The following is a 131,453-nucleotide window of genomic DNA, read 5'->3' on the forward strand; positions in this document are numbered from 1 at the left end:
TCGTATCTGCTGGGGTGCCAGAATTCATCCTATTTTCCTGCCTCAGGGATTCCATTATGTGTATTTCTCGTAAACTCAAGCCTGGCGTGCCCCATGCTGCAGGCCTGGCATTAGCCTTCTCCTGGTCACTCTGTCTCTGGGCGCATGGTTGACTGTTCCGGAACAGTCGGATAGAACTTTTGCGTGGCTTATGGCTGAAAGCAGCATTCTTGTCCTTTTCTGGGAACTGGGATCTCGGCTCCGATATTAAGCTGGTCTGAGTGAATCTCAGAGACTCACAGTAACCTCTTCTTGAATCCGGAGGCAATTTTTCTTTCCTTAGAGATGACGGCAGACTATGTGTAAAGAACAAACTTTTCTAATAGTTGATATAATCCAAATGTTTGTTTTGGTTCACACAGTGAGTTCTCTAGCATTTAATAACATATATTCCTGCAGTCAGTTTCACTTCCAACTGCTGCTGACATCAGCATGTGTGCCGTGCAGCTGAGGACGACGACAAGAGGTAACAGATTACATTAAGATTAGGAATGTGAGTGTGATGGAGTTCTCATTACTTTAAATTTCTGTTGTTCTTAGTTCTCTTTACCTCCAACTGGTCACATTCCAAATAGCGTCACTGTACTATCTGGTTAGTTTTTGTTTTGTGAAAGATTTAAGAGAGCTAGATAGAAAGGGAGGGAAGGGAAAAGAGATTTCTATCTGCTGGCTCATTTCCCAGATGGTTGTAATGGCCAGGGCTCAGTCAAAGCCAGGAGCTTCATCTGGGTCCCTCTGTGTGAGCACAGAGGCCCAACCACATGGCCCATCTTCTACTTTGCCTGTGCTCATCAGCAGGGAACTGGATCAGAAATGGAGCACCTGGGCTTAAGCCTGTGCCCATAGGAGATGCTGCCTCACAGGCAGTGTCTTTACCCACTAAGTCGCCAGTTCAGTTCTGTAAGCTGATACAGACCAACCAAAAGGAATACAGCTATACCAGCTGTTAGTCCCAAGGTCAGTAACATCCACTTCTAGCATCATTACAAGCTCTTGTTGGAAAACATTTTTTGAGGAATGTTTGTAGAATAAATAATTTATAGTATGAAATAAAAATTATACCCAGAACCCCAGAAAATTATTTCTGTACAAGAACACTACTTTTAAGACTGGTAATCTCTGAACTTGCAACTATTTGTTTCAAAATTTTTACAGTAAAAATAGTAACATTCTATCACACTTGCTTTCTTTCCCATAGCCCACATTAAAAAACATAACTGTCCATGACATGAACAGTCCTGCAGTTCAATTTTTCTAGTATCTACATTAAAGATACACTACTGTTACTGGGACAACTGAATGAAGGAATGCTTTTTATTTTTTAGAATGTTTTTGGGCACTCACAGGTAACTAGTACAATAATTTTATCTTCTAGAAATATTGTACTGACATTCAGACTAAATGTTTTTCAAATTTAACTGCTTAAATGTCCAACTTTAGTTCTTCACAACTGTTCAAATTAGGGGAATGGACTATTCTGTAGTGTGAATTTATTTGCTTCTTCCTATCTCTAACAATTTATTGCTTCCCTCATAGTCCCAGAAAGCATCACCTAACTCAAGTATGCTGGGAGTATGCTACAAGAAGTCACGAGTTTCCTTTGGGTCTTCTACGATTTGGACAAAAGTCAAAGAATGAAGAAAGTGTTCACCTGCTCTAAGGCCTGTATATGGCAACAAAATTATTTTTATCTCTTGTTTCAGTTCTAATATTCACTTCTTACAAATAACACACAGTCGCATGTATTTTATAGTTTCAGTCTTATTTATTTTCTTGTGGAATGCTAGGTTTAATGTTACAGTATGGTTGTCAAAGCTACTGAAATGTGACAAGTGTAGGTATGTCTAAGTGCTGCAGAATGGTATAACTAATGATTTAGAACAAAACACCTATATTGTACAGCTGAGGTCTGATGGTTTTAAACCAAAGCCTTTGTGTATGGCCAGCCACAAACTTTAGGTATGTTTATTACCTGTACATTTATATACAAATATATCCCATACATTATGTATGCACACAGGCATGTATTAATTTATGTGAAATTTAGAAAATTATATATACATGTACATACCTGCATACCTATATACATGCACCAGCCCTCATCACTGAAATCACTTCCATGTCCAATTATTGCTGCCCAGTGTAACTACATGATTTTAGTTCCAATACTGGGTATCTTTTTGGGTGCAGGTAGGGTAGGTTTGTGTATATGGATATATTCACGTATGTTTGTGTGTAAAGGAATTCTCCCTTTTATGCTCCAGTCATGCGTTACTACAATAAACAGTCTTCACCATAGGTTTTGGAATTCTAAACAGTGTAAAATCTACTCTGGAAAACTGTATATATTCATAGTTACAAAATATATATATTATATATATATATGATTGAAACCTATTGAGTACTTAAGTTCTTTGAATCTGGCTAAATCCTAGCCATTATATAAATTTAAAAAGAAAAACACCCCCTTAATAGGATGTTATGGCAGCCTTAAATATACCAGTACCAGTATTTAGAATAGTTATTATATTTTAAAAGTTGACAAAATGATGTTAAAGTTTCAAAAACACTATGCATTTGCATTAAATATATAAAGATTTTCACCAAAGGCCTGGTTCAACTCATTGCCTAAGATTGACCAATATTTTAATCATTATTCTTGTATTTTTAAAAGTATGGCTCATTAAGGCTTTTATACAAAAAAAGCCCTGATTTTAATCAATTATAAAAACAAGTTCTATTTTTAAAAAAATGTACATGAACACTAAAGTACTCATGGAGATCCTATTGTACAAAGTGACTGTCAGGGGAGGCCTGTTCCTGGTGGGACACCTCCTGGTAGCCCTGGGAGCATGGCGGAATCTCACTTGGTTCCTCTGCTCTGCAGCTATTCAGCATGTAAAATTCAATCACTTCACATTAACATTTAAATTTAATACAGTGCAAATATTTGAGACTGACTTGTTCCCACCAGTGAAACCAGAGCCAGCGGTATGCTGAATATTCAGGTCTATGTACACATTGAGCTAAAAGTTCACCATAAACTTAAAAATTGCTGAATATCAGCAGAAATATAACTGAACTAGCAGCAATTACATTTACAGTATTTGATAGTTATTTGAGAGAATGCATGAAATTTTCCAGGCTGTACTCTGAATCATACTGCTCTTGATCCCAGAGATCACTCAGGTTTTCAAGAATTGATTTCATACTTGCTCTTCCAGAGGTTGAGGTGTCAGCTTTTTCTGTTTTGCCATCCTTGAAGAAAGATTGAAAATTATTAACTTCAGACATTGTTTCTTTAAAATACATCAATACATGTACATTTAAGACAGACTGCCCAAACACTGGTTGGTTCACTTCTCCAGTGCCCAGCTAGGGGAGGGCCAATCCGAAATCAGGAACTCGGAGTGTCTCCTGTGGGTGGCAAGGACCCACCTAGCTGCCGTCCTCAGTGTGTGTGAGCAGAAAGCTGTGATGCAGCTCAGGGCACAGGACTCCAACAGGGCAGCTAACTGCTGCACGAAAGGCCTACCACGACACTTAAGATTTAACTCCATTTTTCATTACCATTTCGAAATATGCTTATTTATGTGTGTGTGTGGTGTAGTGTGTGTATACAGTTAAATATCAGCCCTTTCTTTTAGAAACATGAAGAGTGACAAACATTATGTCCCTTCTCTATAGACAGCAATCAGCAAATATCCCTAAGTCAAGGACACGCTCCAACCAAAGATCAAAATAAGTTTTAACAGTGCTATATTAACATATTCTAACACACACTCCATTAATGCTATTGAATTATCCCAATAATGGTCTTTCTGGCAGTAACTTTTATTTTCTTTGGAACTTTCCTTGAGTCCACTGCTTGCTGAAAGCCACTCTATTAGAAAGAACCTTCTTATGCACAGCTGTCTTCAGATAGCTACCGTGTTTCTCTGAACCACCTTTTTTCTAATTTAAATATTCCCCATTGTTTTGACCTGACTTCATGATACGATTGAAGAACCTTTCTGGCCATTAGGGACTTAAAATTTAACACTAAAAACTGCATGTAATACTGTAAACATGCTTTCATTCACTCACACACACTACAGAATTACTTCCTCTAAGAAGTAGGTTGGATGCTGTAATTTTGTTACTATTAGCTAGTTTAACTTCATTATAAGGCCATGTCTCATTAATACTTAACCTTTCCAGAGCCTTAATTAAACCCAACTCCATAGTTTGTTAGATTAATATTTCCAGCTCACATATCCTTTTGAATATTATCTGATGCATTAATTCCAATCACCCACAATAACAAAGGCTCCAGTTATTAGAATGTATACTATGTGCCCTTCCCAAGTGCATATACAGTGATTTCAGTTTATTCTCACAACCCTTGAGGAAAGCAGACCCAGAGGCTCTTGGGGAGTGGCCTGCCTGACAGCCAGTTCCTGGGCAGGATCAGAAAGGCCCCACCTGCTTGCAGCAGGAAAAGAACAGCAGCCTTGAGGAAAGAGTCATGCTGGCGCAGCTCCTGGTATGTTGACAATTTCTATCTGAGCACAAAAATTTCCTGTAAATGGTTATCTAATGGATAATAAGATGAATGCTGTTTGCTCCTTCCTTTAATATTCTCACAAACTGTTAAATTCTTTACCTTATCAAGAGTAAACAAATCCAGAAGTTGATCAGTCCCCATACTCTGCAAACTGGCATTCTCTTGACTAATAACAGTATTTGCTATGTTCATCTTGAATTTCTGTAAACCCATTATCTTCTCTTCCAGTGTTCCTCTGGTTATCAGTCGATACACATTAACCACACGTTTCTGAATGAGAAACAGACAAGCAACTGTAGTTTAAAGTGATAAGCTTTGAGATTTGCCAAGACTGTATTACCTAATCAAGATTATTTTTATTTTGTCTGGTTCCAGGAGCTCCAAACATTTGCCGAAGCCACAAATTACGGACAGTGATCCAAGGTTTCTTACTCTAGGTACCTCAGAAGTAATTGATTGACTTGTCCAAGGTCACAGCCCTTGTTAAGGTCAGGGAAAGAACCAAGGCTTCCTTTGAGGAGCAGTGTTTTCCTAACACCTGAAAACAGGTGGCACTTACCTGCCCAATGCGATGTGCCCGGTCCATGGCTTGGAGATCTCGCATCGGGTTCCAGTCATGCTCCACAAACACTACCGTGTCGGCGCCAGTCAAGTTAAGCCCCAGGCCACCAACGTGAGTTGTAAGTAACAGAACATCTATAGATGGATCATTGTTGAACCTAAACATTTAGACAGAAATGTTTTTTTTTTGGTAAGACTCATATAAAATAAGCTGTTTAACAAAACAAGAGGACAAAGGAAAACACTGCTTTAAAAAATCCTTGTCACATTTGTATGACCTCATGATTGAAAGCATCCTATCTAAATAGTAGGACTATTGCCTTCTAAAGCTAGTCAGAAACTTCATAAATAAGACCAGGAGAGTTGTGTTTGATAATATCACATAAATACTAAGTTGCAAAATATAATTAAATACTAATTATAACTAAGATAAAACTCTTTAAGTGTGAAAGCATGAGTGGGGAACAGGTTAGATCTTACAGGGCAGGTAGGATGAAGAGTGGTTAAGCTGACTAGTGCCAGCCCTGGGGAGGTACAGACAAAGGCCATTTAGGAGCTTCTGGGGAAAAAAATTGCAACCACCAAGCTACCGTTATATTTCTGTGAAGCAAGCCAATTAGCTTTGGATTTTATATGCATTATGCTGTTTATCTCAACAGCCCTATAATCATACGCGAGACCTTATTTCAGACACACGGAGAACACTGCTTGCTCAGGAAGCAAACATGGATCTGTCTCCAACTGAACAATTTCTTAGGGATGCCGATGAAAAGTACTCCATATCTGGAAGTAAGTAGGTTTGAAACAGAATGCGGAAATCTGCATTTTTGCAAAGCAACCTCAAAGGCCTTTCAAACAGAAGCTGCAGCCATCCTCTGCCTCCAGTGTTGTCAGCAGAGAAGCAGCTGTTAGTTAAGCCCTTTGTTTCCTTCTAACCCTTCCCCACAACGAATCTGAGTGCTTTCCTAATATAGTCATTGTTTCCCTTTAACTTATTTGCACAGTATTCAATTGGATTTCTGCATTTCCATATTTAAAAGAGAATTTATCTGGGTTGAGCTGCATAACAAAAAACACATTTATGGAGTTAGCCAATGAGAAGAAGTCAGGAGGCAAGCTCCCATGGAAGCAATGATGTATTTACTACAGACTGATTTACAGTAACAGTTTTAGAAGTCACTTACCTGGAAACAATGGAATGCCTCTGCCCAGGAGGTATGCTGCCATCTAATCTCAAGTAAGTGACAGAAGGCAAGTGTGGCTTGAGAAGATCATGTTCCACAATGTCGAGCATGCTTTTAAGCTGACAGAAGATCAGTATCCTGTGCTGGGCCACAACAGATTCCGTGCCACTCTCTGAAGTGCCACCATTTCCCAAACCACAGTCCAACAGCAACTTGAGAGGAAACAAAAAACCATTACATAGATGTTTAGCATAAAGTAGATAACCAATTTTACTGCTGACAAGTACTGCTTTCTGTGGAAAGAAATGGTTATGTCTGAAACCTGGAGAACACATCAGCATCCGGACCTAGCTCTCCTGCAGGCACTCCACTGTTTACCACTTCAGGACGTTATCTGGCATTTGAAACTTAAATATAACTAGTCATAAGAATATTGGTGCCCAGCGAAGCAGCCTAGTGGTTACATCTTCCCTTGCACGTGCCAGGATTCCTTTCTAGACAATAATTTATCTTGACCTAATTTCAGCAGTAGCTAAATTCTGCCCAATTTTTCTCAAGGATTCCTCATACGAAATGGTTTCTAAAGCCTTTTTCCTTCCTTGTTTATTTTAAAGGTTGGGAGATAGACAACAGCAACAGAGACATCCATTCACTGGTCCACTCCCAGACGCTGAGAGCAGTAAGTACGGCTTCCTGCTACCTCCGTGTGAGGTCCAGACTGAGTTCTGGACTGCTGGCTTTGGCCGAGCTCAGCCCAGGATGCTGCACGCATTCATGAAGATCTATCTCTTTTTGCCTTGAAATGACAGAGAAGTTTTTAGTAAAACTGCAGAAAGAAGAAAAGGTCAATCACTACTCAAATGTAAAAAAAAAATGCATTTTTATTTGAAAATAGCTCTAACTGGCTAATTCCTTGAGTATGTGTTTGTGTGTAATATACCAACTTTGAAAAATAATTGAACATTGTATAGACAAAGTATGGTGAATCAAAATGTTTGTGAAAAATGCATATTATAAAACTATGGATTTCAAACTTTATGTGAAGGTAAGATCTGTATTTACTTACAAGCGCGTGAGTGTGCTCCTATTTGCTTGTTCAACCATCAGATGCCCGCAACTGCTCCAGCTTGCGACCAAAGCCGAGAGCTACAGACCCAGTCCAACTCCTGCATGTACGTGGTAGGTGCCGAATGACTCGGGGTCTGTAGCAGCACATGGCTGGAACAGGGAGCCAGAGGCAGGCACTGCAGCAGGCACTCTGAGATGCTGCGTCCTAGCTGGGGGAGCTGCCCACCTCTACATTTCTCCACCTTCCCACAAACTCCTGGAAGCACCTACACAGAATTCAATCTAAATGCAACGGTGGGGTAGACACTTGGCTTGCCAGTTAAGTATCAATATTCTGTATCAGAGTGCCTGGATTTGCATCCCGGCTCTGCCCTCGTGGGGACTGATGGTTCAAATAGTTGGGTTCTTGTTGACCCAACTGGAGAGACCTGGCTGCAATTTCCAGGCTCCCTGCTCAGCCTCGGCTGGGTGGAGGCAGAGGCAGGCAAGACAATGTTCGCAGAGAGCGACAGTTCATCACTTTAGCTTTTAGGATTCCAGTCCACTACTTTAGTGACAGAAGGACGCGCAAGTACAACTGATACTCTTCAAACTTCATATAAGTTAGTCCAGAAGATGTCATTTCAAAATCTGTATTAATTAGTTGTACTCAATGAAATTTATACCAGAGTAACTATTATAACCTGAAATATTCACTAAAGTCTCTAAATTTTATGGTATGATATTATTAACACAAGTCAGAATTAACTGATACTAATGTTAACACTTTGGGGCTCAAAATTCATTATTTTCACTTAGCTTTTTGAAGTCATTTTTTTAAAATTCTATTGAAAACCATCACCAAAAGATTGACACTCCGCAGAAAAACCAAATTTAATTAAATAATCAGAGATACACAGACACACTGTAATCAGAGTATTCAAAGTGCTGAAAGCAAGTGTGACAACTGGTCCCCTAAAAGGTATCCTCAATAAGACTAACTCCTGGGCCCGGCATGGTGGCCTAGCAGCTAAAGTCCTCACCTTGAAAGCCCCGGGATCCCATATGGGCACCGGTTCTAATCCCGGCAGCTCCACTTCCCACCCAGCTCCCTGCTTGTGGCCTGGGAAAGCAGTCGAGGACGGCCCAATGCATTGGGACCCTGCACCCGCGTGGGAGTCCCGGAAGAGGTTCCTGGTTCCCGGCACTGGATCGGCGCGCACCGACCCGTTGTGGCTCACTTGGGGAGTGAAACATTGGACGGAAGATCTTCCTCTCTGTCTCTCCTCCTCTGTGTATATCTGGCTGTAATAAAATGAATAAATCTTAAAAAAAAAAAAATAAGACTAACTCCTGACGTCAATTTAAAACCATGGAGTACATTACCAAGAAAGTGAACAGCTGCACACAGATTTGAATATTTAATAATCATATAAGGGACCTTTAAAGAAGTTTGCAGAAAAATGGAATTACTATGGCATAAAAATTTCGAAATCTATGCATATGAGGGGATTTGAAAAATTTTATGGAAAAGGCTATGCATGGATTTAAAAACCTTTATCTAAAGGACCAGTGTTGCTGTACAGTGAGCTAAGTTGCCACCTGAGATTCTGGCATCCTGTGAGTGTCAGAGTCCCTGTTGCTTCAGTTCTGATCAGGCCTCTGCCAACATGCTTAGGATGGCAGAGAAAGATGGCCCAAGTACTTTGACCTGTGGTGCCCATGTGGCCAAGTTCCAGGCTCCTAGCTGTGCCCTGGCCGAGCCCTGGTCATTGCACCTGTTTCAAAAGTGACCCAGTGGATGGAAGACTTCCCCCTTCCTGTCTCTCCCTCTCTCTGTAACACTGCCTTTTAAAAAATATGGAATTAAGAGAAGCTTTAGCAATGTTTTCATGAACTTGTATAAAGTATTCTCGTAAGTTTGACAAGGTTAAACATAAAACATAAAGAACTCTTCAAACCCAACAACAAAAGTGCACCAATATTCCAATCAAAACACCATCAAAAGATTTGAGCAAGCATTTTCTCAAAGATTAATGCCCAACAAGCTGAAGAGATGCTAAGCTCATTAGTCAGAGAACAGCAAATTAAATCTGTAAGGAGATTATTACTTCAGAACCACCAGGGTGTCTATAACTTCCTTTCAAATTAAATAGTTAATTTTTTTTAAACCAAAACAAAACATAATACACGTATTGGCTTCTAGGGATACACCGATTTACCTCATCTTACACACGAGGCCCAAGCACTTCACACAAGACATACGTACTTGTTTCAAAGCTGAGAGTTTAGGTGCATGTTGAATATCATGAAGAGAAGAATTCTGAGCTGCCAGCTTTTCAGCAGTGCTCTTGAACTCTGGATGTTGAGATGTTAAGACTAATGCTGGATGGTTACACAGTTTACGTAAGTACTGTAAAGCCTTTGAAAGGAAAAAGTACAAGTCCATTTTACATACTACACATATTTTTATTTTTCCTTAACTCTTACGCATATCTCGTATGCCTTTCTCCTTTACCAAACTCCTAATTATTCTTCAAAAACCAGTTTAAATGTCCCGATACTTATATAATTTATATATGAATATACCTCAAAAAATTCATGAAAAATGGAACTAGATATTTATACAGTTTTATTAATCTAGCTACTTGAAAGGGAAAATTGGGGCCACAGTCTGTGACATGAACATCCCATAAGGGCACCACTTCTCGTCCTGGCTGCTCCATTTCCAATCTAGCTTCCTGCTAATGTGCCTTGGAGGGCAGCATATTGCCCAGCCCTGGCTGGTGTGGCCACTAGGCAAGTGAAGTAAAAAATGAAATTTTTCTGTCTCCCACCCCCCCATCTTTAAAATAAATAGATTTCTAAAAAATAAGCATACTAAAGTAGAGTGAGACAGAGAGGTCTCCCATCTACTGATTCACTCCCCACACGGCTACAACTTCTAGCATTCGAACAGCACTCTGATGTAGGTCACGGGCATCCCAAGATAAGCTTATTTATTTTTTTAAAGATTTACTGACTTTATTAGAAAGGCAGATGTACAGAGAGCAAGAGAGAGAGAGGAAGATCTTCTGTCCAATGATTAACTCCCCAAGTGAGCACAACGGCCAGTGCTGTGCCATCCGAAGCCGGGAACCAGGAACCTCTTCCGGGTCTCCCACGCGGGTACAGGGTCCCAAGGCTTTGGGGCGTCCTCGACTAATTTCCCAGGCCACAAGCAGGGAGCTGGGTGGGAAGTGGAGCTGCTGGGATTAGAACCGGCGCCTATATGGGATCCCGGCCCATTCAAGGCGAGGACCTTAACCATTACGCTATTTCGCTGGGCCCCCAAGATAAGTTTAAACCACTGCACAGCAATGCTCTGCCCAAAGACAGTTTATTTCGCAATGAAGAAAAACAAAACCAACTGAAATCCTTTAAGACTGCGTGCATTGGGCCCGGCAGCGTGGCCTAGCGGCTAAAGTCCTCACCTTGAAAGCCCCCAGATCCCATATGGGCGCCGGTTCTAATCCCGGCAGCTCCACTTCCCATCCAGCTCCCTGCTTGTGGCCTGGGAAAGCAGTCGAGGACGGCCCAATGCATTGGGACACTGCACCCGCGTGGGAGACCCGGAAGAGGTTCCAGGTTCCCGGCTTCGGATCGGCGCGCACTGGCCCGTTGTGGCTCACTTGGGGAGTGAATCATCGGACGGAAGATCTTCCTCTCTCTCTCTCCTCTGTATATATCTGGCTGTAATAAAATGAATAAATCTTTAAAAAAAAAAAAAAAAAAAGACTGCATGCATTGTGGCACAGAGTGAAGCCACCAGACGCAATGCAGGCACTCCAGTAGAGTGGGAGTCCCATAAGGCTCAAGGCCTGGCTGCTCCACCTCTGATCCAGCTACCCGCCAACGTATCTGGGAGACAGGTTTACTTATTTTTCTCCCAGAAGGGAAGGAGTCTATATCCTGTTCACTGCTTTATTTAATCTTGCAGTTGACACATCACATTTTGTATACTTAAAGAATATTAATTTCTAAAGTACTCTATTTTCATATAGAGACAGTGTTTATTTGATCTTCTATATAAAGAGCCCCACTAAAGAATATTCAGAATTTACTTGACTATTATGATAAAATTATAATCCATACCTGAAAAACATGGCCTGTAGCTTTAAGCTTTGGTTTTTCAGTTTCATCAGAAAGTGTAGCTGAAGAAACTGTTTCATCAACATCACACTTGGCACGAGACTTGGCAAAATCTTCATAGAGCTGAATCTGTAAAACCAGGCGCATAAATACAGTCAGTATACTTATGTCACAAAACAGATCACTAGGAGAGGCCAGCAAGGGCAGCAACTCAAACTCTTCTTATTAATGAAGGAAAAAAAGGATGAACAACTCACTACTAATACTACAGCTTACCCATTCCACTTTGGTAAGCTTCTCTAACATTCCATTTCATTTCATTTAGAAAATAAGCATCACAGGCATCACCTGCTTGTTAACACACTGGTCACACAGCGCCCTCCACCCCACCCTGTTTCATGAAAACGTGTCTTACCAAAAAGGAACCTAAATCCTTTCAGATTTAATGAGAACAATTCTCCTTATTTGGCATGACACACAGTTATACCAACTTAAATATATTCCAAGACATCAAATTTTTGAATACTGTTACTACTACCCTAAAAGTTAGAATTCATCATATTTACTTGAAGTCTGGGTTTCTGCCCTATATGTGCTAAATAATGTAAGTCAGGAGAAAGTAAACAACTAAAGAACAAAACTAGAGAATGAGGGCCTGCGCATGGTAACCACCACCCCTGGAGATCCCTTCCTGCACACTGCTGAACTGTGTTATTCCAGGGTATCAGGGTAGCTGTTTCTTATATGGCATCTTTAAACTATCTACTTAAAATCTCTTTATTACAATCTCCCTTTAGCATGGCTTTCAAGAAATATTAACCTATTCTCACCAAATGAAGTGATAGGGAACCAGAGCACTGAGACGGACATTATAGAAGAATCACAAAGTTCTACGTCTCCAAGCCAGTGTAACAGTCACTAAACCCAAATTGAACTGGAGAGGGGAAAGACAAGTTTCTGGGAATGTCTGTGTATCCCTAGTTCATAGGACTATACATGAAATCAATTCCTAATGTTGAAGCACAGTAATGCACACTAATCTAAAGCACAATCTTTCAGAAAATTCTGACTTAACAGGTCATGTCTTATGTCCTTAAATTGCAAAGAAAAGCTCACAATAAATGCCTTTAATAGCTGTCTCTGTGTACAAAACCAGAACTCTACAGTTGGCAACATTTATTTTGAATGGTTACAGACAATACAATAGTTCAAAAAGGATGAGATCCCACAGAGCATGATTTGAAATTCTACCCTGGGGGCCTGAAGTACCAGCATCCCATACGGGCACCACTTGAAGTCTTGGCTGCTGCAATTCTGATCCAGCTTCCTAATAATGGACTGGGAAAGCAGCAGAGGGTGGCTCAAGACCTTGAGTCCCTGCACCCATGTGGGAGACCTGGAAGAAGCAGATGGCTCCCAGCTTTAAGACTGTCTCACCTCTGCCCATTGCAGCCATTTGAGGAGTGAACCAGTAGATGGAGGATCTTTCTGCCTCTCCCCTTTTCTCTGTAACTCTTTCAAAGTAAATCAAAAAAGAAAAGAAATTCTACCCTGATCTGTTTTAGCTCTATGACTGTGGGCACTATATTGATACTTTCTGAACTCTGCTTTCCTTCTTTGCAAAAGGAAGGGTTAACAGTCTATGAATGCTGTTGTGAGGTCACATTTGCAGGTAGACATTTGGTCTCAATAATCATGGGCTTACACTGGAATCCCCCTCTTATCCTTAGTTTTACTTCCCGTGATTTCAGCTATTCATGATCAAAATAATCTTTAAACATTTCAGAAACAGGCTATGTGTTGAATTTTGAATTGTGCATCACCGCCTGTGATGTGACCCATCCACTGGCCAGCCCATCTGTGCTGTTTAGTCACCTGGCAGCTGTGTTAGTTATCAGACGGGCTGCTCCATCATGATGCTACTGCTCATCTCATTTTATAGTGACTTAAAAACACCAGGGTAGTGATCCTAGCAATTTGGAAACATCAAAAAGAAACTGTGTCATAAGTGCTTCATTTAAGTGAAAAGGAAAAGTTCTCAGAAAGGAAAGGAAAAAAATGTTGAGGTCACAAACATTCATAAATAGCAAAACACAGTATATATAAGAAACTCAGTGCTACCTACAATCTTGGACATCTACAAGGGTCTTGGAAAGTATTCTACATGGGTGAAGAGAGGATATCATATTTCCTCATCAATTTAACCTTGAAACCTTTCAAATTAACTAGACATATAAGAAAGCAATTATAATACTGAATTTTGTAGTAATATCATACTCAAAACATGCATGTAAACTCATTCACATGGCTAAACAAACTGGCCTCCCCTATATCTGTGTGAAACAGAATACTCCATAAAAACTGGGCAAGTATTCCTCTCTGTCTTTCCTCCTCTCTGTATATCTGCCTTTCCAATAAAAATAAGTAAATATTTAAAAATAAAAGGACTGGGAAAGTAGAAGCGAAAAGTTTTAGTGGCTTATATAAAAACACAGTGTCAGTACAGGTACCACAGATAACCACAAACACCAGAATTCTCACCTGGAGAGGACTGAGTGTGCAGTAATAGTCTTGAATAATTTTAGGTGGAAGATCCTGTAAAACGTCTTCTTTCATTCTTCTTAAAAGAAACGGCAGTACTTGGCGGTGCAGAGCATCCATTGCAAGAACACCTGTGTATCAAAGAGTGTTGCTTCAGAAAAGTTAGGAATACATGATACTCAACATGCACAGGCCTCAGAATTAGATCTTTTTCATACCTGCTTCTTGTTCTCGACTGGAGCTTCGAGCATCCCTACTTGCTAATATAGGTTTACCATATCGAGCAGCAAACTGGCGTTCAGTACCCAAAAATCCTGGCATGAGGAAATCAAATAATGACCACAGCTCCAAAACATTGTTCTGAATATAAAAAAGGAACATCAATTATCTTCTTTTGTACTGAAGATTATTTCTTTATACTTAAAAAATGTAAAATTATGAAAAACCATTATGACAGAGATGAAAGATTATCACATTTTCAGGTAAAGGCCATTTAAGTCTCTTAGTTTAATGTGTAAAATTCAGATCAGTATCCTTGAAGAAATCATTATATCCTGTTTGGGGGAAATCCTCTAGTCTCCTCCACCAGAACAGGCCTTGGTCCAAGTGTTTATTTTCTACTGTTGGCATCTATGAAGTAGTGAATAGAAGTGCAGAAAGATGATTAAGTTTCTGAGTCTTTTAATATATCATTGATACTCATTTACAGCAACATTCCAGAAATTTGGCTAGCATTATAATTTCAACAAAGGAAACCTGCAGGACTTTAGTTGTAAGACAGATCCATTTGGCATTTATGGGTCACAAGGAAAAATTGAGTTATTTCCAATTCTGCTGAAGAGTCATGGAGAAAGGAAAAAAAAGAAGTTGAGCATTTTGGATGCCTGTCCAATACATATGGCTCCTCCCTCCTGGAAGCCCCCTCACCCCGTGCAGGCGTCTACTGACCATGACCCCTGCCACATGGACACTCTCCTTGCTGCAGGCCACCACAACTCTGCACTGCAGAAACCCACTTTAAGCTTCAGAGCTAAACTGTTCAGGTGGAAGAGGAGAAAAAGGGGGCCTTTAAACAAACAAAAATCCCCAAACTTTTCTTTCCATTACATACTCTTCTTAAAAAACATTTTCTTTTTAAAAGATAGTTACAGAGAGAAGGAAAGAGAGAGATCCTCCATCCACTGCTCAATCCCCCAGCACGGCTACAGTGGCTGGACGTGAGCCAATCTGAAACCAGGAGTTTTTTCTAGGCCTCCTATGTGGGAGTACAGGGACCCAAGGACTTGAGCTTCTCCAGGACATATGCAGGGAGCTGGGTTGGAAGTAGCACGACGGGACTCGAACCGCCCCCATATGAGATGCTGGTGCTGCAGGTGGAAGCTTAGCTGACTATGCCATTGGACTGGCTCCTAAATACTGTTTTTCAAAGATTTACTTATTTGAAAGGCTGTGCGTGTGGCGGGGAGGGGTAAGTAGAGAGGAACGGGAAGTAAGAGAGAAAAACAGAAAGCGAAACCTGCCGAGATCTGTGTCCCAGGTACACTAGCAGGAGGAGGGTCAGAAACTCGGCCCAGGCACTGCAGTGCAGGCTGCACGCACCCCAATCTGTGCCTTAACCTGCTGTATGCCACGCTGGCTGCACCCCATAAGACTATAAAGCAAGTCTTCGTAATTCAGGCCTAGTCTTTTTTTCCCTCTTTAAATGTACTTTAAAAAACAACTTTAAGCACTAATCCTTAGATTTACAAGATAATACACAAAGAACTAAATACCCCCCATGTTTTTCTGAGCCATGTAATCGCTTTCCTTCAGTTAACTCCTGAGGGTTATGCGTACCACTCCTGCATGCTGACTCACCACTGACCAGTTCCAGCATTTGCATACTGGATCAGACTGTGCACAAGACTACAGACAGACAGGGGAACCGCCAACCGGAGTAGAAGCTTACTTAACATCCTTCAACTTCGGGCACAAGACTTCTATTTATACTGCTACATACCAGAGGAATTATTATAAATGCAATTATTGAAACATTATCCCTAAAAACAAAAACCAAGCCAAACTAATCCCCCCCCCCAAAATACTTCCATTAATTAACTGCCAAATTCCAAGCCTACTTGACAAATGCTTTTGTTAAAAAAAAAAGTAAATAATTACCTGGATTGGTGTTCCAGACAGAATAATCCTGTAATTAGCAGTCAACTGCTTGACTGCTTTTGATAATTTTGTTTTTCCATTTTTGATGACATGGCCTTCATCAAGAATGCAGTAGTTAAATTTAATATTTCTAGGGAAGAATAAAGAAAAAATTTAGCATCTTCACCGTTAGGAACTATGCAAGGAATTTCTGAAACAGGCAGAGTCTTACATTGTGAAACTTAATTTTTCTAAAAGAAAAGCCTTCAGGTCTTACCTAAAGAAGTCTATGTCATTCCTTACAACATCATAGGAAGCCACTATCAGATTGTGCTTTCTCACTTGATGCTGTAACCTTTATTTAAAAAAATAAAGATGAAATTAGGAAAAAGGAGCTCTGCAAAGTTTTTAAGCACAGTTTCAAAGGCAGAAAAGTCAGGTATTTGCACAGTCTCCAGTGACAGAGAACATTTAATCCAGCTTTGGCAGCCACAGTATCTTATGCCCTCGGCAGAGACTCGGGGGTGTGTCCCGAACAAGGTCAGCCAGGTCTGGTACTGATCTATCCACGAAGTGAGAACGCAGGGCTGACTAAGGTCATCGTAGCTCCAAACCTCAGCCTGAGAGCCAGTTGAGACCGATCAGCTGTTATGAGGAAGAGCAAATGGCAGTAACCCAAAAGCAAGAATTCTTCAGATGTGCTGATCAAAATGTCAGCCCTGAAATTCTCAAGTTCGTAAATTTTATATTTGCTTAAGCTACTCAGCTGAATTTCTATCACTTATGAATCAACTCTAACAAAAGAACCCAATAAACTGCTTAAGAATATAACTGTATTATCTGCCTATATTCAGAACTACACCCTGCCTTCTAAGCTAACTGCCTTTGGACTTCAAGCCCCAAGTCTCAAGATTCCGTAACTTCAAATTTAGACAAAGATATACTTCAAAATTTTGACTAGGAGGATCCACAGATTTTCTGACGTTTCTTTCTTTCCTTTTACTTATTTGAAAGCCAGAACAAAAGCCAGCAAGTGAGGGCATGTACACTTCCACCTGCCAGCTCCCTGCCCAAGCATCAACAGGAGCTGGGCTGGGTCAGGTGGAAGTTGGCTTCCCCAGCAGCTGGCAGGAACCCATGGACCTGAGCCATCATCCACCACCTCTCAGAGTCCACATTATTAGGGACCAGAACAGAAACTGAAGCAGGACTCAAATATAGGCACTCTGCACTGTAACACCTACCTCTTAAAATACATAATCATATAAATGTCAAACTGCTTAGTTTTTAGCTAGCAAGTGCTTTAATAATAAAGCTAAAATTTTTAAAACATCATTTGATTCATAGGGGTCAGCATTGTGGCACCACGGGTTAATCCACACAGCCTATAGTACCAGCATCCCACAAGCGAACACCTGGGAAAGCAGCAGAACAAGTCCCTAAGCCTCTGCATCCACGTGGGAGATGCAGAAGATCCTGATTTCGGCCTGGCCTAACTGGCTATGTGGCTTCTGGGGGAAAGAATCAGTGTATGAAAGATGGCTTGGTCTCTCCTCTCACTCTGCCTTTCAGATAAATAAACCTTAAAAAAGAGAGGGGGGCTGACGCAGTAGCCTATTGGTTAAAGTCCTTGCCTTGAACGTGCTGGGATCCCATATGGGCACTGGTTCACATCCCAGCAGTCCAGCTTCCTATCCAGCTCCCTGCTTGTGGCCTTGGAAAGCAGTCAAGGACAGCCCAAAGCCTTGGGACCCTGCACCCACGTGGGAGACCTGGAAGAAGCTCCTGGCTTCGGATCGGCACAGCACCGGCCATTGCGGCCACTTGGGGAGTGAACCATAGGACAAAAGATCTTCCTCTCTGTCTCTCCTCCTCTCTCTATATATCTGACTTTGCAATAAAACAAATCTAGAAACGAAAAAAAAAAAAGGGAAGCAGTAAATGTATGGACTTGTCTGCAACCTGTCACTTTCCAACTTTAAAAAAAAAAAGGGGGGGGGGGCTGGCCAGTGGCATAGTGGGCTAATCCCTCACCTGCATCCTATATGGGTGCTGGTTCATGTCCAATCTGTTCCACTTCCAATTCAGCTCCCTGCTGTGACATGGCAAGACAGTGGAGGATAACCCAAGTCCTTGAGCCCCTGAACCCATGTGGGAGACTGTGCAAAAGCTCCTGGCTCCCAGTTTCAGATAAGTTAAACTCTGGACACTACACTGGACAGTGAACTAGCAAATGGAAGACCTTCCTTTAAGAATCTTATTTCCCTCAACTACCCCTCCAGAGGGGGAAAAAAAAGACCTTAAGTGTGGACCCATGGCTGAGGGTTGAGCAATTCAGACTCCAGTTAAGGTAGATGTTACACCCATGTCAATATGCTGGCTCCCGTCCTGGCCCCCTCCCAATTCTAGCCTTGTGTTCAAGTTCAGCTTCACGTAGCAGTAGCACACGACACCATCCCCTAAGCACTGGATCCCTCCGAGAGCACATGGCGGGTTCACTGACTCCCTGGCCCTGGCCTGGCCCAGCCCCAGCTACTGCAGGCAGTGGGGGAGTGAGCTCTGTCAATGTGAGGTCTCTCTCAAATAAGTAATAAAACAACTTCTTAGAATCCAGATTCTTCTTTAAAACACACACACACACACACACACACACACACACACACACACACACAAAACTAAAATGGGCCTCTATTCTTGCAAACGTAAACAGGAACACAACAAAGAAAAAAGAGCTTTAATACTGCCAGTGTGAACCAAGTCCATCTTGGAGCAGACGAGCGAGGGAGCAAGGCAGAAAGGACACTCAGGGAAGCGGCAGAGAATGAAAACCACAGCATGGTCCCGCAAAAAAGAACATACAGAATGAGCCCAGTCTTGACAGCTTCACACTTCAGTAGTCAAAAAGATCAACTGGATACATCATGGCTTACATACCTGAATTCAATGAGTTTCATTGTGAATGCGTGCTGAATCAATTTTCTATGTCTTATAACCAAAGGAACTGGAAGTACTTAGAAACTAAAACTTTTTTTTTGGGGGGGGCCCAGTGTGGTAGCCTAGCAGCTAAAAATCCTTGCCTTGCAGATGCTGGGATCCCATATGGACACCGGTTCTAATCTCAGAGGCCCCACTTCCCATCCAGCTCCCTGCTTGTGGCCTGAGAAAGCAGTTGAGGATGGCCCAAGGCCTTTGGACCCTGCACCCGTGTGGGAGACCCCAAAGAGGCTCCTGGTTCCTGGCTTCGCATTGGCACAGCACCGGCTGTTGTGGCCACTTGGGGAGTGAATCATCAGACAGATCTTCCTCTCTGTATCTCATGTTTCAATAAAAATAAGCAATAAAATAAAAGTTTTGTTTTGTTTTTTACAGTGCTTACCTTATTCTTTCTGTAGGAGGTCCAGTATAATGCAATGGATTCAAATATTCTCTAGAGCAAAATTTCCCTACTTCATCCACCCAATGACCTGTTAACGTTGGAGGACATACGACCAAGGAAGGAAGTGGCATACATTCTGCCAGTTTTGATCTTGCATATTCCTGGGCTCTGTATAACGGAAAAAACAGTAACCACCATGCTTGCTTTAACAGACTCTGGAAACCTTTTAAAATCACATTTTAAGTTACCTGTGACAGTGATCTCCCGCTAGGATGCAGATGGACTGCAAAGTTTTCCCTAAGCCCATGTCATCACACAGAATTCCATGAAGCTTGTATTTATTCAGAAATGCTAACCAGTTCACACCATCCTAAAGTATAAAAAGAAAAATTGTAAACGTTAGCAGGTCATAGAAATAAAAGAACTATAAAAAGGGTGTTTACACAGAGTCTAGAAGAGAGGCACAAAAGGTTTACAGTGCTGCTTCCCCGCCCCGAGTCCTGGCCACGCCCCTTGTGCTGCGGCTTGCTGCTCAGGTGCCCGGGAAGGCGGAGAAGATGGCACACATACGTGGGTCCCTGCCGCTTTTGTAGGAGACCAGGATGGAGTTCCTGGCTCCCGGTGTTCACCTGCCTAAGATCTGGGCTGTTGGCAGCCATTTATGGAGTAAACAGTGGATGGAAGCTCTCTGTTTAAGTTTGCCTTTCACAAAAATAAATCTTTAAACTTTGTACAGACCAAGAACTTAAAAAAAAAAAAAAACATTTATTCATTCATCTAAAAAGGAAAGAAAAGCGAGATGGCAAGGGGGAAGGAAGGGGAGGGGGACAGACAAGAGGTGTTCTGTTCACGGGTTCTCTCCCCTGCTAGGGACCAGGTTAAAAGCCAGGAGCCAGACATTTCATGATGGGGACCAGGTGTATCATTAGGAAGCTAAACTGTAACGAGCAGCCGGAAATACAATCAGTGTTCTGGCTGCCGATGTTACACATGGAGGCTTAACCTGCTGAGCCACGATGCCAGTCCCCGCAAACCTTTATCCAAGCAAAAGGGAAATGAATGGTCCTGAGATACTAAGCAGAAGATTGTACTAAACCAATTTTTACACCTTTGCCAAGTACATTGGAAAAACAAATCACTATTCATGTTTACAAGATAAATATAAAACTTACCTGCTGATATTTTCTGAGTTCAGCATTGATTGGTACGGGAATTTTATAATTTTCTAACTTTTTCCCATCTAACAATTGCTCCAGAAAGTGTCGCTCTTTGGCTTTCAATTGGATTAACTCTTCGGACATATTTGGAGGGTCTGGAATGCCAGCCTAAAATGATTTTTAAGTGTGCATTAAAGCTACTGATTCAAAATTTGTCATGCTCAGATTTATCAAGTAATTTTAGGTATTATTAATGCAAACACACAGTGACATGTGGTTGAACAGATTATCAAACAGCCACCTGAATACCAAATCTAAAGGAAACCCGAACCGCAGCACCAGCCCAGAAGACCCTGTACGCTCTTCCTAATCATAACCTCCTCTGCTTTCGTCACCATGTATGCACTTTCCTATACCCACTTTCCTATACCTGTTCATGAACTTCAGAAATATGGACTCCTCTGTTACAGATTCACTGATACTGTTTTATATGCTGTCAGCTTGCTTTTGTTCCAAAATAAGACTCCACAATTTAAATATTTGTTTCAAAAAGAGTTGGGAGGAGCCCAATAGACTGTTATAAATAATACTAATATACTCCCAAAACTCTGTGCTGGTACACAGGTTGAATATATTTTATGGGAGATACGTAGAAAGGATTCGGTAGCTCATTTTTGGAATGAGTATCTTCAACTTTATCAGATATTAACCAACTTTTTTTTCTTTAAAGAATCCATCCAGCTTCTAACCATACTTTAATGGTAAGAATATAAAATCTGAAGAACCGTTTGGTAGTTTCTTAAAAAGATAAATATACAACCCAGTAATTTAATACCTTGGTATTCACTAAAAAAAAAAAAAAAAAAAGCATACATCCATACAAAGCCTTTTAGATGTACATACTCAGAACAAGTACTTATAAGCATCGAAAGCCACTAAATAACAGGGTATATTGTTGGTAAATGACAAAACGTTCCATGTTTATACATGACAATGTATGTAAACATATGTAAATAAGCAACACAAGCTGTAGAATGGATGATACGTATAACAATTTCTACAATTACAGAAATCCCATCCAAACACTGTATGGCAGAATGCTCCTGGTTCATCCCTTACTTAGACACCTGTTGCCTGCCCTGGCACACATGGCATTTCTGCCATCGAACATACTTTCAAATGCTCGCATGTTAGCCTTGATGTCTTGCTCCATACTCCCACAGAAACTTCATTTCCTTTTCATAGTTTTAATAACCGTTTTTCAAATTTCCTGTTCATCTCAACTTGAGTCCAGAGAAACAGTTTTACCTCTAGAAAAGTATTTACAAATTATCATTCTTCTAGAAACTAGTATCTGATTCCGTGTTTTGCTTTACGAAAGTATCTATTAAATTATAAGTCTTAATGCTTATAATATTAAGATTTCAAAACAGTTATCTGTTTCTGGTCTGACATGTTTTTAACAGGACTGCAAATATTAAGGCTGCATATAGAAAGCATACACCACAAGCCATGTCTCCCCTTACCTCAAGTGGCATGAGTCTGATCAGCGTTGCGAAGCACTGTGTCGCCATGAATCTCACACTGTCTGTCTGATCACTCATTCTTCCCAAGACGGGCACCACTAAAAGGACGATATAGGGCACAATGCCAACGTCCAGCTGCTCCATTACACCTGAGTGAGTGATGAAGGAGACTTCAAAACCATCTGGAGCTGATATTTTCACAAAAGCATCTACCAACTTGTGAGTTCTCTATCACAAAGGAACACACTGACTGGTAGTCCCTCAAGGCCAATGATACAATTATAATAGCATTTACTTACTGCTGTCTCAGTGAAAACATAACTTTCTCATGATTAAAAACTTTTTAAAAATTGTATTTGTCTGAAGAAGACTGAAGAGAAGCCTTACAAATAAGATTTTAATAAGAATATTTGGACAATTTTCTAGAATTCTAATGTGAAAACCAAGTGAGTTATGTTGAGTAAGGTAACAAAACTATCACACAAAGATTTGTTCCAAATTTGCCACCAGTTTTTTTTTCCTCCCTCTGTTTTTATTTCCCAACAGATTCTTGACAAATACCAACTGGACACAGTGACCCTAATAAAGCACACTGCTCCAGTAATCTTCAGCTTTTTCAATCCGTTTCTACTGCCTTGATCTCCAACCATCTTTCTTGGTCTTTAAACACCTCTCAGATATCTTGAGTTTAAGATTGTTGGCATGACTATACCCTTACAAAAGCACCCTGCCTATGTATTTGTTATCTAGGCATTCTTGGCATTTTACACTTAAGAAAAAAATCAGGGTCCAGCACAACAGCCTTGTGGCTAAAGTTCTCTCCTTGCATATGCTGGGATCCCACATGGGCTCCAGTTCATATCCCAGCTGCTCCACTTCACATCTAACTCCCTGCTTGTGGTCTGGGAAATCAGTCGGGGACAGCCTAAAGCCTTGGGATGCTGCACCCACATGGGAGACCTGGAGGAGTTCTGAGGTTCGGGGCTCCTGGCTTCAGATCAAATCACTCTGGCCATTGTGGCTACCTGGGGAGTGAAACAGTGGATGGAAGGTCTTCCTCTCTGTGTCTCCTTCTCTCTATAAATCTGAATTTCCAATAATAAATAAATAAATAAACCTTAAAGGAGAAAAGTACTTTGAATGTAATGTATAAAATATAGAATATCTAACAGTACTTGATTCATATCAATGAAACAATTACCACAAAAAACAGATCAGTTATTATTAATAAATGACATAAAACTATTTTGTCTATTAAAAAGCTGTCTTGATTGTAGGCATGTGACAAAACAGCTTTTAGGGTACTTGGGTTTGAATACTAGTTCTGCTCCTGGTTTTTGCCTCCTCCTAACGCATACTCTAGAGGGCGGCTTAAGTAGTTGCATTATTGCCACTCATGTGGAAGACGGACTGAATTCCAGGCTCCTGCATTTGGGCAGATCTATCCCTGGTCATTTGTGGATATCTGGATTGTGAACCAGCAGATAGGAGCACTCACTCTGTTCCTGCACATTTCTAACAAAACAAATTTAAAAAATAAAATGTAAAAACATGTCTTGGGACAGCATTTAATTAGTGGTTAAGACTCCAGCAACCCATATTGGAACACTCGGGTTTGACTACCAACACCTGACTCCAGCTTCCTGCTACTGCAGAACTAGGACACAGCAGCAATCACTCAAATAACGGGGTTCCTGCCAACTATATGGGTGTCCTATACGACAGTCAAAGTTCCTAGGTCCAGCCACAAGTCCATGAGGTGCATTTGGTGAGTAGGTCAGAAAACGGGAATTCTATCTGGCTCAAATAAACACATTTTCTAAAAAAGAATTTAAATGTTTTGGGGCTAGCGCTGTCGATGATGGCAAAGGCCAGCTCATGCAAAGCCAACATCCTTTATAGGTTCTGGTTTGGGACTGGCTGCTCTACTTGCAATTCAGCTAATACACCTGGAAAAGCAGCAAAGGATGGACCAGGCACCTGTGCTCCAACACACAAATGGGAGACCGGATGAAGCTGCCGGCTCAGACTGGCCCAGCCTCAGCTAGTGTGGCCATCTGAGGAGTGGGCCAGTGGGTGGAAGATCTGCCTATCTCCCCTTGGCCTGTCCCCATAACTCTGATTTTCAAATAAATATATCAGTTTGCAATGAAATCTAACAATACTTCAAAATAAAATATAATAAGTGGCTTTCTGGGGAGAACAGGCATATTATTTATGTAAATATTTGAATAAATTAATTCTATTTTAACCACCCCAAAGTACAATATCTGCAACTTCTGAACAGTCTGTCCAAATAAAAAGGATACAGGCAAGTGCTTCAATTGCACCCTCTTGTTTGACATTGTCATCAATCGCTCCAAGCCACGGAAGAACCTTCTCCAAAAAAATATTCATTGTTTCCATGGTAGCTATTTTGCTCATAACACCAACACAACGAGCAGCCATGTGCCTCACTGCAGTGCTGGGGTATTGAAGGCACATATAAAGATGAGGCAAATGCTGTACCAACTAAAAAACAAAAGTCACAGGCAATCAGAATACTCTTACTAGACAATCTACTCTTTAAAACATAGTAACAGTCCATATTCTGACAAGTCCTCAATATTCCAAGTGACTCTAAATTCAAAAATGTATTCAAATATCTTAAAATTACCATCAAAACATCCAATGTAGAAAGTCAAATTAGTAGCCAATACTGTGGCCTAGTGAATAAAGCTTCCACCTGTAGCACCGGCATCCCGTGCAACTACCAGTTCAAGTCCCAGCTGCTCCACTTCTGATCCAGCTTCCTACCACTGTGCTAGGAAAGCAGCAAAACATGGTCCAAGTACCCGGGCCTATGCACTGAGTGTGATACCAAGAAAAAGTTCCTGGCTCCTGTCCTCAGACTGGTCTAGTCCTGCCTGTTGCAGCCATTTACGGAGTAAACCAGGAGACAGATCCCTCTGCCTCTCTGGAACTATGCCTTTTCAATAAATAAATCAATCCTTAAAAAATTAATCTAAATTCAAAGTAAGCAATAACTCTTTGAAAAAGAAAGATGCAGAACTTCTTTCTCAAGCATTCTTCTTAAGACATCTGGAACTTCCACCTTTATACTCATGTGGAAACAGGTTTTACTGTGCTCTTTCTTCCTAGAGCTATATTATTAGAAAGATCAGAATGAACAGCTATCCCTATGTATTATCATAGTCCTTTCCCCAATTCTAATTCTTCTCCATACTCTAAGATACCAGCTTGGGTATTCTACCATTCATATACCCAGCTAACAAAGCCCCCAAGAGTTGTCTTGATAGTAAAAGAATACAGTTTTACCATATCAAAGAAAACTGTAATTACTAGAGATAACATCAAAGCTCTAGCTGACCATCTGTTTTACTTGAAGAATTATTACATTTTCATTAGTTAGTTACCAAGGGATGAAGCTCAGAATCCATTGAAGCTGCTGCTATCTCAAAAACCTGCAGAGAATTCACCAGTTCTTGAGCAGGGCCATCTCCCCTCTCCAGAAGGGACTTGCCGTCTGTTAAAACATATTATATCTCAATATCAGCTTAAAACTCCAAATTTAGAGTCCAAAAAACTTTTGCATTTTAACGTTAAAATTAAATGCCATGACCTTAAGAAAAGTACTGGAATACTGCTCTGAATACAGCCGAAGTAGTTTTAAAACTTATCCATTTTGGGCCCAGCAGCATGGCCTAGCAGCTAAAGTCCTCGCCTTGAACACCCCAGGATCCCATACGGGCGCTGGTTCTAATCCCGGCAGCTCCACTTCCCATCCAGCTCCCTGCCTGCGGCCTGGGAAAGCAGTCGAGGATGGCCCAAAGCTTTGGTGGGACCCTGCACCCTTGTGGGAGACCTGGAAGAGGTTCCTGGTTCCCAGCTACGGATCGGCGCAGCACCGGCCGTTGCAGCTCACTTGGGGAGTGAAACATCGGACGGAAGATCTTCCTCTCTGTCTCCCCTCCTCTCTGTATATCTGACTTCGTAACAAAATAAATAAATCTTCAATTAAAGAAAAAACTTATCCATTTCAGGTATCTTTTAAAACATGTATTGGAAAAAAAACAAGAGCAAAATGTACGCAGACTGACATGAAAGTAAATTAAAAATAGAGGAAATGTTTTACCAATCTCTCACTTTAAAACTTACCTGCTGGTTTGGGATAAAAAGGTACAGACATTTTTACTTTAAACTGATACACTCCATTTACTTATCACTTAGATTTATTAAAAGTCAGATTTAGAAAAATACGCACATACCAAAATTATTTATATCAATCATATTCCTCAATGGACCAATCATGGCATCCCAAAGATGTGGCAACTTCTTTGCCATCTCACCACCAAAATGCTTCACAATGGTTGTCAAGGCAAATTCAGCTCCTCTTCGTTGTACTAGGTAAGGCTTCTGTGCCTGAAATTGAATGTTAGTTAAAAATAGCAAACCTCGATTTGCAATGCTGGCATCCCATATCAGATTAACAGTGCAGCGTGGGCCAAGAACTTGGGCCCTGGCATCCCATGTGGAAGACCAGCATGGAATGCTGGCACCTGGTTTCATTCCAGCCCAGACGTGACTGTGGTGGCCATTTGGAAAATGAACCAGTGCCGTTGTCACTCTACCTCCCAATAAATAATCTTTAAAATAAAATTTACTATCAGAATGCAAGTCATCATCTGTCAAACCTAGAGTGTTACCATTAACCAATCAAGAACTCTTAATTAGTCATAATTCAGACAATTAAAAACACCTTCCAAAAATTACATTTACATGATTGTACAATTCCTAAATTTTAATGTTCAAGTTTAAAAACCAGAGAATAACAATACCTACATAAAATCAGTAACTTATTCTGCAATAATTACAATCCAAACTGTTCCTCCATTCCCACCCCAAATACATGAGATACACATATTTTAGGGGCAAGATATATGTTCACTTTTCAAAAACCAAATCTTTTAAAAACCCAAAAAACAAGTTAGAACTTTCATTCTACTGTTACTGATGTGACAATGATCAAACCATCACCCTGCTTTTTATCACTGGTTATTACTTGTCTTTAAAAAGAAGCTTTTACTATAGAATACAGAGGAATGGAATACCCCAAAATTCACTGTTATTTAGTATCTTCTCTGAAGGAAACGACACAGGAGTCAACTGGTTTAGTGAGTAGCTTATGTACCTATCAACAAAGATTTTTCCCTAAAACAGCAAAAGCAGTAAAAATTACAAGAGGCATGAGAAATTTGTAGAAATTTGCTGTCTTCATTATGCTGTTCCAAAAGGGATTTAAAGCTTGTCCCTTCACTTAAAAACTGCAAAGGCAGAGCCCAGCATGGCAGCCTAGTGGCTAAAGTCCTCACTGCGTATGCACCAGGATTCCATATGGGCACCGGGTTCATATTCTGTTTGCTCCACTTCCCATCCAGCTCCCTGCTTGTGGCCTGGGAAAACAGTCAAGGTCGGCCCAAAGCATTGGGACCCTGCACCCATGTGGGAGTCCCGGAAGAACCTCCTGGTTCCTGATCAGCTCGGCTCTGGCTGTTGCAGCCACTTGTGAACTAGATCTTTTTATCTCTTCTTCTCATGTAAACCTGACTTTCCAATAAAAATAAATAAATAATGCAAAAGCAGGGGTCAGCAACTGGCTTTCTAAGTAAAGCCACTGTCTATGGTGCCAGCATCCCATACTGGCTGACACTGGTTCAAGTTTTGGTTGCTCCAATTCGATTCTAGCACCATGCCTAGAAAAGCAAAAGATGGCCCAAATGTTTGGGCCCCTGCACCCATGCGGGAGACAAGAAAAAGCTCCTGGTTTTGGTGGCCCTGGGTCCAGGCCTAGCTGTTGTGGCCACTGCAGGAGTCAAACAACAGATGAAAGACAGCTTTCTCTCTTGGTCTCTCCCTCTGTGTAACCATGCTTTTCAAATGAACAAATCAATCTTTAAAAGAAAATGCAAAAACACAGTTCTGAGAGCTGACATGATAACCCAGTCCTTTTTTTTTTTTCAAAGATTTATTATTTGTATTGGAAAGGCGGATATATATAGAGGAGGAAAGAGAGAGAGGAAGATCTTCCATCCGATGATTCACTCCCCAAGTGAGCTGCAACGGCCGGTGCTGCGCCGATCCGAAGCCAGGAACCAGGAACCTCCTCCAGGTCTCCCACAAGGGTGCAGGAACCCAAGGCTTTGGGGCCATCCTCGACTGCTTTCCCAGGCCACAAGCAGGGAGCTGGATGGGAAGTGGAGCTGCCGGGATTAGAACCGGCGCCCATATGGGATCCCGGTACGTTCAGGGAGAGGACTTAAGCCACTAGGCCACACCGCCAGGCCCAACCCAGTTCTTAATCTATAAGCCGCTTACCTGTTTTAAAAAAATCAAAATATTCACAGAAAACTCCTCACCTCGTCAAGTTCAATGAGGATGTTCCCACCACTCCCAGGAGGAAGGTCTGCTATTTGAGCTTTCACTGCTTTGGGGGTAGGACCTCGTCTACTTGTGATAGCAAAGGCAGCTTTCTGATGCCTGTAGAGTGTAATTATACCCCTGTGCTTTGTGACAGTATGGTGCATTCCATCTTTTTCCGAGTTAGAGCCTAACAAGGAGAAAGAGTTAACGCTTCAATCATATGTAACCAAATGCTTTGCAAAAACACATGAAAACATAAGAAAACTGTCTTTCCAGGCCTTTCTATAAACATTTTCTTCAGACAATGACATGGTAACAAAACATCTTGGATGCACAGCATTTACACCTAACACAATCGATGTTGCAAAATAGGTAAATAAGAATGATTATGCCCTCACTTAAAAATGCATGAAATTTTTTTAAAAAGTATGCTTAGGCCTGATAAGTATTAAAAAAACATTTCAACCAAGTTTTCACTACAATGTCCTCAGCATAATTTCTAAAAAATAATGATTGTTATAAACTACTGCTGCCTCATCCAACAGTAAGGAGAGTGGGAGATGAACTGACGGATTTCAGCCATCATTCTCCAGGCGTCTCGAACAGCTTCCGAGAGTTATGATTTATCAGCAATATATGCTAATTCATGTAACAAGTAATTCTGGTACGACCAAAATAGCTTGCTGAGAATGGGAAAAGGGCAAAAACAACTGGATTAGTGCTTAAATTATATCCGTAAGTAAAGAAAAACAAATATAAAAGTTTAATTCTTTCTTTATCCTGAATAAATCTTGATACAAACCTCTGGAGTTTTCCTGACCACTCTGTGCTGGTACCGGACATGTGACACAAGGAGTTAGATATGGGTCCACACAAAGTGAGCTACAAAGGTTTTTAATGATTTTTGAGTTAGGACAAGGTGTTCTTGCTGTGCACTGCTGAAGCAGTTTGGCTATGCTCTGAGCTGCATAGTTTTGAACTAGCGTATTCTCTTCTTTCTTAATTGTCTCCATTAACGGTTTTATGATAGGATTTAGTTTCTCTGGAAGCTGCTGTAAGCTCACAACCGCACATGCAGCGAAAGTGTGTACTCTCAACTGCAACACCTGCCACTCCTGGTTGGTCTCTGTGACTGCCATGTGGACTTGCTGCCGTTTGCTATCTAACTGCTGTAACACTTGAGGATTCAAACTGAAAGATGACGTGGCTTCATTAAAAACAGTAGTGACCTAGCAGGAAAAAAAGAAATTAAGAATTAATTATATGAATCCCAAAAGACTATCAACTCCTAAAGGGCTAACATAAGCCTTTAGTTTCTAACTTGCACAATACATGGTACTGGTTCAATACTCTATAAATTAAGCATCTAGTATCTCTCAACTAAACTATTTTAATCATCTGATCTAATTTAACATGAGCATTACACTTTTTTTTTTTTTCAAAAAGAAAAATACAGTTTCTGGGAAATAAATAATCCTTTCAATGTGTCCAATTAGCATGAAGGAAAATTACCCTTACACTCTACACAGTATTTGGTGAAATGAAAAATCTATAAGCAAATAGATTCTATTAAGGAATATCAAAATTTACTAAGCTCTTTTTGGGAAAATATTCTTGCCTTCAACAATCTTTAGGATAATCATTTACTGAACGCTGTCAACTGAACTCTTTTTAACTGAGCAGCTTTTAGCTTATTCAGCTTTTTAGTTTATTAGTTACGAACCAAATTTAAAACATTTTCAACACCTTAAAAAGAAAACTCAGGGATGGTATCACTTCTGGTGGGTTGACCAGCTATCTGCCAGCACCAAATACCAGAGTGCTGTTTCCAGTCCCAAGAGCTTCACTCCCTATCCAACTCATGCCTAACACCTAACCCATGTATGTGGGCTACTGCCACTCAGGTAACAGACCGAGAATGCGTTTGGGGTGCTAGGTTTCAGTCTCAGTGGACCTTGAAATGTCGCAGGCATTTGGGGGAGAGTTAACTGTTATGAGAATCAGGACCAGCACCATGGCTCAGCTAACTAATCCTCTGCCTGAAAACGCCAGCATCCCATATGCATGCAGGTTTGTGTCCTGGATGTTCCACTTCCCATCCAGCTCCCTGCTCTATGGTCTGCAAAAACAATGAATGATGGCCAAGTCCTTGGAACCCTAACCTATGTGGGAGACTGGAAAAAGCTCCCGGCTTCTGGCTTCAGATCAGCTCAGCTCCAGCCATTTTGTGGTCATTTAGGGAGTGAACCAGCAGATGGAAGAGCTGTCTTCTCTCTGTAAACCCGCCTTTCCAATAAATGCAAAAAAAAAAGCAAAAAAAAAAAAACAACAAAAAAACCAACTTCAATAGTTCATGTCCCAGGCACTCTGTATCCAACCAGCTTCCAGCCAAAAAGCAGCAGCAGACGACCCAAGTGTTTGGGATACTTCTCTGCCATTTATGTTCATTTTTTAATACCAAGGCCAAACCACTGGACATTATACAAATGCCAAAATGGTAATCTGAGCAAGGAATAAGACGAATGAAATAAGACAGTCTTGAAGAAAGAGATCATATGACAAGCTTTAAAAAAGAAAAACCCCCAGAAGAAGAAAATCTGTAAGAAAAATTGAGATTCGGGCGAGCGGAGGGCTGCGGGAGAGGACGTCTAGCTCGGATCCCGAACCCAGTCCGCCATGTGCCCATGGCTCATGGCGGGCTGGGCCCGGACATGCCTGGGTGCGGCCTGCTTCCTTCTGGGGTGAGTACGCCGAGGGGGGAGGCCTCCGTGACTGGGCATGTCCGGGACCCACCCAACACCCTCATTGGGTGGTGGGTGAACGGGATTGGGGAGGGGCGCAACCTCGGGCCTGCAGGATTTAACCTCCGGCTGCCAGAGGCGAGCCGAGGGCTGCGGGAGAGGACGTCTAGCTCGGATCCCGAACCCAGTCCGCCATGTGCCCATGGCTCATGGCGGGCTGGGCCAGGGCGGCCAATGAGCCATTTGGCGCCAGGCTGTGCCTGCTGGCCTGCTGGCCGGGGAGCTCTGGGGTATTGGACATCTGAATCGCTGCTGAGATAGCTCTAGAGTGACCCCACTGTTTCTGGGATCTGAGTCAATCCTAAAGATTCCCAATGCCAGTAACTCTTCCTTTGAAGAACTTCCAATCCCTTAATAATGCTGAGCTTTGAACACCTATCAAGTAAAAGATAAGCTCCGGCTTGTGTAGCAGGCTGGCACCTAATGGTCCTCGGAGCAACCACGTGCAGGTGCGTGATTTACAGCTAGGAACGGCCCCAATCTGGGATGCCACAGCTGGGATGAGGTTCCCACCAAGGGGTGTATGTGCTGGAATGGGGGCTGCGTTCTATCTAGGAAACAGTTGCAGTCACCCGAGGCACTAGTGTGGGCTGGGATTGGATGCACCAGGCCGGTTCAGATCCCAGCACCATCTGGTGTTATGGAGAAACAGGGTAGATGTGGGACTGACTAGGCTGGGTCTCAATCCCCTTCTGAGCCATGTGTGAGCTGTATGTGGGTATGGACGAGCCATGGCTGGGCTGAAACATCCAACAACAAGAGTCAGAATGGGGTGAAAGCCAGCCAGGAAAAGCCACTGTTCCTGCTAGGACAGGAGGTGAACTGAGTAGGGTTGGCTCAAGAACCCCCTGGCAAGCGCAAAATCTGGCATTGGGAGGGGTTCTGATGGAGGAGCCTGGGCAACTCCTCTGGCAGGACACAGTCCCTGCAGGTAAGCGCGAGAAGCATGATTGGAAACAGCCCAGAATAGGCCATGGAAAGTTTCCCACTGGCATGCATTCGGCATGGGTCAGGAGCAGGCCAGGCTGAATCAGTTTATGTCATCCTCTGGCAAATCCGATCACCAGAACAGAGTGTGGAATGGGCCGGGTTTGGTTGCGACAAAACCAGTACACATTCTGGAACGCCAGGGCGTGGTTGCCTGTACTGGACATGAATGCAGCACCCATCCAGCACACGTGAGATCCAGGAAGGGAGGGGCAGAGCTGGCGGGGGGGGTTAAGGGGCTGGTCCCCTCGCTGGACAACCACTCCCACTGGAGAGTGTTGGCTGGGATAGAGACAGACACGACTAAGCAAGGCTACAACACCTGTGCGCTGCATGTGGACAAGATCAGGGCCACAGCATCAGCTGGCAGAAGCTGGCACTGGGGACTAATTCTGTCGAGTCAAATCACAGGACCACCTAAAGAGTGCATAAACCGGGACAGAGAGACCTGGGAGGGAAAAAGTGGGTTCCCCCTTCTTGGGTCACTATTCCCGTGGGAGGGCATGAAAACTAGGACGGGGGCTGGGATGGCTAGACAGAGGCACTCAACAACATCTGTGAAGGCTGGATGGTTGAGTCGATTAGATAGAACTAAGCTTTAATACCCATTGACAAGTACCAGAGCCAAATGGGATGGGGGACAGACTGGTCTTCTGCTACACAAATTGGCAAACCAGGGTAGGGGGCAGGCTTGGTGGGGGTTATTGTGGGTCGCCCCGACTAGGCTGCAGCTCCCACTGGTTGATGTAAGGGCCGAACCAGACTGGACTGCAACACCCATTGGTTCCAGTGCAACTCGGGACTGAAAACAGAACCAACACAGCAATTGCAACCACCAGCTGATCAGGGTGATGGACTGTGCCGGGCCCTGTGCTTGCTAGAACATACAAGAATCTGGTCTGGGAATACCTCAAAGTATCTTTGGAGATCTCCCCACTTGAACTGCTGGACTCAGAATTCTAACCAAGAAAAGACAGAAGACAGAATAGGACAATCATTCATCTCAGCTACATGTTGGCAGCGAAATATGGGACAAATGGAGACTTCATGATGGACCATATCAATCAGTGGACCACCTCATCGAGCGAAACTGGCAGTGACTCATAACTGGAGAACTATTAACTCCACTTGAGCACATATCTCAGAGCATGCCCCACATATGGGACTTGGGGTGGGCGGGAAACCGGGTGGGGCTTCTCCCTCAATATCCCCTTTTACCTCAGATACATGATGGAAACAATATGGACATAATAGCATTGCCCACCTCCCTATCCCCCTGAACCTTTTTTTTTTTTTTTTTCCTTCTCTTTCTTGATTTTCCTTCAACTATAGTTAACTATGTAAAGATTGTCAACAACAATACAATAAAATGGATTATATAAAAAAAAAAAAAGAAAAGAAAAATTGAGATTCGATTCTAGATGAGCAAAAATAGGGAGGAAGGAGGCAATTAAAAAAAATCTAAATAACAATAATTAGAAAATCAACTTTATAAAAGAACTCATAAAAGTAGCAATTTTAGTTTTCTATCACAGGTGAGAACTTAAAAAAAGCTCACAGAGACCATCACAAAAAAGTCTGTTTGAAAGGCAAAGCTACAGAGGGAAGGGGAGGGAGGAAAAGAGGAGAAAGGGAAAAGGAAAAGGAGAGGGGAGAATCTTCCACTTGTGGCCCCAATACTCAAACGGCTGCCGTCAGGCTGGGGCAAGCTGAACCCAGCAGCCAGGAGCGCACGGACCCCACTGTGGACGCACAGGGGGCCCATCAACAGAGTTACATCAGAAGCAACAGAGCCAAGACTTGAACCAGTGCCCATGTGAGATGCTAAAATTGCAGGCAGCAGCCTCAAATTGGTTCAATTTCTGGTATCAATCCTCAGGAATAACTAACCTCAGCAACTGAGCAAGCCCAAGGCAGTGGTGCCGGTGTAACAGAAGATAAACCAACTGAACACACTAAACCCCAAAACAGACCTAAACTCGTGAGTGTATTTCAGCTGGTTTCTGGCAAAGGTTAAAAAAAAACCCAAATAGCAAAAAAAAGCTAAAGAATGTCTTTTCAAAAACAACAATTTGTTGTTGATGTTGTTGTTGTTATTGTGATCGATGTGGTTGTTATGAAATGATGTCAATCCGAAAAAGAGTAATATTATCTCAACCCCAAACAGCCTGTATCTCATGCAGTAAGATATTGTGAAGTAACCAATGATATGAGGCAGATTGCTTATGATCTACATCAAAGAATTGTAAAACCTAATGTACTTGTAAGACCCCATGATACTTGGAAATGGGGAGGGAGAGCAGAGAAATCTTACATCACCCTAGAAGGTGTGAGGAAGATGGGAAATTTAACCTATCAGGATCATAACTGGTAACTCATAGACAACAGGCTCGAATTAACATTAGACAATAGCAAAACTACAAAGGCAAATAGGGGAATCAGGAGTAATCCTAACAACCTCTTAACAGGAGGTCATGCGCATAGAGCAGAGAGGGATCCCCGGAGTGGAGCAGGCGGATAGGAGGAGGCTTTTATCCCAAACCTGAAGACTCCTAGATCCTCACCAAGGACTATCAGTATGAGCACCGAGGGCTACATCCCTACTGCCAAGGAGACCACGGGGAAATGGAGTGCCTTCGGAGACCAAGAACTCTGAGGTCAACCACCCCCATTTGGATCTACCACATAGGATGGAAGAAGCTCAAGTCCTGCCTTGCAGGATCCAAGGTCATTGGAACAACAACCAGGATCCCTGAGCGGTCCGCAGAAACAGAAGAACAGTAAACTTCCTTCAGGACTAGGGAGAGGAGCTTTCTCTGGTCCTTGCCTGCTTCCAACTTTGGGTCCCCACCCCCTCTCGTAATAACCATCAGGAGCGCTCCAGAAACCCCTCAAAACAAACAAACAAAACTAGAATAGATAGAGAACAAGGAAAGCTTAGAAACAGACAGGAAACGGTCAGCATGGATGCACTTATAACTCACTGGGTAGGACACAAAGATTAGTTACTCATCACTGGGGTATGGAAGATTTCTCTGCACACCCCTCCTAAACATGCTCACCTAAACTGTTGACATATATTCTGTCAGAATTATACAGTTAGACCACCTGAAAAACAGCCAGGTTCAGTGAAAACGTGCTTCAATGCTATAAACTGCTAAATACTAAAATTAAAATAGGCATGAGACAGCTGAATAGCAATCTAAGCCATTTTAAGGTGTATAGAACACGGTTGAATATAAACCGAAATTGAAATGTCTATGAAGAAGTCACAGGTTGTGGTTGAGAACCTGCATTTTCCTATTAACATATTGGTTAATCAATACCATGTCAATTAATACCACAATGTTGTAAATGGTTGGAAATATGTTGGGGCCTTTAATTGATTGGGATGATACTCTGCCGGCTCTGCCTTCAGACCAGAGATGGTCTCACCAAGAAATCACTGAACTTACCAGGACAATAAGATGCTGAACTTTATGCTTGGTAAATACCTCCAATGAAAGAATGTCAACTGAATTTCAACTATGGAAGTGCAACAAGGTGGAGCAATCCGCCGTGGGGGGAGGGTGTGGGGAGGGGCGGGGGGAATCCCAGGGCATAGAAAATGTATCACATAATGCAATGTAATTAATTTTAAAAAAATGAAATGCAATAAAAAAATAAATTAAAAAAAAAAAAGAATGTGGTAGGAATATATTACTGATTAGCAGGTAATTCCATGTGCCTTGGCCGTGGAGTCCTGGCTGTCTCTCCATGGCTACTACTGAAGAATGAATAATGGCTTGCTTTGAAGAATATCAATACAGTATTTTGCAGAATTATCTTTAGGGGCACCTGCTTAGCCCTGAAGTACATACAGAATGACCAAATGTCTGTGCATGCCCCCTTAGTCTTGAAGTAAAAATAGAACAATTATTTGTTTGTGTAGAAGCTTGTGATGTGTCTGAGTAAATAAAAAAGGACAGCTTCTTGAGCTGTTGCGAGACAGCAAAAAAAAAAAAACAAGGCATTTGTACAAAAAACAAGACTTGACTCTCACCTCATATTACATGCAAACATTAGTGTGAATATACACTTAAAACTCAACTACATGACTTTCTAGAAAACGCACCTGGAGATAGGAAAAGATTCCTTAGAAAAGTTACAGAACACAACCATAAAAACAAAAACTCGGGGCCTGGCGTGGTATCCTAGCAGCTGAAGTCCTCGCCTTGAAGGCCAGGATTCCATAGGAGCACCAGCTCATATCCCGGCTGTTACACTTTCCATCCAGCTCTCTGCCTGTGGTCTGGGAAAGCAGTTGAGGACTGCCACAGCCTTGGGACCCTGCACCCATGTGGGAGAACCACATGAAGCTCCTGGCTCCCAGCTTCGGATCGGCTCAGCTCCAGCCGTTGCAGTCACTTGGGGAGTAAATCATTGCACAGAAGATCTTCCTCTCTGTCTCTTCTCCTCTATATATATCTGACTTGGTAATTAAAATAAATCTTTCAAAAAAAAAAGGCTACTAGATACAACAAATCAGTGTATTTTGTGGTTAAACAGTTCATGACAAAATTTCTGATGTTCATTTCACACTCTATCTAAAATTTAAAAATTATTTATTTACTTACCAGGTCATTAGCTTGATCTATTGTTAAAACATTGTTGTTTACTCTATTACCAACTTCGATATGTACATCAGCTAATGAAGATATTAGCTGTTTACATTCATTCTGCATTCGTGTGAATGGAACAGCAATTTCATCGTAATACAAATGTTCTGAAAGGATATCAAGTAAGCGTGGCTGCACAGCTAGGGTAACAGCTTTACATTCCTAAAATATAATAGACAACAATTATTCACGGTAAATATGGAAATACAGTTCTATAGAATTCTTTATTTCTATAGAAATCTGTAATTGTAGATTACTAAATTACAAGTTCCTAATCTGATTTTTGAATCTATGTCCTATTTTATCCTAAAATAGCAATTAGTTGTAGAGAAATGATTCTGACACCCAAGCTACATCTTAATATGACTACAAAACATGCACATAGAACTATTGTAATTCCATTAAATTTTCTACCTAACTGCTCTTAACTTTACTCCAAAGTTACATATAGATATATGCAAATATAGATCTGTAGCACAAACTGTAATGCATGTTACTGTAACATTTAGAGAGCATCTAGCATGCACTAAATAAAAATTATTTATAAATTCATTACTATATTTAACTGTTTAGCCCGCAGTTTCACATGCCATATTGTAGAAATGGATATATAACTTAAAAGCTACTTACCTGCCCCCAAATTTAACTAACCCTTCCCACTCTCTCTGTTGCCTGCCCCAGCCAGAGGGGGAATGGCCTCAGTGGCGAGCCAAGAGAGGTTCTGTGGGGTCTGGCTGATCAGCCTGGGCTTCACAGAGTAAGTCCAGAGAAGCTCTGTGAGGGTCCAGAAACCGAACTGTCAACACTTGCTGCTGAGTCTGAGAGGCACAAAAACACAGCATCACTGCCTCTCCAGCACACACGAGCCCTGCCTAGAACCAGATGAGCCCTGCTTCTCTCCGGGGGCAGAGCAGGGGTCTCAACTGCAACAGAGCGTGGCTCAATTACTTTTACACATACTTTTTGACAAACTGCTAAGAGGCAGTTACAAGCAACTCTCACAGCAAGTGCAGACAGTTAAATTTCTAGAATTCCAGTCAGGAGAATGAACAAGGCCAGCAGGAAGATTTTCTGATGTACAGAAACAATGTACACAACATTCCATTTAAATATGAAAATTGTATTCTTCCTATAACCAAAAATTTATAATCTGCCCTTGCCACTACCTATAAAAACAGATTTCTAAAACTGGAAGCCTTACTGTTTGATGTTTTCAGTGATAAACTGGGAAATTTAGAGAGTGATGAATGACCAAGCGTTTCTGGACTGTTTCAACACACACACACATTTTAACATGGGCATCTCTTAGCAGACTATGATATCAAGAAGAAACACCGAGTATGAAGATTGCTAGTGGTCTCAGGAACAAGGTTGGGAGTTCTAAGGAAAATAATGTTCATTATAGCCTGAAACGCCAGTCTTTAAATATTAGATGCTTACACAAAGAGAAATTCTATTTTTCTGTTGTAAAAAATAATGTAAATACTGCTAACAGCCAATGGAGACTGCTTTCACTCATTTGTAGCAAATATCTTACCTTCTGTAAAGCAGCCCATTCACAGATTACCAAAGCAACACTAATTCTCTGCAGTGCAGATTTGGAATTCAAATGGAAGAGAAGTAATTGGCCAAGAGATTCAGCTGGTTTAATTTCTTGGGATACCATATTTACACCTGGATCACAAATACAGCAACAAAGTGCTCCTAGTAACCTACATCAGAAAAAAAATAATTTACTTTGGAAATTATTTGCAGTAAACTTTCCTCTAGAAGACATAATTTTTCATAAAAAGACCAATGAGAAGAATCTTTTGATTAATGTATGTTTGACACCAGCTGTTGGAAACCACATAAGTTGTCTTGTCCCTAGGCAAGTGTTACTCTCCTGGCAGCAAAGGAGCCAATAGCTGGCAGGCATTCTGGGCCTGATGAGTGACAAATCTGTGTTAACTTTACCAGTGCGCCAGCAAAGTTTCTTATTCTTATTTTCTTTTCTTTTGCTTTAAAGACATGTGGGGAACACCGGGCCAGGACATGCAGGGAGACTGCAGACTGCATGGAAAAGCAGGTATGGGAATATGCTGGAGTGGGAGTGGAGGTGACAGCAAAAGAATGATCTCTGGGGAATTCCATGGACAGGGTCACTGCATTTGCAAGTAGGTAAGGGAGCTGAGACAGTGTGGTTTTAGAGAAGGAAAACTGGAGTGCATGCCTGGGTTGGGCTAAGGCACCCACCCATATAGGAGACCCGGGCTAGACTACATAGCATTACTTTCTACCCTTGGGTCCACACAAAACATGGGCCTTAGTGGTTACACCTGGCTTGGACAGGCTGATATAACTGCCTGCAAGCATCAGAGCAGGGGTGGGCCATGTCAGGATCTCACAAGAACAGAATCAGATCTAGATGGAGATTCTGTAGGGGACTTGTGGGTTAGACTCTGTGGGATAGCAGCACGGGCCAGTTTGCGAGGAGAGCTCATGTAGCGACAGGCTGAGCCAGGCTGGACTGTGGGACTCACCAGACAGTGACGGGAGAACAGGCTGCGAGGGGGCATACCATAATAAGTGGGGCCGTGGGGCCGTGGCACCCAACAGCAAGCATGAGATCTACGGCTGGGAATGGGTTTGGTAGGGAAACTTGAAGAACTCCCTTGTTAAGCTGCACCTTCCACTGAAGAGCACAATAGCTGAGCCTGGACATGGCTGCAGCACCTATCAAAATGTGTGCAAACTAGATTTTGGAGCAAACCAGACTGGGCTAGGATCCAGCATCAGCTGGCGCTCTTGAGAGCAAGAATGGATGTAGAACAGGCTAGGCTAGGCCGTGGCACTCACTGGTTCACATGAGAGCTAGGTCTGGGGGCAGGCCAGGCTGGACTAGGCTGCTGTACCCACTGCTGAGAACTGGAACTAGAGGTGGGTAGAACTGAACCAGGATGCAACACCTGCTGGTAAATACCTATCAGAGGATGGAAAGCAGAACAGGTTGGACCACTCTCCTAGCCAAGCTTTGTAACACGTTCCTGGGTCTGGGGATGCACTAAGGTGGACCTGGTCAGCCAACAGAAGGGTTGGAAGGGTTTTCTTAACCCTGGTGCAATGAGGCTGACAATGTCTCAGAACTATCAAAACTACTCAAACACCACCTTTGGAACAATCTTCCCTACACTGAGGTCTCAATGACCATCGCCCAAATCTTGAGCTGATTTAATTTGACAGGAAGGAGTGGCTCACTTCCTCGCCTCCCCGTGGACACAGGGAAAAAAAAAAATCTAAAGTAACTGTTCCACCTGCCTTACCTTCTTCCACACCTAGACCCTCCTTATTCCACACCTAGACACTCCTTATTCCACACCTAGACCCTCCTTATTCCACACCTAGGCCCTCCTTATTCCACACCTAGACCCTCCTTATCCTCACTGGAGACCCACATGGGCATGCAGACCTCTCAATTATGTAAACAATTAAAAACAAAACAAAACAAAGTACCTTTGAAGTATAAATATATGACCTTAAAAGAGTGGCTCTGTGGATTCTTGGGGTATACTCACTTGGCTGCCATCATTCTGGCCCGCATGACCACAAAATCTCTGGTGGCTGGGTCTTCCATGATGGTGTCTGCACCTGCAATATACTCCTGAAGTACTTCTTTACTTTGGCTTTGGCCTTGGCGCACCTTACCACCTGTTTTTTCCTAGAATGAAGAGGAAAAAAACAGTAACTATGAATCAATAAAATGCAATGGACAATAACCAACATATTCTTACAGTTCAAATACACCATTCTTTCCACTTTCCACAAGACTTAAGTGGATAAAAATTATCACTCATTTGCTAGGGACCTAATAATTTCTCTTCACTTATGAATCATATTTATAATCAAACAGTACTAATTTTTTTATGTAGTTAATACATTAATAACTACTAGGTGAACACAGAAATGGATCATGTAGCTACACATACCTTGGCTCTGGCTTTTACTTCTAGTAACATGTTTAAATCAATTGGTAAATGAGAAGGCTGCATCATTAAGCAAAGCCAAGCACCCATCCACGGACAAGCAGCTGCTACCAAATACTGCACCGATGCCTTGCTTAGCAGTTCCATCCAAACCTAGTGAAACAGGGATAAAATCTCAATCACTGTCACAAAATCCAATATGGTGTTTTTCACTTTGTTTTGTATTAGGGGGCAGGAGAGGGATAAGTTTGCAGATTAAAAAGTGTTAACACAGTTATTTTTAAACAATGTAAGGCTCAGTGCTGTGGTACAGTGCATGAAGCTCATGCCAACACCACCAGCATCCCACGTGAGTGCTGGTTTGAGTCCCAGCTCAATGCCTGGAAAAGCAGCAGCAGAACCAATGCCTGGGCCTCTGCAACATGTGGGGGACACAGAGCAAGCTCCGGGAGTATAGCTTCAGCTCGGCCGAGCAGTGCTTTTTTGGCTATTTGTGGAGTGAACTGACAAATAGAAAATCTTTCTGCTTTCCTGTAACTCTTTTAAATAAATGAATCTTTCTTTAAAGGAATATATAAGGATTCTTGTCCAACTTTAAGGTAGTTTTAAAGTAAAAATATGCTCATAAAAATACCAGTTGTCAAAAGTCTCTGAAATCCTTTGTGAGTATCACAAGCCCTGACAACATTCATACAGCCCTACAATGGAATACGTAAGGTCTGAACTAGAGCTCCTAAGGGATGGCAGCACTGCAGGTAGTGCCTTAAGCAGTTCCAACACACTGCTGGACTCACAGTGCACACTCTAAGACACAATAATGGTAAGTACTCTGCTAAATTTAGAGGTGGTGACATCCTAGTATAAATCACAGTGTAAATCTTAAATCATGATCTTACACATCAAGCTATCTTTCTTGATGCCTAACATTTCACAGGCTAAGATCAACTTATCACAGGTTAGGACCAATATACAGGTATAACATCACTGTTAATCCAAAGCTGTTGATACGAGTCATCTTGAATCAAAAACTCAAGTCCGGGGCCGGCATTGTGGTATAGCTGCTAAAGACGCCACCTGCAATGGTGGCATCCCATATGGGTGCTGACTTGGGTCCTGGCTGCTTCACTTCTGATCCAGTTCCCTGACAGTGTGCCTGGGAAATCAACAGAAGATGGCATAGGGCCAATGTCACACACTTGGCATAGCCCTTGCTTGTGGCCTGGGAGACCAGTGGACGATGAGCCCAGGTCTTGGGATCCTACATTCACACAGGAGACTTGGAGGAGACACCTGGCTCCAGATTAGCTCAGCTCCAGCTTTTTCTCTCCTTTCCCAACAAAATAAATAAATCTTTTTTTTTTCGATCTTAGGAGGTTTATTCCAGCAGGGCAGGAACGGGGTGGAGGTGGAGAGAAAAGGGCGGAAAGGGAGAGGGGGAAGCAGGTAGAAGGAGAAGAACAAAATAAATAAATCTTAAAGTAATACAGAAAGAAGGAAAGACAGAAAAACCTAGTTTCCTATGTTATCTTGCAAATTAGGATGCCAGTTTTTTCAAACCTCTAATTTCTAAAATCCCGATCAAACAGAGCAGCAATCATAAAAATTATTTTTTAGTTTACCGAGTTACTAAAACAAGAAGAGAATTATTCACTGTGTACCTTGTGAATAAGGTCCAGAATTTCTTGACTGCTTTCTAAAACACAAAATTGGAAAATGTGCCGAAGCATATCAGGCAGAATAGGTATAAGCCAAGACGATGAGTTCTGAAAACAAAAACAGGATTAAAGTTTATAGCACTGAATTTGTGGATGTCAGCTTAGTTGAAGTATACATCAAACAAAAGAAGTATTGCCATGAAAGACTGCATGGTTTTATCAAAGAAGTTCAACTGGTGACAAATTTTCATGAGAATCTAAGACAACAAATGCTGTGTTTATATTTTCAATAGCTTGGAGAGATTACAAAAGCTTGCCCAAACCAAGCAACTAAATAATTCTTATCAAATACTCAAATATTCTGTGTACAGAATAAGAAACCCGATAATGCTATCTATTGCTTTTCAAATAAATACAAGCTAAGACCAACTATAAGAAAAACTAGTTAACAGTACCTATCACTCATACCTCATCATAACTTTTTTAAAACAAAAAATAAAATGTCTGGAATAGACTGAAGAGAAACTTGGAAATTTTGACAGAAACTTAAGAAGCACTATCACCAACACAGGATTCTTTGTCAGAAGGTAGAGTCAACCTCTTTCCCACCAGCATATGAAATATTCTTGGAAACTACAGGGAAGATCAGCACAGAAGTTACATCTCCAGGATGAATCACACCAAAATTCTTACTCTAAACTACTCTGAAAATCTGTTTGGATTCACTGTCCAAGCAAACTCACCATATTTGGACAATCTGTAATAGCTTATGTTACTCATTTTTCTAGCTTCAATTTACTGAAAGTCAGCTAAATACTCCACTTTTGTTCTCTTATTACCACTTTTAAAAGTCCAGTCTAGGGCCTATCATGGTAGCCTAGTGCTACCTTGCATGTGCCGGGATCCTATACAGGCACTGGTTTGTATCCCAGCTGTGCCACTTCCCTCCCATCTGGCTCCCTGGTTGTGGCCTGAATAAGCAGTCAAGGATGGCCCAAGGCCTTGCACTCATGTAGGAGACCCAGAAGAAGCTCCTGACTCCAGATCAGCTCAGCTCCGGCTGTTGCAGCCACTTGGGGACTGAACCATCAGATGGAAGACATCTGTTTGTCTATCTCTGCTTACAACTCGCCTTTCAAATAGATAAATCTTTAAAAATACTGACTAGTATATTCACATTGTAGAAGTTCAAAGTGTAGGTCAATTCTATTCCTTGGGTCTTTGTTCCCTTTTCTACACACATGCTGATCTTTCCAGCATTCTATAGGAAATCACAAATTGCAGGGACCTGGCACTGAGGTGTAACACTGCCCTACATCAATATGGTTGACATGGAGGAAGCTCCTAGCTCTGGCTTGGCCCAGCTCCTGCCACAGTAGCCATCTATAAAGGGAACAACTATAAGATCTCCCTCTCTCTCCCTCTCTGTAATTCTGTCTTCAAAATAAATGAAAAAAGCCTTTTCCAGCCAATCTTAGCTACTCCACATTTTGTTCCCCTTAGTCTTCCTCTCCTATTTTACGCTGATCACATTGCTTTGTAATTACTTTCACTACCAATAGGTAAATTCCATATTTTAAAAATTTACACTTATACACAATGTTTAATATACAATGGGCACTTAGTTGTGTGTGTGTGTTGTAATTAATGAAGAATGATTTTAAAGTGCCAGACTGCACGAAAAGGTTGCTGCTTTCTGATTCCAAACTGCCATGCCTGACAAGGCAACCACAGATCTGTAAAGCCATCAGTGCCTGACAGCACAAATGCAGTTAAATACAGCCCTCAGCAGAGTCCTGGGTTACTTACATTATTCCAACTCTGAAAAAATGAGAACTACTTTTCAGAATCAGAAAACTTAGATTTTTGCCTTCATGATCCTTTTGGACCGCTTGGGTTTCAGTAACAGTTGGCTGGTACACTGAGTTGGTAGTTTTGAGGGTTTTATTGGGTGCTTTTCCTACAACTTTCCAAGCCAGGAAGAATTGGGCAACATTCATAGACCCCAATAGTTAGTAATATTTGTTTCTTCTTTATTCTGGTGCATGGTAAGGCAAAGAACACCACATTTTTCGTAAGAGATAAAGGCCACTAAGTAAACTGTTTGACTTAGTCCGAGTAACCTCAAGATACTCACTGCTCAAACTGAAGAGAGTACCACAGTTCTTCAACAGTTGTGCGTCTACATGTGCCACTCTGTGTCCTAGACAGTGAGGCTATGCTTGTAGCATTGTGAAACACAGTACTCTTTCAGAGCTTGTATTTCAGTGGAGGAAATTCAAACATTTTAACAATCGTATGACACGGCCGAGTGATGAGTACCACGAGGAAGAATAAAGCAAGCTAAGGGGAAGCATGGCATTGAGCGGGTGTTTTATATAGGGAGGTTGGGAAGGCACTAAGAAGCACCTCTGCTGCTTTGGCATTTGGTATCTTTGAATTCCACCCCTGGGTTAATGCCTTGTATTTTCACTGCATCTGTAGTTTTTCCTATGGAAGTTCTAATAGTGGATTAAGGAATTCTGTCCAGTGTGTGCTTTACTGAGTATCTGATAACCTGAGGCCTTGCTGTGCTCTCACACTTGGGCTTTCTCTTGGGTTTGAACTCTGGTGGTTACCAAACTCTTGTTAAAGGATCCTTCCATTTGTATTGTTCTTTTCCAAAAAGGGTTTTCTGATGTTAACTGGGCTTTCAGACAGTTACACTGCACCTGCTCTGTTGCCCTGATAGGGAATCCCAACTGCCACTTGATTCCACTTAAGATGAAAGTCATGATTGAAGACTTTTCCTTATCCTTTTGAGCATAATACAGTGAGGTGAAAATCACAGAGAACATCGCACAATAAAAAATTATATCCCTGGCTTCCCAGTCTCATTGTGAATTTTCCTGTTCGTTCACTAAAGTCAGACACCGTGAGCTGTGTCTAACTGCAGGCTTTTCCAGATTTCATTTGTAATGGCAATTTAAAAACCCTACAGCTAAGTTACATGCTAGAGTTAGATTGTCTTTTTCTCTCCACCTTTTGGGTCTCCTTTTCTGGCTCCCATAAGGGTGCCCCTTCTGCCACGGAAGGAAGGATTCTACAGTTTTCTCTCAGTACCTTTCCTGTGTATCCATTAGAACACAATAGGAGATGAGGCCATGTTATCGAAGTATTATATTAATATACATTTAATATAGTCATAAGTGCAGAATGGAATTTGCATTCATGCTGGTGTTCTTTACTGTTTTGTTAGAAATTTCCACAAGTAGGAAAAACAAAGTACAGTGTTTTGGAACCTATACATTAAAAAATAATAAAAACCATATTCCTCTGTTAAATAAACAAATAAATAAAAGACACAAAGGAAGCCTCAGATTCCAAATCAGACTCAGGTATAGCTTCAAGCATTGACTAAGCTTGCCCCTCCAACAAAAGCTAATATAGAAGAAATTGAAATTCTGGATTGATTCACAATCATGACACAAATGGCTTGGAAATGTTCAGTCTCAAGAATATGCAAAACAGGAAGTAAACTGCTGAAAGTTTATCTTTTTAGACTGTAAGGTCAAATTTTGGCTCTAATGATCAATGATCATAAACACTAATTAATTTAGCTATCCCCAGTAGTTCACAGATACATAAACATTCATGAATATAGTTTTGCATATACAGTATCTGGCTAAAAAGCATTGGAATTAAACAATGTTTTTATAGATGCTATAATATGCCATAGGGAAAAATGAAAATCAAATTTATAAATATATATAAGAGTATTAATTGTTTTATTTAAGGACATATTAGAGATGTGCAATACAGTATACATAAATTTCAAAAATAAGTAAAAAAGTATTCAGATTTCAAAAAGCAAAACAAAAAAAAAATTATTAACAATAACCAAAATAAGTTCAGGGTAACAGAAATAACTTGCATTTTGAGAAGCATAGGCTGGCACGTTAGAAAATGAAGCCAAAGTTTACCAATAATTTACCAAGAACTTGCCAATAATTTAAAGATGAGGTACAGTTGGTCTCTTTGTATTTAAGCTGACTCCATATTCAGAAGATAGAAGACATTTCAAGGGAAAGTTCACGTTATTCACATGGGAAAATTTAGATAAAACAAGGTCACCCAGATTTGGATTTGTATCTGGCCTGAGCTGCTTAATGTGAGGCATCTAAGTTTATACGAACTTTCTCATCTGCAAAACAGGAACAGCAGTAGCTGCCGATGAAGGGGTGAGCACAGGGCCAGCTTGGGCCGTCACTTGGGATGCCCACAGTCCCTACGTGAGTCCTGGCTGCTCTGCTTTTGATCCAGCTTCCTGCTGATGCATCCTGGGGGGCAAAGATGGTGGCTCAAGCATGTGGGTCCCTATTCCCTACCTGGGAGATCCAAAGCAAACTTCAACCCCAGCTTTGGCCTGGCCAGCGCTGGCCAACGTGGGCTTTTGGGAAGTGAACCAGAAGATGGAGAATTTCTCTCCCACTCGTGCTCTACCTCTGCCCCTCTCCACCCCCCACACTGCGCTGCTCAAGTAGATCAAAAAAATAAATGCACGTGAAAGTGCTTAGTCCACTTCCTATGATAAGACAGGCCTTTATTGTCCATATTTAGTAAGATGAGCCCAAAAAAACCAAATTCTCTTCAGATAGTTTTTTTCCCCCTCCCTCAAAGAGCAGTTTTAAAGACTGACTCCACTCACAAAAAACCTCTGAATTTCAAAACTGCAGGTCAGGGATCATGGAATTGCTTTACAGCAGAATTCCAGTTCAATAAAAAAGCTATCAGGTAATTGTGGAGAACACAATAAAAGAAAAAAACCATCAGAGACAGTTGTCTAACAGTTGCTTAAAAAGCAAATAGTAGGGGCCCGGCGCAATAACCTAGTGGCTCAAGTCCTCGTCTTGAACGCACAAGGATACCATATGGGCGCCAGTTCGTATCCCAACAGTCCTGCTTCTCATCCAGCTCCCTGCTTGTGGCCTGGGAAACCAGTCGAGGACGACCCAAAGCTTTGGGACCCTAGAGCTGTGTGGGAGACCCAGAAGAGCTCCTGGCTCCTGGCTTTTGATTGGCTCAGCTCTGGCCATTGCGGCTGCTTGGGGAGTGAATCATCGGACGGATCTTCTGCTGTCTCTCCTCCTCTCTGTATATATGATATTGCAATAAAAATAAATAAATCTTAAAAAGACAAATAGTGTTGTTGGAATCACACATTTAAACAACGAAAGTCAAATACAATTAAGTAAATAATGGCTTTATGATAATAATTTAGACAAATCAGAAAATTATAAAAGCTAGAAGAGCTCAGTAGTTATTAAGCTACTCAGGGGAGGGCGAGTATGGGGGAGTGGGAACAAGATACATAAAGCAAGGGAACATTTAGGGAGGCATGGGATTAGCAGGGGCAAGGGACAGTGACAGGCTATGTACCAAGACACTTTGATCAAATGGATATAGTTACAGTCGGTATACAGGTATAGACTTGGGGAAATTTCTTCACTCCAGGGCATACAAAATAAAGTAGTAGGTGAAAAGGTGATAACAGCCAGACATTTGAAGACAGGAAATTGGGCTGCCTTTGTGAAGCCACTCCACATACTTTGCAAGGATGGCACTTGTACTTAGGCCCTGGACCAATGTAGAAACTCAGATGAAGTTTCTAGCATCAGCCTGGGCCAGACGTGGCTATTGTAGCCACTTGAGGGGTCAACCAGCAGATGCAAAACTCTCTCTCTCTAACCTCCACCTCTTCTCTGTGTACTGTGCTTTCCAAGTAAAAATAAGCAAACAAAAAAAGTGAGGTTAGTGCTGTAATACAGTAGGCTAAGTCTCCAAGCTGCCCACATCCTATATGAACCTGTGACCTGGCTGTTCCACTGCTAATCCAGCTCTTATCGATTGCGAAAGCAGGGGAAGATGGCTCAAGTCCTAGAGCCCCGGCAACCATATGAGAGACCCAGAAGAGGTTCCTGCACCTTGGCTTCACATTAGCTTGACTTCAGCCATTGCAACCATTTGAGGAATGAATCAGCAGATGGAAGATCTCTGTTTCCCCTCTCTGTAAAATCTGCCTTTCCAATAAAATCTTTTTAAAAAACAAACAACAAAAAAAAAAATCACAGGCATTTCAAACTTTAAGGAGCAAACTACTGGAGAAAAAGTTTTCAAACAAACTTACAGAAGAAATGTGGATTAGAACATAGGTTTATTTTTTTTTTTTAAGATTTTAGTTATTTTTATTGAAAAGTCACGTCATATTTATGGAGAGAAATAAAGATCTGCCACCCGCTGCTTCACTCCCCAAATGGCCACAGAAGTAGCCAATGTCAAGGCAAGAACTTCCTCCAGGTCTCCCACATAAGTGCAGGGTCCCAGGGCTTTGGGCGGTCCTCCTCTGCTTTCCCAGGCCACAAGCACGGAGCTGGATGGAAAGTGGAGAAGCCAGAACATGAAGTGGAGCCCACATGGGATGCTAGCACCCATGTGGGCTCCAGGCGCTTGCAAGGTAAGGATTTAGCTATTGAGCCATCATGCCAAGCCTGAACACAGGTGATTCTCTAACAAGATTACAATGTTTTAGTGTTAATTAAAATAACTTAAAAGATATTTTTAAAGTAACTTAAAAATAAATAAGACAAAATTATTTTTAAAAATGGCAATTTACAAATGGTAGAAACAAATATTTTTGTATTTCCTGCTCTTTTCTTTTAAAAATTTCTCAGAATTAAAGAATACAGGTAGTAGTAGTAAGAAAAACTCCCTAAAAAGGTTGGCTTTGCATTATTATTTAGGGAAGACAAAACGAAACAAGAAAAACAGTAAAGGATCTATTGAAGGCCAAATACAATGCACTGGGAGGGTATCAACGCCACAGCCACCACTGTTGGTGCCAAGAATGCTGACAACGAGGCTCTGGATAATGGAAGGCCATCAGGGTAACACCCAACATCCATATTGTTTTAATGATGGCATTATTTTCACTAAAGAAATACTATGAATATATGCCACATACAAACAATGAGAAATTCCTTTAATGGTGCCAGCCATGGGTAAGTTTTCTTTTTTTTCTTCTTTTTTTTTAAGGCAAAGGACTTAGAACCACAGACAACAAAAACAAAGGGATATAGGAAGCAGAATAAAAAATAAAGGATCATGTAATCATGTACATATCAGAATAACTTCAAATATGGAAGTAAGATGTATTTAAAGTATAAAGGGGGGTAGAAAAAAGCGGGGCAGTTCCACAGCCTAGGGCTAAAGTCCTCGCCTTGCATGCAGTGGGATCCCATGTGGGCGCCAGTTCTAATCCCGGCAGCTCTACTTCCCATCCAGCTCCCTGCTTGCGGCCTGGGAAATCAGCAGAAGATATTCCAAAGCCTTGGGACCCTGCACCCGTGGGGGAGACCTGCAAGAGGCTCCTGGCACCTGGCTTCAGGTCGGCTCAGCTCTGGCTATTGCGGCCACTTGGGGAGTGAACCATCAGACAGAAGATCTGTTTCTTCTTCTCGTTGTATGTTTGACATTCCAATAAAAATAAATAAAATCGTAAAGAAAAAAAGTATAAAGGGGGTGGGTATTTGGCCTGGAATCAGTGTCACACATTAGACTGCCTGCATACAAAAGCCTGGCTGAGTTTCCTCCTAACGTAGATCCTGAAAGGGCAGCAGTGATGGCTCAAGCCACTGGATCCCTGCCACCTACAGCGAGAAGCCTGGACTGAACTGCTAACTCTCAGCTGGAAACCAGCCCAGGCTAGCCACTGCAGACACCTGAGGAGTCACTCCTCTCACCCTCTCTCTTCCATTCAAATAATATAAATAAAATAAAAAATAAAGCATAGAAGAAGTAAACTAGAAAAGACATTTGCTCAAAATATATTCTGTATCATTTAAAACTTGTTATCTCATTAACAAAATGAGAGGTACATCTCAAAGACGCTATATACAAACAAAGGAGAAGTGAGAGAATGACAGCTTTTAAATCATATTACCCTCGGCCTGGCGGCATGGCCTAGCGGCTAAAGTCCTCGCCTTGAAAGCCCCGGGATCCCATATGGGCGCCGGTTCGTATCCCGGCAGCTCCACTTCCCATCCAGCTCCCTGCTTGTGGCCTGGGAAAGCAGTCGAGGATGACCCAATGCACTGCATCCGCTTGGGAGACCCAGAAGAGGTTCCAGGTTCCCGGCATCAGATTGGCGCGCACCGGCCCATTGCGGCTCACTCGGGGAGTGAATCATAAGACGGAAGATCTTCCTCTCTGTCTCTCCTCCTCTCTATATCTGACTTTGTAATAAAAATAAAATCTTTAAAAAAAAAATCGTATTACCCTAATCCTGACTTTTCAACACTTAGACTAGCCACCAGTGTTGCTTCCTGATTCATTTTCTCACCTTCTGTTCATTATTGCAAGGGTTTTTTGAAACATTACATCACTGTCTTACTATAATCACATGATATGCTTTCCTAAGAATCATTTGGATTTATTTTTCATCTCCTAGAATGCTTAGAATTTCACACCAATTTACCTAACAAACACCCTTCGTACAAGTGGTGGCCAACATGGCACAAATGACAAAGACAATCACTGAAGTTATGGCATGAAAAATGAAGTGCTAAAACCTGCATTTGGGAGATAGCAGAGGTAAATTCAAAAGACAGAGAAGTCCCCTCCCCAGACATGACAGTCAACAGCACAGAACACAGAGATATTTTCACAACTACTTTTTAACAGCTAATATCAATATTCACTGTGAGGCTAAAAATACTAGGAGCATTTCCTGGGAGCTCATCTAAAAATTTTAAAACCAGGGAGGGAATACGCCATAAAAAACATGAGTTCATTATTTCAAAAGACACCTATAATCACCAATTCTATAGCAATTTTATAGCAGTACTAATCACAGCAGCCAAAATATGTAATCAATTTTGGAGTCCATCATCATATGAATAGATAAGTACTTACAAAGTTTATCAAAAATGAGACTGCATTTGCAAACAAAATGGTTGGAAATGAAGAACATCATGTTGAGTGAAATAAACTGGACACAAACAAAAACCACATTTCCCTTTAAGTTGGAAATAAAATTTAAAAAAAGAAATGCTTCCTCTGTGTTTTAATTTTATTGGAAATACAATGTTTAGTCAAACTCCCTTTTAAGTTTTTGTCAAATTATTAATTATAAATAAAAATTAAAAAAACAAATTATTATTAAGAATTATAAACAGGTACGGTTTTAACAAGAACGAAGGTGAGAAGCCAAATTTGACAGCAGAAAGGGAGAAAAATGAGGCACATGTAACTGAAAAAGAACAGTGTATTTACTAAGAATAATAACTTACGTGTCTCAGTATACGCAAGTATAAAAATAAATGACCACTAAATAATGCTGATGAGTGACTGGCTAAAACATTTCAACCTGTTAGCCATACGTTAGGAAGATAATCTAGTACATTATTCACCATGATTATTTTTGGAATAAGTATGTTTCAATTATGCAGAAAACTCATTCATACAAGATACTTCCCTTGCAGCCACGTTGAGAGACCCTGCTGAAGCTCATGGTTCCCAGCTTCAGCCTGGTCTAGCCCCAATGCTAGTCATCTGGGGAGTGCACCTGCAGACGGAAGATTCTCTCTCTCTCTGTCCCTTCCTCCCGTCCTCTCTTTCAAATAAATTCTTTTTAAAAAACCTGATATATCTAAGATACACAAGAAACTCTTGATATAGTAAGAAAACAATGAATTTTTTTTTTTTTTACTGTGTATCTATGTGTTTGAAAAGTGTAGAGAAAGACATACACAAGAAGCTGTAATCAGAAGTGGAGCTAGGGCTAAAACTCAGGCAGTCTAACATGAGATGTGGGATTCCAAGAAGCATCTTAATCACTACAGACACCTGCACCAACTCAATTTTAAAATGAGTAAAAAAAGTGCCCTGCACAATGGCTCAGTGGCTAAATCCTTGCCTTGCATGCGGTGGGATCCCATATGGGTGCCTGTTCATGTCCCAGCTGCTCCACTTCCCATCCAGCACCCTGCTTGTGGCCTGGGGTAGCGGGTTAATGGAGGATGGCCCAAAGCCTTGGGACCCTGTACCTGCACGGGATACCCGGAAGAAGCTCCTGGCTCAGCTCTGGCTGTTGCGGCTTCTTGGAGAGTGATACATTGCCTAAATATTATTCTCATGTGGATCTAGTGATACTAACAGTGCCTTTATTGGATGAATAATTTCTAAAAGCACAGTTTTCCTACGATCATTTTCATTCAACATCCTCATTCAAAACTGCTACTATTGCAGCAGATGTGGCAGAAGAAAAGAGGTTGTAAAGAGAAGATCTGCCTCTCCTCTCTGTAAATCTTACTCTTCAATAAAAATAAATCTTTTAAAATGACCAAAAGATCTGATCAGATACAGATGGCAATTAGTCCATGAAAAGGATGATCAACATCATATTTCACTAGGAAACTGTAAATTAAAACAACACTGAAATACTCCTGTGTCCCCATTACATGGCTACAATCCACAACATTGCAGCATGCTGGCTGGAATATGGAGCCATAGAAAGCCCGAATAACTGCTGAAGGAAATTCAAAACGAAACAGCTGGTTAGTTCCTTACAAAATGAAACATTCTCTTATCATATGATCCAACAACCATGCTTTTGGTGCTTACTCAACTGAATCAAATGCTTATGCTCACATGAAAACCTGCACATTGAAGTTCATAGCAACTTTATTATTTGTAATTGTCAAAACCTGGAAGCAACCAATTGATAAATAAGTAACTGAGCTGTGGTATATCCATGATTAAATATTAAATGATAAAGAAAAAAAGAAAAATGAACCTTGAAGTTACAGGTAAACACAGAGACACCTCAACGCAGTGTTGCTAAGTGAAAGAAGCAGGGCTGAAAAGGCTACATACTACATGATTCCAACCTAAGACATTCTAGACTAGGCAAAACTAAGGGGACAGTAAAAAGATCAGTGTTTACACGGACTCAGGAAGCGGAAGGAGAGGCATTAAAAAAAAAAAAAAGTAAAGCCAATGAGGTTTTCAAGGCAGTGAACTACACTGTAAAACTGAACACAATGATTATTACACAGCCATAAAAAACCAGAGGCTACAAACACCACAGTGATGCAGTGCACAGATTTACATTATTGTAATGTTTCTTACCTGGTCCTGTGTTGATAACAATGTAAACAGAGTTTCCAATGCTGCTCTTCGAACAGATGATATGGTATGATGCAAAAAAGGCCAGACACGTGGAACCAAAACTGTGAGTGACTGCTGAATACTGTCAAAAAAGACACAAATTAATCTTACTCTCACTTGAAATTCTATATACATTACCTCAAATTATTTGCATGTGCATCTAGTGATGCTAACAGTGTCCTTTTTCATGAATAATTTAGTTTCTAAAAAACAGTTTTTATATGATCATTTTCACATCCTCATTCAAAACTACTATCGCATCAGATGTGCCTGAATAAAAGCAGCCATAAAGAAAGGCAGAAATACAAACATTAGGTTCTCCACAGCATGAGTTATATGCCAGCTAGTAGCCACAGTCAGGACAGATCATTAACCTTTAGGGCAAACGTCAAGACATGTATGCTCATAAAGCCCAATCCATTTGTGGAGCCAGTTCTGCCACGTACCAAATGAGCAAGGGGTGCCATGGCAGCAGCTTTGAAAATTACCCTGAACATCACTAAGTTAGAAAAAAACGCAGATTTTTTTTTCCTTCTTACAATTTCATTTTAAATAAGGAAGCAATAAATAAGTCAAGACTACAGAATTACTGGCACATTCCCAAGGCACTGTGTCTATCACCTGGAATTGGCTCTGCCACGGCAGCCACTGAAAGGCAGCCTCTACTAGGTGCTGCAGATCTGCCTGGCAGAAGCATCATGCTATGGAGCTGCTTGTGTTCAAGGACAAAGCACTGCTCAACTCATCCAGCGAAGGGTAGGGAGACAGCCACACCAAGAAGCGAAAAAGAGCTAAGTAGTGGCTTGATACGGTGAGCAAAATGTGCTAAGAAGGACTAGGCCTTCCCCCTGTGCATAATAGACCTTTCAAATCCTTCACCAATGGGGAAAAAAAAGGAAACAAAAAAGTGACCAGGAAATAAAGGGACTCAAAATTAGCATTTGAAAATTACCTCTGTAGAAAATGAAATGAACAAAAAATACACAAGCACAATTTATCTACTTCTCCCTATTTTGTGGTTCCTCTGAAGACATCTGCCTAAAAGTACTAGTTCATTGCTTACATTTTGTATGAGCATTACTTCTTATGCATATTTATACACTTAGTAAATACACATATAAAATTCTAATGCAAACACATGCACACAAAGATAAAGAAGCTTCAAAATCTTTTAGAGCATCATTACAGTCTTGTTACTAGTGTAACTAACTATTCATGCTCCAAACGACATGCTGCATTTCTCCTTACATAAGCTAGAAAGCATGCGCCAAGTATGAGAACACAGGAAGCAAGCTTCCTCATCAGGCAATTTCGAAACACACACAGATAGAAAACTGCATTATTTCACACTGAAGCATTCTTACATTTGCTTATATTATCTAGCATTTCTGAGACCACTGACTAAGGCCCACAGGCCAAATCAACGCCACTCACTGTCTAAAATTTTATTGGAATACAGATTCATTTATAGCTTTATGTTATCTATGGCTGTTTTTATGCCAAAATGCAAAAGATCTGTTGCTTTGACCGACTTTCTATGGCTAACAAAAGCAAAAATATTCACTATTTGAACCTTCAAAGAAAAAAATTTACTAACCTTTGGTTCAGAAAATTAGACATCTTTGCATTTCACAGCTTAAGAAAAACATTTAGGCACATTACCTTAATTAATTCTTATAGCTTTTATTAATAATATAAGCTTCTGAAAGTTAGAAAGCACCAGAGATGCATTATTATCTCAAGTTACCTCCATTTTATGGTTATATACGTTGCTATTCCTACTGTGGTCTCTCCTACTACCCCAAATTCAGCACTGAAGTACTAATATGTGAGTGCTTTTTGAAAACATTCCCTACATTTTTTTATACATTTATGATTTTTAACTAAATGACTCCCAGGAACAGAAATCAACAATAATCATTATCAAGGAACTATGGACTGGCCTCACTAGGCAAATAAGCAGAAATTACCTTCCTGTTGTCTTTTTTTAAAGTTACACAATCCCTCTCCCCTTTTTTATGGTAACTCTAGGGATACTACTAATATAAGTAGCAATATCCAAGAGCCAGATGAGTTCAACTTCAAATATCAGGACAGGAAACCAGACATAATTTAAATTTAGTGTAAATTTTTGGCTGCCCTGATCTCTGTCTGGAGTATTGCATTATTATGTTTTCTTTTTCTGACTTATAATTATGACATCAAAAACAAGAATTTAAGAAATGAACATTACAAAGAACAATTTCAGAGAGGCAAAATGATGTCCATTCATAATCCTATTAATTAAAATTTATTCAATAAGGCTAAAATCCAACATTCTGGATTTAGAGTCAGAAGTAATATACAATGATTATATTTCCAAAGTAAACTATTTTAAGACTAACAAAATGATAATTATTTAACCAAATAACTCAAAGGCAAGGAAAATACCCTTTCTAAAATTCCTGCCCTCAATATGCTGATGGTTACAGAATACAGAAGAAAAGACTCCTGAAAACAGTGGTTTTTGGCACACAAACTCACAGAACCAGAATATATTTAGCTTAATTATCTATAAAATATATAAATCTTTCCATTTTATTCTACTAATTAGAAATAATTACCTGCATTGTTGGACCTGTGGATAAGTTAATAAGGATGAAAGAAGAGTCATAATACTATTTGTTGAAGCTGTTAAATCGTCTAATTCCAGAAGAGCATCCCATAATGTATTTATAATGAAGGGCACCTACAAGATCAGTTTTCAAAAAAAAAGAGATGAATTTTACACAAAAATATTCACAAATCCTGCCAGATTGTACCCCAGGAGCATCTAGTGATTTAACAAAATACACAATCCCAGTGACACACATAAGACCAGTTATGGGTGAAATGAAGGAGACATTATTTGCCTTTAGCAATTCTCTATATATCCCTCTTTTTCGTACCAGTCAACTCAGTTTGCACTTTCTACCCTAACTATGATTGTGACAAATGGGAAATTCAGAGAATTAATATTCTATCTTTGTAAAAAGTCGAAGTTTGAAAATACAGCATAAGAACAGACATGCTCTTTATGTAAAGCCATTTTAGTGCACTTAAAAAAACACTAAAGGGGCCCAGCACAATGGCTCAACTAGCTAATACTCTACCCAGCATCCCATATGGCACCAGGATGCCCGGTATGTGTCCCAGCTGCTCCATTCCCTATCCAGCTCCCTGCTTATGACCTTAGAAAGTAGCAGAGGATGGCCCAAAGCCTGGAGATCCCGTACCCACGAGACAACAGAGAATAAACTCCTGCCTTTTGGTTTCAGCTTGGCTCAGCTCCGGTTGTTATGGCCATTTGGGGAGTGAACCAGCAGATGGAAGACCTTTCTATTTTTCCTCTACTATGTAAATCTGTGCTTCCAGTGGGGGGGAAAAAAGGTACTAACTATAATGAAAACATGAATTTAGTTTTTAAGCACTGAAAAAAATGCTTGCTGGATTTCCAGCTTTATGTTGTAATTTTGATAATAACATGAAAAGGGCAGATATTATACTCAAAAAACTGGAACTATTAAAAAAACAAAAGCCAAATGCTAAAATCTAAAGCCACACAGATCTAAAACCCAGCAGTAACAGGAAGACCTGGCAGCATTCATTTCAAGGTAATTCTCTGTATATTACATACACAAAGGGGAAGATTAATAGATTAATTCATTCTTCCTGAAGACAATAGGTAATCCAGATTGCATGCAACACAGGGATGCCTGTCATAAAAAAATTAATAATGGAGAAGAAAAAGTGCTCAATGTTTTTCCTAATATTCCATGTCCCAAATGTAAACATGCTATATTGGAATAAAATATAAAACTAATTTAATTTACCTTTTGAGTCTGAAGATAGACGAGGCTTTCTACAACAGGTACCAACGATGCTGCAGCAACAGCTCTGACATCATCATCGAGGTCCTGCAGTCCTTCAATTATTCTAGTTAAAACTTTAGGCAGTAAAGTATTAATTACATCCTGTAAAACAGTACAGCAAAGTAGGTTAACCTGCTACAATACAATTTATTGTGACTGAGCATTTTTAAATTAAATGTCACAAAGCATACATTCCTATATATTTTAAAAGCATCAATGAAACAAGAAAACTAAATCAATAGAAGTCCATCTAACTAATCCCATTTAAAAAGAAAAAAAAATTCATTTTATTTCTTTATTGGGAAGACATATACAGAGAGAAGGGGGATACAGACAGAAATATTTTCTGTTCACCAGTTCACTCCCCAAGTAGCCGTTAACAGCTGGAACTGAGCCAATCCAAAGCCAAGAGCTCCTTCTAGGTCTCCCACAAGCGGGTGCAGGGTCCCAAGGCTTTCGGTCATCTTTGACTGCTTTCCCAGGTCTCAGGGAGCTGGATAGGAAACGGGGCTGCCAGGATCAGAACTGGCACAGATATGGGATTCTGGCGCGTTCAAGGCTATCACATCAGACCCAACTAATCCATTTTAAAATGACAGAAACAGCATTAAGTATTTATCATGTAATGGAATTTAAAATATCAGGAAAAGGGTAGAGCCATACAAGCCAGCAGTTAAGACAGCCATATCTGAGTTCAATATACCCAGCTCTGGTCCTAACACCACATGGAACACCTCTAGTATATTCTCAGCTTCTAGGGATTCCCCACTCTAACACATGGGAAACCCAGAAGAGGCTCCTGGTTCTTGGCTTCAAGCCTGGCCCAGCTTGAACCTACAACCATCTGGGGAGTGAACCAGCAAATGGAAGATCGCTCTGCCTTTAAAAAAAAAAAAAAAGAAAAAAAAAACCACCCTGTATGCAAATCCCTAAGGTCCTGACACTGATGGCCAGTTCTAGGGAATATTCAGGTAAATTAAGCAAGTTAAAAAAGTTTAGTGCTGGTGTCTCTTTACCTCCACATTTGCAATCTTCCTTTCAGAAAGGTGTTAACACGCTAGTACCCCAAACTGAAGTGTCTGGGTTCAATTCTTGGCTCTTGAAGAATCCAGCTCCCTGCATACAACCTTTCCTCTAACATAGTGTTTAACTAAGGAAACCTAAACCAGGAGAAAAAAAAAAACAACCCTTCCAACACATGCTTCAACAACTGAAGTATTTACCTGACGAACTGCCAATGCGTATTTTATTCCCAGTAGACCACCATGTCTAACTTCCCATTGTTCTTGTGTAAGTAATTTCAGCAGCACATCCACAGTCTTATGAACTCCTGTTTCATTCATATGTTTTAAAACCACACCTAATGTCTGAGCACAGGTTTCACGAACTGGTGCCACCACCTACAATTGAGAAAGGAAATTCCTATTTGCATAAAACGATTTACAGAATTTGAAATATGACTGGACAAAGTCTCAATTCAGTGATACTTACTTCATCAGAAACAAAGTCTCCAAATCTGTCTAATGCAAAAACACATAGGAGTCTAATGACCAAGTCCTCCAGCCACTCCTGGTGCTGCTGAATCATCTGTCAACATACAATCATGCGTAACAACACACAGGGATCACTCTTTGTACCAGAGACTGCAAAGATACCTTAGGTTCAACATAAAAAATACAATACTGGGATAGTTTTAGCTGTAGGAACAACCACCAAAAAGTAGATTAGTCTAAATTATTACCCTTATATTAGTCTTTTCCTGTATTTGATTACTTTGATTCAGAAATACTACAGCCACAATTCATGGAACTCATGGATATTATTATTTTACTCCAAGAGAGAGTAATTATGTAAGTGTGATCTAATAGCAAGTATCACTATCCTATACTGACCTATACTATTATCAGATTTTACAAGCCACATCAAACACGCTACTCACTGACCTCTCCTAGCCTTATTCATCTTACTCTACCATTCAACTCCATTCTGCACAATTCTTGTTAGTTTTTCAACTAAATATGTAAGAACATGTTTTTTCCATGTACTCATTTTCATCTTTGCGTTATCCTTACATTCATTTTTCCATACTTCTTCCTCTTACATACTTCTTGATCCTACTTTATAATCAATACTTTTGCTACTTCCAAATACTGAAAGAAGCAGCCAACTATCAAGACCTGGTGATAACTGTGGCTCTAGTACACTCACCTCTTCCAGAGTGCTGTCTCCCATTTTACCTCCACTTTTCCCATGAGCTTTCAGAATTTCCCTAAGTCCTGTGCCTGCACCATGTCGAACCTAAAAAGAACCAACACACAGCTGCAGTTTAAAGGTTTAAGAGACTCAGTTTAACTTTTCCTCAATATTAAAAAGATATTGAACTTTTCACAAACTAAAATGAACTCAGCAGTGTTTTTAGTTATACATACAAAAATAAGCTCTAAAAGATCCAAAAACTATCAGTGGTAAGTATAAAAAAAGAAAATTAAAGGAAAATGTCTCATGGCTATTGCTTTACTACAGTTCTGGGATAAAATACCTTTCTCAAAGATGAGGATCCTTTCCCCACTGTCATTTGAAAGTAAAGAAAACCATATTGACTCTGCATGTACTTATTTAATACCCCATTTGGGCTAAGACTAAAAGAATTTTTGGAAAAGGGACCAGGACTGACACATTGGCTCCACTGGCTAATCCTCCACCTGCAAGCACCACATCCCATACAGGCACTGATTCATGTCCCATCTAGCTCCCTGCTTGTGGCCTGCAAAAGTAGTAGAGAATTCCCCCAAAGACTTCGGATCCTGCCATGTGGCAGACTCAAATGAGTCTCCTGGCACCTGGCTTCAGATCAGTTTAGCTCTGGCCGTTGCAGCGACTTGGTGAGGATACCAGCAGATCTAAGATCTTTCTGTCTCTCCTCTTAATACATCTGTCTTTTCGATAAAAATAATCTTTTTTTTTTTTTAAATCTCAGAAATAAGTGTAACAGGAACAGAAAGACAGATAAAACACATTTCAAAGCAGTCTTTTCCTAAATTACCCAGGTGCCATTTGGAAGGGGACAGAAAGGACTGAGGCTACCAACTCTCAACGTCAGCCAGAGGAGCTTCACTTTCAACTCTTACGTATAGGGACTGTTCAAAATTGTCTTTGTAGAAATATTCCAAAGGTTAAAAGCTGGTTGGAATGACTGCTCTGGACCAATCAAACTCATGTACTTCCAAAGGGAAGGAAGCAATTTTTACTGCCTGAATGAGACATGCAAGCTGTGGATTACAGATGAAACACTGAGCGGCTGGACTGTGAGCTGGGGCTGTGAGAGTGAGGCTGCGGTCTACGAATGCCAGCACCTATACGATTCAAGCCTGTTCAAGTACTGGCTGTTCTACTTCCAATGCAGCTCCTTGGTAATGGCAAGAAAAAGCATTGGAAGATGGCCAAAGTGCTTGAGACCCTACACCCATACGGAAAATCCAGGAACAGCTCCTTGCTTCACCTGGCCTCAACAGCCATTTGGGGAATAAACTGTCAAACGGAAGATTTTCTCCCTCTCTCTTTACATATTTGCATTCCAAATAAATAAATCTTTTTAAAAACTGAAGAGAAATGAACAATTCACTGTAAAATTAAAAGGACACTGAAGGTGAAAATCAGCCTGTTTGCTATGTTAGATGTGCTGAGTCCTACGAATGCCACAAGTGCACATGGACAGTGTTCTTGACACTATTTCCTTCAGTAGTGCAAAAAATAAGCTTGAGAGAAACTATAATAAAGAAATCTTACCTCCCAGGAAGGATTAAAAAGGTCATTACAGAGTTCTTCACAAAAGCTTTCCAGAGGCCACTCATTTGTCTGAACAAGAAAAACTGAATTACTACTAGTTCAAAAGGTCTACTTAATGCCAACAATTTAAGTAGTTCAATAAAGTATATTCACTTACAGGCTTAATAATAATGACCTGGCTTTAAATTTTTTTTGTTTTTGTTTTGTTTTGTTTTTATTTTCCAAAAAAAAAAAGTACAAGATTTTTACCAAAATCTTTCAACATTAATACTCTGTCATGATCAGCTTGAAAAACATCGAGTACCATTTTAATAGACACTTCAGGATATTTCAACAGTACCTCTTCAATTAAGGATGAACTGTCTGAAACATTATCAATCAAGACTTTGGAATCATTTGCAGACTGATTAATAACAACATTTGCTAGTTTCCGTCTCTTTTCTTCTGGCTCCCCATCAGTGCTGTCATTGCTTAAAAAAAGAAAGTCACCATTTTAAAAAGCAAATCAAGAATAATATGAATCACAATGGTTGCAGGAGACTATCTTCAGAATAAACTATTTACCATTTTCGCTTGCATGGTTTACTTAAAGTCTTACATTATCCAGTAACAACTCTGCTTAATAATTTTTGAGCAAAACATACCCTACCACTAAGTCACTGAATTCCTTTTAAGCTAGACCTATGACTTAAAACATTATTTCTTCTTCCTCTTCACAACTTCCTTTTTAATTTGAAACTACAACCAAAATCTATCACAGAATGACATCAACTTTTTCAAGATTTTAGACCCTGGAGAAAACAAATGTGCTCAACAATGCAATATAATCCTACTACTTCTTGGGAAATACAGAGGTCAGACAAGAAAAAGGGGCACAGAGAAGTTGAGAAAATATCATTAAACAAAAACACCAAACTTAACAATGGAAAGCATAGGTAAAACTACTATTCTCAGTGTTAAAATAAAAGAATCATCAGATTTTAAAGCATACACAGCATTTTTTCTATATTTTCCCTTTCCATCTCAACATATGTGATTTGTCTGGCGATTCACTTTTACGACGTATGGAAAGAAATCCTAGCCCCCTCGTCCCTTATTACATTCTTTCCTTAAGTCTGTCTATCAAGAAGCCACACTGGTCAGCCATCTTCTATCCTCGAATTTGCTGGACATGTTTTCACTTCTAGGCCTATTGCCCCCTCTATTTGGAATGGTCTTTTCCTAGATATTCACACAGTGAGTGCCTTCAAAGCTTCCAGCATTTTCTAAAGTCACCTCTATGAAGCTCTCCCAGACTATCTCACTTAGAATTTCAAGGAAATTCTCAGCATGCTAGAACTCAAAAAAGTTTCAGACTGCAGAGCATCTCGGATTTTGAATTTTCTGAATAAAGAGGCTCATCCTCGATATGAAGGGAAAAAAAAACAGAAACAACTCAGGGGTTGACAAGCTCAATGACTATAAAAATAAGGAACCTGGGAGGCTGGCACAGTGGTGATGGCTCAGCAGGCTAATAACCACCTGCAAGTGCCAGCATCACAAATAGGCACCCGTTCGTGTCCTGGTTGCTCCACTTTCAATCCAGCTTTCCTGCTGGGAGGCAGCAGAGATGGGCTCAAGTCCTTGGGACCCTATACCTTCATGGGAGACCTGGAAGAAGCTCCTGGCTTCAGAACTACTCAGCTCCAGCCACTGTGACCATTTGGGGAGATTTCTGTCTGTAAAATCTGCCTTTCAAATAAAAATAAGTAAATCTAAGAAAAAATTTAAAACAAAAATAAGGAATATGTGCAAATTCTACCAAGTAGATGATTAAAATTTACCACTTTTGTGCCTAGTTTTTGAACAGAGAATATTGTCTAGTATGTGAAAAGAAAAAATTTTTGTCATCTGCAATAAAATTTTATTTTTATAGTTTTTTCAAAGTTTACTAATTCATCATTACATATTTTTCTTAAACAACACTAAAGATTCTAATTTAATAGGCATAAATTGAGCCCAAGAATCTGCATTTAACAAGCCCTTCAAACAGCATGTAAACAGTTTCAAACCATCCTTTCAGAAATGACCAAGTAATATAAAAATTTATTTTATTAATTCATAATGTGATGATATTCACTATACCTAGAGAGCTCTCTTCTATAACAAGATCAAACAAGCAAGCCTGAATTATTAGTCACAGTTTAATATAGCCATCAATCTAGAGATACAATATCATGACAATTTTTACTTTACTAATGTTAATGTTCCCAACTTTTGGAAGAACAGCCAGAAATTGACCAGTGCCTATATGCAAAGCCAGCACTGCAGGAAGAGGATTAGCTGGCCTACACTGGCCCCTTATTTCATTTTCTATTACTCTTCACTGTGTTTACTGATTCCAGTCACAATGCTATTCCGTTTCCTGAATTTTCCATAAGAGATGTATTTACACTTGTTTCCTTAGTATAGAACACCCTCACTCATTTTGACATGATAATTACAGCAGTTAAGATACCACTTGAGACACCTGCATCCCACACTGAAGTGGCTGGGGTTGTGTCCTGGCCCTGCTTCTAATCCTAACATCTGCCTGAGACGGGTTCTGGACAGCTCATGGTTCAAACACTTCACTCCTGACTATGCACTTCAGGGACTCTGAGTTATGTACTCCTGTCTTCAGCCTGGCTCTGCCCTAATTGTGCCAGGCACTTAGGGAATGAATCAGCAGACAGAAGATATTCATTCTCTCTCATTTTCATTCATTTTCTCTCTCATTCAAATACACTGAAAATGAACTGCTTTAAAAATGTAAAAAAGCTTTCAAAAAGGCTCCGCAAGATGACATATCTGGGCAAGTGGTCTCTGTCCCTAACAATACAACCCCTCCAACCTCCACCAACTGAGCAGGACAGTACCAATGGTACTCCCCAGCTACACCAACAACAAAATGTTTCTCCTGTGTTAGCAGAGTCAAGCCACAAAGCAATACTCCTTTTAGGTGAAAAAGCAGAGAAAGATGACTACCTCTTCTCATTCGTTTCCACTGCATCCCTGGATTTCTGTTTCGCAAATAATTTGGCCATTCTTTTAGCTTTGTTCTTCTGTCTATTGCTCATTCCTGCCCGAAATTCTGAATCAATCAATTCAGCTGCCTGGAGAGTCTAAAGGAATAAAAGAATGTTCAGTTTAAACTTTTGAGGTTAACATAAATACCTATTGCCTGAGTCTCAGGAAATAATCAACCTAACAATTCCAGGTTATACAGACTGGTCACATGCCTCTGACAGCCCCAAGCTCCTCCACTCTGGCTGTATCAAAATCTCATTCTCTTCCTCCTCCCGTTCTTCCAAATCTCAACAAACATGCAAGAGTTTAACTGTCTTAACGCCACAAACGTAACATTAATGTATGGTCCCAACTCAGAGGACTTTAAAGAGGTGAGACTTCAAAATAGCCATAATACCACTTAAATTCACAAGAAAAAAAGATGTTAATAACAGAAATTGAATCATAGCTCATCTGTTAAAAACAGCTGGAAATAATTATAGCCATAATATATTAGGCCAGCCCAGAATTCTAGACTCAATTGAGCCCATGTGCTAATTTCCTTTAACCACTCACCATCTACTCATTTTGCCTTCTTTTCCATCCTGAAACAACATTCTGAAAATTATGTAAAGAAACACTTTAAACCCAAGCCTACAAATCCTTTCGGTGCCTAACTGTAAGAATCAAATGAAATTTACATTTCCACAATTAGGGTCACTGGCATGGATGTCCCACTACAATACTGATCCAGAAACTGGTGAGAGATATATAAAGCAATGAAGGTAAGATTGGCCTATGGTAATAACAAACTTTAAGGAACTTCCTTCCCCTAAAGGTCTATAATGTATAAAACCAGTCAAACCTGAATCTTACAAACCCCAAACTGCACTATCCACAGTTTCCAACTACTCTGATATCCATAGCCCACTTTGTCTACACCTGTTCATTTGCATTTTCTTTGTTGTTGTTGTTGTTTACTATAAAGTAGATTTGCAGGGTAGAAACAGAGAGAGAGAGAGAGAGAGAGAGAGAGAGAGAGAGAGAGAGATACAATCATCCATCCGCTGATTCACTCCCCAAATAGCCGAACAGCCTGAGCTGAGGCAATCCAAAGCCAGACTCAGGAGCTTCTTCCAGAACTCCCACAGGAGTACAGGGGTGCAACAACTTGAGCCATCCTCCACTGTTTTCCCAAGCCATAAGCAGGGAGCTGGATCAGAAGGGGAGGAACTGAGGCACTGCAGGCAGAGATTAGCTTGCTACACGGCCCAGGTACAAGCAGGTATAGTCTGGTCCCTATACCTATTCATTTACTAAACACATGCTCAACTACCCACATTAGGAGCACGTTACTCTTTTTATAAAAAGGCAGAATGTCATAGTGGGAAGGAAAGACTGAGAGGCAGAGATCATTCATCCACAGGTTTAACTCTATAAACTTCTGAAACAGAGAAAAGAACTCTGCAGGGGGTGGGGAACAGGAAGAGGGCAGCATTGCGAGTAAAGCATCCTACATGGGCCCTAGATTCTGGTCTACTCCATTTCTGATTCAGTTCCCTGCTAAAGGCATAGGAAAAGGAGATGGCCCAAAACCTGCACACCTGCCACCCACAAAGGAGACAAAGATGAAGCTCCTGGCTTCAGCATGACCCAGCCCTGGCCACTGCAGCCACCTCTGGGAATAAATCAACAGATGGTTTGTCTCTCCAACGCTGTGACTGAGAAAGAAAGAAGAGAATTCCATCTAAGTCCCCTATGGGCGTGGGAGGGGCACAAATGCTTGGGAAAGTTCACCTGCCTTCCCTGGTGTGTTTGCAGGAACCTAGATTAGAAGCAAAACAGCCAGAACTTGAATCAGTATTGCAAAATGAGACACCTGTAACACCTTCAAGCTTAACCTGTTGCACCACAATGCCACCTTAACATTACTACCTTTTTATTCTGTTTCTTCCTGTCTTATGCTATTTTATGCTTTCTTTCCTCTCGATTTTCTATTCTAGTTGTCATTACATTTCTACCTTTTTAAAAGCTGTCTTTTCCCCCTCTAATATCTGATTCCAGTTTTTTCTCATCTATGAAAGTTATGGGGGGAAAAAGTTACGCATCACAATAACTGTGTATCTCAAAAACATAAATCATCACTTCCCAGCCTTTTGACTAAGATCAGTATGGAAAAAAAATCAAATTCCAATGACTACAGGACACACAGAGCCATTCTTGATTAAAACAAACAGAAAGGTCAACAGGGAAAATGGCGTAAACCAAGGATTCGTGTCTCCAAAGCCAGAATTCCTAGTAAGGCTATGGTGCTGTAAACAGCAACTGGAGTACAGGGGAAAGAGTGTCGGACCCCGTGAAATGTGAGACTGCTTTGACATGTATTTTTCTGAGGGGAAGAGCAGTTTTCTTCAGGGCTTCAACTGTTTGTGACATAACAGGTTAGTAATACGCACGAGCAGGGAGGACAGTGCAGCGGAACAGCGCCAATATCCAAAAGGAGTGTTGGCTTGAGTCTTGTCTGCTCTGCTTCCGGTGCTGCTACCTACTAACCCATCTGGGAAGGCAGCAGAAGATGGAGTAAGTGCTTGCACCCCTGCTACCTAACTGGGAGATCCACACAAAACCCCTGCCTCTGACCTGACCCAGCCTCAAATGTTACAGCCATGTGGGGGGTGAATTATTGGGCTAGGGGATCTCGATCTTTCTCTCTGCAACTCTTTAAAAATAATTTTTAAAGTGGGCCTGACACAGTAGCCTAGCAGCTAAAGTCCTCGCCTTGAATGCACCAGGATCCCATATGGGCACCAGTTCATATCCCAGCTGCCCCACTTCCCATCCAGCTCCCGGCTTGTGGCCTGACAAAACAGTCGAGGATGGCCCAAAGGCTTGGGATCCTGCACTCATGTGGGAGACCCGGAAGAGCTTCTGGCTCCTAGCTTCAGATAGGCGCAGGATCTCCTGTTGCAGTCACTTGGGGAGTGAATCAGCAGATGGAAGATCTTCCTGTCTCTCCTGCTCTCTGTGTATCTGACTACTCCCTTACCCCTCCGCCAAAAAAAAAGTTTAAAAAAAGGAATGAATCATAGTTCTAAAGACTTCTATCATTATTACTGATTATATAACCCTATTATCACTCATTCTCCCAAAAATTACTTTTTTTCCTTCCTAAAGGACAAAAAAAAAAGGCAATTAAGACAACTAAATCTTTCAATCCCAGTAGTTCCTAAAATGTCCATCACAGTTTTTTTAATTCTATTATCAGTACAGGCATTCGGCTTAGCAATTAAGATGCCCGAGTCCCACACTAGGTTTATAATATCCAGCTCAGGCTCCTAATGGGGACCCATGGGGCACAACAATACCAGTTCATGTAACTGGGCTTCTGCAGTGTCTGTCTCGGCAGTGAGCCACAGGACGGCACCTCATCTGTGCATGCCCGCTTGCTTCCTCTTTACCCTTCCCTTTGTCCCTTCCTCCCTCTCAGAATAAATAAAAGTAAATAAAAAAGTCTAGCCTCTAGGCTGTGGGCTGTGTTGCTATCACTTTACAAACTATCACCAGAAATTCGGTAAAGACAACACTAAATTAGGGTGAAATTCAACAGCACTCGGCAGAATTAAGTACAGTTTTCCATTTCAAAATTTCTAACTGCGTAAGCACAATGAGACAAATCCTTTGTACTATTACTTGCAATCAAACAACCATTTTACCTACAGGTTGTTTGTTTACAAGGGCTGCTGAAGTTGGGGTATAATCCAAATCTTCATCATTGAAGAGGTCTTCAGTACTCATTCCAATTGCTTCTCCCATATTAAGGCCAAGTTTCTTCTGTAACAGTTTTCGCTGGCGTGCTATCCTCTCTTTAGGATCCACTTCACCTTTAAACAAAAAACACAATTTTTGGAAACCAGCTAAGCATTTTCTAACACATGCAACTCAAACTGCATTAAAATAATAAACTGTTAAAACACCTTTTCCGGCAACTGAAAAATCCACATTGACAATGACCGCTAAACATATCATAAACTCCACTACATAAAATGTCAACAAAAAATACTGTACAAGCTTGGGAAACATCCAGGCAAGTTTTCACTGAGATTTCCCCAACTGCCCCACTGTCGATGATAAAATATATAACACATCATATCTTTGGAAGCATACTTTATAGCTATACCCCATAACTTTCTCTGAAAGATCTATAAATTTAAAAAAAAAAAAACAAAAACAATTCTCATCGGGCCCGTCACTGTAGCCTATTGGCCGAAGACCTCACCTTGCATGTGCCAGGATCCCATATATGCGCTGGTTCATGTCCCGGCTACTTCATTTGCCATCCAGCTCCCTGCTTGTAATATGGCAAGGTAGTCTAGGATGGCCCAAAGCCTTGGAACCCTGCACCCACACAGGAGACCCAGAAGAAGCTCCTGGCTCCTGGCTTTGGATTGGCTCAGCTCCAGCCATTGCAGCCACCTGGGGAGTGAATCATTGCACAGAAGATCTTCTAGTTATAGCGGGGTAAGGTCGAGCTGGATTCACATTCTGTAGCTGAAAAATAATGGCCAGGGCCCAGCACAGTAGCCGAGTGGCTAAAGTCCTCATCTTGCACACCCCAGGATCCCATATGGGTGCCAATTTGTGCCTCAGATGCTGCACTTCCCATCCAGCTCCCTGCTTGTGGCCTCAGAAAGCAACAGAGAACCCAAGGCCTTGGAACCCTGCACCCACATGGGAGACCTGGAGGAAGCTCCTGGCTCATGACTCCAGATCGGCTCAGCTCCAGCCATTGCAGCCATTTGGGGACTGAACCAGCACATGAAAGATCTATCTTTCTGTCTCTCCTCTGCAAGTCTGACTTTCCAACAGCAATAAATCTTTATTAAAAAATCTTTTTAAAAATTGACCAAAATATTTTAGAGACAGTGAGAAAAAACAAAGTAAGCATCTAACCTATTTAGGGCAGCTGCCAATGTAGGCAGAAAGAAAGATAGATGAGTTTCACCTTTTTGCAGCTTTTAGCCTTTCTGAAAGCAGCGGACTCCATTCATGATACATGAGGCAGTTAAAATTTGAGAATAAAATTCAATCTTTCTGGCTGGAAGAACTGAAGTTAGGAGCTACTATATCCACTACAAAGTAGAAAAGGAAAATCCACAAACGAAAACACCAAAGCCCAGAGTGGGTTGGGCTGCAACACCAGCCAGCTCATCAGGCTTGGCCAGAGCTGGGAGCAGGCCAGGCTGAGACAGACTGCAGCACCTATTGCAAAAGCAAGGACTGATGGGAGCCCTGTCAGATTGGACCCAGCATCCCCTGGCAACCACAAGATTCGGAGCTGGGAGTGGGCCTGATAAGGGGAACTTTGGTCATCCTTCTGCTAGGCTGCTGCAGCTTTAAAAAAAAAAAAAAAAAGATTGGGCCCGGCGCCTTGGCCTAGCAGCTAAAGTCCTTGCCTTGAACGCGCCAGGATCCCATATGGGCGCAGGTTCGTATCCCGGCAGCTCCACTTCCCATCCTGCTCCCTGCCTGTGGCTTGGGAAAGCAGTTGAGGACGGCCCAAAGCCTTGGGACCCTGCACCCACGTGGGAGACCTGGAAGAAGTTTCTGGTTCCCGGCTTCGGATCGGCACAGTTCCAGCTGTTGCGCTCACTTGGGGAGTGAATCATCAGAAGGTCTTCCTCTCTGTCTCTCCTCCTCTCTGTACATCTGACTTTATAATAAAAAATAAATAAATCTTAAAGAAAAAAATTTATTTTTATTGGAAAGTTAGACACAAAAAGAGAAGAGACAGAGAGATCTTCCGTCCACTGGCTCACTCCCAAGTGGCCAAAACAGTTGGAGCTAAGCTGACCCAAAGCCAGGAGCCAGGAGCTTCTTCCAGGTCCCCCACATGAGTGCAGGGTCCCAAGGCTTTGGGATATCCTCGATTGCTTTTCCAGGCCACAGGGAGGGAGCTGGAACCTCTTCCGGGTCTCCCACGCGGGTGCAGGGTCCCAAAGCTTTGGGCCGTCCTCGACTGCTTTCCCAGGCCACAAGCAGGGAGCTGGATGGCAAGTGGAGCTGCCGGGATTAGAACCGGTGCCCATATGGGATCCCGGGGCTTTCAAGGCGAGGACTTTAGCCGCTAGGCCACGCCACCGGGCCCCTTGATAATTTATTAAGATGAACAAACTAAAGATCATTGAAAACTAACCTAACTGGACATATTTTTAATTATGTTTAATTTCATAGCAAAAAGCTAAACACTTTGGTTTTGGCCGAAAGGCTATTTTGTCACTTAAAACATTCATCTCCAACATAAAGCACTTTTCAAATCAATTTAACAATCCTAACAGCCAAAACTTCTTATATCTAGACATATGCTCTAAATTCCAAGATACGGAACAATTATCTATCCTATATTTTAAGTTTTTACATTCTACCAGCAATGAAAACAATCAACAACATCAGAAACACACGATAAGAATAAATCACACAGAAGCAGGCCTCTGGCACAGTGGTGAAGTCCCAGATTCCCACTAAAGTGCCTGCTTCAACTCACCTTTCCAACTTCCTCTAACGAGCACCCTGAGACAGATGATGACCACTGAGGTCCTTAGGTCCCTGTGACCCCATGTCACACCCAAACTAAGCCCTGGGCTCCTGGCTCCAGGCTGGCCCAGGCCATGCTGGTGTGGAAAATGTCTCTGACTCCCTCTGTCCCCTTACTGGTTTTTTTTTTTTTAAGATTTATTTATTTGTATTATAAAGTCAGATATATAGAGAGGAGGAGAGACGGAGAGGAAGATCTTCTGTCCGATGATTCACTCCCCAAGTGAGCCACAACGGTCAGTGCGTGCCGATCCGAAGCCGGGAAACAGGAACCTCTTCTGGGTCTCCCATGCGGGTGCAGGGTCCCAAGGCTTTGGGCCGTCCTCAACTGCTTTCCCAGGCCACAAGCAGGGAGCTGGATGGCAAGTGGAGCTGCCGGGATTAGAACTAGCGCCCATATGGGATCCTGGCGCATTCAAGGCGAGGACTTTAGCCACTAGGCTACACCGCTGGGCCCCTGTCCCCTTACTATTAAGACAAAAAACTGAAACTAAGAAAACCTTAATATTTAATAAAACTTTCAAAATAATCACACAAATTTCTTTTAAGATTGCAAAAACCTCAAAGCATTACTACAGCCTATACTTAGTACTGTCTTAAAATCCATTCACTGGAGTCCAATGCAATAGCCTAGTGGATAAAGCCCCCCTCCTTGTGCACACCAGGGTCCCATATGGGTGCTGGTTCTAATCCCAGCGGCCCTGCCTCCCACCCAGCTCCCTGCCTGTAGCCTGGGAAAGCAGTCAAGGACGGCCCAAAGCCTTGAGACCCTGCACCTGCATGGGAGGCTCGGAAGCAGCTCATGGCTTCAAATTGGCACACCTCTTGCCATTGTGGCCACTTGAGACGGACGGAAAATCTTACTCTCTGTATATCTGGTTTTCCAATACAAATAAATAAATCTTTAAAAAAAAAAAAAAAACTGGGCCCAGCACCATAGCCTAGCAGCTAACATCCTTGCCTTGAACACCAGGATCCCATATGGGCACTGGTTCTAATCCCAGCAGCCCAGCTTCCCATCCAGCTCCCTGCCTGTGGCCTGGGAAAGCAGTCAAGGATGGCCCAAAGACTTGGGACCCTGCACCTGCATGGGAGACCTGGAAGAGGTTCCTGGTTCCCGGCTTCGGATCGGCGCAGCACCGGCCGTTGTGGTCACTTGGGGAGTGAATCATCGGACGGAAGATCTTCCTCTCTGTCTCTCCTCCTCTCTATATATCTAACTTCGTAATAAAAGTAATAAATAAATCTTAAAAAAAAAAAAAAAGCTATTCACCAAGACTTTTGAGTTGTTTACAATTTCTGCATTATACAATAAAACTGCTACTGAACTACTATTATTTATGAATTATGCATATACCCAGCATATACTGAGACACTTAGTCTAACTAAATTGGCTGATTCATCTACCCCATTCACAACACCCTCTTAACTTGGAAACTTCAGTCAGTTCTCATTTCATGACATCACTAATATATCTGACTAGTTAGTTTCAGAAAACACAAAATTCAAATTATCTTGTATGGGACTACTTGCTACATACCTGATTTTTCATCCTGGACTTCAAATTCTGCACCAGCAGATCCCAAAAGAGAGGCACCATGTTGTAATAATCTACATATATCAAATCTGTCAAAATTCAATCGATCTGTAGTAGACGAATCTTCCATGCAGCTTTCTGAAGAAGGTTCTAGATTAAGTCAAAAATTATTAATTTGACCATGTAAGCCAAAGTGTGTAATGAAAATATTCAAAGTGTGTGGCTAGTATGTTAAGAAACATGTAGAGTAAGTACAAAAATAGCTGTTGATTTACTTATGATTAATCCTTTGCCCTGTGTGAATAAATTAGGTTGGTGGTCTCTGACAATCCATCAGAATACTGGGTACCATATACGTAACTGTTTCTAACAATGAAAGCATGTGACATGAAAATGAATTCACAAATTGAAATATAATGTTAAATATCATGCTGTCACTATACTGCTAAACAGTAGAAAATATAAAAGCAAAAGCATGAGTTTACTAGTAGGTTGACTGGAAATATTATATAATAAAATGTAATACACCCCCAGCCCAGCCCCACCAGCCACATCTGCACCTCGGGCTACTCTTACTTCCAGCGAAACTTTTACTTCCACGTCTGCTCCCTTCACTGGCCTCTCCTTTTCAGCCAACTCCACCGCCGCTTCTACCAGCAATCCCAACCCTTCATTGTCATCAGTGTTTACAGGTCTCCCTTTGCCTTTAACACCAACATCCCAGGGAGAATCCAACCCAACTCCACCATTGCTGGCGGTTCCGCTCCCACTGTTGCTCATCCACTTGGTGTAAACAGTCCTCCTCTGTCTGCTTTAAAAGGCTTTTCCACATCAAATGACTCCAGCTTAATGAACCCCTCTGCTTCCTCCTCTGCCGTGACAAGTGGGCTGGCTTCACTGTCTTCTCCTACTAATGCCAGCTCTGGGGCTGCTGCCTCAGCCCTAACAAGTGCTATGCCCCCTCCGCCATGCCTGCTCCCTAGAGGTCGTCCATTCCAGGGCTGGCCATGTTCCCAAGCCTGCCGTCTCCTGCGGCTAACTCCACTTCAGCTGCCCCTACTTTGCCTGTCCAGTCTCCACTGGCTACTCCTGCATCTTCAGCATCTGTGCCAGTGAGCTGCGGTTCCTCTGTTGCCCTTTTGCATGGTCCCCATGCAAGTCCCTCAGAATTGGACCTTCCATCCACACCTGCTGTCACTACAATCCCACTTATAATCAAAACTGAGCCCACGAGTCCTACCCCCTCGGCCTTCAAAGGCCCGTCTCATTGCATGAATCTCGTTCATGGCACTTTAGGTTTGTCAGGGACCTTGGGCCATGCGTATCCCTCGACATCAGTGCCCATCAGTCTGTCTTCTTGCCTTAACCCCACATTATCAGGGCTCTCCACTTTGAGTGCTCCTTTAAATGGTTCCAACCCCCTCTCCTCCATTTCTCTTCCACCACACGGTTCCTCTGCTCCTATTGCTCCAGTGTTTACTGCTCTTCCACCGTTCACTTCTTTAACCAATAATTTTCCTTTAACTGGTAGCCCATCTCTTACCCCATCAGCATCTCTTCCTGGGTCACTAATGGGCACCTCATCGGCCCTGCCCCCTCCGCCTCCGCCCCCGCCCCTCATCCCAGCTCCACAGCAGCTGTGCTCTCGGGGCTTTCTGCTGCAGCACCAGCATCGGCAGCACCTTTCCCCCTCAACTTGTCCACTGCTGTCCCTTGCTTTTCTCGGTCATCTCCAAATCCCTCCTACCCTGGCTTTTCTGTCTCCAGTGCCCCAAGTGTCACCGCAGCCCTCCTTTCATTCCCTGGGCTGCAGGCACCCTCCACGGTTGCAGCTGTCACCGCACTGACTGTTGCCGCCACTGCGCCAACCCTGGCCCCTGTCCTCCCAGGATTTGCTTCAGCATTCAGTTCCAATTTCAACTCTGTGTTCGTTGCACAAGTTGGTTGTCTGGACTTCAAGCTGCAGGCAGTTCTGTTTTCCCAGGGATTCTGTCCCTCCCAGGAATCCCTGGGTTTTCCCAGAATCACTCACAGTCATCCTTGCCAGAGTCACAGCACAATGCTGCAGCACAGGTGCACTGCTACAGCAGGTGCACTCTGCAGCGGCCCTGGGGAACTATCCCTCTCAGCCAGAGGGCCTCCCGAGTTACCCATCCACGCCAGGAACGCCATTTTCTTTACAAACAGGCCTGTCCCAAAGTGGGTAGCAGTGAATACGTTTTTGATTTTTTTTTTCTATTTCGATTCAGCATCACAATTGCCCAAGAACTGCAGTGAAGAATTTGACAAACGTTGAAACTGGCCAAAACGTAAAAAACGAAAAGGATGCCAATCCTGGAGAAATTATGACAAGAGCTTTCAAATCCCAAATGCATTTTTAAAAATGGCTTTAAGTAAGAATATCTCCATATGTAAATACGCTGACGATGACTCAACTGTAAGGAGAGTAATACTTCAGAAGCATTTGGGGACTGTACACCTGCCTTTAGGAAATTTTTGATTGTATACGTGATCTACGTAGAAAGACCATTATTGAGAAGTATAAACTCTAACCCGAATTCAGCCTTAAATCTGCTTGTATAGCATCTGCTGAGAGAAGTAATAATAGCTGTGTCTCAAGCTTTGGGGTTGCACATGGCCCTCGGGGAGGTCCCACCCTTGGTATGCCTGAGTGACTCCTGTTAGCATCAGTGGGAACTCAGTACTCCTTCTGTAGCTACAAAAGGAACTGGAGACCCACCATTGTTTAATTCCTAGTGTTAAGAATCATACATACTGCTGAATATAACTCGATATATTTCAGGTAAGTGAAAACGGTGCTTAATGTGGACGTTAGAATGACTTTCAGGTGTTTTTGACTCAAAATACATACACAGTTCTACTTTCTTACAGATGTACGAGGAAGGCCTATGATGATTTGCTTTCAACTCGCTGTTCCCATTAGCAGTCTCAGCAATATCCAAATGACTGAGCGACACCGGACTGACTCCTGGGCCGCCTCTATTACTCATCTCACTCAGGAAGCTCTTGGTGAATGTTTACAATCATGGGATGTTGTATTTCTATTTGTACTTAAGGTCAAATACTTATCTGAAATAATTATGCTACAACAAATAGAAAAGACTCGCTCTGTTAGTAAATAAATATGCAGTATGTACTGTATTTAAGGGTCTGTGGTAGTACAATATGACTGAATGCCATTAACTTAAAGAGTAATAACTGCCACATCAGGGGAGGAGGGAGAGACAGGAAGAATAAATTCCAATTCAGTGATTAAAGTGTAAACTATAGAATCTACTGTACTACATTTCAGCATCTAGAAGTTCTACTTTTGTAAAGTTGCTGTCTAGAAGATGTTGCAAATGTATTTTCCTTCAATACAGGGAACAAACTTTTAAAGTATATTAATAAATATCCCTGTATGATTAATTTTTAAGCTTTTTAAAATAAACTCTGGATATGAGAAAAAATGTAATACAAAAATATTCATAAAAGGTATTCATGAACAAGGCCAATATAAGCCTTATATTTAACACTAGCACAAAAAAATTGGTATAATACTTATGCTAAGATATCGAAATGTATTTAAGCCTACATCGGGCCCAGCGGCGTAGCCTAGCCGCTAAAGTCCTCGCCTTGAATGCACTGGGATTCCATATGGGCACCGGTTCTAATCCCAGCTGCTCCACTTCCCATCCAGCTCCCTGCTTGTGGCCTGGGAAAGCAGTTGAGGACGGCCCAAAGCTTTGGGACCTTGCACCCACGTGGGAGATCTGGCTCCTGGCTCCAGATCAGCACAGCACCAGCCATTGCGCTCACTTGGAGAGTGAATCATCAGACGGAAGATCTTCCTCCCCGTCTCTCCTCCTCTCTGTATATCTGACTTTGTAATAAAAATAAACAAATCTTTTAAAAAGAGAGAGAGACTTAAAAAAAATAGAAGGATAATATGCATCAGGCACAGCGCAGTAGCCTAGTGCCTTGCATGTGCCAGGATGCCATATTGGTGCTGGTTTCTATCCTGGCTGCTCCATTTCCCTTCCATCTAGCTTTCTGCTTGTGGTCTGGGAACGCAGCAGAGGACAGCCCAAAGCCTTGGGACCCTGCACCTGCATGGGAGACCCAGAAGAAGCTCCTGGCTTTGGACTGGCTGGGATCAGCTCAGTTCTGGCCATTGTAGCCACTTGAGGAGTGAACCATCAGATGGATGATCTTTCTGTCTCTCAATATCTCTGTAACTCTAACTTTTTAATAAATAAATAAATATTTCTTAAATTTATATTCTAAAAATAGTAATAATATACATCACCCTTCCCAATATCTGAGGAATAGTTAGGAAGCAAAGTACCTGCTCCTTCAACAGGATAAATTGCATTCTCAAGCAAATTACATTCTGATAAATGCTAATACTGCATATCCACTTGAGTCCTAAAAACATCTATAAAATGTTCAGCATTCATTCACAAAACACGTTACCCAGCTATAAATGCTAAAATATGAAGGGCTCAGTATGGCAGCCTAGCGGCTAAAGTCCTCGCCTTTATGAAATGGATTCCATAGGAGCGCCAGTTCATGTCCCAGCTGCTCCACTTTGCATCCAGCTCCCTGCTTGTGGCCTGGTAAAGCAGTAGAGGACGGCCCAAAGCCTTGGGACCCTGCACCTGTGTGGGAGACCCAAAAGAAGCTCCTGGCTTTGGATCAGCTCAGCTCTGGCCATTGCGGCTGCTGGGGCATGAACTAGCGGATGGAAAATCTTTCTGTCTCTCCTTCTATTTGTAAATCTGACTTTCCAATAAAAACAAATGTGTCTTTAAAAAAAAAATGCTGAAAGTGATAGTTACTAAACTGATTCAAAAATCAACATAATTCATTTTCCATTTAATTATAGTTCATTCCAATATTAAATTTTCATTTAGTTAAAACATACAAGTTTACAACTGTCTAAAAAGTGTCCAATTCGTTCATAAATATCGTTATAATCAGAAAACGAATACAAATTTTCACTACTACATGTAAACGGCACACCAAAAAATTAGACTCAGGACTGTAGCCTATCCATACAATCCATACACAACTGTGCCCAGATTTAGAAATTAACTACAATGAAAAAAAATTTTTTTGAAAGAATTATTTACACCATAGTATTGTCCCAACAACAAGAGAAAAATAAATTGCTTCAACTATTTACACTGTAATCACCTATTTCTTCCCTTAGGATAAATTCCTTGAGCAAACGCCATCATTTCTGTTACTCAAGCAAACCACAGAACAGTTTTAAAAACTGAGAATACTTCATCCAGATTATGTATCTTATAAGGTGATGGTAGGAGGTGGAAAAACCACCATTTTCAACATACTCTCTGCATCTGCAAGCATGAAAATTACACCTTTAAAGTAAAAGTATTAAAGTATAAGATGCATATTACAGTTAGGGCTTCACTTCAAATTACGTTTTCCAATGAAAGGCACCTTGTTTGGCTCTCGGCACTGGATTCCACTCAGGTACATTTTTCACTATGGCTTCGACAGCTTGTCCTGCTGCAATCCGGGTATCCCAATTTGCACTCCTTAAATATATCAGCACCTTAAAAAAGGACAGAACTTATGTAAGAAAACTATTGTCTGCTGAAGATAGACCAAATAAACACAAACATTCTTGCAACTAACCTATAATTTAGCAATTGTGCAAATACATTTTAAAAAATCTTGAAATTACTAAACTACATTCACAGAAAGTATCACTATCACTTTAAAAGGCAGAAATAAGCTTTCAATAAAACAATACTTAGGTATATTTTAATAACAGCACAGCTACTTAATATACTAGAAAGCAAAATACATATTAAGTTCCTTTACTTAAATCAGAGAGCTGAAATTTATACACAAACTAATAAATAAGCTCAGCAAAGTTTTAAGATGTAATAATCAATGTACAAAAATCAGTTGCACTCGTATACAGTAGGCCATCCGGAAACAATCTCATTGATAATAGCATCAAAAAATAAAAAATACTTCAACTTTTTGTCTACTTGAGATTTACAGACATGTATAAGACTTGTATACCAAAAACTACAAATACTAAAAATACTGTTGAAATTAAAGACGTAACTAGCAAAATGATGAACTTGTGACTATTCATGAAGGACTATACAACTGTAACAATATAGAGGAAATAAGTGCAGAAGAGAAGTTTTGGAGGGGGTAAGGGCCTATGGAATTGAATCATAAAAAAAAAATGCCTAAGAAATTAAAGATGTAAATAGACAATTATGAATCAAACGACGGACGTAACACTGTTAGAAAGACAGCAACTTTGGGACAGTACTGTCACATTGGGACAGTATTGTCAAGCTACACCATCACTTACAATGCCAGCATCCCACATGAGCACTGGTTGTAGTCCTGACTGCTCTCCTACTGATCCAGCACCCTGCTATTGCTCCTGGCGAAGTATTAACTGGCCCCAATGCTTGAGCCCCTACACCCATGTAGAAGACTCAGACGGAGTTCCACGGCCTGTAGTGGCCCTTGGGCAGACATAAGTTCTCTCTCTCCCTGTCAGTCTCTTGTGTCTCTGTCTCTTTTTTTCCCAATAAATAAGATAAATTTTCAAAAACACTTAGTACGGTTGAGAAACAGACCTAAATACACACATACACAGCAAAATCTCCTAAGTTCATCTATAAATGCAGCACAATTCTTATTAAAACTTCACATAGTTTTTGGGAAGAAATGAACAAAAGGACAAATCCATTCTAAATTTCATGCCACAATGCAAAGAACATAGAATCACAAAAAGTAAGATGAAATTTTGGACCTGGCGGTGTGGCCTGGTGGCTAAAGTCCTTGCTTGAACACCCCAGGATCCCATATGGGCACCGGTTCTAATCCCGGTTGCTCCACTTCCCACCCAGCTCCCTGCCTGTGGCCTGGGAAGGCAGTCGAGGACGACCCAATGCCTTGGGAAACTGCACCCGCGTGGGAGACCTGGAAGAGCTTCCTGGTTCCCGGCATCGGATCAGCACAGCACCAGCTGTTGTGGTCACTTGGGGAGTGAGTCATCGGATGGAAGATCTTCCTCTCTGTCTCTCCTCCTCTCTGACTTTGTAATAAAAATAAATAAATCTTGGGCCCGGCGGCGTGGCCTAGTGGCTAAAGTCCTCGCCTTGAACGCCCCGGGATCCCATATGGGCGCCGGTTCTAATCCCAGCAGCTCCACTTCCCATCCAGCTTCCTGCCTGTGGCCTGGGAAAGCAGTCGAGGACGACCCAATGCCTTGGGAAACTGCACCCGCGTCGGAGACCTGGAAGAGGTTCCTGGTTCCCGGCTTCGGATCAGCGCGCATCAGCCCGTTGCGGCTCACTTGGGGAGTGAATCATCGGATGGAAGATCTTCCTCTCTGTCTCTCCTCCTCTCTGTATATCTGACTTTGTGATAAAAAATAATAAATCTTAAAAAAATAAACAAATAAATAAATCTTAAAAAAGATGAAATTTTAAAAAAAGGGAGGAGAGAGGGATGGAGGGAAAAAGGAAAAGGAAAGGAAAAAAGAAAGGAAGGAGTGAGGAAAAGAAGGAAAGAAGAAAGAAGGAAGGGAAAAAGTAAATCTTGGAAAAGAGTCAATACACTCAAGCTTAGTTTTAAAATTTATTGCAAAAGCAATGCTAATCAAGAGAGTGTGGTACTGGCAAAATGATGGAAAAAATGGATCAACAGAACTGAATTTATTGTCCGGAAGTAATAAACTTGTTTGTCTTCAAATAATCTTTAGCAAGGGTGCCAAGAAAATCCAATGGGGGAATAATAGTCTTTTCAGCAAACGGTGCTGAGACAAGCAGACAGCCACAACCCAAGAACTATGCTGAGGAGACAGGTGTTGCAGTGTAACAAGTTAAGCTACCAGTTCAGCATCCTTCATAGCAGAGTGACAGTTCAAATTCAAGCTTCTCTGCTACTGAACCGGCTTTCTGCTTTTGGGTTTGTTTGTTTCTAAGATTTATTTATTTTTATTGGAAAGGCAGATATACAGAGAGGAGTAGAGACAGAGAGGAAGATCGTCCATCCAATGATTCACTCCCCAAGTGGCCACGATAGTAGAATTAGGCCAATCTGAAGCCAGGTGCCCAGAGCTGCTTCTGGTGCGGGGTAGCAAGGCTTTAGGCTCTCCTCGACTGCTTTCCCAGGCCATAAGCAGGCAGCTGGATCAGGAGAGGGGCAGATGGGACTCAAGTCAGCATCTATACAGGATCGGGGCACTGGCAAGGCAAAAATTTAGCCACCGAGTCATCATGTCAGACCCAGCAGGCATTTAGTGTTTAGGGCCCTCAACCAATTGAAAGATGTGGATAGAATTCCAGGTTCCTCGCTTCTATTTGGCCCAACTCTGGCTGTTTTGGCCATTCGACAAATGAGCCAGTGGACAATCTCTCTCCATCCCTCCCTTTCTGTGTCCTCCTAATTAACTGAAAACAAATTTGAAAAAAAAAAAAAATGAACATTGACCACATATATCACATATAAAAATTAACTAAAACTGAATATAGATCTAAAACTACAAAAACTCTTGGGCTGATTTGGGTGACAGACTGACACGGACCCCATATGTGGCAGGCACATAGAGGTCTGGAGTCACCTCAGATGAGGTTTATTGTGGGAAATCCCCAACCGAGCCACTGGACTAAACTCCAGCCACGGCGAGAACTGCAGTATCTGTGGTCTGACTATGGAATGAGTGTCAGAACTGGGCCCCCTCAGCTGCTAAAGACAATGTAGTAGACAGCACGCCCAGATGCACATGGAAGTAATGGCAGTTCACTGAGGCCCACAGAAGACATCTAGTACCATACAGAGGAAAAAAGGACACAAATCGAACAACTACCCCAGCCAAGCACTGACAGGAAGTATCGGGACAAATAAAGACTCTAAGGTGGACTATGTCAGCCAATGACTTTGGAAGGATTTCCTCATCCTTGGATCAACAAAATCAAAAGCATTTCAGAACTATCAAAACCACCTGAGCAGAACCCTAAGCACATGCTCCACACTGGGGACTCTGGGATGGCATTGAGTGGCCATCCCCATCCCAAGGCACTGACGCAGTCAAGATACTGGGTACAGTTTCTCTCCTTCTCTTCTCCTTTCCCCCTGATACAAGAAGAAAAAGCCCAAGAGATATTTACATATGAAAACATACATTTAACTTTCCTGCCTGAGCTTTGGCAGCAAGGATCTGAGCGGACTGTCAGTCAATGGACCCTGGAAGAATCTTCTCAACCTAGCAGAATCAGCAAAACCACTCAAGCAATACCCTTGGAACATTCTTCTACACATCGGGATTTCTAAGATGATATCAAGTGAACATGCCTCAGCCCCAGGTACTGATACAGTTTGGCAGCTCAGAGTGACTCCCCAAGCAATACAGGAGAATATGGTGGAAAGAAATCACTGTTGGCTCTTCGGTAGCTACCATGAGTGCAGATTTCCAGCTGCTGAGAAAGGACTCAGAACTCATATACACACACATCAGGAAGGAACAGATGAGAATAAAAGGAGGGATTAGTAAAGTGAGGGATTAGTAAAGGGAGGAGGAAGTGTTTCGGGGCTTCCAATTCTGAGCATCACACTGTACCTCCACCTTGCTCTCCATATCCACCTTTTCCCACACAAAGCACTCTTGCTTGACTTTGCGTGATAAGAAATTAAGCACACAGAATTTGCCACTTATTATCATAGAAGGATACTTCAACAAGCCCACAGAACTCAGTAAAAACACAGCCACTGCTTAGAGATCCCGGCTGTAGCTGACTGCCTAGGCTGCCTTGTCCTAGGCAAGTGTTACACTGTAGGGAGAACAGCAGCAGACAGCTGGTGGGCATTCTGGGCCTGGCTAATGACAAATTTGTGTTAACTACACTAATGTGTCAGCACAGTCGCATAATCTATTATTGATTGATTGATAAAAGATGGGGGGGGGTGCAGCAGAGCACCTGCTACATCATCACAGGTTCACACCACCTGAAGCCATCCCACCATCACCTTGACTGCCACATGGGTCTACGAAGGGCCAGGCATTGCCCAGGGACAGGAGACTGGGGATGATTGAGAACTGGGGCCAATGAGGGCTTGTTTGAAATGTACAAAGTAATTTCTAGGGGTTTCCACAGATGTGGCCACTGCACCCACAGGTAAATGACGGAGCTGAAACAGGATGGATCACAACTGGGAATCGGGCCCAGCACAGTAGCCTAGTGGGTAAATCCTTGCCTTGTATCTGCAAGGACCCCATATGGGTGCCAGTTTATATCCCACTTGCCCCACTTCCCATCCAGCTCCCTACCTGTGGCCTGGGAAAGCAGTAGAGGACAGCTCAAAGCCTTGGGACCCTGCACCCGCGTGGGAGAAGCAGAAGCTCCTGGCTTCTGGCTTCAGATGGGCTCAGTTCCATTGTGGCCACTTGGGGAATGAAGCAGTGGACAGAAGATCTTTCCCTCTATAAATCTGCCTTTCTGATAAAAAATGAATAAATCTAAAAAAAGGGGGGGTGGTTAGTAGGGGAATCAGGCCAAAGCACCCACCCATGCATACAAGACCTGGGACTGGGAGCAGACCAGGCCAGACTAGGATACAGCAATCACAAGCATTCCCAAGAGCCATGCTGGGGGGCAGGTCTGTGGGGGTTATCTGAGGTCACCCCAACTAGGCCATAGCATCCACAGGTACACACAAAAGCTGAGGCTGGGAGTGGGCCAGGCTACGCTGGGCCACAGCACTTGCTAGCACACCTGAAAGCCAGGTAAGGGTTCTTCAGGGTCACACTGACTAAGCCACAGCACACACACTGGTTTGTGTGACAGCCAGGGCTCGAGGTGAGACTGACCAGGCGGCTGTACCCACTGGTATGTGTGCTTGATGGTGACGCGTGAAGACTAAGCTCAACCCTGTACCAGCTAGCACACATGAAAACAAGATCTAAGGATCCTTCAGGTGACCACTGCACTTGATCTCTGATCAGGGAAAATCACACAGACATGTGGCCCAGCCCCAGCACATGTTGCAGGACTAAACCATCTCAGGGGTTGACCACTATGCAAGAAAGGAGAGTACACCCAGAGGAACATGGCAAATGCTCATCTAAGCCAACAGAAGGCTTTAGGACCTTGTCAAAGATTGAAAGACATGCTGAACAACACTCCAGGGCAGGCTCTACGATAACTACCTACGTCTGTGGGCACACTTGGGCAGACACGGATAGTAAACAGACCTTGAATTTCTTACCTCTAGTATAATGCACCTGACAACTTACCATACTCAAGGCCACTCAAGTAACACCCTAGGAACATACATCCCCAGAGGCCTCAAAGGTGACATTAAAGGACCAAAGGGATTGCACCTACCACAGGCCCAGAGACACATAAGCTCCTGGGGACCTGCGGGTGCGGGCTTCCAAGGGGGCTTGAGGGATAGCGCCAGTGGGGGTGTGCAACAGACCTGAGGGCTCACACCAAGGCAGCCAGAGTGGGCGTGGGAGGAGGAAAGGGAGAGTCCTAGGATAACATGCTGGTGTGCTGTGCTGGTGGATCAGGCTTGGGGAACTTTGAATGGGCTTGGACCTTGAGTGGGAGGAAGGATAAGGTTCCAGGTCAGCACATGTTCAGGAGATTGGGACACTAATGGTTGGGCAGAGCTCCAGGCCAGCACACCACCCCACTGGAAGATGGGGCTTCAGAAGATGGGGCTGGGGAACCCAAGCATTTCATTGGTGAGAATGAGAGCTGAAATTGGGGCAGCAATCTCGCCTGCACATGGCTGTAATGGCCCTCAGCATGGGTGTAGGGTATGCCAGACTGGGCCAGACTCCAGCTCGCACTTGTGCTCTTGAGAGCCAAGGTGGGTGTAGGAAGGGCTAGGATAGGTCTTGCCATCCGCTGAACCATGTGAGAGCTGGGCGTGGACCAGGTGTGGCTGGATTGTAGCACCCAAGAGTAAGGACCAGAATGGGTGTGGAACGGTTGGGCAAGGACACTGTTCCTGCCATGACAGGAGGTGGACTAAGTTCAGTCTGGACCAAGGACCCACAGGTGTGCATGAGATCTGCTACCAGGAGGTGACCTGATAGAGGAGCTTGGGGAACTTGTCAGAACACAGTCAGAACACAATTCCTGCAGGTGAGCGCAAGAACCAAAGCTGGGAGCAGCCCAGGCCAGGCCAGGCTATGGTACCCGCTGGCATATGTGTGGGTCAGGTCTGGGGATGGGCCATGTTAGGCCAATTCATAACAACCACTGGCATATCTGAGAACCAGGACAGACTGGGTCAGGTCACAACAGCAGCCAACTCACATTAGGACAGGGACTGGGGGCTGGCTGGGCTGTAACACCCACCAGCATGAGCTAGAACTAGGGGCAGATTGGCCTAGCCAGTCTACAGCATCCACTGGCAAATGCTGAGGTGAGGTGGGCCATGACACACTAGGCAGCAGTACCCACCAACACATGAGGTCCGGGGGCAAATAGGTGCGAGCCCAGAAGTGGGGGCAGTGCTTGCTTCCCTGCTGGGCCACTGCTCCCACTGATAAGCAAGAAAACTGGGACTGGAAGCAGACAAGGCCAGTCAGGACTAAAACTTCTGTTGGCCTGCATGTGAATTGGGTGAGGAAGAGAGCTAGGCTGGGTTAATTGGTGCATGCATGGGCCAAAGTAACTACAGACTGGTTGGGTTTTGTCACAGCATGGCTGGCAAGCACTGGGTTGAGGGGCAAATCCTATCAAGCTAGACTGCAAAGCATCTGGAGAATGCAAGATCCAGAATTGGGAGTGGACCCAGTAAGGAAACCGTGGACACCACTTTGATGAGCTGCAACTCCCACTGGTGAGCATGAGAAACAGGCATGGGACAGGCCTGGCTAGACAGGTAGTAGCACCTGGAAGCATAAGTGAGAGCTGGATAGTGGGGTCAGTTGGGTTGACTTTCAACACCCACTGATGTGCACAAGAACTGAATAGCATGTGGAACAGAGTGGGCCAGTCTGCCGCACATACTGGCAAGCAGAGGAACCAGGGCTGGGGGTGGGCCTAGTGGAGGGCTGCTGGAGCTTGCTCCAACTAAGCTACAGTTCCTGCAGGAATACATGAGGGCCCAGTGTATAGAGGGCTGGGTTGGGCTAGGCAGCAGAATCCACTGGTTTGCATAAGAGACGGGGCTGGAGACAGAACTGACCCAGCAATTACAACTACTTGTGTGTGAGTAGACTGATTTGGGCAATAGATTTAGCCAGACCCTGTACTAGCTAGCACACGCAAGTCTGGGATCACATGAAGTTTCTTTGGGGATCCCCCCAACTGAGCCACTAGACTCAGAACTCCAACCATAGGGAGAACCACAGGATCTGTGGTCTGACCATGGAGTGCATATATCAGAACTAAGCCTCCTCAGTGTCTAAGACAGAGCAGAGGACAGCATACCAAAATGCACATGGAGGATATGCCAGTGCATTGAGACCTGCAGAGGACATTTGGTATCATGGCAGAGGACGGAGGGTGGAACAAATTGGACAACTACCCCAGCCAACAATGGCAGTCAATACCTGGGCAAATGGAGACTTTAGGGTAGACTATGTCAGCCAATGGACCTTGGAAGGTTTTCCTCATCCTTGGATCAGGGAGATCAACAGCATTTCAGAACTATCAAAACCACTTTAGCAGAACCCTGAGATCATGCTCCACATCAAGGACCCTGGGATGATGTCAGGAGGCCGTTCCCCATCCCCTCGTACTGAGGCAGTTGGGAGGCTGGCTGCGGCTTCTCCCTGTATCACCCCTATTCCCACAGATACAGGAGGAAGAAAAAGAAAATTTGGAAATCATGCTCTCACGCTCTTTCCTCTCTTCCTCGACCCTTCCCATCCTGATCAACTATAAACATATCAAAAAAGAAATAAAATGTTAAAAGGGGATGAAAGGATCATTTTTGCCCCCTCTGACATAGTGTGACAGCAAGGAGAGGTATACTTTCTCCTCCCTTTCCTACCCACACTGCTTCCCACTGGAGGGAAATGAAATAGTTCTCACCCACCTTCCCCTTCCTACCTCCTCCATCCTAATTGGAGGCCACATGAGTCTGCAACCTCCTCACCTTTGTAATAAATATTAAAATAAAATTCAGCGCCCGGCAGCGTGGCCTAGCGGCTAAAGTCCTCGCCTTGAACGCCCCAGGGATCCCATATGGGCGCCGGTTCTAATCCCGGCTGCTCCACTTCCCATCCAGCTCCCTGCCTGTGGCCTGGGAAAGCAGTTGAGGATGGCCCAAAGCTTTGGGACCCTGCACCCGCGTGGGAGACCCTGAAGAGGTTCCTGGTTCCCGGCTTCGGATTGGCGCGCATCGGCCATTGAAGCTCACTTGGGGAGTGAATCATCGGACGAAAGATCTTCCTCTCTGTCTCTCCTCCTCTCTGTATATCTGACTTTGTAATGAAAATAAATAAATCTTTAAAATAAAATAAAAAAATAAAAATAAAAATTCAAATAAAAATTCAAATAAACTCCCCACCCAAATACATAGCCAATTTTTTAGGGGAAGAACATGGATTAGGATTTGAAAAACACTGATCCAATAAAGGAGAAAGCCCCCACTTCAAACATCTGCTACATAGCACAGATTTTGGCAACTAGCTTTCACATTTTTCAATCACTTCCCATAAGACATGTACATTTGAAAATTACCAGCTATAATACAATAATTCTTAGCCACTGAGAACAAGCTAGACCAATAACAAACCTGAATAACAACCCTGTCCATTATCAAATCGGGTCACATTCAAATCTGTCCCAGGCAAAAAGTTTCCTATGGTCAAATTTCTTTTTCTTTTTTTTTTTTTTTAATTATGTGACACAGTTTTATAGGCACTGGGATTCCCCCACCCCTTCCTAAACTCTCCCCCCATGGTGGATTCCTCCACCTTGTTGCATTACCACAGTTCAAATTCAGTTGAGATTCCCTCATTGCAAGCATCTATCAAGCATAAAGTGCAGCATCTTATTGTTCAGATAAGTTCAACGGCTTGTTGGGGAGACCATCTCTGGTCTGAAGGTAGAGCCAGGAGAGTATCATCCCAATCAATTAAAAGTCCCAACATAACATCAGCAACAATTTATAACGTTATGGAATTAATTGACATGGTATTGCATAACCAATATTAAAAAAAAAAAACAAGAATGCAAGTTCTGAACCACATCCTGTCACTTCTTCATTGATTTTTCAATTATTAGTTTAGATACAACCGGGATCTATACACCTTAAAATGACTATAGATTACTATTCAGCTGTCTTGTGTCTATTTTAATTTTAGTATTTAGCAGTTTATAGCGTTGAAGCATGATTTGGCTGAACCTGGCTGTTTTTCGGGTAGTCTAACTCTATAACTCTAGCTAGACATGTGTCAATAGTTTAGGTGAACAGTTTTAGGAGGGGTGTGCAGAGAAATTTTCAATACCCTAGTGAGGAGTAACTAATCTTTGTGTCCCACCTAATGAGGTATAAGTGCATCCATGCTGTATGGTCAAAATTCTTAACACAAACTTGATTCAAAAATTTTTTTACATCTTGTGGTCAAAACCATATTTACAAAATTTCAAAAAAGAATTCTTGAAAATATGTAAGATATTTAACAGAATTCAGAAAGTCAAAGTTATTGTTTAAATAGACTAAGATAAGTTATACACCTTAGGCTTTATTCCTACCCATGGACACGTCTAAGATACTGAAAGGGGAAGAAAATAAAGAAGTCTTACTTTAGATAACAAATTATTTAGTTCATGAGGATGAAGCTTCACCACTTCTCCAAGCTGCTGTGCGGCAGCTTTCCTTGTCACAGGAGTAGTACCAGTATCCAGTAAGATAAAAAGACGATCAAGCCTGAAATTAAAAAAAAAAGTTCATCTGAAATGTTTCCTTATATATAAAAATGTGAGTTAAAAAACACAAAGTCAATCAACAAATAAATGCATAAATAACGTCAATTTGATAAACAAAAACTATACAAAGACTGCAAAAGATACCTAATCTTTGTTCTCAGGGAGCTTTTCATTGATGGGGAAAGCAGGTAAGTATACACGGCCAATAAGACAACAGGACAGAAATGAATACAAAGTCCCTTCAGGAATGCAAAAGAAAGGAACAAACGCTATAGTTTCAAGTGGGTAATACTGAAAAGGTTTCCGAAAAAAAATGTTTGATGTGGACTTTAAGATTTATTAATTTTTATTGGAAAGGCAGATATACAGAGAGGAGGATCTTCCATCCAATGAATCACTCCCCAAGTGGCCACAATGGCTACAGCTGAGCCAATCTGAAGCCAGGAGCCAGGAGCTTCTTTCAGTCTCCCATGTGGGTACAGGGTCCCAAGGCTTTGGGCTGTCCTTGACTGCTTTCCCAGGCCACAAGCACAGAACCTGATGAGAAGCAGGGATGCCAGGTTTAGAACCAGTGCCCATATGGGATCCCGGTGCACTCAAGGCGAGGACTTTAACTGCTACGCTATCATGTCGGGCCCTAGCTGTTGTTTCGTCTTTCTTTCTTTTTTTGGAAAGTTACATTTACAGAGAGGAGATACTGACAGAAAGATCTTCCATCCACGGGTCCACTCCCCAAGTGGTCGCAATGGCTGCAGCCGAGCTGATTTAAAGCCAGGAGCCAGAGGCATCTTCTGGGTCTCCCACATAGATGCAGAGTTCCAAAGCCTTGGGCCGCCCTCCACTGCTTTTCCAGGCCACAAACAGGGAGCTGGATGGGAAGTGGGGCTGCCGGGATTAGAACCAGCCCCATATGGGATCCCAGCGTGTTTAAATTGAGGACTTTAGTCACTAGACCACTGAGCCAGGCCGTGATATAGATATTAATAGCAGCATTTCAACACCATGAGATAGTGACTGGCACAGTGGCCTAGCGGCTAAAGTCCTCGCCCTGCATGTGCTGGGATCCTATACAGGCGCTAGTTTATATCCCGCTTCCCATCCAGCTCCCTGCTTGTGGCCTGGGAAAGCAGTCAAGGATGGCCCAGAACCTTGGGACCCTGCACCTGTGTGGGAGACCCAGAAGAGGCTCCTGACTTTGGATCTGCTAAGTCACAGCTGTTGTGGCCACTTGGGAAGTGAAATGGAGGATGGAAGAGCTTCCTGTCTCTCCTCTCTGTATATCTGACTTTCCAATTAAAGCTAATCTTAAAAAAAAAAAAAAAATCCTGGAAGGAAGGAAGGAAGGAAGGAAGGAAGGAAGGAAGGAAGGAAGGAAGAAAGAAAGAAAGGAAGAAAGAAAGAAAGAAAGAAAGAAAAAAAAAAAGAAAAGAAAAGAAAAGAAAGAAAAGAAAGAAAGAAAAGTCGGATATACAGCTAGCACCAATAATAGAGCTACAACAGAGAACCACAGCTGGCACTAAAGCTATGTATATGTACATAGGTATATGAGTCATCTGCACAGAACTGACAGATTCGCCAATAAGATAGCTGGGGTTTGAAAGGTCTTTTAAAGTCATTTGAACAGGGCCCAGCGCGATAGTGTAACGGCTAAAGTCCTCGCCTTGAACATGCCCTGGGATCCCATATTGCACCAGTTTGTGTCTTGACTGTGCCACTTCCCATCTAGCTCCCTGCTTGTGCCCTGGGAAAGCTGTAGAAGATGGCCCAAAGCGCCCAAAGCCCTGAGACCCTGCACCCATGTGGGAGACCAAGAAGATACTCTTGGCTCCTGGCTCCTGATTGTCTCTCTTTCTCTGTATATCTGCCTTTTCAATAAAAGTATTTTTTTAAAAAAGATTTCGTTGTCCATCCTTGCTAAACATTCCTGTGGTTCCCGACTACTCAGCTTCACCTAGAACCACATATCGGCCCAAGACCAAGAGTCCTTTCTAAGCTAACCTAGTGCTATTGCATAGCCACGCAGTGCCTCACTTCCCTTCTGCAGTCTGCTATCCCAGTGTCATCTCCTGCTATCTCTTCTCTTCCACCAGCTTAAAGCCATGAGGGTAGTATATCATCTTACTGTGTCATCTAATTCCGGACCTATTTATCTTCACTGCGTCCACTTTGCTGCCAGGCAAACCTGCATCCCTAAACAGAGGAAGGAGGATCCAAGAATGTCTAGTTGGCTTTCAAAGCCCTTTTCTCCAGGGCAACAAATTAGACACCGCACCAAAGAACAAAGGAAGGACAAGCCAGGGATCTGACAGGAGGGTAGTCTGACCTGCTGCCCCAGAGGAGCCAGCCATGAGCCAAGTGCAGCATCAAGATCAAGCCAAACAGAAGAAGCCAGCATGGTTAAGTGGCGAAGACGACAAATGAGGAATGAGTGAGGAACGAGAAACAAGGAATGACTCTACCTGGAGCCAGACAAGGGAGAGAGGTCTGTCTGCAAAGAGCTAGACAAGCTGAAGTTAAAGGAAGGCTGCTTGAGGAGAACACGTGTTTAACCACAACCACAACTCTTTTTCTCGGCTAAAACTTGCTTTGCAGAACAGCAGGTTGTGGGGGAGCGGAGCATGCAAAAGCCATTTTCATTCTCAGAAAACAGAGGGACCACACATCAAGTGAAATGAAAGGCACCAAAGACTGTAGAACAAATAAAACACAAGCCAATTACATTTGACAGGATCACTGCTTATGAATATATTCATGATGACAGAAAACCTGGCTCCTTCCTTCCTCTAAAAAATAATTAGCATTTTTCTCGGAAAGGTAGGTTTTCAGAGAGAAGGAGAAAGATCTTCCATCCACTGGTTCACTCCCCAAATGGCCACAACAGCAGGAGCTGAGCTGATCTGAAGCCAGGAGTCAGGAGCTTCTTCTGGAGTCTCCCATGTGGGTGCAAGGTCCCAAGGGTTTGGGCCATCCTCAACTGCTTTCCCAGGGCACAAGAAGGGAGCTAGATGGAAAGTGGCACAGTTGAGACACAAACCAGTGCCCATATGGGATCCTGGCGCATACAAGGTGAGGATTCAGGCACTAGGCTATGGCGCCAGGCCCTCATCATTTCCTTCTCAAGATGTATTTATTTAGGATCCAGCACAATGGCCTAGTAGCTAAAGTCCCTGTCTTGCAAATGCAAGAACCCAAATGGGCACCGGTTCATATCCCAGTTGCTCCATTTCCCATCCAGCTCCCTGTTTGTGGCCTGGAAAAGCAGTGGAGGACAGTCCAAGGCCTTGGAAACCTGCATCCATGTGGGAGACCCAGAGAAAGCCCCTGGCTCCTAGCTTTAAATCAGTTCAGCTCCAGCCATTGCGACCACTTGGGGAGTGGACCAGCGAATGGAAGATCCTTCTCTCAGTATCTCCTTCTCTCTGTAAATGTGTCGTTCCAATTAAAAAATACAACTAGGGCCCGACGTGATAGCGTAGCAGTTAAAGTCCTCGCCTTAAGTGCACCGGGATTCCATATGGGCACTGGTTCTAATCCCGGCATCCCTGCTTCCCATCCAGCTCCCTGCTTGTGGCCTGGGAAAGCAGTCGAGGACGGCCCAAAGCCATGGGACCCTGCACCCACATGGGAGACTGGGAAGAAGCTCCTGGCTTCAGATCGGCTCAGCTGAGTGAATCATTGCACAGAAGATCCTCCTCTCTGTCTCTCCTTTTCTCTGTGTATCTGCCTTTCCAATAAAAATAATAAAAAAAATTTAAAAACTAATAAAATATATTTATAAGTCAGAGAGAATGAGACAGAGTTTTCACCCACTGGCTCAGTCCTCTAGTGGCCACACTGGGCCAGGCCAAAGCCAGGAGCTAAAAGATTCCTCCAGATCTCCCAAATGGATGTCAGGAGCCCAAGCACTTGAACATATTCTGTTACTTTTCCCAGGCCATTACCAGGGAGCTGAACAGAAGTGGAGCAGTCAGGACATGAACTGATACCAGCCTTGCAAGCTGCAACTTTACCCACAATGCCAGAATGCTGGCCCTGGTCCATCATCAGTTTGGATTTCAACTGAGAAAAACAACTACACAAGACATGATTCACACATGTATATTTTAGTAACCTATGACTGCAGACGACTGATAAAAAGACTGCCCAGAGGGACTGGCGTTGTGGGGACACATATTAAACCTCTGCCTGTGATAACTGCATCCCATCTGGGCACCAGATACCCTACTTCCCACTTTCCACCCCACTCCCTGCTAATGCACCTGGAAGGTGACACAAGATGGCCCAGGACGTGGAAGACCAAGAAGTAGCTCAGCCTGGCCCAGCTCTGTCCATAACTCTGCCTTCCAAATAAATCTGATTTAAAAGGGGGGGGGGGGGGGGGCTCTCAAGAAAGTGTGCCCAAGTTTGCAGTGATTAAACTGACACTGGCATCTAACCCCTTCCCCAGAAGTCCACATTACAGTAACCCATTAAGATATTACTTTAACAACAAACTTCACACATTCTGGACTATGAAATAAGGTAGATTATTGCTTCACAATTAAAAAAACTAGTACATGTTATATTTCTACTCTACCATTTGGGGATGCAAAATAATCTCTCTAAAGCTCTTAGAATAAATTTCATCTCTCAGAACTGCACACTTCACAAAGTCTCAGCCTCAATCAGATGGCTTTCTACCTTCAACTGAGAGAGAGCCATGGGGGCCAGTACTGCAGCACAGGCAGTGAAGCTACCACCTGTCACCAGAGCATCCCGTACGGACACAGCCCCCGCTCCACCTCTGCTGCAGCTCCCGGCTGATGGACCAAGGAAAGCAGCACAAGATGGCCCAACTGCACTAGCCCCTGCACCCCCGGGGGACACCCAGAAATAGCTCCTGGACACTGGCTTTAGTACAGCCCAGCCTACGCTGCTGTAGCTATTTGGGGAGTAAACCAGCAGACAGAACCTCTCAGGCTCTGTTGCTCCCTCATCTGTAACAATACCTTTCAAATAAACAAATCTGAAAAAAAGATGATCAATTTTTCCCATTTTAAAAATTAACATGTAGTGAATATGTAGCAAAACAAAACAGAATAAAAGTTTACTTTTCTATCACTTAGGAAAGAATAAATACTTTGTTTAAACAATGCACTAAGTCCCACATTTTATCACTAAGCAAAAAAATTATGGTGAAAATAAACAACTTTTAGTAAATTCTTAAATGCTTTACAATGTACTAGGGGTCACGCATGGTAGCCTAGTGACTAAACTCTTCGCCTTGCATTGGCCAGGATCCCATATGGCTTCCAGTTCTAATCCCGGCAATCCCGCTTCTCATCCAGCTCCCTGCTTGTGGCCTGGGAAAGCAGTCAATTACAGCCCAAAGCCATGGGACCCTGCACTCGCGTGGGAGACCCAGAAGAGGCTTCGGGCACCTGGCTTCAGACTGGTGCAGCTCTGGCCATTACGGCCACTTGGGGAGTGAATCAACAGATGGATGATCTTCCTGTCTCTTCTCTGTATATCTGACTTTATAATAAAAAATCTTAAATTCTAGTTCATACTGTACACAATACAAAACTATGTTAATGTTACATTCTTCTCAATGAGAAAGCAGATCAACGTAAGATACCACACAGGACACTAAAAATCAGCATGAGTACATGAAACTGCACAAAAGCCAGGTGCAAGGCCAGGTGCACGCTGGGTAAGCTGCGCCTCTCTACCCCCACCGTAAACACAAACCCCACGAGAACACACTCCGCTTCTTTCCTTTGCTGTACCTCTGGTCTGAAAACACAGAAAGCATTTAGCACTTACTAGTTATGCCATTCCGTTGAAAATATTTTTTCCTACACTATCTCTGATCCAATAGTTTAATCTTAAAAATAAAATAAAACCAAAACAGGATTTTTTTTTTAAGCAGAAATATCTGTGGCTTTAAGCCTTTATATGAAACTGTATACTTAAAAATGCTGTGGGGCCCGGTGCAGTAGCCTAATGGCCAAAGTCCTTGCCTTGCACATGCCAGGATCCCAAATGGGCACCAGTTTGTGTCCCAACTGCTCCACTTCCCATCCCTGCTTGTGGCCTGGGAAAGCAGTTGAGGCGGCCCAAAGCCTTGGGACCCTGCACCCACATGGGAGACCCAGAAGAAGCTCCTGGCTCCTGGTTTCAGATCAGATCAGCTCAGCTCCAGTGGTTGAGGTCACTCAGAAATAAATCAGAGGATGGAAGATCTCTTTCTGTATCTCCTTCTCTCTATATATCTGTCTTTCCAGTAAAAATAAATACATTAAATTTTAAAAAATATTTAAACTGCCTGCAAGCAACCCCGAAAGCCTGTAACCTATACTAATTTCGCTTTCAGCTGAGGTTGGTTTTGTGTGAAATTAGTCAAGGAGCTTAGCTGACTGTCCAGCAGTCATACCTCAAGGGAGACATTGTTCCCTATGCATACATTTGTCTGCTATCTCTTTCATTAATGGTCTAAAGAATTCAGTTTTCAGTGACACTTCACTGCATTTTACAAAACACACACACACACACAAATACAGCGTTTATATTTGTAATTTTAGAGTAACAAAATTACTGCTGCAAGATCTAACTGACCCACTCATGCATTTTATAATTTGACACATTATTACAATTCAAACTAAAGCCAAGTCTTTATAAACCAGGTCTAAAACTTTGAAGACAAACTAGAGTTTTATTATATCCAATTTACATTGTAAAATGCCATGCTAACACAGAATTTACTGTATCGGAAAGTTTAAAATATATTCCTCCCTGAAACAGAACACATTCAAGTATCTGTCTCACGCATCTCCCCACTCCCAACCCCTTCCACCTTACCTGGAAGCCACATGGGTCTGCAAATCCCTCCCTCAAGCAACCAATAGGAAAGTAACAAAAAATAGTTGGAAAATAAAAACATCAAAAGGCATGCTCACTGCCAACATTCAAAGCCACAGTGAGTTTTTCTTTCTGAGGAAAAACTAAACTCAAATGCTTTCCCGTGCCTAAGTCACCGTAAAATCCAAAAAAGAACTAGTGCAAGAAACAAAACCACTCACATTCATTTTTGGAAAAATATATGAACCACATGCTAGGAGCCAGGCACTCCATTGAGGCAGAAAGAACACAAGGATCCACCCATCACTCACAAAACGTAAACCAGTAACAGGAAAAAAGAACGAATGACAAATAACCTGACAGACGGCAGTGTACATTACTACAAATAACTCAGATGAAGTAAAACCAGGAAAGATTTCCTCAGTAAGAGGAGATTCAGGTTTAGGCCACAAAATTAAAGTCTGGATTAGCCAAAACCAGCAGCGTTCTAGATAAAGGGCAAGAGGTGAGATTCTGGGGACGGGTTGGAAGAAAGAGAGCAGACAAACAGGAACAAGATCACAGAGGAGCTTGTAAGATGTTTGGTAATTTAGACTTTATTCTAAATCAACCGGAAACAACTAGAAGTTTTAACGCAAAAAAAACGACCACACTAAAACAACAGGGTGGAAATGAAGACTGGACTGAAATGAGATGCCAGGGGAGCCGTGGGGAGGATGGAGGCTGCTACTACTGCAGGTGTCTTGGGTTACAGAGGATGAAGGAATGGACTAGGGCTGTGGAAACTGACAGAGAAGATCTGCTGGAGGAAAACTAACAAGGCAAGACAGGACTGTATTTAATAACCGGCAGGATGGGCCTGGGAGGGGCAGGCGGGGACTTCACGTCTGAGGGAATAGTGATACACGACCCCTTCGTGGCAAGCGACAGTTTTCTCTTCAGTTACACACGCGGATACAAACAACACAAAACTATTTTGATTCTGGCATGATGTTTTCAAAAGATTTATTTGAAAGGTAGAGCTATAGAGAGGGAAAGACAGAAAGAGAGCGAGACCTCCCATCTGCCGGCTTGTTCCCCCAGTTCCTACAACAGCCATATCTGGGCCAGGCTATAACCAAGAGCCAGAAACTCCAGCAGGCTAACAACGATGACAGCACACTTCTGCTGCTTCCCAGGCACACGAACAGGCAGATCAGAAGTGGGGCAGCCAGGACTCACACCTGCGTTCACATGGGATGCCAGCACCACAAGCTTAACTCTGTCACATCTTTACTGGCCCTATCTTCCACCTATGCCATGTAAAAGAAGAAATTCACATTGCACACACATACACCGAAAGGAAATTTAGCACAGCAAAGCTTAGGGACAGACCTTGGCTTAGCAGTCAAGACTACTCAGGACACCCCTGTTTCATACCCAAATACCTGGATCTCACACCTGCCTACAGTTCCTCCAATTTCCTGCTGGCCAGACCCTAGCAAGCAGCAGAAACAGCTGGGAGTAACTGAGTTCCCGTCATCCAGGTGAACCAAATCCACTACCTTCCAGTCCCCGAGTCTGCCAAGCGTTCGGAGAGTGAAAAAAAACCTAAAACAAAAAGCCCACAAAACCCCATACAAACCCAATTTTAAAAATAAATTCACAGATGAAAACATCAAGAACTGACAGTACTTCCAAAAACTCAAACGGTATATCAACACGCTTTCTTTGAATTTATATTAATACACTAAGCACAGAGATAGCTCTTAGATAAAAAAATATTCTGGCAGTTCTTAAGGTAGAATTTTGGTTCTTAAGACAGAAATTTCAATAAGAAAAAAAATCTACAAAAAGCACTATTCTTTGAAACTGAATATCCAGAACAAAAGGCAACCTTAAAAACCCATTCATTCATTCATTTATTCCTTCAGAAACAGGTGTCCTAAGCCTCTTTCAATAATTAATGTTGGCTAAAGCAAATTAGCCTCTTTTAAAATATTTTAAGTTTCTATTTTTGACATCTTGGGGATTTGGTTTAATTTTAAATTTGGCTCTGTTAAAACACTTCTTCCATAAAACTCCAATCCTGCAAAAATACAGACCGCTCTTAGGAAATACGCATCACCCCCTTGAAACTCTTGCGCCTGAGAAATTTTACAGTTTACACGTCACACTATTTGTAATATGTATGTGCACGTATTTCTATCAGTAGTGAATTACACAGAGCTTTCTGTACACGGCAAAAATGGAAAACGCCACGTGTTTTCCCTTAAAGCAGTTTCTCTATTACAACATACAAATTTCATCACAATGACTGACTTGATCTCCAAAAGCCTCCAGCTCCAGATGCTTCCCATCAGGTACCTAGCAACCCCCGACACCCCAGGGGCCTCTCCTGCACGATGTTTCATCACCTATCTAGGGAGTTGCTGGGGGATGAGTTCTCCTACCTCTACCACAGGACCACACTCGCACACGGCCTGCGTTCCAACTATTCAAAAAAATGGGTGAAAGCTTCCCTCGTGTTTTCCTTTGGTCTCCATAGCTTACACAAGAAAAAAAAAAAGAAGGCCCCATACTCTTGAAAAAAACAGCCTCATCCACTCTACGGAACTTGCTGCAGCCTTCTGACTGCTACTGCCCAGGGACTCTCCTCTACACACGTGTATATGAGGCCATCCAAACGAAAAAGCTTCTCCCCCTTCCCACAAAACAAAACAAAAAAAGTTTTTCAGCCATTCTACCATAATGGAGCAAAGAATATCTTGGCTACAGCTCCCCAAGTCATTCTTGTTTCAACAGCGGCCTCAGACTTCGCTGCTGATGAGCAATAACTTTCAGATCTGCGGGACGTCCTGAAAGGAGGTACTAACCCAACAGTTGGTCTGAGAGTGACAACGGAGCATCTACTGCTTAAACAAAAGGCGGCTTAGACTTAGCGTTAAGAAAAACTACCTCCGGAAAGAACATACCTCTAAAGCCGTAAATTTAAAAAAAAAAAAATTTTTCAAATAAACATACTTCATGGGGATCGTAATTCAAACTGTCCCTGATTTGACAGGGACGGCCAAGTTTTTTTTTCCCCATGAAATGGAGGTTTAACCTTAGGGATTCGCCCCTACACGAGAGGCAAGAGGAAGACTCGCACTCCCTCGACCTCAAAGGGGGAAGAGAAACTAGAAAAGGGTCACAGTGAGAGAGAAGGAAAAACAGAGAGAGCTCTAGCGGGCCACAAGGGGTCTGCAATTTTTTTAGAAAAAAAAAAAAAATTTTTTTTTTTAAGTAACTCGAGCCTAAAGCGCCCGACGGGCGAACTCGGAAGTCTGGGCGTCCCGGCGACAATGAGGACCGCTGCCCCGCGCCGAGAGCGGCCCCCGGAGCCGCCTTCCGCCCGCTCGGCAGCAGCCTGACCCACCTGGAGACCGCCATGGCCGGGCGCCGACGGTTCCGAAGCAGCGCCCGCGAGCTACGCGCCGCGCCGCCGACGCGCTAGTTGCCCAGGCCGCCTAGCGCAGGGGAGCGGCCGGTCGGACGCGGGCTCTCGAGCATCTGCCTCGCCGACCGGCTGGAGCTCGTCGTCGCCGCCGCCGCCGCCGCCGCCGCCGAGGCCGGGGAGCAGGGCCGTTCGAGAACGAGGCGGAGGCGGCAGTCCTCCGAGCAGCACGACTTCAAACCGGGTGCCCCCAGCCCCGCTCTTTGCTGACGCAGGCGTCGGCACGCCGGACTGAGCGTCAGCGCGCCGGAAGTGACGTCACTCCCCGCGAGCGGCGCCGCTCCGGTGGGTGAGTGGTTTGGAGGAGTTCTGTGCTGCGGGTCGGAAGCAAAGTTCTTTGAAAAGATTTTTCTGCTCCAGACCCTGGACAAGGAGGGAGAAAGTAGTGGCTCCTCCTTTCCCAGAGACGAAGAAAAGCGATATAATCAACGTTTGGCAAAGCTCAAAACCTGGGTTTTCTAATTTTCCATCTCCCCGATTGTTCTACCGTGTTTAACCTGCGCTGGCTACCAGCTGCAGGCAGTGAGGTGCTGATGCCCCACCCGTGTGGTCCCCATACCTCCCAGCCCACTCCCTGCCCGTGGAAGGTGACCCCAGCCCTGAGCTCCCTGCCATCCCATGTGCGAGACCCAGACGGGAGATGCTGCCTCCTGGCGTGGGCCTGGCCCAGCCCTGCCTGTTGCAGCCCATTTGAGGAGTGAAATAGCGCATGGGCCCATCTGCTTCTCCTTCTCTATGTAACTTTGCCTTTCAAATAAATTAATAGATTTTTTTTTTAATCTGCAAGACCAAGACCCTGCATGATGGCTCAATTTCTGCTTGCAACTGAGAGGTTTCTGCACGTTTGTTTGTTTGTTTTGTAAAATTATGTCTTTTTTAGTATATGTGCTGCCGAAGCGAGCACAAATTATTTCTTTTTATTGCTAAGGCAGATTTACAGAGATAAGAGACAGATCTTCCATCCGCTGGTTCTCTGCCCAAGTGGCCACAGTGACTGGAGCTGAACTGATCTGAAGCCAGGAGCTTCTTCCGGGTCTCCCACGTTGTTGCAGGGTCCCAAGGCTTTGAACCATTTTCAACTGCTTTCCGGCCATAGGCAGTGAGTTGGAAAGGAAGCAGAGTAGCTGGGACACAAACTGGCACCCTATGAGATCTGGGAGCTTGCAGGGTGAGAGTTTAGCCATTGAGCCATCGCTCCAGTCTCCCATCAATCTATTACGAGAATAAATAACAGGTAGGATGAGCCAGGTCAAAGTTGGCAACAGGGAGCTTCATCTGGGTCTCGTGTGTGGGTGCAGGGGCCCAAGCACTTCCATTTCCATTGCTTTCCTGAAGCACAGTAACAGAAGAGATTGGAACTAGAGCAGCTGGGATTTGAAGCAGTACCCAAATGGGATACCAGCAAATGCTGGCTTAATGTGCTGACCCACAACACTGGCCACATGTATGTATTATCTGCTTATTTGAAAGGCAGAGTTACAGAAAGAGGGAGAAAGTTCTTCCATTTACTGATTCACTCTCCAAATGGTCACAGAAGCCAGAGCGGGGCAGGGCTGAAACCAAGAGCTTGGAACTCCACCTGGTGTCCAAGGCTGACATAGTTAGGCCATCTTCTGCTCTCTTCCCAGAAGCGTTACTTGGAGGGCCCGTCAGAAGGGGAGCAGTAGGGATTGGAATGTGAACCTGCATGGGATGCTGGCAATGCATCACAATTCCAGTACCTAACAGACAATGTCTTAACGCGTGGAAGACACTTGCCACTAAGGAAAAAGTAAACTTGAAACTACTAAATTGTTAAACCTGCATATTGCAAGAAGGAAAGTAAGAAAATGGCTGTTCCATTCTCTCTGTCTCTCTTTCTCTTTCTCCCTCTCTCTTTTACTATTTTTTTATTTGAAGCTGAAATTTACAGAGAGAAGAGGCAGAAAGATCTTCCTTCCACTGTTTCATTCCCCAAGTGGCCACAATGGCTAGAGCTGCGCTGATCTGAAGCCATGAGCTAGGAACTTCTTCCTGATCTCCCACACAGGTGCAGGGTCCCAAGAATTTGGGCCATCCTCACCTGCTTTCCCAGGCCACAAGCAGGGAGCTGGGTGGGAAATGGAGCAGCCGGGACACGAACTGGCACCTATATGGGATACTGGGGCATGCCAGGTAAGGATTCAGTCACTGAGCCATTGCACTGGCCTGTGTTCAATGTCCGTTTAAAAACAAGAAAGAAGGGAGAGAGACCCAGGGAAGTTCCTAGCTCCTGGCTTCAGATCAGCCCATTCTGGCTGTTGTGGCCACTCGGGGATTGAATCGGTGGTCAGAAGATCTTTCTGTATCTCCTTCTCTCTGCATAGTTCCAATAAAAAATTTTAAAATAAATAAATCTTTTTTTTTTAAAGATTTATTCATTTTATTACAGCCAGACATACACAGAGGAGGAGAGACAGAGAGGAAGATCTTCCATCCGATGATTCACTCCCCAAGTGAGCCGCAACGGGCCGATGCGCGCCGATCCGAAGCCGGGAACCAGGAACCTCTTCAGGGTCTCCCACGCGGGTGCAGTGTCCCAAAGCTTTGGGCCATCCTCAACTGCTTTCCCAGGCCACAAGCAGGGAGCTGGATGGGAAGTGGAGCAGCCGGGATTAAAACCGGCGCCCATATGGGATCCCTGGGGCGTTCAAGGCGAGGACTTTAGCCGCTAGGCCACACCGCCGGGCCCCTAAAATAAATAAATCTTTAAAAAAAGAAAGATCAAGGAAGAACTTTGAAAGAAACAACATCAACTTGTCAACATTTACAAAATTAAGCTATATTAATAAATCACCATGCGGTGCAGGTGGAATTGTCCTTCTATTACCCAGGAAATGAGAACACAGCTAACTTAGAACAATGGGTTATTAGGAGAGCCGGACAGCTGGGCTGCCTCACCTCTGACATCACCAATCCAGGATGAAGGAGGAGAAGGAAGGAAAAAGAGGAAGTATTTGTCTCAAGAAAACAAGCATCTTCCTTCCAATTCATTCTTTTTTTTTTAAGATGTATTTGTTTTTATTGAAAAGGCAGATTGGGCCCGGCAACGTGGCCTAGCGGCTAAAGGCCTCGCCTTGAACGCCCCAGGGATCCCATATGGGCGCCGGTTCTAATCCCGGCAGCTCCACTTCCCATCCAGCTCCCTGCTTGTGGCCTGGGAAAGCAGTTGAGGACGGCCCAATGCATTGGGACCCTGCACCCGCGTGGGAGACCCGGAAGAGGTTCCTAGTTCCTGGCTTCGGATCGGCGCGCACCGGCCGTTGTGGCTCACTTGGGGAGTGAATCATCGGACGGAAGATCTTCCTCTCTGTCTCTCCTCCCCTCTCTGTATATCTGACTTTGTAATAAAAATAAATCTTAAAAAAAAAAAAAAGAAAAGGCAGATATACAGAGAAAAGGAGAGACAAAAAGAAAGATCTTCCTTCCACTGGTTAATTCCCCAAGTGGCCACAACGGTAAGTGCTGTGCTGATCCGGAGCCAGGAGCCAGGAACTTCCTCCAGGTCTCCCATGCAAATGCAGGATCCCAAGGCTTTGGGCCATCCTTCACTGCTTTCCCAGGCCACAAGCAGAAAGAGCTGGATGGGAAGTGGAGCAGCCAGGATACAATCCAAACCAGTGCCCATTTGGGATCCTGGTGCTTGCAAAGCAAGGACTCATGCTGGGCCCCTTCCTTCCAATTAGCGGGTTTGTACTTATATCTTATTGACCAGCATAGTATCACATAATCACTCTAACCGGAGCAAATCCTGGGAGGAAAAAGTGGGACATAACTTTATTCTCATTTAGCCAGAGACTTTCACATGAATAAAAGGAACAGATGATCCAGTTAAATTATTTAGAATTTTAATATCAAAATTATACAATCTGTACTTACATTGTTGCCTCATACTTACACAAATAAATTTTAGATGAATTAATGGATTAAAATTTACAATTGATATATATAAAATGCATGCATGTTAAATTTTATATATGACACTCTCGGAGTAGGTGTTGTGGCATAGCAGCTTGGGCAGTTGCCTAAGATCCCGGGATTAAGTGCCTATCTCGCCTTCCAATCTGGCTTCCTGTAGAGGCACACCCTGGGAAACAGTGGGAGACGCCTCAGCAGCTCGGGTCCCTGCCCCACTTGGGACACCCCGGTATGGAGCTCAGGATTCCTGGCTCCAGCCTAACCCGGCCCTCACTGCTGCAGCCATCTGGTCAGTAGGTCAGCAGATGGAAGAGTCTCTCCCACTCTTCTCTGTTGCTCCTTGAAATAACTAAATATACTTAAATAGCTCCAGTGAGATTGGGTATGAGTGAGAGCTACCCCTTTCTGTAGCCAAGTGTGAAAAGGACAACTGTGATGAGGGGGAACAGGAGAACCTTTGCATCATTCCAGTCATAGGTCCGGGCCCAGGCCTGTGGCTGCAGCACACTGAGGAAGGCACGGAGCTGAAGAAAGCATGGGGTGGAATATTTTATTTATTTATTTTTTAAATGTATCCATTTCCACTGGAAAGGCAGATGTACAGAGAGGAGGCGAGAGAGAGGGGAAGATCCTCCATCCGATGATTAACTCCCCAGGCGGCCACAACGGCGGCTGGCGCTGCGCCAATCCGAAGCCAGGAGCCAGGAAATTCTTTCTGGGTCCCCACGTGGGTACAGGGTCCCAAGGCTTTGGGCCTTCCCAGGCCACAAGCAGGGAGCTGGATGGGAAGTGGAGCTGCCGGGATTAGAACCAGTGCCCATATGGGATCCCGGAGCGTTTAGGGCGAGGACCTTAGCCGCTAGGCCACACCGCCAGGTCCTTAAAATTGGTTTTTAAGAAACAGCATATAGGACTGCTTAGGACTATGAACATTTTGAAAAATTTTGGGTTTTGCTCGTTTTGCACTCATCAGGATCATATACAGGCACTGATTCGTATCCCAGCAGCTCCACTTCTCTTCCAGCTCCCTGCTTGTGGCCTGGGAAAGCAGTTGAGGACGGCCCAATCTAATCTTACGATCATCTTAGCAGGAACTAACATGCTAATCACGAGGACTTCAGCTGCTAGGTCACCACGCAGGGCCCGCAGCAACATATTCTTAAGGAAAGCCTGCTAACACTAGTGCATGGACTTCTTGGGGTCCGTCCATTTTCTATCACCAATGAGAAGGACAGGATTTTCTCAGCTTTTATTTTTTTAATTTTTTTTTACATAATCTTACTTGGTTGATTAGGGTACCGAGGATCAAGGGCTACAGGAAAGTAGGTAACACCAGGCTACTGCGCCGGGCCCTGCTTATTTTTTTAAATAAGTAAGAGTGACAGAAAAAGAAGGAGAGAAGATCTTGCATCTGCTAGTTCACACCCCCGCAAAAAGCCACAGTGGCTCTGGACTGGGCCAGGCATAAGCCGAGAGGTTGGAACCCCATCCAGCTCTCCCACGAGGGTGGCAGCAGCAAGCACTTGGAGCATCACCTGCTACCTTTCCAGGTGCACTATTAGAAGAAAGTGGGAGGTGGAGCAGTGGGGGCTCAAGCTGGCACTCCATCTTGGGACGCCAGAATTAGAAGTGTGCCACAGTGCTGCTGCTCATCTCTGTTTAATTGTTTAAAGTAAAAATTTTCATACACAAACCCAGACCTTTTTTTTTTAGTTTAACTCAAACCGTTAGAAAATGTAGAATATTGTTATCACCCCCCCAGAAATGTTCTTCATATCTCCTCCCGGCCAATGCAAGCCTCTCTTTAGCCCCCAAGAGGAAGTTCTGATTGATTTCCCCTCCTTGGGTTGGTTTAGTTTGTTCTAAGCTTCCCTTCTTTGGGATCATGCATCAGGGACTCCTCTGTGCCTGCTTCATTCATTAAGCATTATGATTATGCGATGAATCCAGGTTGTTGCATGTTACAGTGGTTCATTCCTTTTTATTATTTAGTAAACACATTGTATCAATTTACATATTCACTTGAAGGGTAATTGGATTGTTTCCACTTTGGGGATGTGATGAATAAATTGCTGCAAACATCTTTGTACCTCTCTTGATGTCATCTGTTTTCGTTTGCCTAGTGCAAATACCTAGGAGTGAAATGACTAAATCATGGAACAGGCATATCATTATAAGAAAATTGTGTCATTGTATTCTTTAAATTATTCATTTATTTGAATGACGGAGTAAGAGAGAGAGAGAATCTTTAATCTACTGTTCACAGCCTAAATGGCCACAATGGCCAACAGTGGGCCAGGCTGAAGCCAGAAGCCAGGAGCCAGGAGCTTCTTCCAGGTCTCCCAGGTGAGTGGCAGGAGCCCACGTATTGGGGCATCTTCTGCTGCTTTTCTCAGACCTTCAGCAGGAGACTGGATCAGAAGTGGAGTAGCCAGGACATGAATTAGTACCCATATGGGATGCTGATGGCAGCTTTAATTGCTACTACAACACTAATCAATATGATCACTGAAATACACGATTGACTTCAGTAGGACTGTTGGCTCACTGATGCAAAAAAGATAATTTTTTTTAAAGATTTGGTTTTGTCTAATTGGAAAGTCAGGTATACAGAGAGGAGGAGAGAGAGAGGAAGATCTTCCATCCAATGATTCACTTCCCAAGTGGCCTCAATGGAAAGTTGGATAGAAAGTGGGACCGCTGGGATTAGATTTGATGCCCATATGAGATCCTGGCATGTACAAGCAAGGACTTTAGCCGCTAGCCTGTGACCAGGTCCATGAATTGTATTCCTGGCTTCCAACTTCAATGTCCCAGCCTGGGGCCATACCAAGCTTTTGGGGAGCAAACCAACACATGGGAGCTCTCTACATGTATCTTTTTCTCCCTCTCCCCAGTCCTATCTCTTTTCCCCTTAAGTTTTTATTCTTTTTATGTAATTTTTTTTACAGATTTATTTATTTTTATTGGGAAGGCTGACCTATAGAGAGGGGGAGAGACAGAGAGAAAGATCTTCTGTCCACTAGTCCACTCCCCTAGTAGCCACAACAGTTGGAGCTGAGCCAATCTGAAGCCAGAAGCCAGGAGCTTCTTCTGGGGCTCCCATGTGGGTGCAAGGTTTTGGGCTGTCCTCAGTTGCTTTCCCAGGCCACAAGCAGGGAGCTGGATGGGAAGTGGAGCAGCTGGGACACCGACCCATATGGGATTCCGGCAGTTTCAAAAAGAAAGTTAAGCCACTAGACCATTGTGCTGGGCCTGCCCCTTAAGTTTTAAATAAATGTTCAGAAGACTTTAACAGTTTTTCTTCAGGAAAGATGTATAAATGACCAATAAGCATGTGGAAATACACTGACCACCACAATGTGATGCTACTACCTCACACCTATAGAATTGCTGTTATAAAAAACAAATATTTGCAAGTGTTCGTGAAGATGTGAGGGAATTGGAAGCCCTGTGCACTATTGATGCAGCCACTACAGAAACTAGCCTGAAGTTAAATAATAATAATAATAATAATAATAATAATAATAATAATTACCATGTGATCCACTAATTCCCCTTTCGGTTCTATACCCAAGAAAGCTCTTGTGCTCCAATGTTCCTAGAGATGTCACTCACCATAGAGCAAAGGTAGAAGCCACCCAGGTCTCCATCAATAGGTGAATGGATAGACTACGGGAGCTATGCAAACAGCAATTCACACAAAAACAGAAAAGAAATCAAGACACATAAAGTAGGTGAACCTTAATGATGGTATGCTAAGTGAAATGGTCCAGACACAAAGGGAGAAACATTCTGATTCCATGTGCATAAACTGTCTGTGGTAATCCAACGTATAGATTTAGAAAATAGATGAACGGTTGTCAATGGCTGGGAAGGAAGAACTAGCAAGTTACTGCTATAGTTACAGAGTTTGAGCTTGGGAGAACGGGGAATGGGGATGGGTGGGATGATGTCTGCACAGAGTGCATGTGCTTAATGCCACCCAGCTGTACCCTGAAAATGGTAAAATGGAAACTTGTGCGCATTTTTTTAAAGATTTATTTTTTAAATTTTTAATTTAAAATTTTTTTTATTTTTTTAAGTTGCAACTTATGTTCTTTTTTTTTAAGATTTATTTTTATCACAAAGTCAGATATACAGACAGGAGAGACGGAGAGGAAGATCTTCTGAGTGATGATTCACACCCCAAGTGATCACAAGGCCAGTGCTGCGCCGATCCGAAGCCAGGAGCCAGGAGCCATGAACCTCCGCCAGGTCTCCCACACAGGTGTAGGGTCCCAAGGCTTTGGGCCACCCTGGACTGCTTTGCCAGGCCACAAGCAGGGAGCTGGACAGGAAGTGGGATCACCAGGACATTACCTGACACCCATATGGATTCCTGGCTTGTGCAAGGAAAGGAGTTAAACCACTAGGGTACTGTGCCAGGCCCTATCATATTCTTTAAAACAAAGTTTTTTTTATGAGACAGCATAGAAATTTGTGTTCCTTCACTTTCCTATCTGAGAACAATTTCTCTGACAGCTAGGCCCGTTTTCTGCCATTTTTCAGTTCACTGTTAATAGTTTTATTGTAATTAGTGCGTATCGCCACAAGATGTCATTCTTTAGCTGAAAACTATTCTAATTTGATCAGGTAGATGGCAAGAAACTCCATAGCAGCTAAGCAGAAGGTTAATGGTACAAGTAGTGTTCTGGGTAAAGAGGATGTCAACTGAGCAACGTTTTCTTTCTTTCTTTCTTTTTTATTTGTAATCTTTACATAGCTGATGAGGGCACAAAGGGTCAAGGGCTACAGGAAAGTGTGTAAGACCATTGTTTCCACATTATTATTATTGCTATTTTTTTTTCTATATCTGGGGTAAGGAGGGGGGAGGGAAAAGCCCCACCAGCCCCCACCCATCCCAGGTTTCCAATGTGGAGCATGCTCCGAGGTTCCTGCTCAAGTGATTTTGATAGTTCAGCAGTTCTGAATTGGTGCCAATCTTGCCATTCCAAGCACAATGAAATCTTTCCAGAATCCACTGATTGACACAGTCTACCTTAGAGTCTCCATTTTCCCAGATGTGCATCGAGGATATGGCAGCACATTGGGGCCTGCAGAGGACATCTGGTACATAGCAGAGGAGGGACAGAACACACTGGACAACTACCCCAGCCAAACAATGACAGTATCTGGGCAAATGGAGACTCTAAGATGGACTGTGTCAGCCAATGGACCTTGGAAGGATTTCCTCATCCTTGGATTGGCAAGATTGACAGCATTTCAGAAATATCGAATCCACTTAAGCAGAACCCTCAGGACACGCTCCAGGTCAGGGACCCTGGGAAGCTGTCGTTGACTGTTCCCCATTCCTGGGTTACAGGAGTGGGTGGGAGGCTGCGAGAACCTTCTCCCCTTAATTCCACCCTTCCCCTAAATACAGGAAGAGAAAGAAACTTTGGAAACAATGGTCTCACTCACTTGCCCCTAACCCTTGATTCTTCCCGTCCTGATCAACTATGTAGACATCATCAAAAACACAAATTAAAGAGAGAGAGGGAGAGAGACATAATGGGAAGGGGCTGACAGTGAGGCATGGTAAGTTAAGCCTGTGACACTGGCATCCCATATGGGTGCTGACTTACAGCCAGCACCCCAGGAACGTACCTGGGAAAGCAGCACAATGGTGTGCCCCTGATACCCACATGGGAGACCCGGAACTTCTGCCCCTCACCACTGCCTGGCGCAGCCCCTGGCTCTAGCCATGCTTTGGGAAGTGAAGCAGCTGATGGAAGATCTCCCTGTTTGTCAATGCCCCCCCCCCATTGGACTCTGCCTTTCAAAGATGCTGAAAGAAAGTAAGAAAGTTAGAAAGAGAAAAAGGAAGGAAAGAAGGAAGGAAGGGAGGGAAGGAAGGAAGGAAGGAAGGAAGGGAGGGAGGAAGGGAGGGAAAGCCTCAAGTTAAAAAAGCAAGTTATGTTGCAATATACAATTTTGGAAACTCAAGATCACATTAATTCTTTTTTTTTTTTTTATTGGAAAGCCGGATATACACAGAGGAGGAGAGACAGAGAGGAAGATCTTCCCTCTGATGATTCACTCCCCAAGTGAGCCACAACGGCCAGTGCGCGCCGATCCGATGCCGGGAACCAGGAAACTCTTCCAGGTCTCCCACGCAGGTGCAGTGTCTCAAAGCTTTGGGCCATCCTCGACTGCCTTCCCAGGCCACAAGCAGGGAGCTGGATGGGAAGTGGAGCAGCCGGGATTAGAACCGGCGCCCATATGAGATCCCGGGGCTTTCAAGGCGAGGACTTTAGCCACTAGGCCAAGCCGCCGGGCCCGATCACATTAATTCTTAAATGCTATGTTGTTTGAACCGACATTACCTTGCAGATATCATACAATTTTTTAAATTTCTGATTTTGAAAGATGCATGGCTGGACACTATGGAATGCTTAAACTAAGGTAATGTGTTTTTATTAGTAGGCAATTACTAAGTTGTTAGAGTAAAAAAAAAGAGACTTGCCAAAAATGATGAGTGAAAATCTAGGACTCAGAATTCCATAAGAAACTATGTAAACTATGTAAGTGTATAACAATAGGACTGTTTTCAAAGGTTGCTTCATCTGATTCAAAAATTTCTCAATATTTCGATCTGTTTCGCGTTTTTAGCTTTTTTTTATATTAAAGGAAAACCTGCTGAATTTCCCGTGATTAATTTAAGCATTAAAGAAAAACACAAGGTTTGTACTTCATGCCGCAGGGTCGCTTCTGTCCCACATGTGGTGCGAGGCGGTGGCCAGGAGGCCTGGGAGGGGCGAGCTGGGGGAGGCCCTTGTGCCCTGTAGATCACACGCCCACTCTCTGGGAGCCGGCCCAAACCCACAGCCTGCTCCGCGGTGTCTCCCGCCGTCCCACTCCGGCGCCGGCACCTCTCCCAGAACTCGGTAAGTTCCAAGTAGTAAACATGAATGATGCTTCCAAGCCATCATCCGATGTGATTTTTAGACAAGTTTCCTGAGGGGTGGAGCCGGGAGCGGGTGAGGGCAGAGCTGAAGGTGGAAACTGGCTGCATTTGGCCATTAAACTTGTATGGGGAGCAAAAATAATCTGAAGGCAAAAATGGATCCAGCGTGATAATACAGTTTTCCCTAGGAAAGCTCTTCCGAGGGGTCAGCCGCCAACCGCCGCTGCCCGCAGGAAAGTTTCCCAAAGTCCGGGCGGGAGCAGTTGGCAGGTGCAAGCGCCTGGCTCTGTCACGAAAGGTTTCTGCCTTGGTCCTCAGGTGCGGAGGGTGTTCCTCCAGTGGTCCAGCCTCCACTGAAGAATCGTGCAAGAGTCCCAGAAGAGCGGAGCGCGGACACCGCGAGCCATGACCCCTCCGGGGCTGCAAGCGCCGCTTTCGCTGCTCTTGTTGTTCCTGCTGGGCGGCAGCCTGCTCGCGGCCGCCGGCAGGGACAAGGGGGCTGCCGGTGGCCCGGCGGGTGGCTCCTCGGGACGCTTCGTCGGCCCCGAGCAGCACGCATGCACCTGGCAGCTCCGGCGGCCAGCTCCGGGGGCCTCGGCGGGCAGCGAGCTCACGCTGCGCTGCCAGAGCCCGGACGGGGCGCTCTTGGAGTGCGCCTACCGTGGGGAGCCCGAGCGCTGCGCTGCCTACGCGGCCCGCGGCGCGCATTACTGGAAGCAAGTGCTGGGCGCTCTGCGCAAGAAGCAGCAGCCATGCCAGGACCCCGCGCCGCTGCGGGCCCGCCTGTGCGCCGGCAGGAAAGGCAACGGCGCCGAGTTGCACCTCGTGCCTCGCGGTGCGTCCCTACCCGTAGGTCCTACTGCCGCGGGCGATTCCGAGGTGCCCAGACCTCGGCCCAGGAACCGGGGACGACCCCGCGTTTCCGCCCACGTTCCAGCCGCAGGGCTCCCTCCCCCGAGCGCGCGGTCCCCAGAAAAGCTCCCTGAGAGGAAGAGCAAGAAGAAGGCAGCCTCGGAGCCAAACAGCGAACGACCCCTGGGGACCGGGCCCGACCCGGACGGGCTGCTGGCGAACTCGGAGCTCACGGAGACCTACTGTGCCGAGAAGTGGCACTCGCTCTGCAACTTCTTTGTCAACTTCTGGAACGGCTGAGGCTGCGGGTCTCGGGAGGGGCCAGGGGAAGGGTGCGCGGGAAGGGTGCGGGTTGGGGGAGGTCCGGTGCGGCAGGGGAGGGCGTAGCGAGGGACACCTGGAGTGAAAAAACAAGGAGGAGGCCAAGTACCCTGGTCCGGTCCCGGGTGTGGAGCCTCTCCGGGGCCGCAGGGAAGGTCAAGTTGTTGAGGTCTGAGCCCCGAATAAGGGCAAAAGAAATAACGGATACAGAAGAGTCCCAGAAGCTGGAGGCTGAATAGGCAGTGAGGTGATGGGAAGCTTGTGTGGGAAACAGAGTAGCGTGTCTATAGTTTATCTCTTTTATACGAGATCATGAACCTTGGTCTTTCCGGTCCGTGGCTACCTGGGTGCTGCCCCTGCGGTCACTGGTGATCTGTGCACCACCAGCGTCGCTGGAAGAACTGGCTACAAGGAAATATTTCTGCAATGGTTGTCTGTCCATTCTTTGAAAAATGCTAGTGGGTACCTCATGTTCTGAAACTTTCCTGTTAACCTTTTGAATTCAGAAGGGAATTGAAGGGTTGAATGTCCCCATGGTTGTATTTATTGTTTTGTTTTGTTTCAACCAATTCTCTTGATATTCTATCATGGTTTTTTTTCCCCATCATGTTTTTAAAAGCGAAAATAGAAGGGAATCTCAAGAGTGATTCCCACCCGTATGGAATATGTGGCTTTCGTTTCCTGTAATTCATTAGTGCATTTCATTTTTAATGGGATGTGCACATGCTAGGCACTCAATAAAAACTGTGTGGGCAGATTTACCAAATTGGCTGAGCAGTAAAACTTCTGTTTGTGTCTGATCTAGTTCCAAAGACATCTTGGTTTCAGCCTCTTAGATAACAACTTTAATTGTTGGGAAGAGAAAGCAACTAAGAAGTCTACCTGGACAGGTCTAACCTCTGGGGCCAATCAGCGTTCTGTTGTCCTGCACTGGACACTCTTTCCTCATGAGCAACGTTTCTAATCCTGGTAGCCCCGCTTCCCATCCAGCTCCCTGCTTGTGTCCTGAGAAAGCAGTCGAGGATGGCCCAAAATGTTGGGACCCTGCGCCCATATGGGAGACACGGAGGAAGAAGCTCCTGGCTCCTGGTTTTGGATCGGCTCAGCTCTGGCCATTGCAATCACTTGGGCAGTGAATTATCATACAGAAAATCTTCCTCTCTGTCTCTCCTGCTGCGTGTATCTGACTTACCAATAGAATAAATAAATCTTTTAAAAATAATCTTTATATATATATATATATATATATATATATATATATATATATATACACACATGTGTAGAGAGAGAGAGAGGAGAAGGTGTAAAATAGATAACAGCATATAAACGTCCTGACTTCTGGTTCATTGAAGAGATTAGGAGGGCTGGCAATACCGTTAAGCTACCCACACAGCAATTCTTGTCTGACTGTTGGCTGCCTCCCAATAGATTGGGAATGTTTTCTGGAGTTCTTCATTCCCCATACACATCTGATGGGTCAACTTCATTAATTCACACTAGCAGCTTGGGCCTGTTAGACATCTATGCCACACTGGTACACATTTTTAGCTTCTTGCTAACCACCTTCTCTTCTCTTCCTCTTTTATAAGAGTGCTAAATGCAGCAGTCTTAGAGATGCAGGCCATCTGCTGGCCTTGGTACCTCCTCGAACACGCTCCCACATTGTAGGCTCTTTCCTATATATTCAAGATATTCTTGCATTCGTGCGACCATAAAAACATTCAGACTGAACACAGTTTCAGGCCAGGTGTGTATGAAGTCATGTTCTGAGTTAACACTGGCTGTTTGTTGCAATTCATCGTGGCTGGGCAGCTACTTGGGTTAACAGTTAAATCTGGTTAAGGAGACTGGGTCCTGCATGGGAGGGTCTGGGCTGGATGTCTGCCTTGGGTTCCCAGTTCCAGCTCTTCTGCTTACACTGGCCCTAGGAGGCCGCAGTTGTTGGGCTTCTGCCACCCATGGGGGTGGGGAGGGGACCTGGATTGAGCTCCTTAATTGCCCTAGGCCATTGTGGATATCTGGGGATTCCAGCAGTAAATGAGAGCTCTGGCTATCTATCCATCTGTCTTTGATACTGCCTTTGAAAATTTTTAGGAGATTTTTGGGCCCCGCGGCGTGGCCTAGCGGCTAAAGTCCTTGCCTTGAACGCCCCGGGATCCCATATGGGCGCCAGTTCTAATCCCGGCAGCTCCACTTCCCATCCAGCTCCCTGCTTGTGGCCTGGGAAAGCAGTTGAGGATGGCCCAAAGCTTTGGGACCCTGCACCCGCGTGGGAGACCTGGAAGAGGTTCCAGGTTCCCGGCTTCGGATCGGCACGCACCAGCCATTGCGGCTCACTTGGGGAGTGAATCATTGGACGGAGGATCTTCCTCCCTGTCTCTCCTCCTCTCTGTATATCCAGCTTTCCAATAAAAATGAATAAATCTTTAAAAAAAAAAAAAGAAAATTTTTAGGAGATTTTTAACAATCTTGGTCATGGAAAGGTAGCACTTGGAGCCTACTGATTAAACATATGTGCCAAAAGGCTGATGGGATGTGTGTGTCATTGGACTCTGGTACTGGCAATGACACTTTTGAACCAGGACTGGAGTCGTGTTCTCTCTTCCTACGTGACAGCTGACAGTTCTCTCGCTGTGTCCTCTGGCAGTCTGATTTCACTGACTCCATCTCAGTGAAAGAATTTCCCTGTAGGCTCAAGCACTGAGCCTTGATTGCTCCTGTTTGTGCATCCTTTGCAGAAGAGCTGGACCGAGACAAAGGGGGCACTGCTTGGAGAAGCTGATTCCCGTGGAAAGGAAAGCGATGGCTCTTACCACTGGCTCCTGAGGGAGCTAGCCCAAGTCCCAGCATGTCCAAGGCTGTACATCAAGGGGGATTCAACTGGGTTCATCTGAAGTCCCCAAGGCACACTGCTGAACCTCCTGAATGCTACACGTAGTTTCACCTGGAGAGAACATGTGACCGTCACTAACTGCAATGTGTACCCTATGCTATATGCTGTCATGCAACAAAGATCCTGTGCAGAGAAAGGCAAATGCAAGGGCCAGGGACACAAAGAAGGCTTTTGGTTCGGGAGCATCTAGAAAGATATGGAAGGATAGTCTTTTGTTTGTTTTGTTTTTAAGATGTACTTATTTTTATTGGAAAGGCAAATTTACAAAGAGAAGGAGAGACAAAGAGGAAGATCTTCCAGCTGCTTGCTCACTCCTCAAATGGCTGCAACAGCTGGAGCTGTGCCAATCCAAAGCCAAGAGTTAGGAGAATCTGTCCTAATACAGAATCCCAAGGCTTTGGACCATCCTCTATTGCTTTCCCAGGCCACAAGCAGGGAGTTGGATGGGGAAGCAGGGCACAGCCAGGACACCAAAATGGGATCCTGGGGAATGCATGGTGGGGATTTTAGCCACTATGCTATTGCACTGGGCCCCAAAGGGCAGGCTTTGAAAGACAAGCCTGCAGTTGAGAGAGGGTAGGATCAGAAGTCTGTAAAGTAAGTAGAAAGACAGGCATGGCACAGACGGCCAGGAACTTGGTGTCTGCTTCTTCTCCAGCCTTGTTAGGAGGTCTCAGAAGTGTCATGTCATCAGGGGTATGATGTCAACCATCATAATTCTGTAATACAGATATTGTGATATGCTATATGTCATTGTGGGCTTGGAATCAGCCACCATATTGACAGATTTGGGCCCCAGATTTACTGTAACAGCGATTTCAGGTTGCTGACCTTGGGAAGAATTTCAGAGACCACCTCGGGGGGTGGGTATGGTGACATATTTCCCCCACTCCTTTTCTGATCCCTGTCTCCTTATCTCCTTATACGATGGCGAAGAGGACTAACAGATGCTCCCGTAAAGCACAATGCCTAGCATGTCGCAGGCATGTTGGAAACACGGGGCAAGGCTTCCCCCTTCCTTTAGCATGTCCATGCAGGCAGCTAAAGAAAACTTCAGCACTTTATATATATATTTCAAAGTGAGAAAGAGAGAAATGGAGAAAGAGAGAGTAGGCAAGCTCCCCCATCACATTATAATGCCTGCAACAGCCATGATTGCTTCAGGCCCAAATTTGCGCCTGTAACTCCATCTGGGTCTCCTACATGAGTGGCAGGGAACCGAGTACTTAAGCTATTGCCTTCTGTCCTCTAGGGTGTACATTAACAGAAAGCTGGAATTGCAGGCAGAACTGGGACTCCGACCTAGGCACTCTGAAACAGGATCGCTAGCTCTGATAATGGATTCAGGCATTCCAAGCCATGTTGCAATCACTGTAGGTCCTACTCCAACTTTTTATTTTATTTTATTTTATTTTATTTTATTTTATTTATTTATTTATTTATTTATTATTTTTTATTACAAAGTCAGATATACAGAGAGGAGGCGAGACAGAGAGGAAGATCTTCTGTCCGTTGATTCACTCCCCAAGCAGCCTCCTAGGGTCTGTGTAAGCAGAAGAGCTGGAACCAGGAATCCAAGACAGACATCCAAACTAATGCTACCATTGCCCCCGCCCCTCCACCCAACTTTCCGTCTTAAAGGGCACTGGATGATAATCAAAACAGGAACCAACAACTCCTCCACTCAGCAGAGAAGTGCACAAAATAAAATAAGTCATAAGTGTGTGGCTGTAGGAGACAGCGTGCTCTGATTAAGAGGTCAATGTACAGTTTGGCAATCCTAATGTGGAAAGGTGTGGGAGTGAGAGCTTCAATGTTAAGGGCTTTAAAGGAGATGAGAATGTGGCTTGTCCAGAGTTCACATGTAGTCTTGGAGGCTAGGGAACCACAGCTGACCCCCAAGTTCCACAGCTTTCTTCCAACTTCAAAGGACAACTTTCCAATGCCTACAGCTGCTAGGCTTGGATGAACTTCGTTCAAGTATTGCCCCTCCTGTGACCTCTGGCTCGCCACATTCAAACTTCCCTCCCCACCCTGGTTCAACATTTAAAAGCAGCTATCAAAGCACACCAAGGTCCTTCTCTCCCTTTGAAAGCAAGAAACCTATGTTAACCTATTAAATGGTTGGGTGGTCATCTTGCAGACCACCAGCAGATAGAAAGTAGAATGGAAGATACCTGTAACAATAGCAAGTCAAGGAAAAACACCTAAGAATAAGCTTAGCCAGAAGCAGGCAAGAGCAATATGAAAAACCCAGAGACACTTCTGAGGGCAGGAAGGACTCAAAGAAATGAAGACATGCAGAGCTATTAGATTCGCAGCCTTGATATTTAAGAAATGTCAATTTTATCTGGATAAAGGTTAAACATGGTTACAATAAAAGTACCACTAGGGTTTTGGGACGTGGCAACTCCGCAAACTGATTCCATAGATGCACAAGAAAAGTGAATTTGGAGGATTGTAGGGTGTGGGATGCTGTCATGAAAAGGTGCAACCCGAAATGGCTAATACAGAGATTTGCAAAGCAATGCTGGCAGCCCCGTGCAAAAGAATATAAATGATGTGGGAGAGAGCTGTTTCTAGGTAACCACAGGAACTCCCTGTAAAAGACCAGAAGCTTCCAAACAGCACTGCAATTGAAAGTTGCTGCTTTGAGCTGGGTGGTCATGTGATTGTGGTGGGGCTGAAGACCCTAAACCTTTGATCCATATGTTCTTTTGTCTTCATACACAATGATTACAACGGGAACGATTCTTCTGCTAATCCACGCAGGAATAGGGCCTTAGTGCGTTGGGTTCATTATGTGGGGAGAGAGGTGGAGGGAGAATTGCCAGTGTGGAATCCCCAGACGGGTGAGATGCCAAAGTCGATGCTTTACCATGTGGAAGTAACTCTTGGAAGTGCCATGGGATGAAATATTTACCAGCAGTTCTAAATGGCTATTTTCTTCTCTTTCATCATAGCCCTTCCTGTTATTGATGCAGGTTCAAGAATGCTCTGTTACACCTGCAAAAAAAAGGCGAAGCGAATCAGAACACACACATTACCCATCTCCCTCCCTACCCCCACCAGCAACACACACACACACACACACACACACACACACACACACACACGATCAGAGCTTGCTAACAGTTGTTGCACTTCAAGGACACATGATGCATGGGACATTCCAATCTTTTGATTCCTTAGGACAGACCATCCAGTCACAGCCATGTCAGTATGTAGCAGCTTCTTAGATGGGTTTCTTGGTTTCCATAAAGCCCTGTTCAAATCCACAACATAAGCCTTCAGGGAAATCTAGAGGGTGAAACCAGTTTGAGTAACTGTGAATGGTTGGTATCTGCAATACTACAAAAGGAAAAAAAAAGCTTTGGGGTGCACTTAAACTTAGCTAATCCTCCCCTTCAAGTGCTGGGATCCCATATAGGCACCAACTGGTGTCCTAGCTGCTTCACTTGCCATCCATCTCCCTGCATGTAGACTGAGAAAGCATTAGAGGACAGCCCAAAGCCTTGAGACCCCGCACCTGTAAGAAAGACTTGGGGGAAGCTCCTGACTCCTGGCTTCAGATTAGCTCAGCTGCTCAAACTGTTGCAGCCACTTGGGGAGTGAATCATCGGACGGAAGATCTTCCTCTCTGTCTCTCCTCCTCTCTGCATATCTGACTTTCTAATAAAAATATAAATAAATAAATCTTGAAAGAACAACAAAAAGCTTCAGGAAAGCACCCAGAATGAAGGAGCATCTCCTTTTACAATAGGGTGTGAGAGCCTGAAGGTAAGGATGCTACCTTAGGAAGATCAGGCATCTAATGAGGGCTGAAGAGCTGGAGTTATTAGCAAGTGGAACAATTAACCTCATGGAACCAGCTGGTAGGAGATGAGAGGGAAGGGGCCAGCAGCAGCCAGGAGGGACACTGGGCCTGCAGTCTTAAGTTCCTAACAGCCTCAAAATTGATTGCACTTAATGACAAATTTGTTCAATAGAGCAGAAGGGGCTTTCTTTCTTAGTAGCCTGGAGTTTCATTTACCATTATATAATACCATGGCTGTTATTTAAATCTAGTAATTTTAAACCTTTCTGTTGCTTGGAAAATAACTTAGAAATGATTTGTGAATCAATATTAACAACATGAAATTCCTTTATTTACTGCTTTGTCTACCACTCATCCTTAAAAAAAAAAAAAAAGTAGGGAGGACGCAGCAAGGTAGCCTGGTGGCTGAAGTCCTCTCCTTGTATGCAGTGCCAGATGGGCTCAGCTTTGGTCATTGCGACTGCTTGGGGAGTGAATCATTTATTTTTATTGGAAAGTCAGATATACACAAAGGAGGAGAGACAGGAAGATCTTCTGTCTGCTGATTCACTCCCAAGACAGCCACAATGGCCGGAGCTGAGCCTATCCAAAGACAGCCAGGAGCCCCTCCTGAGTCTCCTGAGTCTCCCATGCAGGTGCAGGGTCCTAAGGCTTTGGGCCATCCTTCACTGCTTTCCCAGGCCACATCGGCTAGATGGGGAGCGGGGCAGCCTGGATTTGAACCAGTGGCCATATGGGATCCTGGCGTATGCAAGGCCAGGATTTAGCCACTTAGGTCTTGCACCAAGCCCTGTGATTCATCTCTAATGGAAGCCCGCTGGTAGTTGCTAAGCAGTGAATGTGAGGGCTCAGGTCTAAGGGTGAGAAGATCCTCACTGAGCTCTATGTGCTGTCCAGTCCCAAGTCTTGAGGAACAACAGCTGCCAATTGGCCTCCATGGTTGGTTAACAGCTGTGGGGCTCATAAGCGGTTTACACTGTGTGGACCTGCCCCAACTGCTTTCCAGGCTGACTCCCAAGCAATTGTGCCATGTTCCCAAGGCTGCATGGTGGGAGACACTGAGCTGAGGAGTGGTCCACAGGAAGGCCTCTCTCACTACAGATTCCTGGGCCATCCAAAGGCAGCAAGAGTGACACTCCTGGGAAGCCTTACACAGGGCTGAGGTTACCTCTGCCGACCCAAGCTTCCTGCTGGGGATCCTAGCTCCCCATTCACCACTGTAAGGCAGGAGGCAGAGGGGCCTGGACTTGTCCAAGCCCGAGATCTGAGAATTTCCTCTGTCCGCAGTGACCATGCTGGGGATAGATCTCAGACAGCTCCGGGATGTTCAGGATCATGGCTCTGCCCACCTCCGCCACGTTGGTGAGTGGAATCCAGGTAAGTCTGTGCAGGGGTGTCTGTCTTCTTGCTGTAACCTCCCAACACATTAGGGGACACTTGAACAGCATTCAAAAGATACATGGTTTTAGGAAGTTTCGCTACTAACCCAATACGCCAGTGAGTCACACAATAGATCTCTTTATTCAGTGCAAAGAATAGCTTGCAGAAGGGGGAGAAAGCAGAGCAGAGGGAGATGACCATGGGACAGAGCAGAGACACAGAGAGAAGAGAGATTGAGGAGAAAGAGAGAGAGAAGAGAGAGGAGGAGACTCCTGCCATAGTGCCAGGACGGGGGCTCCAAGGGACCCCAGTGCAGGATAGAGACACAAAACAAAAGAGAACATGGGGACGGGTATTGGGAGTACAGGACCACAAGGGATTGGTGGATAGCGGCCATCCGAAACAGGGTCTCATCTAGGATGAACAAGCATTTAAGGTGGTGCCCGGTTTAAGATGGCTGGGTCTCATCAGTCCTCGGGGCCACTGAGTTGCTCCTCACACTTGGTGTGTCTGAGAACAACTGCAAAGGACAGGTTTTTTTTTTTTAAGATTTATTTATTTTATTACAAAGCCAGATATACCCAGAGGAGGAGAGACAGAGAGGAAGATCTTCCGTCCGATGATTCACTCCCCAAGTGAGCTGCAATGGGCCAGTGCGCGCCGATCCGAAGCCAGGAACCAGGAACCTCCTCTGGGTCTCCCACGCGGGTGCAGGGTCCCAATGCATTGGGCCATCCTCGACTGCTTTCCCAGGCCACAAGCAGGGAGCTGGATGGGAAGTGGAGCTGCCGGGATTAGAACCGGTGCCCGTATGGGATCCCGGGGCATTCAAGGCGAGGACTTTAGCCACTAGGCTACGCCGCTGGGCCCGCAAAGCACAGTTTTGATGTGTATTTCATCATGATGTGACATCTCTGAATAGACCCCAAAATATGCCACGGTCTTTGATTTATTCCTGAGAAGTACATTGCTGTTGGCACAGCTGAACAAATTCTAACTATGGGAGAGAAGATGCAAATGTTTGATGCTGTGGTTAAGATGTTGCTTCTGATGCCCTCATCCCATATTGAGGTGCCTGGTTTTAGTCCTGGCTCCACTTCTAATTCAGCTGCCTGCTAATGCACATCTTAGCAAGCAAGGGGTAACAGCTCAGGTGCTCAGATCCCTGTCATCCATGTGGACAGACCCAGATGGAGTTCTCTGCCCCAGGCTTCAGCTTGGACTAGCCATGCTTGTTGAGGCATTTGGAAAGTGAACCGGAACAGGGAAGATCTCATTCGGTCCATCTTCAAATAAAATGGATATATACAACATAGATAGAGAAATAAACATTATACATAAAAAGAGAGCTCCAACTCTTTTTTTTTTTTTTTTTTTTAAGTTTTGATGTTACTGGAAAGAGAGAGATCAGAATTACAGAGAGGAGAATCAGAGACAAAGATCTTCCACCTGCTGGATCAATCCACAAATGGCCACAATAACTAGAGCTGAGCCGGTCCAAATCCAGGAGCCAGGAGCTTCTTCCTGGTCTCCCATGCAGGTGCAGGGTCCCAAGGTTTTGGGCCGTCTTCGTCTGCCTTCCCAGGTCACAAGCAGGGAGCCAGGTAGGAAGTGGAGCAACAGAGGCACAAACCAGCGCCAGTATGGAATCCTGGCAGATGCAAGGCAAACATTTAGCCACTAGACTATCGTGCTGGTCATAAGAGCTCCAATCCTTAAAAAAGAAATGCAAAGTATGCATTGGACTTGCCATGATGGCAACCACAAGCCCATGAAGCTACTGCACAGCGGAAAAGTGTTCAGTCCAGATTGAGTTGTACTACAAATGTCACACACACATACTGGGTGCTCAGTGCTTGTCTCCCCAAAGGAATGTAACATGCCTCACTAATAATTTTAAATTAATAATTTAGAAATACTTGTTGTTGAAATAATATTTTAGAAATAAAGCTTCTTTGGGCCCGGCGGTGTAGCCTAGTGGCTAAAGTCCTCGCCTTGAAAGCCCCAGAGATCTCATATGGGCGCCGGTTCTAATCCCGGCAGCTCCACTTCCCATCCAGCTCCCTGCTTGTGGCCTGGGAAAGCAGTTGAGGACGGCCCAAAGCTTTGGGACACTGCACCCGCGTGGGAGACCCGGAAGAGGTTCCAGGTTCCCGGCTTCGGATCGGCGCGCACTGGCCGTGGTGGCTCACTTGGGGAGTGAATCATCAGACGGAAGATCTTCCTCTCTGTCTCTCCTCCTCTCTGTATATCCGGCTTTCCAATAATAATAATAATAATAAAATCTTTTAAAAAAAAGAAATAAAGCTTCTTCAAAAATATTCCTGGATAAATACATGGGTACATTTTATTTTACAGCTGTTCTATCAGCCAGCAGTTAGCTATGCTTGTGGGATATTATTAACTACTGTGTATTTGACCTTTTTGTGGCATCTAATTCTTTCTTTGTTTACACACAAGTCTCAGTCATGTCTTTTGATAGGCTAAATGTATCCTTTCACAAATCTTTTCGGGACCCAAAACTAACCATGAGGTGACTGAAACACTACAGAATACTTTGAGTTTAGTATTGCAAAGTCAGTTTTTCATTTCTTCCCTGATGAAATATTGATGCAAAATGAAATGTCCAACTTTTTGCAAAGTGATCCAACGGAAAGTTGGATAGTCATTCATTTGAACTGAATTGTGTTTTGCTAGAAACATTCTCTCACTGCCACAAGGATGTGATGCCACTTGCCTGGATCCTTATTTAGTATACGGAGAAAAGTTCTAGAATTCTCTGCTTCTTACTCTGCTTGTCAATTTCATGGATATCATTTTCTCCCTGTGATAATGAACACCCCAGGGTAGCATTTCAGCTCTCTGAGGTGTGATTTCACATGAGTCATTCTTTCTCAATTCTCAGTGCTCGGAACCGTTACTACATACCTGTGTTGAGACAGAGTTTTCATCTACTTGTTCAAGCTATAGGTTTTATGAGAATAATTTTAAATATTTAATTGTTTTGATAAGTAATACCATCATCATCATATAAAATTCTAATGGCCTATTTACACATATAATAAAATCACATCCTACAGTTTACAGTTTAAAAAATTTTAAACAGATCACTCTGAATCTATTTTTTTTTCTGTTTCAGGTTTTCTCTGAGTTCCATTTTTATACTCTTTCATAATTTTGATTAGAACCAATTCTCAGTGACCTAAACAATTAAAATGTATTATTATTCCATTCATTGGATACAAATTTTGTTATATCTAAAGACTTATATTTTTTAAATGAGAAAACCCAACAATGGAAATTAGTTTCACAGGGCAGGCTGTGGCATAGTGGATTAAGCCAACACTTGGGTTGCCAGCATCCGATAGTAGAGTGCCTAGTTTTGAGACACAGCTGCTTTTTTTTTTTTTAACATTTATTTATTTTTATTTGAAATGTAGGTCTACAGAGAGAAGGACAGACACACAGAGAGAGGGAGAGATCTTGCATCTGCTGGTTCTCTCTCTCAGTGATTGTAAGCATCAGAGCAGAGCTGATCTAAAGCTAGGAGCCAGGAGCCAGGAACTTCCTCCTGGTCTCCCACATGGGTGCAGGCTTCCAAGGCTTTGGACCATGTTTCACTGCTTTCCTAGGCCTTAAGCAGAGAACTGAATGGGAAGTGGAGCAGCTGGAAAATGAACCCATAACAATATGGGACGCCAGCATTGCAAGGCAGAAGATAAGCCTGTCACACCAGCGCACCAGCCCCCTCAAAAACCTCCTTTTTTTCCCCCTAACAATTTAGTTATTTTATATTGGAAAGAGATTTACACAGAGAAGAAGGGGCCTGGTGGCATAGCTTAGCAGCTAAAAGTCCTCGCCTTGAACTCACTGGGATCCCGTATGGGTGCCGGGACTGCTATTTCCGGCAGCTCCACTTCCCATCCAGCTCCCTGCTTGTGGCCTGGGAGGGCAGTCGAGGATGGCCCAAAGCCTTAGGACCCTGTACCCACGTGGGAGACCTGGAGGACATTCCTGGATCTTGCGCGCACCGGCCGTTGTGCTCACTTGGGGAGCGAATCATTGGACGGATGATTTTCCTCTCTGTCTCTCCTTCTCTCTGTATATCTGACTTTGTAATAAAGATAAATAAATCTTTAATAAAAAACAAACAAGCAAGCAAATACAGAGAGAAGATACAGAGAGAAAGATCTGCTGACTCACTCCCCAAGTGGCCACATCAGCTGGAGTTTAGCCAATCTGCATCTGCGAGCCAGGAGCTTCTTCCAGGTCTCCCACGTGGATACAGGGTCCCAGGGCTTTGGGCCGTCCTCAACTGCTTTCCCAGGTCACAGGCAGAGAGCTAGATGGGAAGTGGGGCCACTGGAATTAGAACAGGAAACCATATGGCATCCTGGCAGTGGACCCAAAGCAAGAACTTTAGCCACTATGCTACCGCATGGGGCCCAAAATTGAAAAGGTTTTTTTTAAAAAAATCTGCTGCTCCAGGATTTCACCACACACACTTTCTAAATATCTCTATTAGTAGAAAGGTCATAAATAGCAATAGTAATTTTTTCGTTAGTTTTGACAATGTTTACATAGTTAATTAGGCACAAAGTTTCAAGGGCTACAGAAAAGTGGGTAAGATTATTATTTCCATTTTTTTTCCTGTATCTGGGGTAAAGGGGGAGATAAAGGGAGAAGCCCCATCCAGTTTCCCACCCATCCCAGGTCCCTGATGTGGGGCATGCTCCGAGGGTCTTGCTGAAGTGGTTTTAATCATTCAACAATTATGAATTGCTGCCAATCTCGCCATTCCAAGCATGATGAGGTCGCTGCAGAATCCAATGATGGGAGGAGGGGGTCCAGCATAATAGCTCAATTGTCTAATCCTCCCTCTGCAAGCACCTGACTCCCACATGGGTGCTGGGTTTGTATCCTGGCTGCTCCACTTCCCAGGCAGCTCCCTGCTTATGGCCTGGGAAAGCAGGAGAGGATGGTCCAAGGCCTTGGGACCCTGCACCCACATGAGACTCAGAAGAAACTTTTGGCTTAGGGAGTGAACCAGTGGATGGAAGATCTTTCTGTCTCTCCTTCTCTCTGTAAATCTGCCTGCCTTTCTGATAAAAATAAATACTTAAAGGAAAAGAAAAACCACTTTTTTCTTCTATTGTCTTCTTCGACTCCCGAGCTAGCAGTTTATGAGTGAGGGAGCAGTTCCAGACACCTGCAGTGATTTCTCCATGGACACGGAGGAGGGCTGCAACATGGACTCATGTCTTTCCTGTATAGCACAGCTGGCCTGTCACTGGATCACACTGCCCGGACACCCTTACCAAGACCTGAACATGAAGATATACCCAGCGTATTACTCCCTTCCTGCCTCAGTGATTGTGAGTCCAAAGTTTAAGATGAAGTTTATATCTATTTCTTGTGAAATAAGAGATTTAAGGCATTTTAATAGTTTGAATGTATCAGTAAAGGGTTATTCTTTTTTTAAGATTTATTTATTTTTATTGGAAAGGGAGATCAGATTTATGGAGAGAAGGAAAGACAGAGAGAAAGATCTCACATCTGTTGGTTCACTTGGCAAGTGGTCACAATGGCTGGAGCTTAGGCAATCCGAAGCCAAGAGCCAGGGGTTTGTTCTGGGTCTCCCACACGGGTTCAGGGTCCCAAGGCTTTGGGCTGTCTTAGACTGCTTTCCTAGGCCACAAGGAAGGGAAATGGAGCAGCTGGGACATGAAGTGGTGCCCATTGGGGACTCTGGCGCTTGTAAGGCACAGATTTACCTTTGAGTTTTGTGCTGGGCCCGCTGATTATTCTTTATTACTGGATTATGTCCTTCCTAGTTTTTTGTAGGGGTGGAATGAGATGGATATTTTAACCCGATTTAAAACATTCTTCTACAAAATTGTGATATTATTATACATGGTAGTTTAAGAAAAATGTGATGTCCTCACTTGTCAACATAACAGTTGCCAGCTTCATGTCTTTCCTCCACACTTGTTCAGGTTTCATTGCTCTTGGAAGTCCAGTCATTGGGAAACTGCAGGGCCAGGGGATGAGTTAAGAGCAACTCCAACGAATGTCGCCAGTGGAGTTCCATGGCCTCTGTGAGCCACTGAACCACGGGATTGGGAAAATGATAGCCTTGTGCTCGCCCGTTCTGGCCCATGAGTGTTTCCACCTTCTACCAAGTGGCTTACGAAAACAGTGACTAGGCAAAGCAAGCACATGAATCAAATGCCTCCCAAGTATTTGCTCAACCTTGGAGCACTGACATCAACAGCATGTCAGAACTAACAAAACCCCGTAAGCGGTGCTCTCGGAACATGGTCCACAGCAGGGAACCCTGGGACGACATAGGTGGCCATCCCCCATCCACGGACATTCTGATGCATTTGGGAGTGGTCCTCTCCCCCTCTCTCCGCACTTTTCCCAGATCCAGGAAGAAGAGATTGGAAGCAGTCCTCTCATCCATTTCCCCCCATTCCTTGACCCTCCCTACTCTAATCAGAGATCCACATGGACATGCATCCTTCTCAACTATGTAAACATCATAAACAATAAGTTTATTACATAAAAAATTATTCTTTTAAAAAGATGTTTCTCAGGCCACCTTCACAAAGCAATGTGCTATGATGCGTTTTCAGGCTAATCGGCTGGCGTTCCCTTTCACTCATCCCCTGAGAGTGCCAGACCTCTCTTAACTGCAGCAGGGACAGGACACGGTTGACCTTTCTACCTGCAGGCCCTCTCAAAGGCTGAGTCAGTCAGGCCCTCTCAAGACTGATTCTTAGGGAGCTAGATTAGAACCGGCGCCCATATGAGCGTCCATACGGGATCCTGGTGCAATCAAGGCGAGGACTTCAGCTGCTAGGCCACCACACTGGGCCCTCAGGACTGATTCTTATCCCCAAAGTCTTGGATAAAAATCTCAGACAATCCTCAGTAGGTAGAACTAAGAGACTGAAAAGTCGGCTGTCATTATCGCAGGTAAAGCCGGTATGGCCAAATGCTAACGAGGGGTGGGCTAGGAAGACTGTACTACTGTGCATTGGATTATTGCACTACACCTTGCAAGCATTTCAATATTTCTTCAACTGCAAGTATGGAGAAAAAGCTCAAGACTGACCACGCCTTTCCTTAGGAATATAACATGGAAGAGACAAGTAACACTGGGTGCTGCTGCAATTCGAAACGCCCACTGGGAAGCCACCTACGTGGCCCTTGGGTTCTGGGGGTCTCACGATGACCTCAAAATGTTTTACAAATTATTAGAATTGTCGAGTGGTCCCGCAGAATGTAATCGCGGCGGATGGAAGAACCGAGAGTTACAAAACCGCCAACACCCGCCGGAGCCAGGCGTGCAGCGGAGGCCAACTCAGCAGCCGCAGCTCGGCGCACAGCGGGGCGCTCCCGGCGCGGGTGCAGCGCGGTGCAGCCGCGGGCGCGCACAGGATTGACAGCGGCCGCGGGCCCGCGCGTCCTCGGCACGCCCACATTCCGCCGTTGAATGGAGCCGGTGGTCTGATGCCGGTGGGGTGATTTCTCCGCTCGCCATCCGACCTTCCCACTGGCCAGCCCCGCGTCCCACAGTCACGTTACCTTCGGGGCCATTCACGCGGCTCGGCGGGGTGACAAAACGGGACATTAAGAAGTCCTCGGGCGTCGCAGACGCTGGAATTACTGGGCCAGGAACGTGGGGACAATGCCCGCTGGGAAGGCTCTGCGGGCCCCGCCTGTAACCTGACCCCCGCCGAAGCATTACCCGGCCTGTATTTGTCAATCCAGTTCTTTGTCTCGAATTCAGGAATATAGCCTGGACATCCTCAAGAGCCTATGTGCTCCTTCCTAAGATCCATGGAAACCAAACAAAAGCAGTCACTGGTGGTATTCCCTACTTAAAAAGCATCTTTTAGAAACAAACAAAACTTTATTTAATTCTCAAGGGAAAATCGAAGCAAGCCTATCTAATGGGAACTAAGTGAAAACCGAGCCACATCATCTAACCTTCTCTTGTCACCACATTTTGGCATATAAACTGCCAGCTTCAGTTGTGGCAGTCCTTAACACATTTTGTAGAAAACCTTAAGCATGAAACAGTGTTTAGTGCTTTATTCTTTGTCATGCAATGTTTATCAAAGTCAGAGAACGTGTGAGCGATAAAATGACACTTACCTGGGCCCGAGCGAGCACATTAACAGCAGGCAGGAAGTGGAAGCAGAGTGGGAACTCCAGCCTAGGCACTTTGAACCTTGTCCTAGCTGCTGAGCTGTGGCCCTGTGAGCCCTGCTAGGACTCCTGAGAGGTGCTGAGGCTGGGATCGCAGAAGGGGAAGGGATCTGCAGGAGATCTATGGGAGAGAAGACTCACAAGGTCAGGGTCACTGGTGTGCAGCTGGGCAAAGAGGCACAAATCTCTCCAGAAGTTAGATGTCAGGGGTTTCGTCAACTGTACCACACATCAGGATCACCTGTGGGAGTAGCTGGCAAGTGCAGGTGCACCACTTAAGACCCTGCTGGGGGACACACAGATCCCATACTGGAGTACCTGGGTTTGAGTCCTGCCTCGGCTCCCAATTCAAGCTTCCTGATCATGGATACTTTGGGAGACGGCAGGCAGCAGGTACAGGCTCAATTGCCTGGTCCCCTGCCACCTACATCAGAGACAACAGATGGAGTTCTGGGTTCTTTACTGACCTGGCCCAACTGCAGTTGTTGCGGAGTCAATTAGGGGATGGAAGACTTTTCTCTCTTTCAAATACATGTTTAAAAAAATAAGTAGAGGATTTAACTTCCGGCTGCCAGAGGCGAGCCGAGGGCTGCGGGAGAGGACGTCTAGCTCGGATCCCGAACCCAGTCCGCCATGTGCCCATGGCTCATGGCGGGCTGGGCCCGGACATGCCTGGGTGCGGCCTGCTTCCTTCTGGGGTGAGTACGCCGAGGGGGGAGGCCTCCGTGACTGGGCATGTCCGGGACCCACCCAACACCCTCATTGGGTGGTGGGTGAACGGGATTGGGGAGGGGCGCAACCTCGGGCCTGCAGGATTTAACTTCCGGCTGCCAGAGGCGAGCCGAGGGCTGCGGGAGAGGACGTCTAGCTCGGATCCCGAACCCAGTCCGCCATGTGCCCATGGCTCATGGCGGGCTGGGCCCGGACATGCCTGGGTGCGGCCTGCTTCCTTCTGGGGTGAGTACGCCGAGGGGGGAGGCCTCCGTGACTGGGCATGTCCGGGACCCACCCAACACCCTCATTGGGTGGTGGGTGAACGGGATTGGGGAGGGGCGCAACCTCGGGCCTGCAGGATTTAACTTCCGGCTGCCAGAGGCGAGCCGAGGGCTGCGGGAGAGGACGTCTAGCTCGGATCCCGAACCCAGTCCGCCATGTGCCCATGGCTCATGGCGGGCTGGGCCCGGACATGCCTGGGTGCGGCCTGCTTCCTTCTGGGGTGAGTACGCCGAGGGGGGAGGCCTCCGTGACTGGGCATGTCCGGGACCCACCCAACACCCTCATTGGGTGGTGGGTGAACGGGATTGGGGAGGGGCGCAACCTCGGGCCTGCAGGATTTAACTTCCGGCTGCCAGAGGCGAGCCGAGGGCTGCGGGAGAGGACGTCTAGCTCGGATCCCGAACCCAGTCCGCCATGTGCCCATGGCTCATGGCGGGCTGGGCCAGGGCGGCCAGTGCGCCATTTGGCGCCAGGCTGTGCCTACTGGCCGCCCGGCCGGGGAGCTCTGGGGTATTGGACATCTGAATCGCTGCTTAGATAGCTCTAGAGTGACCCCACTGTTTCTGGGATCTGAGTCAATCCTAAAGATTCCCAATGCCAGTAACTCTTCCTTTGAAGAACTTCCAATCCCTTAACAATGCTGAGCTTTGAACACCTATCAAGTAAAAGATAAGCTCCGGCTTGTGTAGCAGGCTGGCACCTAATGGTCCTCGGAGCAACCACGTGCAGGTGTGTGATTTACAGCTAGGAACGGTCCCAATCTGGGAAGCCACAGCTGGGATGAGGTTCCCACCAAGGGGTGTATGTGCTGGAATGGGGGCTGCGTTCTATCTAGGAAACAGTTGCAGTCACCCGAGGCACTAGTGTGGGCTGGGATTGGATGCACCAGGCCGGTTCAGATCCCAGCACCATCTGGTGTTATGGAGAAACAGGGTAGATGTGGGACTGACTAGGCTGGGTCTCAATCCCCTTCTGAGCCATGTGTGAGCTGTATGTGGGTATGGACGAGCCATGGCTGGGCTGAAACATCCAACAACAAGAGTCAGAATGGGGTGAAAGCCAGCCAGGAAAAGCCACTGTTCCTGCTAGGACAGGAGGTGAACTGAGTAGGGTTGGCTCAAGAACCCCCTGGCAAGCGCAAAATCTGGCATTGGGAGGGGTTCTGATGGAGGAGCCTGGGCAACTCCTCTGGCAGGACACAGTCCCTGCAGGTAAGCGCGAGAAGCATGATTGGAAACAGCCCAGAATAGGCCATGGAAAGTTTCCCACTGGCATGCATTCGGCATGGGTCAGGAGCAGGCCAGGCTGAATCAGTTCATGTCATCCTCTGGCAAATCCGATCACCAGAACAGAGTGTGGAATGGGCCGGGTTTGGTTGCGACAAAACCAGTACACATTCTGGAACGCCAGGGCGTGGTTGCCTGTACTGGATATGAATGCAACACCCATCCAGCACACGTGAGATCCAGGAAGGGAGGGGCAGAGCTGGCGGGGGGGTTAAGGGGCTGGTCCCCTCGCTGGACAACCACTCCCACTGGAGAGTGTTGGCTGGGATAGAGACAGACACGACTAAGCAAGGCTACAACACCTGTGCGCTGCATGTGGACAAGATCAGGGCCACAGCATCAGCTGGCAGAAGCTGGCACTGGGGACTAATTCTGTCGAGTCAAATCACAGGACCACCTAAAGAGTGCATAAACCGGGACAGAGAGACCTGGGAGGGAAAAAGTGGGTTCCCCCTTCTTGGGTCACTATTCCCGTGGGAGGGCATGAAAACTAGGACGGGGGCTGGGATGGCTAGACAGAGGCACTCAACAACATCTGTGAGGGCTGGATGGTTGAGTCGATTAGATAGAACTAAGCTTTAATACCCATTGACAAGTACCAGAGCCAAATGGGATGGGGGACAGACTGGTCTTCTGCTACACAAATTGGCAAACCAGGGTAGGGGGCAGGCTTGGTGGGGGTTATTGTGGGTCGCCCCGACTAGGCTGCAGCTCCCACTGGTTGATGTAAGGGCCGAACCAGACTGGACTGCAACACCCATTGGTTCCAGTGCAACTCGGGACTGAAAACAGAACCAACACAGCAATTGCAACCACCAGCTGATCAGGGTGATGGACTGTGCCGGGCCCTGTGCTTGCTAGAACATACAAGAATCTGGTCTGGGAATACCTCAAAGTATCTTTGGAGATCTCCCCACTTGAACTGCTGGACTCAGAATTCTAACCAAGAAAAGACAGAAGACAGAATAGGACAATCATTCATCTCAGCTACATGTTGGCAGCGAAATATGGGACAAATGGAGACTTCATGATGGACCATATCAATCAGTGGACCACCTCATCGAGCGAAACTGGCAGTGACTCATAACTGGAGAACTATTAACTCCACTTGAGCACATATCTCAGAGCATGCCCCACATATGGGACTTGGGGTGGGCGGGAAACCGGGTGGGGCTTCTCCCTCAATATCCCCTTTTACCTCAGATACATGATGGAAACAATATGGACATAATAGCATTGCCCACCTCCCTATCCCCCTGAACCTTTTTTTTTTTTTTTCCTTCTCTTTCTTGATTTTCCTTCAACTATAGTTAACTATGTACAGATTGTCAACAATACAATAAAATGGATTATACACAAAAAAAAAAAAAAAAAAAAAAAAAAAAAAAAAGTAAATAGGGCCCAGTGTCCAAATGCTCTACTTCCCTTCCTACTCCCTGCTTGTAATCTAGGAAGGCAATGGAGGATTGTCCAAAGCCTTGGGACCCTGCACCTATGTCAGGGACCCAGAAGCAGCTTCTGGCTCCTGGCTTCAGATTGGCTCAGCCCTGATCATTGAGGCCACTTGGGGAATGAACTAGCAGATGGAAGATCTTTCTCTGTATCTCCTTTTCTCTAAATCTGACTTTCCAATAAAAATAAATTTTAAAAAATAAGTAAATAAAAGTATCTTAAAAAATTGGTCCAGGCCACGCCATAATGATCTCAGAATGTCTGTGTTGTTAAAGATGGGTATGTACTTTTTTTAAAAAGATTTATTTATTTTTATTACAAAGTCAGATATACAGAGAGGGGAGGAGAGACAGAGAGGAAGATCT

At 43.8% G+C, this 131,453-nt stretch overlaps 2 protein-coding genes and 1 pseudogene across 2 annotated transcripts; 2 read left to right on the top strand and 1 right to left on the bottom strand.

Moving 5' to 3' along the window:
- Positions 1-1,780: 1,780 nt before the first annotated feature.
- BTAF1 (B-TFIID TATA-box binding protein associated factor 1) lies at positions 1,781-99,152 on the bottom strand. Its single transcript, XM_058672045.1, has 38 exons — positions 98,909-99,152; positions 88,549-88,672; positions 78,233-78,347; positions 72,767-72,913; positions 68,353-68,516; positions 64,615-64,751; positions 61,949-62,078; positions 61,609-61,677; positions 60,031-60,120; positions 59,314-59,409; positions 59,046-59,222; positions 57,784-57,924; positions 56,536-56,660; positions 53,894-54,014; positions 42,731-42,835; positions 41,076-41,225; positions 40,665-40,807; positions 38,648-38,822; positions 37,069-37,272; positions 29,467-29,893; positions 28,661-28,851; positions 26,513-26,666; positions 25,661-25,770; positions 24,554-24,755; positions 22,245-22,393; positions 20,734-20,886; positions 19,810-19,931; positions 19,562-19,729; positions 16,463-16,540; positions 16,207-16,336; positions 14,268-14,409; positions 14,050-14,180; positions 11,512-11,637; positions 9,647-9,799; positions 6,331-6,542; positions 5,145-5,304; positions 4,685-4,855; positions 1,781-3,297 (listed from the first exon to the last, which is right to left on the bottom strand). The coding sequence occupies exons 1-38, from the start codon at positions 98,920-98,922 to the stop codon at positions 3,154-3,156; spliced, it is 5,550 nt and encodes a 1,849-aa protein (XP_058528028.1). The 5' UTR covers positions 98,923-99,152; the 3' UTR covers positions 1,781-3,153.
- LOC105941719 (proline and serine-rich protein 1-like) lies at positions 72,992-74,970 on the top strand (annotated as a pseudogene).
- Positions 99,153-110,167: 11,015 nt separating the features above from the next.
- Positions 110,168-111,187, top strand: FGFBP3 (fibroblast growth factor binding protein 3). Its single transcript, XM_004583361.2, has one exon. The coding sequence runs from the start codon at positions 110,277-110,279 to the stop codon at positions 111,021-111,023; it is 747 nt and encodes a 248-aa protein (XP_004583418.2). The 5' UTR covers positions 110,168-110,276; the 3' UTR covers positions 111,024-111,187.
- Positions 111,188-131,453: the final 20,266 nt, after the last annotated feature.

Source organism: Ochotona princeps, chromosome 13 (genome assembly GCF_030435755.1).
Source record: "Ochotona princeps isolate mOchPri1 chromosome 13, mOchPri1.hap1, whole genome shotgun sequence".
Taxonomy (NCBI): Eukaryota; Metazoa; Chordata; class Mammalia; order Lagomorpha; family Ochotonidae; genus Ochotona; species Ochotona princeps.

What these genes read in the sequence shown, in the direction of transcription:
- BTAF1 (XM_058672045.1), bottom strand. An exon ending in TAAATAATTTGTTATCTAAA is followed by an intron (nt 78,348 to 88,548) that starts GTAAGACTTCTT and finishes TCCTTTTTTAAG; the next exon opens with GTGCTGATATATTTAAGGAG. An exon ending in ATTTGTTTACTCTTGATAAG is followed by an intron (nt 3,298 to 4,684) that starts GTAAAGAATTTA and finishes TCTTTCTTCAAG; the next exon opens with GATGGCAAAACAGAAAAAGC.
- FGFBP3 (XM_004583361.2), top strand. Translation starts at nt 110,277, where the DNA reads ATGACCCCTCCGGGGCTGCAAGCGCCGCTTTCGCTGCTCTTGTTGTTC.